The 144,179-nt window shown below is 43.9% G+C and overlaps 2 protein-coding genes and 1 long non-coding RNA gene across 5 annotated transcripts in view; all 3 read left to right on the top strand.

The window, feature by feature from the left end:
- DMRT3 (doublesex and mab-3 related transcription factor 3) overlaps positions 1-7,918 on the top strand; it is an 8,249-nt gene extending 331 nt beyond the window's left edge. The window contains exons 1-2 of the mRNA XM_063320379.1: positions 1-108; positions 6,954-7,918. The exon at positions 1-108 is cut by the window's left edge and continues 331 nt beyond it. Coding sequence (XP_063176449.1) covers positions 1-108; positions 6,954-7,918 — 1,073 coding nt within the window. The remainder of the gene's footprint in view (positions 109-6,953) is intronic.
- A 33,263-nt stretch (positions 7,919-41,181) lies between these two features.
- On the top strand, positions 41,182-45,715 carry DMRT2 (doublesex and mab-3 related transcription factor 2). 3 transcript variants are annotated; one of them, XM_063320208.1, is made up of 4 exons: positions 41,182-41,571; positions 42,109-42,474; positions 42,560-42,662; positions 44,404-45,715. In XM_063320208.1, the coding sequence occupies exons 2-4, from the start codon at positions 42,127-42,129 to the stop codon at positions 45,426-45,428; spliced, it is 1,476 nt and encodes a 491-aa protein (XP_063176278.1). In that variant the 5' UTR covers positions 41,182-41,571; positions 42,109-42,126; the 3' UTR covers positions 45,429-45,715. The 3 variants fall into 3 exon arrangements, with proteins under 3 accessions (XP_063176278.1, XP_063176280.1, XP_063176279.1); XM_063320210.1 differs by lacking the exons at positions 41,182-41,571; positions 42,109-42,474; positions 42,560-42,662 and adding an exon at positions 43,693-43,719; XM_063320209.1 differs by lacking the exons at positions 41,182-41,571; positions 42,109-42,474; positions 42,560-42,662 and adding an exon at positions 43,729-43,783.
- A 17,396-nt stretch (positions 45,716-63,111) lies between these two features.
- LOC134508995 (uncharacterized) lies at positions 63,112-117,808 on the top strand. The gene is made up of 3 exons (XR_010069202.1): positions 63,112-63,446; positions 64,278-64,434; positions 114,102-117,808. It is a non-coding gene; the product is annotated as an uncharacterized LOC134508995 (long non-coding RNA).
- Positions 117,809-144,179: the final 26,371 nt, after the last annotated feature.

The raw sequence follows: 144,179 nt of genomic DNA, 5'->3' as shown, positions 1-144,179 counted from the left end.
CGCCCTGCGCCGCGCCGCCGCGGGCCCCCGCCGAGCTGGCCGCCGCCGCCGCCCTGCGATGGGCCGCCGAGCCGCCCCCCGCGCTGTCGGGGCCGCTCCCCAAAGCAGGTGAGGCCGGGCCGGGCCGGGTGCCGCTGGGGATGCGGTGGGGAGGGGGGGTCTCCTCGCGGAGGAGGAGGAGGAGGAGGAGGGAGGGCAGCCCCCGCGCCCGGACCCCGACGGGCGGGTCTCGGGGGGTGGAAGGCGAGGGCTTTCCCTTCCTCCTGACGGGCGCCATGGGAAGGGGAAGGAGGGAAAGCCCGGCGGGTGCTCTTCCTGGCTATTAAAAAGCGAGGAGCCGCAAAGCGCCGGGCCCGCTCCTCAGCCGGGCTCGCAGCGAAGGGGACAGGCAAGCGCCGCCGCCGCTGCCAACCGGCTCCCCGACGTGCCGCTCCTGGGCCCGCTCCCCTCGGCCGGCGGGGAAGCGGCCGCATTCAGCCTTGATCGCACCCACACGTCCCGCTGCCGCTCCCGGTCCCGCTGAGCCGGCTGGAGCCGCTCCCCGCACCCAGGGAAATCATCGGGCTGCGGGACATCGTCCGGGACAAAACTTCCACGGGCAGCTTCGGGGCTACAGCGGCGCCGGGAGCCGGAGGGTTTCTGCGGAGCAAAGAGGGCCGGGGGCGGGGGGGGGGGGGTGGTGGGCGGGCGCGGGACGACGAGCGGGGCCAGACGGTTGTTTGGGCTTCCCTCCCGCGCCGGCGCGTCCCGCCGGGCCGCCTCCGGGGCGGCTTTCGGCAGGTGGGGGATCCTGACCCAGAAACCGCCGCCCGCAACCGGCGCCTTGTGAGGGCGACCTACCGGTAGCACACATTTCTGGACGCACAACCAACACCCCGGAGCCGCCGTCCCCTTCCCCGCCCCGTGCCTCGGGGGGACCCGACAGCCTTCCCCGACGGGGATGCCCGGCAGCCCGCTGGCAGCCCGCTCCGCTGACAAGCCGCGACTGCGACGAAATTTTACCCGGTGCCCCGGGCGGGCGATGGCAAACCCTGGGGGCTCTCGCACGTCTCGGCTCCTTACGGCTCGCTGCCGGCCGGCCGAAGCCCCACGGGGCGTTGTGCGGCAGCGGGACAGCGGGTCTCCCTCCGAGGGCACGGGTATGGAGCCAGCCCGGCCCCGCAGGCGTCCGCCGGGGGCCCGGCACGGTGCTCTGCTCCTCCCGCTCTGGGGAAGACACACCGCCGTGCCCGAGGTGGCGGCCCGGCCGGGTCCGTCTGTGTATCGAGTTTGCCGGTGGCCCGGGACCCGCTTCCCCTTGGCCGGCCCTCGGCACCGCCCGCTGTCCCTCCCCGTCCTCCGCATCTCCGCCCGTTCCGCCGGCCGTTCCCCAGGGCCGGAGCTTTGAGATCCCACCACCCCTCCCGCCAAATTTCCGCATCCCGGCGGCGCGGAGGCTTTACGCGCCCCGCACCGCCGCGGCGCTTGGCCGGGGCAGGGACCCCGTGGGGTGGGGGTTTGGGCGGAGGTAAGGCCGAGAGAAATGCAAAAGAGGGGAAAAAAAAAAAAAAAGCCGCCTTGGCTCCTTCCAGAAAGTGAAACAAATAAACTTCGCCAGCAGAATATAAATCTGGCGGATAGGAACGGTATTGACTTGTACGCCCAACTTTTCTTCCCCCTGATATATGAACTTCCCAGTTTAAAAGATTACAGTAATCACGGGAGGACAGTGTAAATCGAATCTGATAGCAATAACTTTTGGGGAAGGTCAGGCTCAAGTGAAATGTTACCAAGCAACAGGCATTTTGTTTGCAAAATACAATCAAAGTGTATTGATGAGAAATTCTTCCTTGCCAGCCAGTCAGCACTTTCGGCTAACAGCTTTACGGGGTGGGGGGGAAAGAACGGAGGAGATCTTCATAAATCAAGGCCCGCGGCTCTTCTCCCGCCCCTCCGCCCGCCGTGAGTCCGGGCTGGGGGAGGGCCGGGGGACCCGGGGACCGGGACTGGGGGTGCCGGGAAGCAGCGCCGGTTGCAGAGACCTCACCCGCGGCGTTCCCGATTTCCGATTGTTACAGAAGGCTGGTGTCCCGTTCCCCCCGCGCCCCCCCCTCCCCAGCCCCGGCTTTTTGTGAACATGGGAATGCGTGAGAGCAAAGCGGAAAATTATCTCCTCGGGGGGTCCGCTTGTCACCTGCCACCAGACACCGTTTAAACAGATAACCTGTTTATTTCCAACCTTCCTGCGTGCTCCGAACGGCACGGCTTTCTCTTTCTCTTCCCTCTGTCCCCGCTACCTGCATTAGAACCGCCATCAGAGCAGAGGATGCAATTATCTGCTCCCCCAGCCCGCCCCGTTTCTAACCTTCCCCCCCTGGACATTAATCTCCTGGAAGGTTTTTTCAGTACGGAGCAGGTATTTCCCGATGCACGGTAGAATCGTATCTCTTTGGTTTTATCCCTGACAGTACTGGTCATTTGGGTGGGACAGTTGCAAAGTTCTGTTCCTGTGAAAATAACGCGCCGAGAAACTACCCCTGTTGCTTTTGCCTGTGGTAACCCGGAATAATTCCTGCTCCTGATACTTTGCTTATGAATTTCCTCTCCCACATGAGTGTGTGTTACATTTCTGTGTCTTACTGTTAGTTACCGAGGCTTGTAAACAGCTAATATAACGTTATATGGAGACTTCCGTTAATTTCAGAGTCAGCTGGTTGATGCAACACAGCAGTTTCTCTGTTAGGTTGGTAACAGCGACTAGTCTCCCACAAAGTACCTTAGACCTTTGAAGATAGGGAAGAAAGTCTGCAGTAAAAGTAATTTAAAAAACCAAACAAACAGCAAAACAAAACAAAAAAAACCACCAACCAACCAACCAACCAACCAACCAAAAAAACACCAAACACCCCAAAACAAACAAACAAAAAAACCCCACCACAAAGAAACCCGTAAGTTTTACACGACCTTAGCTTTATGTGGTTTTATGCTAGTTCTGGTATCGGTCCATTCTAATAATAGAAATAGGGAAAACAGCAGATGCTTTTGGGATCCAAGAAAATCTGTGTTGCAGAAAGAGCTGTCCTAACAATCAAAGTGCAAGCTGTTTTAACAGAGAGTCAGCGGTGGGAATATCAAGGAAGCAAATTTGGTTCCAAAGTATTAGAACAAGTTTTCCAGACGAGTTATTAACTTGAGGAAAACAGCTTCTCTGTCTCACCCATTTACGTTTATTTGGCCCCTTTACAATATTTGACTCATGATCCTTAATGTATAAATAGGCAAGGAAAAATTCGGGTATGCATCGATCTAAATTCGTAGCAGCTTTAATTATTAATGTAGATTTTGCCGTGAATGCACACACGGTTCTCCTACTGTACCATGTTTCACGTGTATCTGTATTTGCACTGCATCTCTGTAGATCTGTGTATGTACCTGTTTCTGCACGCATATTATTTGATGAATGCACCCCATCGTTTATATCAGTAAGAAAACAATTTCCCTAGTTTCCTCAGGGCTGGCAAAGAGAATACGTGAATGCAGGCAATTTGAAATAGAAGGTGTGGGGGAAAAAAAAGCCACTACAAAACACAACACCCAAATAAAAAATGTCATAAAAATGTCTGAGGACAAGATTTCTTTCTTAAAGCCTGGAACATCCTCATACAAAGCTTACGAGTGGCGCAAAAAATACATTTGCCTAAGAGCAGCGGGTTGTATATTCTGAACACAAAATTAATATTTTTGTACCTGAAAATATAGATATTTGGGATTAATACATGAATGCAATATTCCTACAATTCGGTGCCCACAAAAGAACATTTATAATGTATCTTCCCAACTCTTCGTTTATTTAAAGGCTGCTGCTTTGTGCCCGCTCCAAACAAACGAACCCCCCCGATCTCGGCCGTTCCCCCGGCGAGGCGGGGGCAGCACCGCAGGACGCTTCCCCCCTGGCCCTCCCCGCGCCGTGAGCACGGCGGGGAAGCGGCGTTCCGAGAAGGAAATAGGATAGCGGAGACAAGACCTGCCAGGCAGGGAAGCACCGGGAAAGCGGGTTCCTGCGCCCGAAGCCCCGTCCTGGGGCACGCGGGGTGTGTGACACCGGGCACCGGGGCTGAGACACGCCGGCAGACACCGCCCGGCACCCTCATGGATAAGCGCCCTCAAAAAGGCAGAGAAAAAAATAATAAATTAATTGAAATAGCACCCAAAGTCAGTATTTACCAAGGGAGGATAATCCTCCCCGTGTTAATAGCAGCTCTTGATTTAAATCGCCGAAATGTCGTTTTGCGGGTCTGACCCTGTGAGCCCGGCAGTCCGGTGAGATGATGCACCGCTGCGATCTGCGCCGCGCCAGGAGGCTGTCCCTGTGCGAGGCTGAGAGTCCGGATCTGTGCAGTCTGATGGCGATAAAGGTGCAAACTTCAGGGGGACGAGTTTTCAGAATTTGAAGAAAATCTGTAGCCCAGCCTCACAAGGATGCTTTTAAGGGTGCTGGAAACAAAATAAACCTTAAATACCTTGAAAATAATAATGTGTAAGGATCTGGGAGTCTATTAGGAAGATCTAATCTGATTTTTTTTTTTTAACATATATTTGCTCCCCAGCGGTACTTGTTATCAGCCCATAAAGATATACTAGAAAAGCGCAGTAGATACGAAGAAATACGCTCTACCTGCATGTGGTCCACTTGGTAATATCGGGTACCACAGTGGAATCTATTTATGTGGAAATTAGGACCATCGTCTCTCTTAAAAGCCTCTCTCATTTCTGGTAAGACAGGGACAGAGGTAATTAGCTGATCTCAGGCTGCCCGGTATACGCTTGCCCATTCACCCAGATGTGAATTATTCTTAACATCCTGTCCTTTGCAATAAATGCATCATTTTGAACGTGTGAAGGGATTAGGAGGGAACAGTAGTGTGAGCCTCACGTTTTTATCAAATAATGGATGAACTATTCTGAGGTTTTACCACCTCCTCAAAAGGATACACGTTTCCAGCGTGCTACCGGCAAACATTTCCTGCATTCCCCTTTGGCTGCTGAGGCAAGACTGGTGCACTGAGCATATAAAGAAGAGCATAAATACATTGCCTTCTCTGTAGTATGCCTACATGAAAAGTTACTGCTTCTCCAATATAAAAATGTGTACTCAAAACAGGTTATCCTGCTAAAAGAGTGAGATCTTCAGAAGCTCATCCGTACTGCTCAGCTCCACTGCCATGCTTGCCATCCGCAGCCCAAACTAGCAGCGTTCCCCAGCTCTGTAGGGTGGTCCATCACTTCTGCCTGGCACAGACTCCCTCATGAGGAGAACCTCCCTTTGCCACGCCGACTGTCAGGCCATGCTCTGCCAGTGTCTCATGTTTCTTTGTGGCTCCTATTCTGGTGAATGTAGTGGCTTCTCATTCAGCGCGGGATTGCTCAAAACCTGGCTCCTTTCTCAAGGTGGGTAAATTGCATTAATAGAGTTTGTCTCGAGCGGATCTGTTCAACGCTAAACTTAGCCTGCTCCATGGGAAAATGCCCTGCCCGTTCATTCCTGGGGTGAGGGGGGCGCAGACGGTCCATGGTGGGCAGTGAGGCTCAGGCGCTTGCACACCTTTAACTTTTTCCATCCCGACTGGGCAGGGGTGGTCATCAGCAGATTTTGGGAGCCTTTGCTTGCTTCTTACAGGTTTTTTTATCTAATGGGGCTGATCACCAGGGGCTTGGGAAACCAGGCAAATTGTTGTATTGGTTTCTGCAGGTACTCTTTCACACATGCATGTTCAAAAGCACTGCCCTGTGCGGTTAAAGCAGGCTCTGTCAGCCGCAGCTCGGACAATGAGACTTTCCCAGACATTGATGCTTCCCAGGAAGATCATCATTGTGCTGTATGAGGGAGACCAGCAAAACAGTATCCTTGGGAAATGACTGAACAATCTCAAGCAAATACATTGCCTCCTTTGTGCGCAAACTGTGAAAGCTGTCAACCTTTCTTCTTCTCTTCTTTCTGACAAGCAGTCTTATTTCAGAGGTTTCCGGACTCTTGCAGGTGTTACCAAAGTTACTTGGAGTATCCCCATCTTTGAGTGTCCATCTGGAGACAGTGTGGTCAAAGGGCTCTTTTTCAGCTCTATACCAGCTTTTGCCCTTCTTTGTTTAATGCACAAAAACCAAGGTACCGAGAACAAATGCTGAGAGAGGTTGTGGAGTCTTCATCGATGGAATTATTTAAAACTCAGCTGAGCAGGGTCATGAGCAAACTGCTCTATATTTTAGGTTACTCCTGCTTTGAAAAGGAGGTTGGACCAGATGCCCTCCAGAGGTCCTCTCTAAACCAGATTTTTCTAGATTCTGTGCTCTAATAGGCCAAGGCATCAGCTATGCTCCAGGTTTTGGAGGAAAATCCTTTGATTCTTGCTGGGGAAGGAACCAGTTTCTGCAGAGCCAGAACTGGAACACACTGGTTTACTTGACGATTTCTTTAACCTTCAGCCAGTAGTCATGGTGGAGTGGTTCCACCAATGCTGTTGGACTTGCAGAGGGAATTTTGGTCTCCCAAGTGCCCTCTGGATATCTTCAGCTCACAGTCAGTGAGACGGTGCTAGAGAGGAGTTATGATGTGGAAGTACTGAACTTCCTCTGGGAAAGCTTGCACTCAGGTGGTGTGTTGCTGCCTTGTAACCAGTGAGAGAGGATTGATACAGCATATTTGACACAGCAGAAAAATGACCACTGCTTCTTTTCTTGTATATGTGAGAATGAGATAGATATCTGTAAGGCAGCCTAGACCAGGTCACATTGTTCTTTTGCGGTTTTGTTCTCATGACATGTTGCAAACAGACCTTAATTTTAGCAGGATCTCTATGAAAAATGCTTTTTTCCCCCTAGGATTTTGCTCTGTTCACTTTAAGAAGACTGTATACTCAAACGTCTGTAAAAGCTTTTGGCCACAGTTTTTTGTTAACTTCTCTGCCTTCTCTTTGCAGACATGAATGAGGAGCGGTTGGGTGATGCCAGTGGAGCAGACAATGCTGAGACATACAGTGACAAAGACACAGACCAAAGGAGTTCCCCAGACATGACTAAAGCCAAAAGTTGCTTCACCCCTGAAAGCCCTGAAATTGTTTCGGTGGATGAGGTCGGTTATGCGGTTCAGAAAAATGGTGGGAGCACAGAGAGCCGTCCAGACAGCCCAAAGTACCACCCAGAGCAGAACCACCTCCTGATAGAAGGTCCTTCTGGCACAGTTTCTTTACCTTTCAGTTTGAAAGCCAACAGACCTCCACTTGAAGTCTTGAAAAAGATCTTCCCTAACCAAAAGCCAACTGTGCTGGAGTTGATCCTGAAGGGGTGCGGCGGTGATCTGGTGAGTGCTGTAGAGGTTCTCCTGTCCAGTCGGTCTTCGGTGGCCAGTGGGGAGAGAACTTCTGCAGAATCTGATGGTCTTGTTTTGCCTTCCAATGGGCACATTTTTGAACACACACTGAGTTCATACCCTATTTCCTCTTCCAAGTGGTCTGTGGGCTCAGCATTTAGGGTTCCTGACACACTGAGGTTCTCTGCCGATTCCAGTAATGTCGTGCCAAATCCTCTGGCCGTACCTTTGCAGCACCCTTTCCCTCAGCCACCACGCTACCCACTGATGTTGAGGAACACTTTGGCAAGAAACCAGTCCAGCCCGTTCCTGCCCAATGACGTCACCCTGTGGAACACCATGACGCTGCAGCAGCAGTACCAGCTGCGGTCCCAGTATGTCAGCCCGTTCTCTAGCAACTCGGCCAGCGTTTTCCGAAGCTCACCTGTCCTTCCTTCCCGCTCGTCAGAAGATCCTAGGATCTCAATCCCTGATGACGGGTGTCCTATTGTGTCTAAGCAACCGATTTATACAGAAGATGAGTATGACGAGAGGTCTGATTCTTCAGACTCAAGAATACTCAACACATCTTCTTAGACAGACGTTCAACATGTGATAGCCAAGTGATACTTGCAGTGCAGCTGAACTACTGGGCCCCAAGAGGAGGGACATGTGCTCTACAAAACCCTAGCAATTGTATTAAAAAGTGACTCTGCTTGGTATTGTACTATAGCAATAAAGACATAACTTATTTAATTTCTTGCACTTCACTGGATAATGCCAAATAGCAATACTTTGGCTTTAGTGCTGAGTGTGTGTTACAAAGGAAGACTTTACGGCTACCAGTTATGGGACTCTGGAAGACTCGTAATGGAAAAGAAGCCCAAGGTCTACTTTGTACCTTAACTCAGAAAAAATGGGGATGTTAAACTAGAATACTTGAATGCTGTTTTATAAGAGAGAACTCCTCAGGACATAAGAAATCAAGCAAATGTAGTTCAATTGCAAATGGACTAAAACAAGGACCTTACAATCTTATGCCAGTGATCATCCTTGCAGTGAAAGAAAAGGCAGAAGAAAGAAATATGCACATGAAACTAGCATGAGCTGCTTCTGTGCCATTTGAGCTTGGACGCTTTTCAGAGAAATAATATTAAGAGTTATTCTTTTCCCATGGCTAGGTTGAAACTTGTAATGTCAGTGTAAAACCAATTACAGCTGTGAATTGCATGAAGTGTATTGTGAAATGAACACAAGATTAAACATTGTCAGGTTAATGTAGCATGCTAAGGACTCTAGAAAAATAAACTAAGATGATGATCTTGGTTTATGTCATTTATACTGGCCAAATAACATTTCTGAAGATAGAGAGCTGATTAATCCTCAGCTGGGGTTAAAATGTCCAGCTCCAGTAACTGCAGTCAAGGGAAGCCTCTTTTTTTCCGAGTCCAGGTTCTGCTTCCCTGCCTTGGAGCTTGCAACTGAGATTAGGCAAATGTTTTCATCAGGGAAGCTGAGGTCTCTTGACTATGTACTGCAGACACTTCCAAGCTCAGCTGAGTAAAGCAGAGCTTGTTACAGTCATAGTAACCAGAAAAAAAAAAAAGTCTGTCCCGATGCTTCAGAAGCGTCTTTTATGCTATACTGTAGATGTAGAAAAAAGGAGGTAGGATGTAATAGCAGGCATTTCTTTAAAATAATGGTTAGCCAAATGGCAACTTCCCCAAATCTAGAAAAGTAATGGCTTGAACAATTTATTGCATGTTTGCATGCATTGATTACACTGCATATCTTACGTGTGTCAGAGTAACATTAGGAATTGCTTCTGATGAGGAATGCCACTAAAGTAATTGTCCACTTAGAAGTTTGTTAAGGTTTTTGTGCCATTTTTTCAGCTGTTCACAAGTGACTGCATCTGCTTGACAGTCGGCTTTTCTGAAACACACCTCTCAATGCAGATGAAATGGCTGTCAGGCCTGTCAGGCGTATGGATTAGTCCCACACCTCAAAAGCAATTGAGGCTGCCCTGAAGTTGGACTCTAAAGCAGACGGGCTTTAAAAGTGTAATTAAGTCAGGCATGTTATCTGGTGTCACTGCTGATACGAGTGCCTGTGTTCTCGTTTGGCATTTCATATTTTGTAAAGTTTGTGCACCCAGTGAATCTTGCATTTCATAAGGTTACTGAACATGCACAAAAAGGAGAATAAAATAAATAATGATTTTATTTTCCTGAGGGGATAAATGAACAGAAATATACTTTTTCTTGCATAATTTTCCGACCTGTTCCAAAAATGGATTTGTTGATAATGCTACAGAGCAAAGACATAAAGGCAGGGGGAGGGAGGAAAGAAAATAAACAGCTTCCCTTATGGAAGTGTAAATGTGAAAACATCTGGAATTTTCATAAATGCAGAATTACAGTTTTGTACTGACAGATTTGCCTGCGCTCACATGGTACTTGGAAACAAATTCATCTTCCAGCCACTTCAGAGAGAAAAGTAATAGGCAAAATAAGCTTGATCTTGCAAAAAGAAAGGGATGAGTTAGTGAAATGCTGTGCTCCAACATCATGAAGAGATTAAGTGTCAAAGGATAGGTAAGAGCAGATAGGTCTAAGAGCTCTGATTTTGAGCTTATGCACCAAGCATATTTCCCTCCAGCAGTATAGGCATCCCTATACATTGAACGAATTATTTTTTGTTTGCTTGTTTGTTTGCTACAGAGGGCAAATCATCTGCAGCAGAAAGACCAGACAGTGACACCTGCAACAGCTCATAGTAACCTTACACACTATGGACGGGGGGTTTTCAGAGAACAGAGTTTTGGCACCTTGGAATTGGGATGCATGTTTCAAAGAAAGGTGACCCTTGGCTAAACTGGAGCGAATGATTACCACTCTAAATAGTCGTGGTGAAAAATGCAGATTGAGCATTACGATATTTTAATAAACAGTTTGATAAACTGCTTTCTGAAAAAGTAAGCAAGTTCAAATAATCCTTGCCTGATGTTATAAAATACCTTTTGACCCAATTAACAATTCTCTCTTTTTTTTTTTTAAAATAAAGTAAATCTAAATGTGTTCAAAATAAAAAATGCAGATTTTGATGTTGAACAACGTTTTTTGTTCGACCACACAATATTTTGACTATCCAGAACATTAATTTTTTTACAAATATGGGTTGGCCTGCCACGGTATCATTGAGAAACTACTTTATACACCCAGTTGTGTTTTCCGGGCTAGCGCTACAGTCAAATACAATTTTTAACTTCCAGCCGCCACACAGCAAGGACCCCTTGGCGTGTTGGCCCGCACAGTGCTGGGACCTGTTCCTCCGACCCTCGCCGTGCTGGTGGCGGATGCCCACCCACTCCCACCCTCGCTGCGTGGGCAACCGCAGCCCCTTTTCTGCAGAACCCCTGGGTGCCCCGTCCACCGGGGCCCGCAGCGGCCACCCCAAGGCTGGTGGGCCCCGTTCTGCCTCAGACCGTGCTTTTAGCGGTGTCGGTGACAGCTGTGTCACCGCAGGTGGCGGCAGCAGGGCTGTGTCCCGATCCTGCGGAGCGCCCGTCGCCCGGCAGCATCCTTTGCCGCGCCGCCGGGATGCGGCGGAAGGGCCGCGCAGACGGCACCCCAACCCTGCGTTTCCCAGCTCCATCTTGTGGTGAAAAAGGGTATTTCCACGTCGGAGCAACTACTTGCTGCGGAAGGCATCGGGGATGGAGAGGAGAGGTAAGGCTGGAGGCATCGGTGCGCAGAAACCCCCAGCGGAAAAAACCCCGAATTTAAGAATCAAGAAAGATGGCTGGAGCCTGGCGAGGTCTCTGCTGAAGCCCAGAAACCAAGGAAGTGGACCTTTTTTTTTTTTTTTTTGTGTGGGTGGTTTTTTTTTGGTTAGTTGGGGTTTTTGTGTGGTTTTGTTGTTGTTTTTTTTTTAATTTATTTTTTTTTATTTCTATTTTGGGTGCTAGAGCAGCTGTGGCTTTGTTGAAGCAAGAGAGCTTCGTCCCTTGCCCTCTGGAGAGTTCCTGCTCCTGGCTGAGCAGCTGCCTGGGTGCCTGTCTGGGGTGCCCCAGGGATGCTTTTTCTCCTGTCAGGCTGGTGATTTCACTGTCAACTCTCCGTGGGTGCACACAAAACCAAAGGGCAATGCCAGGGGAAGCTATATCTGCCCACGGCTCTGCTTGCCATCAGCCCACCAGAGACCAGAGCAGTGCACTCTGCAAAGGCTGGCTGCTGCCCCAGAGGCACGCTGCTTAATCTCTGCTTCGTTAACCTCTAGCTGTGACAAAGTGGGTAAGGCAAACAATGATGTAAACATTAACAATAATAATTTCTCCCTCAGAGCAGTGCTGTGGAGACCCCTAATGGGAAGCTCACATCCTTCAGCGGCTCACATACCTGTAGAAAGGGAAGAGTCAGTGTGTGGGGTAAGCACAGTGCAATGGGTCTGTCCTGCCCCAAATTCCTCCCTGCCTTGCCTTTGCCGGTGGTTGTGCTGCTCCCCCCGAGGGTCCCCGACTTGTCCTCCTTATGGGGCTGAAGGGCCACCCCTACAACATTTGTTGGATGTTCGGTGAACAGGCTCACCTCACATTTGTGCTGACACCTTTGAAAAATGACTTTGATTCTCTCAGTATACTGTTTCAGTGATTCATTCTTTATGTGCATTTACTCAGTGGACATGAGTGGGGAAATAAGATTGATGCTATATTTATATGTTAATTTTAATATTGAAGCTATCCTGTATTTGAAGAATAAGATCAATTCTTCAATTTCATTTCTTACGTGATATTGCATATTGTCATTACTGGAAAATAAAATTATTTCTGAATGCACACTATCCAAACTTCAATTTTAGTGGACATATAACTCTGAAGCATCATTCTTCTCCCTTCCCTATAACAACTAACTTAATACAGTATTTTAACATTCTCTCACTAGTCTGCCACTGGAAGATAACAAAGACAAGTCTTTTCTCCCTAAATGGTGTTTCGTTAATGTGCTCCCTGCAGCATTCTGCACAGTCACAGGCAGATTTGGTGCATGACTCAGCAAAGCCCTGAAGGCTGTTGCACATATGATACAACAGGAATCTTGGTTAAGAGTTGCGTCCCTCACTAGAGACTAATTCCATTCACATCCACAGTAACAGCAGTGCTCGAGAGCCACAGCTATACGCCAAGCATGCCTGTACACAGGACGAATCCTGACCTTAAGCAGAGGATCAAACCCTTAGAGCACCACCAGGAAGCAGATACTGTGAAGGATGGATACAGAGCATCACATGCACAGAAAAATTTGGCAGCTAAAGAGGAAGATGTACTTTAAGGAGGTCGGCTGCCAGAGACCAGGCTGTCCTGAAGCTGCAAAGGAAAGATAATATTTATAGCATCTTTGGGAGTGTGGTTTGCAGGATGGACAGCAGGAACCTTTGCAAGGTTACATCCGTGCTCTGCCCAGTTATCTGTGGAAGATTACATTTGCCAGTTCAAATTCCAGTTCTCTCTGTTTCCTGTTCCATGAGATAAAGCTAACTGCTACAAGGATTTGGTGGTTATTATCTGAAAATTCATAAACAACTTAAGTGTTCTGTAAATATGAGAGCAGAGCATGGTATTTACCTGAGCATGTATTATAAGATTTTTTTCTGTTTTTTTCTCTCCCAGAGAGAGAGGCTACAGCTTTTCAATAGTTGAACAGTGCCTGCCTTCAGCAGGAGAGTTCTCCTGAAAAGCTAAGGTCAGGATAATCCCGAGATAATCCTCAGTCGGCCACTGCCATACAACGGCTAAAAGGTGCGAGACCTGAGGTAAACACTGCTTGGGTTCTTTCCATCTGTCATAGGCAAATAAACACTGCTTAGGTTCTTTCCATCTGTCATATTTCGAGCCCATAGTCTTCATACATTCCAACTTTCTCCTCTGTGACACCCAGGTAAAACCAGAAATCTTGGGATAAAATTGTACTAACTGCCCTTCTTTTCCCCAAAAGGAGTGAACACCCCCAAAAATGTTAAGGAAAAGTGAGAAAGCAGAACTTAAGGCACGAGAAAGCCTATTCTTTCTTCTAAGCACCTACGTCCCGGCTCGTGTGGCTCAGGCAGGGAGGGTGGCAGGCTCAGGAGGAGCTGGTCTCCTCCTGGTCTCTCCGGAGGAGGTGGGCACGCACCAGCTCTTCTCCCAGCAGTCTCAACCTGGGGGCTGCAGCCCCCCCAGGAGTGAGCACCCGTGGCAGGAGAAAGGCAGCGCGAGAGTGAGTAGCGTGGCAGCTGCGTGACTGCGAAGGTGCTTGTGGGCACTAATGGAAGAAGTTATTACTTCCCTGCTTTGTTGCATGGGGGGAAGCTCAAACCCCCTTTCAGAAACATCTTTGGAGCGTAGTCCCCCTGCCTTGCCTGCACATTGCTGAGATTCCTTCTTGCCACAGTGAATATAAACTGGGAAGAGTGAGATAAAACTCAACATATACACAGAAATAAAAAGAGACACTGAAATACACAGAAATACAGAGACATACTTCCTTGTTATGTGTCAAATCTTGACATTTTTGTCATTTATAAGGGCTATATTATTTATAATGACTGAGGTGACAAGGGGTGCAGAAGCAATCCCGATGGGACACTATACCTGAGGGAGCGCTGTACTAGAAATTTGGGTTCCTGTTCTGTTTCCTCTGCCTGTTAATGTCTTGACTCAGTCACTAGGAGCAGGCTCCTGGAGGGTGCTCCAGGCTGGTGACACAGCACAACCAGCTCTGCCCTGGGAACAGAAATCGATGCATTCTCACCTTGAGCTTGCCTTGTTCCCCACTAAAATAAGGGCAATGCTTAATGTCTGGTACAGCTATGTATTATACATATTGTAAAACAACATTTTCTCAAGAACAGCAGTTCCTAAACTACAGAAAATTATTCTATTTGGCTCCATACTTACTGCAAAATCCTTTCCAGGAGACTTTAACACCCTGTATAGATTTGGCCCAACTCACAGCTATCTATTACATTTTAAACTACATGGCTTAGTCACTAGTATGCTTAAGGTCAGCTATGTGTAAGTTAAAAATTTTTTTCCTTGCTTATTCCTCTGTAATTTATTTTTCTCTAAGACTCTGCAGAGGTAGAAACAAGAGGAACATTCGGCCACGTGTATTTTGCTTCCTTTAACTCCATTGCCAAATAATTCATAAGGGACAGACGGGTGGTGGGGCGAAGTGTATTCATTTTGAATTTTTGTTGCAAACATAAATACTTCAAAACATAGATGATAATATTTCTGGGGGTCCAAAGGGAAGAGGGGATTGGTTCCTCTTAACCAGGCATACCTCCTTCTGCTATTCTGATGGATGAACCCGGAGCAGGCATCCATCACGGCAATCCTTGTGAGGGACTGGGGGTGGGGCTGGATTTGGGGTTGCTTTGCAGAACTTTGAAACAAGTAAGGAGCCAGGGAGGGGATAGTTTCTGACCTTCAGTGGCTTCTGGGGAGCGGTGCTTTCCCAGGCCCAAGGCTGCACTATCAGAGTCAATGTGCATGTTGCCGTTGCCTTGAAAAGGGAACGGAGCGATCTATAGCAGAAGTCAGGAGGTGAGAGGGGCTGGTCTTACTGTGCTCCTTCCCCCCCCCCCCCCCCAAAGTTCGCTGCAAGAGGTTTTAGCAGACTTCCGTGATGTATGGATATGGAAAGCTATGACTAATTCCCCAGGTGATCCGTGTATATTTAACATCCAAAATCTCAAGCAAACATCCTGCTTGTTGAATTATTGTCTGGCGTTCACGTATTTCCTGATTTGGCCACCACTGCTGGCTGCTGTTTTAACAGATTTTCACTTTTTCTGCTGTCCCGTTGGTCTGGCGGTAGGAGAAATAGCTGTGGTTGTGGGTGTGCTGAGAGGCAATGGAATCACCGCCATCCTGCTCGTAGTGGCTGTACTCTGACTCCTCACCTCCTTCACGGCACCACTCCTCCAGTTTTTTTACATACTTTCCGAGGCCTGAAAGCACGGGCCAACACCGAGTTATTGTGACCTGGTTTTAATTTATCTGTAACCAGTTAAAATTACTCCCCAAAGGAACTTTAATTGCTTTTTTGTTTCACGAGCACCCCAAAAAATCACTGGTGCTGAAGAACTCTAGTCCTTCAGTCCACGGGTCCCTCCTCCTCCTTATATTGGCAAAGTAAAAGTTCAGGCAAAAACATGAACTGTGTGTACAAGATATTCAAAAGCTCCTTGGGAAAGGGGCTATATTTTCCCCTGCCAAACGTCTGGATTTGCAACTGTCTTTGAATGCATCCCATAGCTGAGCTTCGAGGAGAAAGACTCAGTCACAAACGACTGTAACATGTATTGTACAAACATATATTTAAAGTAAATGCTATCTTGACCTGTACATCAAAGGCATGGCCTTGCCTTCACACAGAAGGAGGCAGCCTGGCAGTGCTCCAGCCAAACACCGGGCAGGTTTGTAAGAGCTGCGGAGTGATGGTCGGGAACCAGAGAGAAAGCCCCCGCATGACCCTGGACCCCGCTCCCCTCGGGCTCCTCCCTTCTGGCTAGTGGGCCCACCTGGCGTCAGCCCACTCGCAGGGCAGATCCTGACCTGAATGACGTTATAGTTGGATGACATTATAGCTGGGTGACGTTATAGGGTGACTTTATAAAGAAGCGGGATGGGTCTGGCCTTCCCTCCTTCTGCGTGGACCCGAAATCTTGGCCAGGGTCGGATTTGGGGTCTGCTTGGCGGGTGCGCTCGGGGCGGTGAGGAGCAGAGCAGCAGGACAGGGGTCCCCCAGGACTCCCCCTCTCCTGCCCTCAGCACCTGTTTTTTTGCAAACCTGATGGCAGCACCGCAGGCACCAACTTATCTGTAGTCGCTGCCCTTTCACGGGCAGCGCTGAGCTTCCACCACCCCGTGGGAAAGTCCACCACTCTGGTTCCTAGACCAGCAGTTTCCCCAAGGGAGACCCCTGTGGAGGCAGGTGTTTCCGGGAGGTCAGCATCAGTGGCTCCCCACAGCTGAGCTTCACTCCTCCCAGAGCTGGCTTGGCGGGGCAGCAAGGACTGCCATGTAATCATGGCACCTACACGAGGGCAAACACGCACAAAAACCTCCTGTGTGCCAAATGATGGCTGCTTTGCAGAGTCTCGAGGAAGCATCACTGCGGGCTGTGCAGGGAAAACCCACTTCTTTTCCTGGGTGCCAGCACTTACAGTGTGACCGTCTCTTGTTCACCAGCACGCGGGTGAGGAAAATAAATGGCTCTTGCAACACTCTCTGAAAATCAATAAACGAGGATGGCAGTGTCAGGTTTTGCTGATTGAAAATAGTGGGTGCTGTGAACTCCTGGAACAAGTACTCTGTAACACAGAGCTGCCAAATGTTGCTCCCAGTTTCGTTGCTGGACAGATTTCCTGTGTGGACTGATATAAAATGCATTGCAATAGTGAAAGATATGGGTTAAGGCAGTGAGGTCCTCTGTCAAAAAAGAGGCAAGTTTTTTGGCAGTACATTAAATAAAGCAAGAAGTTCTCACTTGAGAGACCCTTACATTATGCACCTTCTTCATAATTTGTAAGCAAATTACAAAGCACAGGACGATATTTCCTTGTTGTTTGTGCTGGGAGTGATTTATTCTGTGTTATTCTCTGAGGATAGCAATCTGGTGGAGAAGATGTGGCCTTTATCCCTGACTTTCCTGTCATGCCTGAATGTAGTTCATATCTGTGCATGAGGTTTTATCCAGAAGTTACCTCAGCAGAGAAAGCCACTTTTCTGAGCAAGTGAATGGAGGTATCTGCAATCAGCCCATGCCACCTGCCTGCCCCAAGGAAGCTGGCTGGTTGGCTTCTTGAAGAGGAACACAGGCAGTTTGATGTGCTCCTTGTACAACAGTGATGCAGACCTTGTCATTTCAGTGTACTAATAAATAATTCTTCTGCTAAAACTTTTTCTTGTAGCAGTCTAGTTGCCTTCCTTCTTGCTTAACTCCATTGAAATTCCTATATAAGCTAATGTAACCATGAGGCTGGAACTGATAAAAAGGTCGTCAAGGAGGCCATTTCAACAGGTTTAGGTCAAGAAAGATTTAGCATGTGCTACCACATCAAGCACTACAAGGAATTCTTCATTAGTGAAGAATTTAAGGGTTTGTGTTGCAACAGTGCCTTAATCCTGCCCAGGATCAACAACAACAGGGATGAAGATGAAGAAGGTGAAGAAGAGGAAGAAGAAGAAGAAGAAGAAGAAGAAGAAGAAGAAGAAGAAGAGGAAGAGGAAGAGGAAGGGAAGCCAAAGGTGAAAGCAGGGCTGAATGAGGGTAGGATTCTTCTTCCACAGTAAGGGGCCCCTGTACCTGCTGCTTCCATTGGTAAAAAGAATGGAGATGGGAGTAAATCAAGTCCTTGGGTTTGGTCCTTGGGTTCAGTTTTCATTGACGAAATATAAGTAAATCAAAGGACAGATCCAAACTGTCCTAATCCTTGGTGATTCTGCGTATGAATCAGCATTACCTGCTGGCTGGAGCTACTTGCAGGTTTTGGACTGAGTCAGAGGCACATTTGGTGTCATATATGACATGAGACCCAGACTGTCATACTGTATCTTGGTTCCACTCCATATAATGTTTTAAGTTCCTCAAGAAAAAAGCTGCATAATTATTATTTTCTAATGTCACCTTTTTCATTAATGTGTTAGTTCCTGCTTAGTAGCCTTTCTATGTATGTGACCTCAAAATACCACAGTAACTTTTGAACAGATCCTCAAGTACTTACACATTGCCTTCTTAGAGTATTGGGCCATTCTTGGCACATAGTTTCACTATAGTCAGGAAAATCAAATCATAAGTGAACACAACCAGATTATTAACATTACTATCATGCACACAGATATGCAGACATTAACAATGGCATTGGAATACAGCTGCAGCAGGAATTACCAAAGTCACCAAACTCCATCTAGTGGGAGAAACCCAGAAACAAACAAAGAAAGGATGCAGTAGTGCCCACTTGCTGATGCATACACCTTGCATACATATGCAACGAACACACACAACTTCACTTTGAACTCCTCTTTCACAAAAAGTCGAAGATGTCAAAGGTGTTTTTTTATCCTATTTGACTGTGGAAGGGGGCTCAACAAAATAAAGGCAGAATTCTTGAGGAAGCCATATGCCAAACCTTTGGCTCATCAAGTGTCTCAGGGTCTCAAGACACCTGATATTGCCTTTCTCCCTTATCAATTGAGAGACTTATTCTTTTTTCAGCTTGTGCAGCATATGTTGCCAAAACTTTTTTGCCACTAAGCAGTAGAATGGTGGCAGTGGGGGAAGTTAACTAGTGTCCGATCAATCCAGAGATATCTGGCAAAGTCAGTACTCTGTGATATATGTGGGTGATGTTGGTGGATGAAAAGCTCAACATGAGCCAACAATGTGCACTTGCAGCCCAGAAGGCCAATCGCATCCTGGGCTGCATCAAAAGAAGCGTGGCCAGCAGATCGAGTGAGGTGATTCTGCCCCTCTACTCTGCTCTCGTGAGACCCCACCTGGAGTACTGTGTCCAGCTCTGGAGCCATCACACAAGAAGGACACGGACCTGTTGGAGCAGTTGCAGAGAATGGCCATGAAGATGATCCGAGGGCTGGAGCACCTCTGCTATGAGGACAAGCTGCGAGAGTTGGGGTTGTTCAGCCTGGAGAAGAGAAGGCTCCAGGGAGACCTTATAGCGCCCTTCCAGTTCCTGAAGAGGGCCTACGGGGAAGATGGGGAGGGGCTGTTTGCAAGGGCTTGTAGCGACAGGATGAGGGGCAATGGTTTTAAACTAGACCAAGGTAGGTTTAGATTAGACATTGGGAAGAAGTTCTTTACAACCTGGAACAGGTTGCCCAGAGAGGTGGTGGAGGCCCCATCCCTGGAGACATTCAAGGCCAGGCTTGATGAGGGTCTGAGCAGCCTGATCTAGTTAAAGATATCCCTGCTTACTGCAGGGGTTTGGACTAGGTGACCTTTAAAGGTCCCTTCCAACCCAACACATTCTACGATTCTATGATGTGTGCACCCTTTTAACTGAGGTCTGCTTGTGCTGGATTGCTATCTGCTAGCTGCTTTTCAATATGAAAAGGCAAAACTTTTTCCCAGTCTGGCACCTTGGACGTATCAAGCCCTTCTTTTGACACTTCTTATCTTGAACTACTCTATCTGTAAGTGCACTCTATCAGAGGATGAACTGTAAATCTGCCTGGAGAGTGAAGTTAGTGCCCAATACAGCACTTTGTTTCACATTCTCAAATGACATACTTTTTGTAGTCAAAACAAAGTGTCTCTGTTAATGCCTAGTATATCTACTGGAATTAATATTTTCCTAGGCTATCTTTCTCTTCATGCAGAAAGTCCATATTACACCCTGGCTGTGGAGCAGCCCTCTTGATGGGCTTGAAATTCACCCTCTGTGCCTTAAAAACATCCCAATTGCACTGTTATTTGGGAGATGCTAAAGTCTCTATTTTGAAGTGAGAGAGATGTAGCATGGGTTTGCTTTGCTGGTGGGATGTTTTCTGGTTTGTGCAAAGCTGCCTTTTCTGTTTTCTTTACTACACATAGGCAAGGTGCCTGCTTAAAAAAGCCTACCTCCCTGGTTGCTATTTCTAGTAGTAGAGCTGAATGGATTAGCATGAAACAATAAGTCATCCCCCATGTCGAAATTAGCCTTTACGTTTAGAAATATATATATTAATATAAGTTGTAGAAATCCAGTTTAATCACTGCTGCTCTTGGTTGTGGACTTCTGATGCTAGCTGTGCTTGTGTTTAAATACTGTACCAAATGTCTTGGGTGCACAGGAACGAATGCAGTCATGTTACCTGACACATGTTAGAATACAATCATGAATGCAAGCTTTGACATAACTAGTGGATGCCAGTGTCAGTACAAGGAAGTTAGGAGGGGACCGAGAAACTCCTAGTGGAAGACAAGTAGTTACAGGGGTGGGCTAAAGCGGTCAGGATAGGAACAGCTAGGAGTTAGCCTGGACTCTCTATGACCCTTCTTCCCCCTCCGCGCCCTGCCCACCACCTCCGATAAATGATAGCATCTGGTGAAGTAGGATGTAAAGGAAATCTGTGGCATTTGTTTATATGTTGTACTTTTAACTGCCTGGAGCAAGTATAGAGATTGCCCTGCCCAGAGGCAGGGAGCTGTGGGAGCATTTGTTGTACATCTTTCTTCAGCTAAGCCCTTTGTTCAAAGAGCATAGGAAATTCCCCTTGCCACCACTCTTCTGCTGATTCCTATTGCAACTCTAGATACTGGAAGGACAAGATTCAGACAGTTCAGCAACCTTCCTGTAATTATGGGAAGAATCATAGAATCATAGAATAGTTTGGGTTGGAAGGGACCTTAAAGATCATCTAGTTCCAACCCCCCTGCCATGGGCAGGACATCTCCCACTAGATCAGGTTGCTCAGAGCCCCGTCCACGTTGGAGTGGGAGACGGACCCGGAGTAACGATGGAATCTCAGTATGAGTATGATCGTTCTCCCTTTATTCAAGTTTTCACAGAGTATATACAGACAGGCAATAAGAGCACGCGCTAGCGGCAGCTATATGATTGGCTTACAGTCTCTGTTCACGCGCTGTCCATGCAGTTCATTCACAGATCAGGTTGGTTACAAGAATTCACATAGTAAATTGCTTAGTCATTAGCACAACATGTTTTCTACCTTCTCAGTCCCCGTTTTTCCCATGTACTAATTCCATTTTCTACCACCTGTTTTGCTCTTAATCTAATCTCTCATAGTAGGGAGGCTGGCTCACGTGACCATTTTCTCTCAGACACATTCCTACAATCCCCCCTTTTTCTTCTTGAGCCAGCCAGACCTTATGCATGGCATTTTCTATCATGTCAGTCACTTTGCAGAGAACACACGAGGCTACCATAATCAATAATAATATAACCAAGAACAGCATGAGCCCTTGCTTTAGGAAGTCTGATAACCATCCCGTTATACCCCATGAGCTTAACCAATCATCGAAACCGTTTTTTACCACTTTTAATTTGGACATGTTATCCTTCAGCTCCCGTAACTGCTTATGAATGGATGGTGAGTGGTCAGAAAGGTTCATACAACACATACCTTCAAAATCTTCACATCCATGACCCTGAGCTAACAGCAAAAATTCAATAGCCGCTCGATTTTGCAACATAGCATGCCGAATGCTATCAGCATCAGTAAGCAAGCTAGATATGATTTCAGTTGTAAGGTTTATCTGTTTACTTGCCCAACACCCTGTCTTATTCAGCATATTTAATGCTGTTGCTGTTCCTAGCGAAGGAAGAATACTTAGCCCTATTCTTTGTCTGAGATTCGAAAATGTTATATGGTCGTCACAGGATGGAGTGAAGGTATGAACTGTTCTCTTGGCTCTGTGGTTCCTGCGTGCTCTGCTCACTGTGTCTTTGGCCGTACGCAGGCCTCTGCTCGTAGATCTGCCACATCTCCCCCTTTTTCGTTTAACACCAGACCATTTACTAACAAGGTTGCCACAGCTTGTGTTTCTACTCGTTGTGACGCCCTTAGCCGGTTATATACTAAACACAATTAAAAACAGAATCAAAAAGAACCCTGCTAAGGCAATAAATACCCAGATTCCTAAATTTAGCCCAGAAAGCCAATTTCTTTGGATTTACCCACGAGAAATCCTTTTGTAATATTTCAAATACATTGTGGTTGCTGACAGCACAAGTGACCCTGGAAAAACAATCGTGGTAACATTTCGATCATCATAGTTACTGGTTTTGAAAAGGTATGTGGCAAAAATACCCACTCTAACGCAGTCAGGCTCTTTGCGAGTGCATCATCCCACTGTCCTATCAGGGCATAAAGTTGAAGTTCTTGTAGGAAGGTGTTCAATGCGTCTTGCAGCAGTAGTAGACTATATCTTATCTTTCAACATGCTGTAATGCCTTCTGAGCTGTTGGCGTTAACGAACATAAAACTTATGGGGGGGGGGGGGAGCGGACACAGTGCTTCAGGGCATCCCCTGTACCTTCAAAGTGGGCTCATGTCTCTCTCCCCCTCTCTGACCTGAGACAGCCTCCTTATATCCTGCACTGGATTGACTGGAGAAGTACAGGCTAGAGTCGCTGCATGCATGGCCAGCGCACGCAGCGAGTCCCACCAGACTCTCCTGCACTGGATCGAGTAGAAAAGTACAGGCCAGAGTCGCTGCACACGTGGCCAGTGTATGCAGCGAGTCTCACCAAACTCATGATCCAGCTTTGCTAACAGCAGCTGTCTGATACGTGACTACATCGTTGTAATCCCTTCTTGTTATCTTCTTCTGTGAAGGTCAGGTTCTCATGGATACACACATAGTTTTTAGAGCAACATATTCTACAACTCGTACAAGGGTACGGTGCATAGCGGCATTTACAGCTGATCGTATAATGCTTATAAAACACGGCAAACAGCATACTAAACATAACAGACAAATTCCTTCCACACAGGCGATGAGTACAATTTGCTTCAACCAACCCCACCCCCAAGTCCATCCAGCAAAGAGATTTAACCCAGTGGCCTCCACAAGTTGCTGGTTCGGTCGGTGCAGTTCCTGCAGCTGGGCATGGATGGATTTGGAGTGGTCACTTAGATTCACACAATACAGTCCTTTAAAATCTTGACAACCATGTCTGTAAGCTGAAAGCAAAAAATCAGTAGCAGTTCTGTTTTGCAACGTCGCATATCGAATACTATCTACATCTAGCAATAACTCAGACATAGCGGTACTAGTAGCATTGTTAAACTTATCCTTGGCAGCAAGAGAGTCCTTGTTATCACGAATCCTTGGCAGCAAAAGAGTCCTTGTTAGCAAGAGCGCATGCGGACTCCCTGTTCTTGCTGGTACTGTGCTTTGATCTTCTTCCACAACAGGCCAAGATTCTCAAGCAGCTGGATAAGGTGTCTGTGAGTCCATTACAGGCTTATGTCATCCAAATGTTTTTCTTGCCAGCACCCGAGACTGAATAACCATTGGTGTGATATCTGTGTTTTCCAGCACCCAGGTGCGAGTCCCTTGCGTGTATTTACAGTCCTCCTCGCCGATTTTCCGTTGCTTTCCCATATTCCACCCCCTTGCTCAAGAGACCGCTTCTGCTGGGTTCATTTTAGTCTCACAGGGTATAACACAGAGCAATCTACTAAGGCATGCAATAACGTATACACATATAGGAAAAAAACAAAAACATATCTCTATGGTACTGCTTTGAATCAGGTGTCCTATTTCTCTTTTTCTGATGCTTTCTCGTAATGCTTATGGCATACTTTTGTGCTAATGTGGCACATTTCCCATCTAATTGTTCCTGTTTGGTTTCTTTTTGTTTGTTTGTTTGTTTTTTTTTTCTTTTTTTTCTCTTTTTTTTCTTTTTCCTTTTTTTCCTTTTTTTTCTCTTTTTAATTTTTTCTTTCTTTTTTTTTTTCATCACTTACGACTGACATAAAAGTCTGCCTTTGCAACAAGAGCTCAGTTTCTCTTTTTTCCTTAAGTTTCTCATTTTCCTACAGAGCATCCTATAGACTTTGTCTCAACTCCTTTTCCCAATCAACCATGATCTTATAGACAAACAACAAACAAACAACCAGCGATACGCCCTGCATGGGCGAGCCGTTCCCGAGAGTGTAAACGTGTCGGCTGGTGAAAACTCCCCCAATATTTCAGGACTTCCATCGGTTCTACAGCCCATCCTGGTGTATCTGCCTGGGGCGCGCTCGCCTTACGTCTAAACATTGTGTACACAGAAACTTCTTCACTTGACGGAGTGTCAGCCCTAGTTGCATACGAGAACAGTACCACACCGGGCAGACACCTGCTCAAGTGGAGTCACCTAACGACACTGCACACAACAAAAAGCAAACAGTAGCACAGATGCTGATCAGCAGGTACAAGCTGGCGCCCACACACACTTACACAGCAGACATACAAAAACAGCACTTTTATCTCAGGGGGACGACTGGGGAGGGGGCGTGGTGGGCAATGTCAGGAGCAAACAGCTCCGGCTCTGTCCTTCTCTGCTGACATCCTGCCTCCTCCATCGGCCTCAGGTGGAGCAGAGGGGATCAGCAGGGGATTGTCCCAGACCTTCGGACCTGGCCTGTTCGATCCCCCTCCCGTGGGTTGTAACGCTGCAAAAGCCCCGGCTGCCGTGGCTCGCTCCGCGTTCATATCTTGTAAGGTCGATAACACCAACCGCCATGTCGTCGCTGACGGTGATGCCTCTTTGTCTCCTTTACTTATCACTTCCCACAGTTTTTTCCCAACAGCCTCCCATATTTCTGGTTTAAAAGCTGTCTGGGGCTCTGGTGCAAATCCGTTCTCTCTGCACCAGGTTAACAACCTTCGGAGCATAGGCTCATCATATTTCACCCCTCTCTTAGAGAGGATATGCAGGAGAAGTCTTAATATTGCCCCTTCTTCTTTTGTTACTTGTTGCCCCATCTCCTGCCCCGGCTTAATCAGTTTGAGCAACAGTTTCGCTGGTGTTTCAATCCCTCTCTTAGAGAGGATCCCAGCGAGTAGCATGGCCGCAGCTTCTGTTTCCATAGCTGCGCCTGGGAGGTGAGGAGCGACCTCACGCCGTTGTCTGCTCCCGCTGATGCGCCCAAGCAGCACGTCTCCCAGCTGAAGTTTCCCACTCCCCTCCTCTAGCTGCTTACCGCAGTCTCGGAGAACTCAGTCGCGCTGAACCATCCTCTGCTACCAGATGTCGGAGTGGGAGACAGACCCGGAGTAACGGTGGAATCTCAATATGAGTATGATCGTTCTCCCTTTATTCAAGTTTTCACAGAGTATATACAGACAGGCAATAAGAGCACGCGCTAGCGGCAGCTATATGATTGGCTTACAGTCTCTGTTCACGCGCTGTCCATGCAGTTCATTCACAGATCAGGTTGGTTACAAGAATTCACATAGTAAATTGCTTAGTCATTAACACCACATGTTTTCTACCTTCTCAGTCCCCGTTTTTCCCATGTACTAATTCCATCTTCTACCACCTGTTTTGCCCTTAATCTGATCTCTCATAGTAGGGAGGCTGGCTCACGTGACCATTTTCTCTCAGACACATTCCTACACGTCCAGCCTGGCCTTAAAAACTTCCAGGGATGGGGCTTCCACCACCTCCCTGGGCAACCTGTTCCAGTGTCTCACCACCCTCATGGTGAAGAACTTCTTCCTAATGTCCAGTCTGAATCGACCCATCTCTAGTTTTAATCCATTCCCTCTAGTCCTACCATTACCCAGCATCCTAAAAAGTCCCTCACCAGCTTTCTTGTAGGCCCCCTTAAGATACTGGTAGGCCACTATAAGGTCTCCTCAGAGCCTTCTTTTCTCCCGGCTGAACAACCACAACTCTCACAGCCTGTCCTCATAGGAGAGGTGCTCCAGCCCTCTCATCATCCTTGTGGCCCTTCTCTGAACACATTCCAGCACGTCCATATCTCTCTTGTAGTAGGGGATCCAGAATTGGACACAGTACTCCAGGTGGGGTCTCATGAGAGTGGAGTAGAGGGGGAGAATCACCTCCCTCAACCTGCTGGCCACACTTCTTTTGATGCAGCCCAGGATATGATTGGCTTTCTGGGCTGCTAGTGCATGCTCGCAGCTCATGTTGAGCCTCTTGTCCACCAGCACCCCCAAGTCCTTTTCTTCAGGGTTGCTCTCAAGCCAGTCACTGCCCAGCCTATATTGGTGCTTGGGATTGCCCCGACCCAGATGGAGGACCTTGCACTTGGTCTTGTTGAACTTCATGAGGCTGGCATGGGCCCATGTCTCCAGCCTGTCCAGGTCCCTCTGGATGGCATCCCTTCCCTCCAGTGTGTCAGCTGCTTGGTGTCATCGGCAAACTGGCTGAGGGTGCACCCTATGCCACTGTCCATGTTGCTGACGAAGATGTTAAACAAGACTGGTCCCAATACTGGTCCTTGAGGGACTCCACTTGCCACTGGCCTCCACTTGGACATGGACCCATTGACAGCCACTCTTTGGGTGCGGCCGTCAAGCCAGTTCTTTATCCACTGAATTGTCAGTCCATCAATCCCATATTTTATCAGCTTGGAGACCAGGATGTCATGCGGGACAGCGTCAAAGGCTTTGCTCAGGTCCAGGTAAATGACATCGGTTGCTCTTCCCTTGTCTATTGATGTCAGGCACAATTTGCCCTTGGTGAAGCCGTGTTGATTGTACCCAGTCACCTTTTCGTTATTCTTCTGCCTCAGCAGTGCCTCCAGGAGGATCTGCTCCATAATCTGATCAGGCACGGAGGTGAGACTGACTGGCCTATAGTTCCCTGGTTCTTCCTTCGCTCCCTTTTTGAAAATGGGGATTATGTTTCCCCTCTTCCAGTCAGTGGGGACTTCACCAGACTGCTATGACTTTTGGAATATAATAGAGAGTGGTTTAGCAACCTCATCCACCAGCTCCTTCAGTACCCGTGGGTGTATCCCATCAGGTCCCATGGACTTGTTCACTTTCAGGTTCATCAGATGGTCACGAACCTGATCTTCACTTATGATGGGCAGTCCTTTCCAACCCCTGCCATTGTCTTCTGTGACTCCGAGAGCGTGGCTGGAGCCCTTGCCAGTGAAGACTGAGGAAAAGAAGTTGTTGAGAATCTTGGCCTTCTCCATATCACTTGTCACCAGCTCCCCCATTTCCTTTCTGAGGGGACCCACACACTCCCTAGTCGTCTTCTTACCATTAATGTTCCTATAGAAATTTTTGCTGTTACCCTCATTGAAATAATTTTGCTGTTTCCCTCATTGAAACAATTAATGTCACACAAATCATTAGTGTTGGGAGAGGCGGCATTAATGTCTAATATTTCTGGTCTAATTTGCTCTGGCTCATGTGCTTTATCTTTAGGAGATAAACATCACAGCGGTCTGTTCTGGCTTTGCTGACATATTCTAGAACCTTGATGAACCTCTTTTTGTGTAGATGCTCAGGAGACCATTGTTTTGGGAGAGAGTTTCTGTGGGGTGGCTGGTTGCCTATCCCCAGCATGGAAGAATTTGGGGAGCAATAAGTCATGCCAATGGCTGGAGGTTGGTTTTATAATCTCATATTCGTTTCCGTCTCAGTAGGTCCAACCAGTGCTCTTTCTGCGTAGAGTTACCTTGCTCTGGTTTCTTTTGAGCTTGAGTAGCATCTTCATTTTACTGAATGACTGCTTTGCCTTATATTTGCCTCATTCTGAGGTCCCAGAACCATCAAAGGTATATTTAATAAAACAGCATTGCATTGCAGTGCAGTGAGTTCACCATGTAACACTTTTCAGTGGTGTACATAAAACGAACACTAAACCAGGGTCAGTAATACCTTGGATGTGGCCTCAAGTAAATTTCCTTATGGACTTCACTGCCAAGTGTGGTGTTTTCTGATTTTCCCATTAACAATAACATTTTTGGAACACATCTTCTTTCTTGTTCAGTATAGATATTATGCTAACGTACAACACAGAGTGAAGTTTATGTTACCAAAACTCATTCCTCGACGTGAGTGTCAATAGGTTAATATTGTTGTAGGGATTTTGTGGAGGACTCCAGTGCAGATTGTTTTACCACAAGAAGCTTTTCTCAAAGTTTTCCTTCATGCTGCTTAAAGTATTTACATTCACACAAAATAAATCCCCTCACCTGTAAGTAAAATACGCAATATACTTTCTTCATAAAAGGTGGACTGTTCTCGAACTGTCTTTCCTGTTCCCTGATTTCTGACTCTCTGTCACTTCCCTATAATAAAGCTGTTGCTTTATAATGCTCAAGATACCTTAAAAGGATAGTGTTGTGTTTATGACTGAGCACGGTTTGCACTGGTAAAAGTTCTGATTCTTTGTCATGGGCAACTGAAAATAAAACACTGGAAAATGTAATAAACAGATGTTCTGCCTGCCACAGAAGTTCCCAATTTCTGCAGTATTTATATCCCAGAACTGTCCCTTTCTTCATATGATCAAGGTGGTTTTTTTTTTTATTAGAGATGTGCCAAGCCATAAAGACCATTTCAGCCTCTTTAGCTGTGTCTGTTACCTTTACATGTGAGAAGCAGGAAATGACTGCAGAGCCCAGCATCCTGCAAAGGATTATGATTGGACTTGCCTGCTTGTATTTTGGCATTGCTCAGACGCTGCTGTCAGGTTTTAGGGCTGCAGTGTGCAAGGTTGGATACAAAATGCAAGTTAGTAAGCTTTCACTCCTAATGTTACAGAGCCGAAGAAGGATCACTTGCCTGACTGTGCAAAAAATGGGCTTTGCCTGGGAGCAGACTGTAAGAAGTCATCATCATGCTCCTGATTTTGATCAGTCTTGTCTGATGTACCAAGAGGTGGCAAAGTAATCTGCGGTGCTAAAGTGCCTTGCCACATGCTGATCTGGCTTCTCTGAAACAATAACCAATTGGTCATTCATAGCAGCACATCTGGCTTGTCCAGGGTGTGTTATTTATGGCTGTTCATATGCTGACATGGCCTGACAGCTGAAACGTATACATGCTTTGACGGCTTGCTGTACATTGTAGGACCTGATGCAGACCGGAAAAATATCCCTTCAGATGTTGTTGGTTTTTCAATTATCTCAGATTGCCTCTTAGCTTTGTAGTTGTGGACGGCAGCACTGTTAACACTGCTTTCATTCACTAAAAGCGTAAAGTTACAGCACTCTTTAAAGTATGATTGCAGTCAAAACGCAGTCCAATTAATATATTTTTCCTCTCAGCAAGATACAGAGTGGCCATCTTTAGCTTTCAAGTTAATGTAGCGTTTATTTTTGACTGTCGGTATGGCAGGATCACCAAAACCATACCTGCTTCACATGGCGATTGAGAACGTGCTGGGCTCACTCGACATACTAAGTTGAACACAAGGAGAAAATGGTTTTGTCCACAGATTAGATGATATGACCGGGAAGACTTGAAAACAAATCCAATAAATGGTTATGCATGTATAAACCAAATTGTCTCAGCCAGATTACACATACATAACTCAGTATAAAAATATGGTCTGAGAATAATTCAATGACAATATGGAAGTGGTTTTGATGCTTCTTTTCTGATTGTAACCATCCATCTGAGTTTGTATTTCTGGGATTTGCAACACATATGCTTCAACACACAAGGCCAACTCAACTCATTCTAATTACATCAATTACAGGACACAAAATCATTGCAGGATATTTGCCAAAATCAGGACTATAGAACGGCTGCAGAATTGGTGTCTACTGAAGATGATCACAGCAAGCAACTGATTTGCTGGAAGGTGAAGATGGCATTTGTTTTTGCAATATTTACATTGTTGTGCTTGCAGATTTCTCTGATGGAATTTTTAAGGCTAACAGAAAGAAGACAAACATTAGCCTAACAGGCCACGTTTGAGTTGAAGGGGACTGTTGGCTGAAGGAATTGAGAAGCTTATTCGAGCATGGAAAAAACCGAAAGAAATTACCCTGCAGGAAATCTAGTGAGATGGCAGTAATCTAACAGCAGTCCAGAAAAAAAAAGGTGTGTGTGTGGGGGATTAGAAAAAAAAAACCACAACTTTGCCTCCTGCTGCCTCCTGTTGTATGAACCTGTTTGCTCGTTTTTTTGTGTGGACCTCTTAGAGACACTCCACAGAATGACTGAACTCTTGCCTTCTTAACCCTTTCATTACTGTATTATGATTGTTTTTTATTTTCAAAAGGATATAAATCCTGAAGACTCCCATCAACATATACATATGAGCAGCCACTGATGCTCATGGGAAGGACCATCGGATCCACAGTAGGTGGATTGCCCCATCTTTTTAATTATTTCCTGCTCTATATATGTTTTACAGGTTATAAACCACCATCCCATCGTGGGACTTACATTTTTGATTGTTAAGTGGGTTATTCCTTGCATGGCATTTATGATTTTTATTGTGCCTATTCTTGTAATTTACTAGGGAAAGGTGGTGTGGGAAAAGTTTGTATTCTTCTTAGTGTATGCCTAATCTTGTCTCAGTCAATAGTAAATTTGAATACCAGTTTTGGCATGGGAGTTGATACAAAGGTTTATGCATATTTGGAATCATACGGACTAGGGGATGTACATCACCCTCCCCGGTTCTGCACCAGAAGAGTCCAAATTTACAAGGATTATTCTAAATCTTACAAAAATATTGAAAATAAATTAAGTCCGCTTTTTCTTGACCAGAGAGAGGGCCAACCATTGAAAAGTAACAGGGTGTGGATTTTAACACTCAAGGGCTTTTGCATCAACTTCCGAGCAATTCTACTTGAGAATATTTATGGAACCAAATTTGTTATCAGTCCTTGAACAATAGTTCTAGTAAATTGTGTTCCCAGTTAAATATGTCTTAGATATGCTTTTGGAGTTTTAAAAGCAAGGTCCAACAAGTCTCCAAGATGTCGCTTCAAAACTGATTAGCATTGAACATGTTGTTGCTTAAAGAACACGGAGTGTGTGGCATGTTAAATCTGACTGAAGGAGAACGCTGTATTACCATCCACAAGGCCACTACCTCCATAGAAGAAGCCTGTGCAAGGATGAAGGAAGCTGTGGATAAGACCAGAGAATTGTTCCAATTGCTCCCACCGAAGGATTGGTTCAATGGACTGAGTCCTGGATCATGGATCCCTTCTCTTTTGCAAACTTTGGGACTTACAGCGTGGGGAAAGTGTCTGGCACAAATTGGAATGGTTTTGTTGATCGGATTTATGTTCTTAATGGCAGGAATTGCTATGACATGAGGTACAACTACCTGTTTGTTCCCTTTACTCCTGCCGTCCACTCTTGTGGTCATGTTCCATCATGAAATCCTTAGGAGTGATGGGGTGGAGAAAATGCCTTCTAAATATCACCCTTATGATACTGTGTGATTCAATGCTAGGCCTTAGAGCAGCCATATGTATAATCTCTCTTTCTGTCATCTCTTTCCTCTGCACCTATACACTATGTTCAGATCACAATGGTTGAAGAAAATCTTGGAGTGTTTGAGCCACAGGGTGGTGTAAGAGATGGACCGTAAATTCCTTGATGAGGGGCAGAAGGCGCTCCAACCCTTCAGTGGAAGGCCTGAAACACCTGCAAGGAAATAAACAATGCAGGCCTGGCCTTCAAAGAACTGAGAAGGCTTCTGGTGCCTGAAAGTGTGGGAGAACTGTCTTGCGAAGACAGGATAGTTCTGCCACTCATGTGGTAGGCTTGCTAGTTCTCAGTCCTCAAGGCCATTGTGTCCGATGAGTGACCTTTGCTTCATTATCTGTGAAATGCATAGGAAAGCGCACCCCCCCCACATATGCTAATGAAGATTATAGAGATCATGCTAAACATGTATGACTATGGCACTTGTCTCTCCACCCAAATCATGCTACGCGTCACCTGGGAGAAGGGAGAAACCTGAGATGAGGCTGTCCTCAGCAAGGGCTGTGGGCCATGCTAATTCAGCAAACATAAAAGGGGAAAACAAGTGCCTCTAGAGGGGGAACAAAGAAGAAAAAAAAGAAAAAAATAGTGCCTGGGAAGATTTTTCCCAAGAAAGAAGACCTTACCAGGGAAGATTTTTCCAAGAAAGAAGAAGATTATGCCTGGGAAGGTTCCTTGAAAAAGACGCTGGAACCAGGAACGGTGGTCTCTTTGTCTTTGTCTTTTTCTCTGTCTTTTCCTTTCTCTATCCCTCAGTTTCTCTTTTCTCTTAGAGTTGTTCAGAGTTGTTAAGTAACAACCTTAAGTACTGCTTGCCATAAATTGTCCTATACCTGTTGTTGAGTAACACAATGCGTACCTCACCATTTGCCATAATTTGTTATACACCTAACCAATTGTCACGGACTTGTGAAGACCTATACTAACCATTTCGGGAAGCTAATAAATGTTTCTATATGGACCTTGAGATTTGTCTCACCTTAGTCCGCACCTTTGGGAATTTACGAATCTGAAGTTACTTACCCCTCCTCTTTCCTGGGAGTGGGATGTGACACCATTTCTCCTTGGCTTTTTAAGAAGGGCTGAGGCTCTTTCAGAAGTTTGCCCCCCATGCTGATTTGCACCTCCTGTTTGCAGAGAGGAGAGTTTCCTTCCTGGATGGTGTGACAACTTTGCTTGGGGAGAGGGGGCTGTAGGGCCCAGGGGCACAAAAAGCCCTGTCAGTTCCTCTGCCCTTCGCTTCTGCGGAGGAATTTCACTGAGAGGTGTGTCATACTCACCTCTCACCAAACTCTTTGTCTTCTCTACCAGAGAAGCTGCGAAGAGAAATGCCCCTGCTTGTCCAGGCTGGTGCTTCTCCACCTCCTCCTCCCTCGAGAGCTGCTTCCCAGAGACTTTTGATGCGGGACTGCCAGTGTGACCGGGGGCTGGGCTGGAGTGCGGTCCGGCAGGGTCTGAATGTGGGGCGGGTGCCCCCACGGCCCCTATCAGGAATGAATTAGAATGTTTCATTCTTGTAAGTGATACTTTTTTGAGTAAACATCCCTGGGTTCCTGTGATGTGTAACTAATGGAGTGCTAAACTCTCAGGGCTGGTTTAAGACTCAGAAAGTACACGTGTTGCCAATCCATCATGTTCCTAATACTAATTAACATAGCAGGGACACAATAAAGCCCCAGAACCTGCACACATTACCCAGCTCACATTACCACTCTATAACAGTCTCTCTATTGACCTAACAAAAGCACACATTGGAAAAACGAGACGCGGTCTCTTCTGACTCAGCTAGACCTATGCAGCCAAGGAAGAGAGCCGAGAACCCTCATTTATTATTGTCTATTATTATTCTGGTATACAATGGAACGGAGTTCTCAAATCATGTACAGCGACATTTCTACCTTGCCTGCATGTGTGTGTTGCACACCGCTGGGCAGGCAGCGCTAACGCAGGCAGAGCAGCCCCTGACTTGCGGAGAGATGGGATTGCCTTGGAGGGCGTGTTCTGCTCCTGCACAAAATAAAGGAAGACCTTACTTGTTGATTTGCATCCCTATTATTTGCAATCCAGTTACAATGAAAATCTTACTGTTATTAAAACTTTACTAATATAATTGTCCTTTGTTCCCAGGCTTAAACTAGTTCCTGTGTAGACAAACTAAAAAGGTAACAATTCGGTTAAAATTCATTCTTGGCTAGGTGAATATTTCTTTTTAGGTCCCAGAAAACCTTCCTTGTATTGAAACACATTGACATCCCTGTAATACGCTCCTTTTATTGCATGGTAATTCCTCTGCTTTTAAGAGATTCATGATGTACAGCCAAAGGAATACTGGAAGGAATCCGAACAGCGAGAGATTAGCACATTCGTGTAGCAGTGATCCCTAACTGGACACAGTCCGGCTTTGTGGAAGTTGAGGGTGAGCCACCGTTTACTTCCACAATTTCATGGTTAGGATTTTATGGTGCCTCTGGATGAAATCAGTAGAGTTCACTCAACAGTGGCACTTGAGGCTGGGGTGTATCTCCTGTTGTTGCACATCCTCCAGTGGGCTGATTATAGAGAGCACTAGTTTAATCATTAAGGCATGAAATTCTGGTACCTTATTAAAGTGGTGGTAAGTTTGGTAAATCAGTACACCACTACAAACAGGCAAATTGAGCAAATTCTTGTGTTTCCTAACTTCCTGGTTAAAAATTATGATGCTTTTTTTTTTTCCCTGGACCAGCTGTTAGGGTGTGCCTTGCAATCATAAATATATTTTGAAAGAGTTTTCTCATCACTATTTAGAAGAGGGAACTAGTAATTTATAGCTATATATCCCCCAAATTGTGCATCCTCCAGGTCTCTAGTATGTGGTTAAACCAGATGGTATCAACTGGTTGGACATTCTGGCTGAGGTGTTGGTGTTTCTGTGCTGCAGTCTGGGATGGAAAATGTCCCCTGTAGGTCAGGAAAGTGGGCCCTAGAGGTAAAATCCTTCTGGTGGGAGTCACAAAGGAGACAGAGACATGCCAGACCGATGTCACCAAGGCGGCACTGCCCCAGCCCTGTGACACAGCAGCTCCTCTCGCCTTTTCTCTGAGGAGAATCATCAAAAAAAGAACTGACAAGAAACTCTTCAAGCCCAGTGTTTTGTGGATCATACTGCCAGCGAACTGGACACGCAGGGCAGGACGAACCTCTGAACAGCATATTGTCTTCTCTTTTAAGTCAAAACAAATTAAATATAGGCCTTACCCAATTTCCCCTACAGTTGACACAGGAGGTTTTCTGTTGACTTCAGCAGACCTGGTTACAGCCCTCTACTCCTAGAATTGGTTAATTTTATGCACTGAGTGGTTTGACACTTTGCATAGTTGATATCATGTTGGATGGCCAAAGACCGCGAATTAGTGAAGTGTCACAGATGTTAAATCATAAAGTAGATGACAGTGTGCTCGCTATGTCATATGATCTTAGCACAGTTTGTGGAATAGTTTTTTTTATTATTGCAAATAATCATAAGTGCTGAAAAAATACCGTAAGTAAAATAGCATTTTTTAGTACAATGCATCCAGTGTTCTTAATGTATATACACATCTGCAATATGTTAAACTCAGACTTATGCCCATTTAATCTCAAGGATTTCAATGGGGTGTCTGTATGGAATGAAGGGAAGATTTTGATCCCAGAATACTGAGTGGCTGCACCTTTCAGGATGGCTTTATGCCTTAGATTTTCACCTACATTTTTGTTTATAATAATAAACACAGCACTTATTAGATATGTAATTATAATAAATTCAGCACTAGTGATGCTTATCTAATGTAGGGATGATTTCAGGTACTGTTTGCTTTTTTCTTTGATGATTTTAGGGAACGGCGTATCCAGATAAATCTGACATGTGGCCATGTGTTGAGCCATAGTGCTAAATGTCTGGTCAGGATGGGCTCTGCCTACAGACATGGCCAGGATATCTATTCCAAGAGTCAAATTCAAGCCAGTCAATGATCAGGCACTTGTGAGAGGAAAAGTGTTTGAAGCAGTTACAGCTCCCCTGTTCCCCTTTACAGATTTAAGTCACAACCAAAATGGATACTTTGGTCCTGCTCCCTTCTGCTATGGGACAAATTCACAAGATGGGGCAGAGGCACCTCTGGCCAACAAGAGTGTTTGCCAAATCACTACTTAGCACTGCAACCAATAGTGAAGCAAGGGCAGGGCAAGAGAAGCAGCAAATGAGATGCTCCTAAATGTCCCTTAGCACACAGGTGCCGTGTCCAGCCAGGGCACCAGCTTCTCTCCAGTGGTGGCAAAGCCATCCCTTCAGAAGGTGATCCTGGTGTCATCCCACCATTTATGTTGACTCTGAGGGGAGTTGAAGGTCCCAGTGATGGCACCTGAGACAAAGAGACAGGCTGGCAGCAGCCATACTTATCTTCCGTCCAAAATACTTGGTAGGAACGATGTGTGGACCAAGTGTGGTGTACTGGAAAATTCCCCGAATGTGCAGGATTACTAGCCAAAAACGAAAAAAGGAAAAAATGAACCGCCTAAATAGGGTCAGATTTTATTTGTATAGCTGCAGAAATCTCTTCCACCTCAAACCTAAATCTTCTGGAAAGGGTCCCTGCACCCATAAATGCTTCCTGTTAAGTATGGAAGGAGTTTGAGATCAGCATCACACCTGCTGTATCACATATTGTGAATGCATCCCCTGCTTTCCTGTTTCCGCAACTGATGTCCAAGAACCAAGTGAGCTGGGAGTTCACAGCACCTGCACGTGTGCATGTACCAGGTGGACAGATGTCCTGCTCCATGGAGTTACAGCAAAGGCTCACCTGATTTTCAAGGTAAGTTCTCAGAAGGGTAGGTGGCAAAATCCTTCAGAGAGCTTCAGTGGAAATGTCAAAGGTGGGGATGCACTACGCTGTGTTCGCTGCAGTTTTCGGAGAGCCAAACTGTCTCACATTTACTCTGAATGCTGAGCAGATCCCACTCACTTCTACCACCTTGGACCTCTGCAGACTCCATAGTGGACCCACAGTGAGCCACAGTCTGATACTTGTATTTGCACGGTGCAGTATCACACTCTATAAATGGTTCTGCAAACTTTCTTGCTCATGGGAGTATAACAAGCAGCCTTTAGTATGGCATAGGTACATGTGTGCATCAATGTGGCCTGAGTCCGTCTGGCTTATTTTAACTGATACATTGCCAGATTCTGATGCTATTTTTCATGCTGGATAATACCTTAGGTCATCCTATTAATTTCAGAAAGGCTACTCAGAGACTGCAACGCTACCTAGTAAATGAGAACACAGTCTGTCTAGTTACAGTTATATGATAGAATTTTTATTGTTAAGCATAGAATAGACTACCCATCTTATTTGATTTAGCAGGTATCTTACTGGCATTTTAAATATTTTGCATACGATTGTAATGCATCCTGAAGGGAAAGAAAAAAATGCACCACAAAACAGTTTATTAGTAAGACTTCTTGCTGTTCTGCTAAAATATGGCAATCAAAAAGACAATTTACGTTGCAGAGACTTGACCTTTACTTTCCAGGACTGTAAAATAAAACCCCAAACCCCACACTTTCTGCATCTGGTTGACATTTGAATAAAACTGCCAGAGTGCAAACAAGTTTTGAGACAACATCTCCAGCAAACTCTGCAGTGACTTTAAAAATATTCTTGGCTAAGTTACTTTTTAAGGCCATATGTTGAAAAAAAATAAAACCCAAAACTTCACTAGAATTTATTGCAACAAGAGATTTGCCAAACTACTTAAGACATTTGGGAAGATTATAGTGAGGTACGTTAGTTGCTGACTTGACAATTTGCTATGCTCACTGCTTGTATATTGGATTCTTGATATTCATGCTGAGAGTTGATCCAACTTTCTAGTACATTTTAGCAAGGGATCTGCCAAACGTCTACTGGCTTATTAATGCTGGCAAACCAAAGGTCAGCCTTGTTTATAAGCCAGAGCAAAGCTGCTGCGGATGGCACACAAGTCCTCGTCATGGCATTTTCCTTGTTTAAATTCAAAATTCCAGCACAGGATTGGATAAGGACTGGCTTCAACTGGTTTTGGCTTGGAATCTTGCTAGGTCTGCCCCGATGTCCCCTGGCCATGAACATGGAGGCTGCAGAAGAGGAGTTGTAGTTCCACTGAGCCATGTTTCTTCCTTGCTCCATCTCATGACCACCACGCCTGCGTGGTCCTGTTTGCAGAGGCATGGGCCAGAACGTGCCTCCCTGGCGCAGCCCCAGTGGGTGGGCAGACCCCTCAGAGGGGCCTGCTGTGGAGGGCAAACCTGCCCTTCCTTCACAGCCCAACTCCTCTTCCTCTCTGGGAGCTCAACTCTGCCACCTGGTAGCCGCCAGGGTGAAAAGGCTTGTAGATGGGAAAATCTTCTGCACCCTGTACCTGATCCAAAACTGTCCATGTTTCTATAGGAAACTTTCTGTCGACGCCCCCGGACTTCCCATCAGACTTTCCCTAGCTGCACCCAAAGTGGCAATTCTGCTCTGCTCACTGTTACTGCTTTTGATATCAATCCAGTTTTACGTGACTGAAGATTATCCTGGTACGATACGCAAGCTTCCCTGTAAAGGCCAACCCTTGCCCTCCTTGCCAAAGCAAACATTCCTACAAAGGCCGTGGAATCACTCTCACAGTCAATAAAATTTCTTCCATATCGTCCTATACTGAACACATTGCCTCAACATTTCTTACATCTTTATTATATGTATTTATTATATTTATTTGATTGACATGCAGGACTAAGAAAATTCTTCTTCTGACTCTGTACATAAACCTGCTTACAAATATGTTAGGTAGTGAGGTGTGAAAAACTTAAATAGTTAAATGCCTGCTTAAAACACAAAAATAAAAAATTTAAACTTGCTTGTTTAAAACATTTTAAGGTACAACCAGTGTAGAAAGGTCCGTATCACCGGATAAAAATGTCATACACGTTTACCTTAGTGTAAGGGCTGCTTACAAGAGACAGAGGGAGTTTGATGTGGGAAAAAAAATAAAAACTTCCACATTTTTGTGAAAGAAAACCGGAAAAGAAATCATGGTTTTTACTGGGTGGATAATACCGGAAAAGGTGATTCTTCTTTTTTTTTCTTCTTTTTTTCTTTTTTTTTTTTTTTTTTTTTTTTTCCTCCGCAGTTGAGATTACCCGGGAAATCCCGACGTTTTCGCCGGAGCAAAGACGTGGTAGCTGTACGTTCCGCGGCGGAGAAGCCTATCTTGCAGGGCCCGGACCCCGGCCTGAAGCGTGCCGCTGCGGGTCCCCGACACCGTCGCCGCGGGGGTGTCAGCTCGCCGGTACGGCGGGAGCCCCTGGCCGGGCACCGGGACCCCGGGGCGGGGAAGGAGGAACGGGGGGCTGGCGAGTGGGGCGGGGGCAGAGCCAATTTGTTTCAGATTAACAGGTAACATCTCTGACCAAACAAGCGACGGGGATCTCCCGCGTTTGGCGATGTAATCTTGCTGCCGACGGCGCGGGGAGAGGGCAAGATCAAAGCATTCCTCCCGGGGAAATCGCACCCGGGGTTGCCGTTTGGTTAGCCTGCCCTAACCTCGCTAATAAATTTCCCGGGAGGAAGGGAGGGCTGGGGAGGCGAGGAGCCGGAGGTGGCGTGGGGGGGGACGGCGGCACCTGCACCTGCACGCCCGTCGCGCCCGCCGCACGGGAAAGCCATGCAAAGCAAGGCCCAGCGCCGGCCGCCGGCCCCGCCGCCCCCGGACCTCAAGGGAAACCTGTTCGTGGTCTTCGCGATGCCCCGGGAAGAGCTGCTCTTCTTCCCCTCCGCTTTTCGCGGGCCGGGACGCTGCCGAGCCCGCACGGCCCGAGGAGCCACCCCAGGCCCCCGCCGGGGTCGGGCACATCGCCACCCCACCTCAGGCAGCGCAGCTCCCGTCGGGAGGCCCCCGTGGCACCGCGCGGGGTGGGGGGAGGCAGGGGCGAGGGGCAGCGGGGGAGGCTCTGACGGAGCCCGGGGACATCCCAGCGGCCGCGGCAGACGGACCGGGAGGGATGGGGGCTAGCGGGATGGAGGGGGCATCCAGCCGGGAACGTTGTAGCGGGACAGGTGGATGCTCAGTTGCACCCTGCGGGCTTCCACGACTTCCTCGCGTGGAAATCGGTGCCTTTCCCGTCACGGCGCGGCATACGCCCGTGTCAGCAAACAAGCGGTCACGGCTGCCACCAGCTGCCCAAAGCGGGGGTGGTTGAGAGGGAGCGGAGGTCCCCGCGGCACACGAGTGGGAGCAGCGGTACGGCAGACCGCACTCCGTCTTCCCTTCCCTTCCCTTCCTTTCCCGGAGGACGGCGGCGGCACCTCTCCCTGCCGGCGGGAGAGGGGCTGGGGGGGGAGCGCGAACGCGGCGCGGAGCCCAGAGCAAACAAGAGAAGAAGAAAGTTATACAAACATGCTTGAAAATCGTGGCCGGGTTTCACAGTTCCCTGTGGATAAAGTAAACAGGAGGCGAGCTGTTTTGTAATTTACTCCAGCGGCCCGCAGAATCGTACTTTGTAATTTGGTGTCGGTTTACAAGCAAAGGGGACTTCTGTTTCCTAACCTAGCAGGTCCTTTGTCATGCCTGCGCCTTTTAAGAGGGACCCCAAGGGGGAAAGTGGAATTCCTTGGGTATTTGCATTTTAGTCATGCTTGTAAGTCAAACAGTAGCCAGGATCTCTTTTTGGGATGAATAATACCTGCCGTCGGGGGATGCGCTTCCCGCTCCCCGCTCTCCCGGCGTGAGTACTCGGCGGCCGTGCGGCCCGAGGGGAGCAAACGCTCCTTTCGGAACAAGCGCTGTCTCCCTGCCCGCAGGTGCCCGCACCCCGCGCCCGCCCCGCCGCCCGCCCGCCGCCCTCCGTCCCGCCGGGCTGCGGGAGCTGGGTTTTTCCGTGCCGAACCGGCGGCCGGCAGCCGCTCCGTGCGCTCGCCGTGAGTGTGGATGCCCGTGTTTATTATACACAGGAACATTAACAGTATTTATTATACACACGCGCTGCGCGGGGAAAGAGCAAAATATTTTCCCTTTCCAGAGAATAGTTTCGGCCGTGCGTTCCGCATGTCGTTAGTTTTTGATCAGCACACTGGCTGGGAACTGGTGGTCTCCCGCACGCCTTTTATTTTGTATTTTTTCTGGGGATACCCTTCTTAAATTCGCTAGCTCTTCCCGTGCCGGATGCTGAACGCGGCCGAGGTGTATTTTGGCCGCTTCTGTCCGGTGGCAATTCCCATTTCCACCGACGGACGCACCGAGCTCTAACACCTCGCTGGCACGGGACAGACTTTGTGTGTTTACGACGTCGATCGCGCCCTGTTTTGGGACGCATCCCCCGACTTCCGAAGAGCAGCCTCCGTCAGAGAGCGGAGGGAGAGGGGACAAATTTACTCGACAGCCCGGCGCTCGGTGGAAAACGCCGCTGAAGGGGAGGGAAAGCTAAAAATTAAACGAATATTTTCCCGCGCCTTAATTCCCGGCAGGGCAGGAAGACAGCGCCGATTCCGTTGCATCGTCAGACTCGGGAGGAAAAAAAAAAAAAAAAAGCCATTGCCACGGGTCCCCTCCGCTCGCGGAGCAAAGCGACACCAACGATCGTAAACGAATAAAGGCGGCGGCCGCTTCAGCCTTCTAAAGCCGCGCCGCCGGCCCGCTCCTCGGTTCGTGGGACGCCGCTCACCCGCGTGGCTGGTTCCTTAGTGTCACCGTCACGCGTGTTACTGTCTTTTCTCCCTTTCTTTCCTCCCCCCCACCTCTTTTTTTTTTGCCCTGAAGTCAAAGACCGCCACTCACCCCCCCCCGCGCTCCGCGCCCCCCCGCACCCACGAGTGAGCGGCGGGCACACACGCGTGGGGGGTAGTGCGGGGGCGGGGGGGCGGGGCGGTGGCGGAATGGGCCAATCAGAGCCGCGGCCGCGCGGCGCGGGCCCAATGGGCGGTGCGGGCGGCGGCGGCGGCGGGCGCTGAAAACGCGGCGTGGCCGGCGCGGCGGGCACTGTGCCGTGGGGCGGGCGCGGCGTGGGCGAGGCGGGTGACAGCGCCGGGGCTGGTGCAGCCAGCGGGCTCCTACACCCACGCACGGCCCGTCGGCATCCCCCCCACAGCCCCTCGACGGCGCGGCGTCCCGGCTGTCGGGGAGCCTCGCACCCCCCTCGAGGTGCGTGGATCGCGAGTCGGCTGCCTCCGGGTGGGCTTGGGCAGCGGCGGCCCTGCGAGGCGCGGGGTGCGTGAGGGGGTCCGGGCTGCCTGCACCGCCCTGCCGGCCTACGGGCGCTGATCTTGGGTAAGTGCAAAGTGCGGGAGGAAGGATGGGGAGGTCGGGTGGGAGGAGGCCGGGGTCGGAGGACACTGCGGTGCAGAGAGCTCCGGGAGCCCATACAGCCCCTGGTCGCGGGGGCGGACAGCGGGGGTGTGTGCAGCCCAGGTGTTCCCTACCTGTCCCCTAAGTTTGCAGGCAGCTGGCAGGAGGGTTGTCGGGATGCTGAAATAAACAGGCCCCCGCGGGGAGCTGACAGCCCCGCAGCCCTGCGGCGCTCGGCGTCGCCCTGGGGCGGTTCCTGCCCCATCCTCCGCGGCTGGAGGCTAACTGTGTTAGTTCCCCGGGACGCCGGGGCCGGGGAAGTGGCCGTCGAGGGGCACGGGCAAGAAACGGCAAGGGAGGGGAGATGACATCCCGAGCAGGCTCTGCCACGGCTTCCCGACGGGGGCGCATCTCGGCGGGGCTGCCGGCGGGCCGGGCGGCGGCGGGCACTTCTGTAGCCGGGTGTGCCCGGGCTGCCGTCCCGCCGCGGGGGCGGGCGGCCTGACCCCTCTGTTGCAGCTGCGCCGACGAGGAGCCATGGCCGAAGAACGCGCCGCCGCCGACTGGGAGATCGACGTGGAGACCGTGGAGGGGGAGGCGGCCGAGGCCCCCGACGCGCCGCGCAGCAGCGCCGGCCCGGAGGAGGAAGAGGAGGAGGAGGAAGGCGAGGAGGCTGCGGCGGCCCCGCGGCGGGGCGAGCCGCGGAAGCTGAGCCGCACGCCCAAGTGTGCCCGGTGCCGCAACCACGGCGTGGTGTCCTGCCTGAAGGGGCACAAGCGTTTCTGCCGCTGGCGCGACTGCCAGTGCGCCAACTGCCTGCTGGTCGTGGAGCGGCAGCGAGTCATGGCCGCCCAGGTGGCTCTCCGACGGCAGCAGGCCACCGAGGTGAGAGGGGACGGGACGGGTCGGGATGGGACGGGACAGGTCGGGCGGCCCCCGCTCTTACGGTGCCGGCCGATCGCTCTCTTAGGACAAGAAGGGGCTGGCGGGGAAGCAGGCGAGCCTGGAGCGCAAAGCCGTCTACCAGAGGCACGTCCGGACGCCCAGCCTCCTGGCCAAGAGCATCCTGGAAGGTGAGCGCAACCCCTTCCGCGGGCAGCCCCCCCAGCCCCGGCCGCCAGCGGGGAAACCCCACTCTGCCCCGGGGAAACCCGCATCTCCCGGCCCAGGTGCTGCTGCTCACGGACACGCGTGAAATGCAGCGTTATTTCCCGAAATAAACGAGGAACGGCGTTAAAGCGCAGTCCGTTACCGGCACCGGGCGGCGGAGGCTCCGAGGGCACCCGGCACCCGCGCCCGCCCGAACGGGCGGGCGCGGGTGCCGGGTGCCCTCGGAGCCTCCGCCCGCGGCTTTCTGCCCTTCGTGGCTGGAATTTCAGTTGCTGACTATAGTGCCTGAAATGCTAGCGACCGTAATTTGAAATTTGAGAGTTACTGTTACAAGCTGACATTCTTTTTACATGACTACCCGGCGGCGTTTGGCAGCGCAGGGTAGTTTTTTCGCGGGTGTTTTTTATCAGCAAATGAGTAAATCAATTAGTTGTTTGTTTTGGTTTTTTTTTTTTGTTTTTTTTTGTTTTTGTGTTTTTTTTTTCCTTCCTTTTGATCTGAACGCCTAGCACAGCAGCACCGTTTGCTGCATTATCAGTAGAAAGATATGCATAATAGGCTGCTCGTCTTTCTCTCCCCCCCCCCACCTCACCCCGTCGAAAATATGAACGGTGAAAGAATAGCATTTTAAAGATGGATATCTTAGTGAAAGGGTGTATTTTTTGTTCCCGCTTCCTTCTTTGGATTGTGCCCGAATTTATTTCTATGTCTGCTTTAGGTGCTTTCCAAACTGTAGCCCCGTAAAGCATCACAGTTCTGAAATCTAGCTTTTTTTTTTTTATTTCCCTCCCCAAAATAGAACGGTCTTTTCTTTGCCTGTGCAAGCGTAATTAAGATTTTGTCCTGTTAGAAACCTCCGTTTTTCATCTATAGTTCACTCTTTTAAGAAAATCTCTTCTGTATTCTTTCCTCTAATTTAAATTTCTTTTTCTTTTCTCCTAGTTCTCCTTGGAGTTTTCTGCCATCTGTAGCAATGTGTACATAGAGATTCATCTTTAGAGAATAGAAAAGGCACCAGCTGTAGGTATAGGTATCTTCCTTGGCAATGGGGAAACCTGTGTGAGAGGAATGGGAGTGAAAACAGGTAAAACCCTGTTCTCCTTACTCATGTATGTAGTTCCATTAATTCAATGGGATTACTTATCTGGGTAGGACAAACAGGATTGGACCCTATCAGTTATATTAAATGAATCCAGTTAGCCTGGCAATTGAATATACTGGAGACTAGTTTTTTATGTTTTATTTCTTAAAGTTATTTTTTAGTTCAGAAGAAATAAAATATTTGAATACTTTCCATATTTATTAAAAATTGGTGATTATCTCCTTAAGGTGCATGATGCAATACCAGTCCTAACACACAGCAGGGTTTTGCCTTTTTTTTTCCTCCCCCTCTCCCTCACCCCCAGTCTTCTATTTTGGAGTTGCTTTTTAAAGTTACTAATCAGCCAGCTTTGAAGGAGACTACACATGTCAGAGGAGCAGGGCTTGCTTATCTGTGTTGAGGAACTTGCACTGAATGTGCCTGATGGTGCAGGGAGCTAAGCCTCCGTGGCACAGTGAATTCAGTAGGAGCTGACGGTGTCCAGGGTTTGTGGCAAGTACTTGGCGCCTGTCGGGACTGGCTCCAAATGGAACCCTTTTACAAACACAGCTTTAATATTTTTCTTACGCAGCTTCATTCCTAATGCTGCTTTGTTGTTTTAGGTTACCGTCCTCTTCCAACAGACCCTTACCTGGGAGGGAATTCACCTTTGCCACCCCCTGTAAGTGACAGGATGAGAAAGAGACGGGCTTTTGCTGATAAAGAGTTGGAGAACATTATGCTAGAGAGAGAGTATAAAGAGAGAGAGATGATGGAAGCTACACAAGCAGCTGCCCTCTTTCTCCCTAACCGCATGGTGCATGGAGCTGAATACAACTCATATAAAACAGCTTTCAACACGACACAAGTTGATACTCCCAGCAAGGAGTTTTGCAATTTTTTACCAACCTGCCTTGATCTAACCATGCAGTATTCAGGATCCAGCAACATGGAACTCATTTCTTCAAATGTCAGTGTAGCTACTACCTACAGGCAGTATCCCCTGTCCTCTAGGTTCTTAGTGTGGCCAAAATGTGGCCCCATTAGTGATGCTCTCCTCTACCAGCAATGCCTGTTAAATGCTACTGCTGTCCAAGCTCTCAAACCTGGGGCAGGTTGGGATGCCAAGATCTCACAAAGCCAGGACTGTCCAAACACTGAACATGATATCATCTCTCCAAAACTGGAAAATTCACTCGTTCTGACCCACACGCAAGACATTCAGCAGTCAGGTAATGAGATACCGTGCCTTCCTCAGGAAGCTCGTGAGAGGTCAGCTTTCTCTCCTCCAAAAAGGACTTTCACTCAGATTTCTGATAAGGATTCTCTGGCTCCTCAGGAACAGATATTAAGCAAGACCAGCAAAGACAGTACCAAGCTCCCTCCACCACCCAAATACAATTCATTTCAGTCGCTGTTCCAGCAAACTTTTCCTGACAGATCAGGAGCAGAGTTGAGAACGTCATTTGTCAAAGAGACTTTTGAAGACACGTCTAAGAAATACAGAGAGTGTGCCATTAAAGAGAACCAAAAATACAAGTTTACATTAGATAAATGTGCAAAAGACTTCTTTGGGGCCAAACAGACCACAGCAAAACTTTCAACAACTGAGCCACTGTCATTTTCAGTCGAATCCATCCTTAAATGACCTTATTCTGCAGTTTCTAATGTCTCTCAATGAATAAAGTGTACCTTCAGTGTAGAGAGTTTGTATGCTTTGCCTTCTGCAGAGTTGCTACTGCCTGCCTTGTCTCTTATAAGATTTGTAAAGAGGAATGTCTGCTGTAAATGGTAACTTTTTGTTTTATCTCAAAATGATGTGCATAAGTATGCATGTTTTTTCTTCTGAAAAAATAAATATATTTAATTTTTTAAAATTGAAACTGCATGTACAGCCTGTACATGCATGTATACAAAAATAACAGTGTTATTTTAAGCAGCACTTCAAACTGTTCAATAAAATGAGATTATCCACAAGCGTAAATGTATTCCTGATCTCTGTTTTACCTCTAGTATCTCACAGGCAAGTTTTGCCCTTCTTTCAGAATATACTTATTCTTTTATTTGCTGTTATCAATGTGCTTACTAGTTATCTTGGTGGGGTAAGTGGTCATTTCTGCTTTGAACCTCCAGTAACTAAGAGAAGACGTACCTACTGTGAATTTGCAAGACTTTTTTTGTTAACTTAAGTGAGGATTAGATCAGATCCCAAATGCCTGCCTTATTTTGAAATGGGTTTGCATGCTAGCAAAAAATACTGGTTTATTCCACACCTCTCTACAAAAGGTTCTGTCCCTAAAGCAGAGGAGTTATTAGACGGGATTTGAGGATAATGGCTCTGGTGAACTTTTGGATAAAAAGTCAGCATTTTTTAAAATTCAATTTTTGAATAAAAAGTCTGCTTTTTTTTTTTAATGTTCAGTTGACTTTATTCTGGATTTCCACCCGCTAGAACACTTTCCTTCTGAAAACAATTCGTCTTTGACCAGTGAGAGCTTGAGATTTCTTGTGTTGTGGAAATAGAAATTACCTTTAGGCTGTAAAATGATGCACAGAATCATCCCTAATGAGAAATCAAGTCATGATCTCTCGGTTTCATAATTCTACACCCTTTTGCAGGGACAGCAGAAATAAAGGAGATTAACTAGTAGAATTTACCTGGCAACTTGAAATGCCCTCAAGGTCGTAGAAAAAGGCATTATCAGCTCTCACTATGCCTGAGCTTGAAGCTTTCTAAATTGGTGATTTTGTAAGTTTTTCCCTATAAGTTACTGTTAGCACATCTAGTGCTAACCGGTAATCCCTTGACTACCTTCCTTCCTTAACATTTTTATCCTGTGGACGCTGCTCAGCCAGTTGAAAGGAGCTGTGTTTTTTTTTTTTTTCTTAATTTTTATTATTTTATAAGGACAATTTCTGTTTGGTACTTGTGAGCAGAATGTAATATTTTCTGCTTTTATTACACTCACTACAGAGGTAAAAATGCTTACTTTGCTATGAATAAGTCTAAGCCATGAATTCCTGATTCTGTAAGTATCTCCAAAAGTGTTTAGTGTTTCTGTTGGGAGTGGTGTTGCTGAAGAGCGGGACCCTTTTCGTGGGTGGGAGGAGTCATTCGTTGTGGGTGCTTTTCTAAGCCACTCTGTTAAAGCAACAAAAGCATTGGAGAAAACACGTTTTACATAACGTGTAAATTTTTACATAACACACATTACAAAGCACATAAAGATTTTATGTCAGGAATGTAAACAAATTTGTTGTAATTTAAAAGAACCTTGGGCACTGGCTAAAGTTTCACTTTTCAAAAGTGTTCAGGCTAACTAGATTTTGCCTAGCCAAAAATACGTTTCAAATGCAGTGAGACGCTTTTCATTTTTTCAAACTCTGTCCTTTATCCAGTTGCCATTAGAGGGAGTTTTAACTTACTTGAGAGCTGAATGTGCTTGTTAATCAGTTTAGCGGCCAGACCAAGCTAAGCAGCTTTTACCCAGCGTAAATGGAGTGAAATTCTTCACATTTCATATTTGTTTGCTTTCACCACAGCTTCCTTCTTTGGCTTAGATGAACATTAAATGTTAACAAGAGGGTTTAATTTAAGCAGTGTTTCCTTTGTTATTAAAAATATGATTTGTTTTGTTTTTCATGCTGCTGGCATAAACTAGGATGACAGATGAAAGAGAGTTCAGCAATCTATGTAGTGAACCAATATTGCATACTGGAATTAGTCCCGCATAAATATTTTTTTGCCTGACAACGTGTGCATCTAACAATGTCCAATTTCACATCTGAAATATTTTTTCCAGGAAGTCACTTGTCTTTATTTGTCTCTTAAAAAAAAGATCAGAGAAATCAAAACCCTCCAACAGACCGACATCTTTTGACCTTTTAAGGAACCAGTTGAACTGAACAAATTAATACTCTGGAGATATGTCAAACACTAATATATACATATATATACGTACACACACACTTACATGCATAATATATGTATGTTCCAGATAGATTTGTTCAAATTCCAATCATCAGAAGAGGGGTGACATTTCTATTACTATTTGAAAAAATGTGACCCTGGAGGTGACACTTGGGCAAATAATTTGCTTCTCTTAAAAAATTAGTCTCACTGGAGTCAGCATTTGGCCACCCTGTCTTGCTGCCACTTGCTCATGTCTTGCTTCAGTTCCATTAGCTATTTGGCCCATACTTAGTTTCCTTTTATTTCATAGACCCTGGACCTTACCTCTCATGCATCCCGAAAGCTTGTTGCACCCAAATTGTCTTTTCCTTTCCTTTGTTAAAAACTTGTATAAAGCCTCTTGTGCATGGAGAGGATGATTAATAGCTTGAGCAAGGCAGCGTATACACAGACAGCGTGTGATTTTCTGCACACATCTTTGTAGTGGATGTACAGCCCTCTTGCCTGTTTCAGCTGTCCGCTTCTCTAGAGTAGAAGTAGTGACTTGTCCACTGTGGAAACTCATGGAGAAGAGGAGAAGTCATTGTTCTGAATCTGTCTAGAACTTACTGCTAGGCAGCATCTCCCTGGCAATGAGTGATCTGGTAAAATATCCTATGCTCATTTAGGCTCCCTGCTTCTTAAATACAATTTTCATAGCATTTGTTGGGTGTGTGAATGCTTGTACCTCCTGTACAGTGTGACAAGTTTTCTCTGAGTACAAGGCACACCTTTGCACTGTGCTCTTGGACGTCAGGTTGCATTTCCCTCTGGTCCCCTCCTGACCTCAATTTTTCTTATGTGATGGTGGAACACACTTGTTGGGAAGCTCAGCTTTAGAGTTGGGACAGGGGGTCAAGAACCCGTGCTGGCTGTGGATCACAAAACGGTTGTGGAAAGGACTACAAAGAACAGTTATTCTCTTGGTCTGCAAAATAGTAAGCCTGTCTGATGGCATTGTCAGAGACAACCAACTACTAGTTGGACGTCCAGGACTTCCATGTGCATTCTGAGGCAAAAAATTTTTACAGGTGTACAGAGGTGTATAAGCGTACAGAACTAGAGGAACTGGGAATTAACAGTACCCCAGAGAGCGCCCAGGTTTACTACCTGGCGTGGTGGCAAGGAATGGGCAGCAGTGGCCTCATTTGAAGAAGGGATAGGTCATTAGCAGCTGCTGCAGAGACAGCGCTTCTCCCTCCATGTAGCACAGGAGAATTGAGATGGGGACTGTGGTGGTGGTGGGAGAGTCCCTGCTCAAGAGGCATGGGTTGCTGACTTTCTCTCAGGTGGTGGCTTCCCAGAGGTGACTGCACCAGCACTGCTGGCTTGCCACAAAGCCTGCCTTAAAACTGTCATTTGTCTTCGACATCTTTGAATCAGCATATCCAGCTGCTGGGCCTTAGGTCAAGGCACAGAGTTTGGTGAGATGGCTGGATAATCCAACACGAGTCATTCAGCTGATGTCAGGACTGAAATGCCTGTGAAATGTGTTTGCATTCTGAGCAAGACTTAGCCCTGTGCTGTCTGCTTGTCCTTCTGCTATGACAAAGACCTCTCTGAGTTTTGCAGTCTGAGCTCCTCATCTCTTTGGAATCATAAAAGCAAGTCACTTTGTGGCCAGCTGTGAAGGCACAAGTCCCTGCAGAGTCAATGGCTCCAAAGTGTGAACATTAATCAGCTCCCAGTTGTTATTGTTCTGGAATTAGACAATTTGACACTCTCTCCATTTCTTTATTTTAAGTGTAGAACAGGGAGGTATGTTCTCATTTTGATTTGGCAGCTCGTTTGCACAATCAAGGCTTTCAGTTCCTGTACCCAACACTTTCCATTCTGCTGACCTTGATGTGAAAGCTGGCACCAGGAGTCATTGCCCGTGATGGATGAGATTCTCGCTGTATCACTAAGTCCCTTCTCTGAATTGTTGCCAGATGAAAAGCATAAAGTACACATAACTTTAACTCAGATAGTAGTGATCAGCCATTTTCTGTTTGCTTGCACTGAAACCAAGACAAAGTGTGGTTTATGCAAGAAGGGCTGCTGGGGAAGCATGTGTGGGCAGGTGGAAACCAGTGGCAGGAATGTCAGTGTGACTGGGGAAACAGGAACCAGTTGGTCTTTTATGAGAGGAAGCATCACTCTTCATAAATAATGAAAACATGCGAATTGGGAAAAAAATCAAATCATTCAATGTTGTCACTTCCCTCTCTTCCTGTCCCCAACACCAGCTCTTTGTGAACAAGCTACAATGATTTTTCTGTCCAGAAATGGGTCAGAAATCAGATAGATGGTCTGCAGCCATCCTTTTGTTGTAATTTGGAGTTGATAGCCCAAAGCCAGTGAGCCCTTCTGTTATTGTGACCCATCGCCTGCAGTATGGGGGCTGATGGTGCTGCTCCATGGCCACAAACTGAGGGTAGGAGTCTACCTCTCACCTCAAACTCAGAGCTCCAAACCGCAAGAATGTGTGGCCGTTTGGGTCTCCGGGATGAAAACTCAGCATCTAACCTGTCTGTTAGTTATGTTAGTTACTGTGTCTAGTTTTTGTTGACAAATAAGATCTTCCACAGTGACCAACAGAAAAGAAAGGTGTGATGCATCATATTCAGTTATGTTGAGATACTACGCGGAAAAAATTGGAAGAATTAAAAATTATGTTGTAGGAGGGCAGTGGCCCTTTTCCCGACTTTTGTAAAAAATAATTACAGCTGAAATCCACCCAAGGGAAAAATGAAAAACTGCACAGGCAAGCCTTACTGGTGTGTACACCACTGGAGCCTACTAAGGTATGTACTTACCCTTGCAAGGTGGAGCCTAGAAGTAAATGTAGAAGAGGTTTTAGGAATGCCAGATTTCACAGTCACAGAATCTGTCTGACAGCCTCTATAACTCACTGTAGTTGGCCAAATCTGGGCTTACAGGAGTGACTATATTTTTCACTCATTCCTTGGCAATCCAGTTGGGGAGGAAACAGGTAGGTTGAACTAGTACCACGTATGATGTACAGTTTTTATATTTGTGTATCGAGAACCAATAGTGGCATCCATTACACTCTGCCTGGTTTTCATGCACCCATTTTATTTCTACACAAAGAGCCTCCTACATGAGCCATGGCCAGACTCCACTTTTCTAAGTCAGACAGAAAACATGGGTGAACCGTCCACCTTCAGAGAAGGCTTGCCTCTGGGTCATGAAAAGCACACTGGGAGCTGTTCCTCAGTAGAAAGATGTTGTAAGTTGCCATAGAATTGTTGGATCATGGATTTAGAAATACTAGGGCTATGTATACAGACAGGAAAACAAAATCTAGGTGTAAAACACATATAGGTAAACCCAACTCCTTTTGGGCAATTTTAGACTTGCAGCAGTGTAAGCATGAATGAAGACCCGAAAGATAATAATCAGAAGATCTTAGTAAGCGACTTGGAGGTGACAAATGCACAGGAACCTTACACTTGAACCTGTGTGTAAAATAACATCTTATTTAATCTTTCATTTAATTTAGAAACTTTATTTACACTTGTTACCATCTGAGCTGTCCTTACCTTGTAGAGCAGTACTACTTCCTCTACTATATCCTCAAACATGTTTATTAATTGGAACTTAGGGCTACGTGATAGAACCGTAGGGTAGAACCATGGTGGCACAGAGGCTGGATGGCAGTTCTGGAGAGCACGCACCCCCACCCCTGCTCATAGCAGCTGAGCCACAGCAGGTTTCTCAGGGTTGTGTTCAGTTAGGTTTGAATATCTCTAAGGATGGAGACTTCACAGCCTCTCTGGGCAACACGCTCCAGTGTTTGACCACCAGCACTGGAGAAAAAATTTATTCTGTTTAGAGGGAATTTCCTGTATTCCAGTGTATGTCCTTTGTCCCTTGTGTTCTGGACACCACAAGATCTGTTGTCTTTGCTCCCACTGTCTTTGCTCCCAATATCTATACACAGTGATAAGGACCCCCTAAGCCTTCTCTTCTCCAGGCTGGACACCCCAAGTTCTCTCAGCCTTTCCTGATAAGAAAGATGGTGCAGTCCCTTAATCATCTTCAAGGGGCCTTTCCTGGACTCAATCCAGCATGTCCTTTTGCACAGGGGACCCCAGCACTGGACACAGTACTCCAGATGGCTCTCACTGGGGCTGAGCAGGGAGGAGGGATCACCTCCCTCCACATGCTGGCAACACTCTGCCAAATCCAGACCAGGATACTGTTGGACATACTTGTTGAAGAGCACACTGCTGCCTTCTGGTCAACTCAGTGTCCACCAGGACAACCCTGACTCAGGACACGCCATGCAGGATTTACATTTTGCAATACTACTGTGATCTGCACAAGGATTAAATAGACTCTTCTCTGTTAAATCATTGCGTACCAGATTCACGATGAAGTAAGTGCAAAAAGAAATGATTCCCTATGACTTTAGGACTGCAGGGTCTGAAAAGAAAATGAAAAAGAATAGTTGTGAAATTCTGAAAGCATGACAACAACCATACTGCAAACCTATGCAAATCTGAGATTGAGGTGATGCTAAAATTTTAGCTCAGGGTCAAGACGAAGTAGGTGTGCAGAGCATGACTAAAAAGATTTACGTGAGGAAGGGCTGAGTTCCCTCAGCTTCAGACATAATGCCCACTTCGTCACTCACAGTGCGATATTACCCATATCACAGAATCAGAGAATCACAGAATGGTAGGGGTTGGAAGAGACCTCTGGAGATCATCTAGCCCAACCCTGCTGCCAGAGCAGGGTCACCTAGAGCAGGTTGCACAGGAATGTATCCAGGCATGTTTTGAATGTCTCCAGAGACGGAGACTCCACCACCTCTCTGGGCAGCCTGTTCCAATGCTCTGCCACCCTCAAAGTAAAGAAGTTCCTCCTCACGTTTCAGTGGAACTTCCTATGGTCAAGTTTGTGCCTGTTACCTCTTGTTCTGTTGCCGGGCACCACTGAAAAGAGCCTGGCCCCATCCTCCTGACACCCACCCTTGAAGTATTTAGAAGTGTTGATAAGATACCCCCTCAGTCGTCTTTTTTCCAGACTGGAGACACCCAAATCCTTCAGTCTTTCCTCATAAGAGAGGTGCTCCAGTCCCCTAATCATCTTGGTAGCTCTCTGCTGCACCCTCTCCAGCAGTTCCCTGTCCCTCTTGAACCGGGGAGCCCAGAACTGGACACAGTACTCCAGGTGCGGCCTCACCAAAGCGGAGTAGAGGGGGAGGATGACGTCCCTCCACCTGCTGGCCACACTCTTCTTGATGCACCCCAGGATGCCATTGGCCTTCTTGGCCACAGGGGCACATTCTTGGCTCATGGTCATCCTCTTTCATAAATGCACTGAGAAAACAGGAGTCTCATTATCATAGCTTAAAATGATTTCCATTCTGACTCTGGCAAATGGTCTAGGGTTCTAGTTCAGGAACAAAGGGCTTCATACTGAAATTGATTTGTCATTAATCTGCCTGTAGGATGTGCCTGGAGGGAGCTGGTAGCCTGCTTACTTTGGGAAACTATCTTGGTATGGCAGAAAGGTACAGAGAAAAACAGGACCAAAACTGACAAGGAGGCCTTTACCTGGCAGCTGGTGGGTCAGCCCCACTTGACTTCCACTTTCTCCTTGCTGGCCATTGAGAAGGTGGGGAATGGCAGGAGGGCCCTGTACAGAGCCCAGCACTTGCCCACTTCCCACAATGCCTGCTGCTGCCGGGCAGGGAGAGCACAGACATGGCCTAAGGGACAGCCAGCTGTCCCCATGCTGGTGGATGGGTGGCAGCCAGCTTTGGATCACTCTGACAGAGCTTTTCCAGCCAAGAAGCTTTAGCTTTTTCAGACAGAGGAGTATCCCCTGATGCAAAACTGCTTGCTTACAAAGCTGCTGTGTCCTGCGTGAGTAGCAATTCTAGGATAACAGTTTGCAGATGTAGCAGTAAGGGGGCATGCTCTGCTGGGTACGGTGGCTTTAGGCAGAGGCTCTGCAATGCAAAGAAGTAAGAGGAAAAAAGTTTCTGGGATAAACCTCTTTTCTTCAGTCCATTAAATTCCTTGCTCAGAATTAGAGGAGAGTGACTCAGGGATTTTGAACTAAGAACAACTGAGAGTAAACCCACGAGGCCGTAAGCGTTATTTGTAATAATTTAACCTCAAAGCAATGATGGTGTAGTTAACCATAAAGGGGTTTGTGTCTAACAGAGGAGGATATGAGCAGAAGGTTATGCTGAGTGCATGATCTTCTGTAATTTATGGCATCCAGTAATAAGTCCAGGCTTACAGAAAGGAAAGCATACACATGTTAACAACAGGGTCCCTGTAGCAACGTCTTGATTCTGCTTCTGGTGTTACCCCTGCACAGTGTGCTCAGAGTTGCCTTGTTTGTGGGAGCAGCATGGGAAGGGGCAGGGGGAACCTCTGCAATGCAGTAACAAAAGAGAACTTATCTTTGCATTCCCCTGCACCTTACTCACACTGCACAACAGCGCACACCTTGCTCCTCACAGCACCAAAGCACACCCGTGGTGGATACGGATTGATACTGTTCCAGCAGGTACAGGAGACGTAGAAGACTGGCATGAGTTTTCTTAGCTGGCTTTGCTTTAGCTTTTACTTGGCACTCACTTTGCCACTTGCACGTGCAAATCAAGCCCTTCGGCAAGTGACACATTGCTTGAAGCTGGAGTCCCAGCAGAAGGTTGTCTTTGAGTTAGATTCTCTGTAGCCCAACTAATAAAAGTAGGGCTCCTCCTACCACTTTTTTTTCCTGGCATGGAGACACCTGTACAGTATACCTTCTCTAGCCAACTGACTGTATCTGTGACACTTGTTGAATTTGCTATCTTTGAGACTGTGGCTTTCTGGAAATGTAGGTGAAGTAGTTTCAAAAGTGGAGAGAAGTAGATGTAAAACGTTTTGGGTAACCAGGCTAAAAAAAGCTCGTTCTCATTTGTTTTCCTTGTCATCCTCTCCCACACATTTTATCTCATATACCTTTCTAAGCTCCTGCCTTTCCTGTCACACGTAATATCCCCTTCTGTCTAGGACATACCTGTGACTCCTCCAACGTAAGTCCTGAGGTCCGTGCTTCACTTTACACATGGCAGCTGCTGAGTACCAGCACTATTCATTGTGCTCAGGATTGGGTTCTTGTGCTGCAAAACAGCATACCCTAGAGTGACTCGTAAAGGCTTTCCACAAAGTAACCAGCTCCGCGTGCTCGTGCGGAAGCTGCAAAATAAACAAGAAATAATAACATATCTCCCACAGCTGGGAAATGCCACATGTGGATGAGGATAATCCATTCATTAGGTTCTGAACACAAAGTCCCACCAGAGAGTATCATAAATCCATGTGATGTCCCTGAACGCTGGATTTTTCATTTGGGCATATGAAGGAACTGAAAAATGTGTAAAATGAAAATCACATGTACTCCAAAGCAGCTCCATAGCACTGGAAGCTGGTAACATCTGAAAGTGAGTAGGCAAAACTGACACATAAAGATGTGCTCTGAGCCAATTTACAGCAAAGGGTAAAGATCATACTGCATCTGAGTCAGAACAGGGCAGGCACTACTCCCTAGTGACTGCACATCCGAAGAGTCTCTTGTGTACTGATTATACCAGAAAATGTATGGAATACATTACAATTATGAATGTTCCTCTGACATGTTATTTCAGAAAAGACCATGAGAGTAGAATAAAATATAGGGCTCAGTCTTTCAACCTGCAGTCATAACTGGCCCAGTTTCCATTGCTGTCAAAGATGAAGCAGAGATGTTTGTCTCTACACAGCCGCTTGCTAGAAGAGGCAAGTATTCGGACAGAATGAAGGTTTTCAGCAAGAGCAGTTGCAAGCTTTTCTAAACACCTTGCTTTCTGGTGCTTGTATGGACTTAACAGCTGAATCCAGAGGGCAGGTCTCCAAAACGCTTGTATGGTGCATTCTGCAGTTGCATATTTGAGCGTGCTTAAATGGAAGTGTTTTATCTTCAAAGTGTAGTGCCATTGGTTTTCTCAAGAGCTTTCAAAATGTGGTCTGAATCTTCCAAAAAAAAAAAAAAAAGATTAACTCAGTCTGATGTTTTATTATGCAGCTGATCTGATTAATTCCTTCTTACAGTAGTTTTGGACCATTCTGTCCTTGCTGTTGTTTTATATTGAGGAAACGCATTCTTGTGTTAAGCAAATATGCTATGGTGTTTGGGAAATTAAAATGATGAGGCAAAAATCTGAGGTACAGGACTTGGAGTGCAATGAAAATGAAGGCCATCTGCTGTGCCATCCACTGTGCATCTTACTGCTAATAAAGTCTACTAAAAGAAGATACAGTGAGTGTTGGGACTGATGTTTGGACCAAAAAGAAGGCCAGAAATCCTGTGTTCAGCATATCCCGGGTGACAGTGCATGCCTGTAAAAGAAAGTCAGCTAACTTTTGCCAAGCCATCTTTAGAGAACATCAACATTGCAAATCTCTTTCTGCTTTTTAAAGTCTTCTTACGTTAAAGATTTTAAATGGACAAATGAGATGTGTTGATGGTGTAGAAACTATCACCATTTCCAGCCCTGCTTGGCAGCTCCTTGCTTTGACAGGGGGATTGGCGACTGGTTAGACTGGGTGGGAAGTAAATACAGGCTGTCTGCTCCTAAGAAAGGGGCAGAGCAACTCTGAAGGAGACGGTGATGGTGTCCATCGGTCTCTGCCAGGTGAAGAGTTCAAACTCATGAAGCCAGGAGACAGGGAGCATCTAGCATGATAATACGTGGGAGCATCTGGATGTTTTGGGTTTTTTTTTTAGGAAAAACTTTTACCCAAGAGAAGTGTTGCATCTCAGAAATTCAGCCGGGGCCAACCGTATCTGGTGAGCTTTTGCTAGTCGTTCCATATCTGAGTGGATTGTGTATAACTTGGTTTAGACAACTAAGAGATGGCTTCAATATTTCAGCTTGCTTTTTCCAGACTACAGGAGGACAACCTCCTGTGCAAGCAGGATTTCTCTCTCTGCTTCGGACAACTCAGTGGTGAGTTTGTGGGCAGGTCGTTTGGCCATTTGCCCTGGGGAGTTTGGGAAAAGAGGCAAGAACTCCCAAAGGTCTGGATCACTGTGTGAGGGTCTGCAGTGGCTTGGCCCTGGATGCACTGCAGGTGTGCCGTGTGACCCGAGGGCTCAGTTCTGCCCCCAACAAAGCTGTTGGTGAAACTCCTTTCTCCGTTCCTCACCTGCAAGGTGGGACAGGGGCACTTCACAAGCAAGGACAGGTGTGATGGGGTAATGCCCTGGTGCCATGGAAGTTTTGTCAAAGGCCTGGTTAATGCATTGGCTTCTGGGTGCGGAGAGGAATTGGCTGATGCAGCTGTTGTAACAGAGTGTGTCCTTGCCAAGCTAGCAGCCTGATGTGCCACTTCTTCCTGCTGGGAAGAAGCACGTGCTGACTTACAAATTCTTAAAAATACGTATTTTCACCTCCATATATATAGATCACTGGATTAACAAAGTAATGCGAGACCTTCCCGGTCCACCCACAGCATATACAGGGTTCCAGAACATGGACAATCTTCCTAGGCAGAGGGAGCACGGTGCGCTGTGTCTTGCCTAACAGGAGAGACTTCCCTGTGGGATGTGCTTTGGGAAAGCTGGTTCACCTTTTTGGTCTCTCCTCCACAGCCTCCTGCAGAGGGTAGAGACACCTTGCTAAGCTTGGCAAACTTCAGTAATAAACACTGTGTATGCTTTTTTGCTATGAAATCTTGAAGTACTTTGTAAGGACTCTAACAGGCCCCAGCCCCTGAGGAGGTACTGTGGCAGTTCAGGGGGAGAGTGGGGACCTTTGGCTGCTGTGATTTCGGGTGGCTTCTGGGGACAGCAGGGCAAAGCAGGCTGCAGGAGGGACCAGGACAGATCGCTTGCCTTGAGCTGTCCTCAAGTGGCCATCAGGGGCTAATGTGAGGTGTGGAGGCTGGTCTTGCAGGCTGCCCAGCACCATACCCCAAGGCAGAGCCACATCCAGACACCCAACACAGGCATTTCGACTCTCTTCTCTCACCGCTAACCCACACCCTCTGTGGTAAAGCAACCTTAACCAAAGATAATAAAAACAAGCTTCCACATGCTGTAATCGCTAGACATATTCCCTCTCAAATGGGACATGTAGATGAAAAGAGTGAAGGACAAGCCAGGGATAAGAAAGGAGCCATGTAAAATCACTTTAGCATGTGGCTGCTAACATCGAAATCCTCAACATTTATTGCATGGCGCTTGGTAATGTAGTTTGGCCTTCAAATGCTTTGCAGAGTTAGCAGAGGGACAAGCAGGCCCCTGGTAAGAAGCCTGGCTTGGAGCTGGCTGGAACATGCTGCAAAATGTGCAGTGCTCAGTGAAATTTCTTCAGGACTCACCTTAAAAGCAGCAAGCTGAATACTGAACCCTCACTGAACTTTGACTGAAGTGTTTACTTTAGTGCAACCAAGTGACCGGAATAATGATAATGATCATCATCATCATCATCTTTGCCATTGCATTTTCATTGCAACAAAAGCTAGCTAGATACTCTCAAAGCTTCTTGGAAGGACTTCCTTATAATTTACACTCCATAGCCAAAATACAGATTCTGATGCACTGGTACCATACATCTGTTCTCCTGACTTTTTAACCATAGAGTGCTAGTTTATTGCTGAGCTTAAGGATAAAAGAAGCAAGAAATGAAAGTAAAAAAAAAAAAAAAAAGAAAAAAAAAGAAGTTTCCTCTCCACTAAGTACATTCAGATGTCAGCCTCCAAAAGCCCTATACAGTGTTTCATTCACGGATTATTTTACCTTCCTGCTTATGAGGCAATGTTGTTATCAAATAGGTTTAATCACAAAAGGCCTGGGTTTTAGAATGGGGAAGTGTTATTTGCCAGTATTGTCAATAAAGTAAATTAAAAATAGCTGCTGTGTATCAGCACTAGCGTTTCTAAACTTCCAAAAGTACAGATTTGTGAAATAACCATTCTTGAGCGTACCTTCAGTCCTTTTTCGGGTAAAAGTTTTCAAGGATATCAAGGTTGGAGACAGAAGTCCAACAGTGATTCATGCTACACATGAATATACACCTGCTCTAAAGAAATACTGGTACTGTCAGCTGTTGTCTAGAGGGAAATGTAGCTGAGCACAGGACAGCCTTTCAAGTTTGTGCTATCTTCCAGAATGAAAGAGAATAAACCTTTCAAGAGCTCCCAAGAAAACAAATTATGTGTCAGTGTCTACCTTTGGCAGGTACCCACTGTGCATGTTCCCACCCCAGAAGGTGTTCAAATGTGGCATTTACCCATACACATGACAGGTACTCACTACACAATAGCACAGAAGTGGGTATTGCTCTCTTGTTGGGCAACTCTTCATTGAAAGTGAGAGCATTAACCTCCCTTAAATGGTTTAATTTAGCCGACAGAGCGTATCTGAGCCACATTTCAGCTAAATCCAACCTACTTCTGCCAGCTTCAGAGACAGTCATGATTTTAATAGCATCTGTATTTTTACAACCCCGTGCTGCTTCTCGTGATTCTGCAGGTCATCTGGGACCATGGCATTTGGCTTCTTTTATGGAGAACTCAAACTTCTCAGCAGAAGCCTTATGGTCCCACAGAAGCCCTAGTGTGAGATCAGGGAGGGTGTATAGATGCTTAAGTTTAAAATTGAGTTCGAAAAGTCTAAATATCATTTTGTGGGCTGCTTTTTAATGCACAGAGCGTCTTCTTTCTGCTTTACCCTACTTTCCTGTCATTTCTCACTTTCCTGTCATTTATCCTCCAATACAGGAATTGCTGTAGCTCCTGTAAGTCATCTGACCCAAATGCAGGACAATGCCTTTTCCCAAGCAGGCTCCTCAGGTTTTAATTGCAATTTGGAGCAGAGATCATGGGAAAACAATCTTGTGCAGCTAAACAACATTTAGGTCAGGATGCAAGTCAATAAATTCTACCTTGTGCTTTGCTTTTCCATCTGTTTCCCTGGAAGCCACTTTCCTTCCTAGAGCCTCCTACACTTCTTGGGAGAGTCTGACAAGGCAAATCCCTCTTCTTTGCTCCTCTTCGTACAGCTGTGGTAGCCTTAACAGAGAGGGATGGACTTTGAGACCTGCCCTTTATTACAGAGTTACATTCAGAAATGTTAGTTGCTCAAAGCCTGATAACAACCGAAGTGCAGAGATGGGGCTAGAGACAGCTGTCTTTCACTCACAAGTGACTTTTAAGGGCTGTTGCAGGGAGGCAGTGCTGTCCCCTCCTGGGGGAGAGACTGTGAGGTGTACCAAAGCGCTTTTAAGGAACCTGCATGCACGCATCCTCTGGCTGGGCACCGAGGGTTCCCTCACGCTTCCCTGTGTGAGCTGGACAGCAGTAAGCGAGTGGCAAATACTCTCTCTAAAAAGTTTTAGAGAGGCACAAATGCAGTGTCTGTGGCAGGAATTCAGCTTTTTGATGCCTGTTTGCACAAGTATCAGGTTGTGGGCTGTGATTACTTGATTAATTTCTCCTGTGGTATATGCAAACTGTGCCTTAAGGGTGCCACAGTATGTGACCAGATAGCCAGAGCAAGTGAAAGTTAAACAGATCTGAAGTGTAGCTGCAAGACTTTAAGCTAAGCTGAAGTGATAATATAGCTAGGAGAGCATCCGTGCTGCTCCCACCCCACTACTGCTGGGATAAGGAGTAATATGTAAACCCCTCATGGTCTCTCCCTTGACAGCTTGCCGGTCTTCAGAGCCTCTCCTGCGTGCTGTCAGACACTTCCTAAGCCTGCTGCCCCTCTCTCCTCTCTGAAGCATTCACTGCTCCCTTGGTAGAGACGTGCAACTTCTCGGGTCCCTCTGCCTGAATCAAACCATTTGGTGCTTCTCTTCAGAGTGATCACCAGCAAACTAGGCAATGGGGCTAACACATAAGCTATAGTCATTTGGGCTTGCGGTTGGCACCTGTGGATATGGCTCTGACAGCTAATAAATCACAGTGGGGCTGATGAGCCTCTGGCTCTTACTAGGTTCTGCAGGCATCCAACACAACAGCAGGACCTGCCCCTCAGGTTCCCCCCTGCTCCTACTGCTCACGCTGCCTTGGCTGACAGAGGAGGGAAATGCCAAGCAGCCAGGGATAGGATATGTAGAGCCTTCAGGCAAACCTGAAATTTTTCTGTACCTTCCCTCAAAGAAGCAAAAGGTTTTCTCTGAACACAAAGCTAATGCTGCTGGTCAGTGCGAGGGAGAAAGCGGCACAACCAGCTTCCCAACAGTCTTCCTTCCTGATGGCTTTGATGTGCTTCATATTTTGCTTGAGGAATTGCTATGACAGCAGGTGATGATAAGGAACTCGTTGCTGCTGAGCACTCTTTCTCCAGGTCAGTACGTGGTTGGGGCACCATGTATTCCCTCGGTGCTACTATCCTGAGATTCTTGTCCCCTATCTGGTCATGCAGACACTCCTTCCTGAGCTGTGTCCAACCCCAGGGCTAGTAGCTGGCCTCCTGCTGTGACTACTCCAACACAGGATCATGCCCTCACCCTGCTGTTTTCCAGCTCTCCTTGAGCACAGTTTATGCCATCCACATATTTGATGCATCAAGCTTCTTTATCACAGACCTCTTACAACTGTCTTTCATGGGGCGGTCCTAGTGCCAGGGCTTCTGTGCTGCAGCAAAAGCTGCTCCTCTACATCCGCCTCTGTGCTGCTGCTTGGCTAATGCTCTCCCTAGCCAGGTCTTTTTATTTCCCCCCAATAGGATAGTTACTCACTCAAAGGCTGCTTCTACCTCTTCTCAGTTCAGCAAATCATGCTCAGATGAGCTGCAACTGAGTCTTAAGACCACTAAAAGGCCCACCTTATTCCACAACATATGCTTTTTTTTCTATTTGGTAGCATTGCTGTGATTTAAGTTTGATAATGCATGTCTTTTATAACTAAGGCTATAGGACTTGCATTCATTATAGCAGCATCCTACTGTAAGCTTTTCATGCTGGGTGTGAGTGAGCCTCCTTTATATGACAAGTAATCTGACTTTTGCAAATAAGGTGCTTCCATATGGGTGGGCACGGGGTTGTGAGGACACATGAAGGCGTGATTTGCAGGTTGGCAGTGCTATCCCTGCGTCCGTTGCACAGGTTCCTGCCCAGTGAATTTGCCTTTACCCTTTACAGCTGCTGTTGTGTTCCAGCGGGTCAGGCTCTGGATGGACTGATCTGTGTGAACACTGCGGACACATTCCCCAACTGGTGGCATTCACACGGCTGCTTAAAACTCATGTTTTATGCAAGGGCACAGTTATTACATGCTTAAAGCCAGCTTTCAGCCCACATCCCCTTCTCTACAGTGGCACGTTCTCATGGTGATTAATATCATGATCAGCTTTGCTTGCTGCTGTAATAAAGCTCAAAGTTGTGAACAGACAGGCTACTTCCCTCTGCTGATAAGTGAGAACTGAAGGCACAGCCATCTCAATCTTATCATGATCTTTGGCCAGGTCTTAAACTGTTTTCTGCTATTGCCATCCAATATAAGTATTTTGAATAATGCCGACATGATGCTTGAGGTGCTCTTAATTAGGCACCAGGGGACATATATTTGAAAGATTAAACAACTGCAAACAAAGTCATACAATCATAGAATCATTTAGATTGGAAAAGACCCTTGGGATCATTGAGTCCAATCATCAATCCCACTCTACAAAGTTCTCCTACACCATATCCCCTAACACCACATCTAAATGACTCTTAAACACTTTCAGGGATGGTGACTCAACCACTCCCCCGGGCAGCCTATTCCAGTGTCTGACCACTCTTCCTTTATTCTGCACAAATACAAACACTGAAAAAAATTGCAAATTGTCTTTCAAACACAAAGAGTTGGTTTATATGATGATCCACCCTCAAAAGCATTGCTTTGTCTGCATCCACTTACCATTTGTGAATTAATAAAACAACAAAAAAACATAAATTCACAGTAACCACGGAGAGGCAGAAGAGTGATTTCCTCTCTTCAATGCCTTTTGAAGACACAATCTAATTTTTTTTTTTTTTTTTTTTTTTTTGCAAGTTAGTGTGTTCTCAGTCTTATGGCAAGTGTGAATTACGGCTGCCTCCTGATCACCCGTGCAGTTTAAATTAGAAAGACGGGTCCGCTTTGCGGCAGCTCAGGGGTGTTTGGGAGGAATGTTCCCGGACTGCAGCCCAGCTGTGAGACCGGCCTCTCCTCGCTGCTCTCCTCCGCTGGCTGCAGAGAGGTACTGCCTGCATCCCTCCTCCGACCCTCTGCTTATGCCGTCTTCAAGCATCCGCCAGCGGCGTGCTGGTGCTCCCTATTCCTCCCAGTGCCCACTAGATGACGCCTGTGATTTTAACAGGAGCTCGTAACCGTTAAGAGTGGAAGATTTCGTGGCTTTGCTCTTGATTTTCCACATTTTGTGTATATGTGTGTGTGTGTGTGGTGCAAAGAGGCCTTGAAAACAAGGAAGGCTGAAAAACATCTTCACGGCTGTACGTTGGCAAGGACTGTGAGGATGCAGAGATGCATTTTGTGCTTTCACACCCTATCTCACCTGGCTCGTGGAATACCAGACTGTAAAGAGATGTAGTTAAATAACTTCACTTTTTCTTTGGAAGGGGAAAATGCTTCAACACTACAAACACAATGACGTGACACGTACAACCTGACACCAAACTGAGGAAGAAAATGGGTAGTGGAAACCGGCAACAGCATCAGCAAACAGGTACATTACTGGTGGTCTGTGTTACAGTGCATGCCTTGTAGGTGTACGCAGCAATAAACTGAATGGAGGATGGACTCACCAGGCGGTGAAGTCCTCTAGCTGGTGATATGCCTCAGGAATGCATGCAGCAGAGCTAAGTCATTGCCTTAGGTATAGAACGGAAAAAGTCACTCTTTTTACCTTTGCTGAGTTAGCATATTCGAGTCTACAAAATAAAGACACGATTTTATTTCAGAAATGCACAGTGTAGTTAAGACCAATGGTAAATACAGATCATAAAACTAGATTGACTAACCATTGTGCATAGTTACAGCAAGTTCATTTATTTAAATTATCTTTATTGGTTTATAACAAGCAAATGCCATTTCTTCCTCTGAGAGCAGGTGCTCCTGCTTCATTTTGTTGTTTGTATTTTGAAAGCAACATTGTGAGTGTGGGTGGGGAAAATTAAAGATGTCATACAGCAACGTATTCCTAATGCCTGGGCAATACAGCCTTCAGTTTGTCAAAGGCTAAAGGTGAGATCCTGTCACTCGAACGTTGAAGTGTGTGCTGGCTGTGGTAGGAGGCTGCAGTGAGAAACACCACAAATGACGTGTGGCTCTTTGCTCTGACAGACCTGGGCCAGCCCCCGGAGCACTTCAAAAAGAGCAGGCAGAGAGGAAAGGTGGGTTTGAAACAGGAGGAATTAAGCAATCATGATAATAAATACAATAATCAGTCATGTATACCATAACTTCAAAGATGTTTTCTGAAAGATATTTCTTTCCAATATATTAGGAGGAACTGAAACTGCTTTCAGACTGACCTTCCCTGGCTTTTGTTTTTCAGCCCTGGGACTGTTGAGACTGCTAAGTCTTTATTGCCCTGCCCTGGTTTCATTGGCCATCCTCCTGGGACCTTCAGAGACACCAGTTAGGACCACTATTGGCCATTAATTGAAGGAGCAACTGTGCTGTTTCATTACCTAGGATGTCTTTTCTTCTTGGTATGTGTGAATCATACTAAAAATGCCTAAAGAGTTTTAGACAGCCTCAATTAACCCAGTTTCACCCTCTTCGCTACCAGTTATTGCTACTAATCAGCACTTCTACTGGTGTTTATAGCCTCTTCTGTACTGTGCAAAACTCCTTAATGTGAAAACAGTAACAAGCGGGCAAATTGCCCTACATTTCTCCAAACACAAAAAGTGTTTAGGCCTTCCTAGTGCATTAAGAAGTGAGAATGGGCACACATCCAGCATTTTTTCCCTTCCATAAACACATCTGAGCAGCTCAGGTCACCGCATCGTCTTATACGTTCTGAGAACCATAAAACAACCACAATACCCTTGCATTCACAGCACAGACAGGCTCCGGCATGCTACTGCTCAGAACTGTCTGAAAATCTTCCCTTCTACCCAGTGGTACGTGCCTTTCTCTGCAGAAATGCCTCAGTGAATAGAGGATTCATGAAGGCGAGGAGATGTCTAATGCATAGCCTGAATTGCTTCTCTTTGTCCTTAGTTGGGGAGAAAATGGATAGAAATCAGTGTGATGTATTAACATCTTCTCCCTGTGCTCACCGTCCTGGAAGGTGACCTGGACAAAATAATATTCCAGTCTGCAGTTGTTAAAACATGCTGGCTAGTATGTTGCCTGACACAGCAAGCTTTTTTTTTGGTTAAACAAGACCTATGAGCAAGCTTGTCAGACTTGATTTCCCCCAAAATTGTTTTTTTTTATCTTCTCCCGCAAAAGCACTTGAACGATTTTTGCCTCTGGCTAAACAGACAAGTTGAATTTCTTGATCTCAAGGTGGCATCTAAAATACAGCTGGACAACAATAAGCCTATTTGAAAAGCTTGAATTCAGTCATGCAAAGCAGGAAGCAAGTTGAGTAGTCTTTCCTTGGCTTCCAGTTCAGCACCAGAGCACCTCATGGCCGCATGCAGCCTATGGGCGATGTGGGGAAACACTCCTCTTGCTGTGCCAGGCATGAAAGATTTGGGTGCTGGGTTGGGTTTGAGGTGGAACAAGAGCTGAATAGCAGCCCTGCCTTTGGTTGGTTGTTTGTCTTCTCGTTGCCAAGCATAAGCTAGCCCAGGCATGAAAAGCCTGGTAAAGTTGCTGTACATAGGCCACACATGGTGCATAAAGCCTCTTCCAGACAGCTCTTCGTAGGGCTGTGGTGTGACTCCAGAGTTGTTTTACTGCAGAAAATGGTGTTTTGTTTAACAGAACTTCTCTGAGAAAGGAACCAGGTCCAAGGTGAAAGGACGATGAGTTCTTGTCATTGATTTTGTGACAAGCCATTATGGAAAGGATTTCTGCTGTGGAGTCGCATGAGAATGACTTATTGCTTGTCTTCTTCCTCCTTTCTGGGGCAGTCATACTTTTACTGATGTGCTTGGTGGTTCAAGTTTACATAAGAAACATGCTATTCCTCTCCAGTAGGCCTGTTCATAGCACATAAGGTAAATCCCAAATCAGTGACTAGTGAATGCAAGAGGCCATCTTGGAAATACTGATTTGGAGACCTTGTATGTGGATGTTCCTCAGCCCATCTTTCAGATCATGCCCACAAAACCTCTCCCATAACAAGCTTGTTGCTCTCTTTCTAGTTTCACCACATTCATGTCCATTCTCTCATTGAAGGTAGAAAGAAGAATAGGAGGAACGTATTCACCAACTCTAATTCGTGCTGAATGTGTTGTTATATGCTTAAGCTCTTTGAAGTCAATGGAAGCATTTGTATATAAATGTGTTATTCAGCACTGATAAGAAACACAGAACAAGGCAAACAAGAGGGGTTGCAGTGTCTGTTGCGTATCAGCTGCCTTCTGCAATGCCATTCAATCAGAAACCATTTAAAGAGGCTTTAAAAAGATTAGTTTGGTCATAAATGTCAGACATGTCCCATACAATACTTTGAAATTAGTACTATTTATAAGAGAAATTTAAGAGTTACCCTCAAATGCACAGTAACTTGGATGTGGCAGATCCCTTCCTCACCTAGTGCTGCAGAGAAAGTCTCTGTCCCCTTTTTTGCACGTTATCAAACCACAAGACCCTACCTGTGCTTCATAAAGAGAAACTTTCCTAGTGTTTACACAGGTGGGCTAGGCAAGGGAGTGTGAAGGCTGTTGGCAGCTGTGCAAAAAGCTGATGTGAAACTGTGAGAACAAGTACATTTTCAGGGTTGAACTATTTAAAATACACATTTTTTAAAGTGCAGTGCATTGAATTCCAAGCTTGCAGAAGATAAGTATAATGCTAACACAACAGGTCAGAGACTGCAGTCTGGTATTCATTGCCTCAACACAGCTCAGGGCTGGTCTTTAAACCTTCCCACAGTGTCTGCAGCCAGCGTACCTCCACCCTGGTCTGGAAGGATTACTTGGGGAGGGCGATAGCTTAGCTCACTTCCTCTGCCCTTGCAGGCCTTGGTCTTTCTGCTGAGGCTGCTGCTTATGTGATAGTCTGAACAGCTGGTGTGCAATGGGAATATTCTGGAGGAATTCAAATCGAGAACTTAGATATGGAGGGACTGCATCCCCTGCAGGCATTATTGGCGTTGCAGTGGTAGGAACTGAGTTTTGGGGGGATGTCTCTGCAAAGAGAAGGGCGAACAGTGACTTGGAGGCAGCGGGGGAAGAATGGCACCTTACAGACACCTTGAGTGTCCCAGGCTGCAGGGCTGGTGTGGGCATGGAGAGCAGCAGCAGAGGCACGGTCATTGTGTCCCAGGTGGAGAAGAAGTGGAGGCAAGCTGCACCCAAAGCTGGGCATGAGGGCTGTGCTTGGCGAGCCCTCCTATCCTCCAAGGTCCGAGGTGGACACAGGAAGGGTTAATAATCACCATCACCTCCACTTAGGGCATTCTTGAGTTTTTGTGTGTTCCGCCATTCATGTATAAAGTACAGCTCAGAGAAGGAGGCAGGCAGAGAAAATACTGGCCAGGGAGAAATGGACTGAAATGGAAATTTGCTGCCCAGAGCGGGGAACTGAATTCCTGGAACTTCCTGCAGTGGTGTGTGGTCCAGGGTGGTATTTCACCCATGTGGTTGTTCTAGTGTGCATCATTCTTCAACAGAGACCGTCTTGCAGTGAGCATTGACTGTGATGGCAAGGCCCAAGGCTGATACTCTCTGTGCTTTGTACAGTAAGAGCTTCTCAGAGGTAACATGTGGCCTTTTTTCATGGATTGGGCCTCTAATGAAACACTGATTACTGCCATGTGAGAGCTACATCTAGACTGGGCTCAGATCCATCAGAACTTGCGTGGGCTCAGGAGAGAGACACTTTTCCTTTCTGCCCCGGTTGTGGGTCCCTGTAGTTTTTCATTCCTCTGCCCAGGATCGGTCCTGGGGATTGAGGGGAGGTTATCCCTGCTCCCTGCTCAGTGGTGATTAATGATGTCATTTGTCACCCTCTGCTGCCCTGCCTGGGCTGAATATATTCCTTCTGCACAAACTGTGCTCATCTCTGAGCTCCCCGGTTGAAACAAACATGCTGTGCAAGGAAGTCTAAGTGAGGCGGCCAAAGCCACAAGAGCAATCTATCTCAGGGTCCTGGTTTAGGACTGAGGATTTCCTGGCTCCCAGTCCTGTGCTCGGGCTACAAAGATCCATTTCTCACATGGTTAGTCATATATTATCATCCTCCCTTCAAGGTGGGTGTGTGGAATGGCAGCAATTAGAGTCCCCCATTGCCTTTGCTGTTCATTTTCTGTACCCACTTGCGCTCAGGTTCACAAAAAGTTGCAAACCTCCACCTTCCGCCTTTCCCCAAGCTGTTGCGATGCAAGGAGCATCCACCCCTGGGAGAGGATGCTGAGGTATTTTTGTTCGTGACCAGCACAAAAAAATTTACTTGCTGGCCAGGTCTTCCTGAGAGTATAACTCAAATCCCGGCCAGTCCCTCCGGGCATCGCCCTGGCCCGGGGATGTGTGGGCAGGGAAGCGAGAGGTGCCCGCAGCATCCCGGCGCCTGCACCCAGCCCAGTGGGGAAGCCGGGCCTGCCTGCGCCACCCCCTCTGCGGTGTTCGCAGCGTGCGCTCGTTAGCCGCGTTGGGGCTGCTTAGTGTCAGGGCCTTTTATTGTGCCAATTCTGCTACCTTTACGGGCCCTGCTACTTAAACTAACAAAAAGTTTGTAAGGGAATAGGATATGAAACACATAAATAAAAGTATCGGGTGTCCCTAAAACATGTGTGGATTAAGCTGGTGAAAAGGTGAAATTTCTCTTCCCCGTGAGTTAATGTCTATTTTTCTTGGAAACTATACTTTGAGGGCTGTCCCCCCCTTTTGCTAAAGTGATAAAAGATACGTTTTCTTATCTGAATGCAATGACATTTTAAAAGGCTCCCTTTGTTATTTCTAAACCTGCATGTCAACAGTTATACCTCTTATACAATTTTCTTCATATTTACTTAATATAACTCTACATTGTGTTGATATAAAACTAGACAGCATACTTTTAACTTCTCAGTACTTTTGTTGGATGAAAATCTTTACAATGCCAGACTAATCTTTCATGACTGACAGCATATTGGCATGGCATGACAATTTAAATCCACGTTGGAATATGTTAATCCATCACCTGGCATTATGATACTTTTTTTACTTCTGGCTTCTAGACGCTGTAATTTTTGTTTCAAGCTGAGTGTTTTTAAAGGTCAGGTGTCTCACTTCTAACTCTTCTTTACAAAAGAGTTTTGAAACTGTTTATTCCTAGATATCAGGAACACATTCTCAAATTAAAAAAGAAGAAAAACCCTTTGGACATAACTTTTCTTTTTCTAGCCCTTGTTAGGTAACTTAGTCTGTTAATGATTTACTCTGTGAGTTTGAACTAAAAAGGTTTATTCTATGGCCGTAAGGATGAAAAAAAATGGATTGTTACTTTCTGCTAAATATAAAAAGGGCAACTTTCTCAGAAAAAAACCCACACTGAGATCAGCTATATTTAGTGCAAAGTGAGGGAGACACTTTGCACACTGACATGGAAAGAGGAACTAAATTAAAATTAAAATTCCTTCAGAAACATTTTTTTCATCAGTAACCATCAACAGAAATTATGTCTGGCATTCTGCAAAACTGTACCTGGGAATCTTGATCCTGATAGCAAGACCCTTTCCTCATTTGCTAGAAGACAACAAAGACGTCACCAGCTTTGTTTTATTTTTCACTTGCTTACAAAATATCACACTTTCTGCTCTTCTGTGGCCATCTGAATAGAGAGTTTGCTAGTTGGATCTATCCATCTCTTTAAATCTCCTTCTGATGTTGCGTATGATGGTCCACTGACTGGCACACCTTGTCATGAGCGGCACAGTGAATAAGCGGTGGTCACAATGGGACAACAGGTTTAGGCTGTGACTAAAACTGAGCAGAAAAAGCAGCCAGAAGTGGTAATGAATGTTACGTGGCAGAAGCAGAAGGAAAATCCTGTGACATGTGCATTGATGCCAGACTTCATTGAAGGGCTGACTCACCCGCTGTTCTCCAAGACCACTTGTCCTGGGTCCTGACTGAGCTCCTGGAAAAGGAGCAGCCATACCGAGACCCTGCTACATTACTATGAGAAAGAGCAATGCCAGGAATTTGCTCTCTCCTCTTTCTTCACTGTGAAGATTCCCAGTGCTGGGATACAGCACTAGTACTAGCTTTGAAGAAGAAAGTCAGCTGAAAATCACCACTAAGTAGGCTCTTTCTGATTGAAACATGGTCGCACAATTAGAGAAGAAGATGGACTGAAAACACTTAAAAGGGAAAATATTATGTAGCAATCAACAAAGGTGAATACAAAAAGAAAAATGAGAAGAATAGAGTTGTTCCTTTCCTCTACAACAGTAAAAAGGAAGAAAGGGGAAAAAAATACAGCTGTTCAGGGAAGGTTATTAGGTAAGTTTCCATGCTGTGAGCTGTCTAAAGATGAAGTCAGAGTGTTATCAGGGTTTGTTTTGACTATAGACAGTATGAACTTTACTCACCAATATAATCATGGAAAGCAATTTGTGCGTGTCACTTTTACTCACCCATTTTCAAGGATAATGAGTTCCTGCTGGATTAGTCTGCACTACAATTTCTGCTACCACTGTTGACTGAAAACAAACGAAAGAGAAGTTAAAATCATGCTATCTTTAGCCAAACTGGAAAAACACTACCAAAAGCGGCTAATCCTGGCTTTGAGGGTCCAGTTAAAGGCTACATGTGAACTGAACCACAGCTGGGAAAACCTGCCTGCCTCTGTGCCACACTTCAGAGTGGTAGTCTTTGACCCTTAAATGGCTGACCCTTATAGCTGGGTAATGAACTTGGTACAGTTCAATGGCTTTAATGCCTCAATGACAGACATTCTTGCTTCTGGTTTAAGATGTTCTAGGTACTAAGCTTGCAAATAGCCCAGGGAACTCAATTAGCCAGGCGAACACAAGCTGTGGTTTTTTGATGGCTGGTATTATAGAGGAAAATGAGTTCTAGTCAGGTGAACAGAGAACGAGTCAGAAGTTTCTATTTTCTCATTGGTAATGTACCTGGAAAGGAGCAGGAAGGGGTATGCATAGTCAGGCAGGAGGAGAAGGGCCAGAGAGGATGGGAAATGAGAGCAGAGATGACTTAATATGATTTCAGGTGTCATAAAATAAATTCTACGTCAATAAAATGTTCCAAAGCAGTGACATGCAAGCATCGCAGCTGGAGACTGGAAGGACCTCTCAGATGATGGAGGCCATCCCCCTGAAAAGTCACAGCCATGATTTAGGACATATCAGATGTGCAGCCAGAGGGTAATTAGCAGCGAATAGCTCTCTGCAGCCATACTAAGAAACCACTGTAGTCAATGTCTGTTGAACTTAACAGCACTCGATGCTGCAAGAGAGGCCTGAACAACCTCAGCTTTCCTGGCTTGTCAGCTTTGGAGGGTGTTTAACAGGTCATTCATTACAGCAGTGGATTAGTGGGGGATGAAAAATGTATCATTTCAATTCTTCTCTCCCAGCAGCAAGCAACTGATGCCATGGCATGTTAAACATGTTTATTCAAGCAAACTCCATTCCATTTACTTTTGCTGAATAAGAGCAAGTTCACTGTTGCAATATATAAATGTTGCCAACGTACTGACTGCTCAAAAAGAAATGGGTATTGTTGGCTGCGATTGAATGGCTGCTCAACACAGCAGTGAAAGCACACAGAGCTGTGGCAAAGGTCTTACCAGTAATGGGCTTTCAGAAGCCATTCTCGAGTTCTCCTTTCCAGCCGCCTCTGTTACAGAGGCAGTGGCATTTACAGTAGTAATCAGCAAAGTGACCACCCACCTAAAACCTGGTTCAGCTGGGAGCGTCCAACCAGGGAACCTAAGAGTCCAGTGGTAATTCAGCGAAGAGCCATGACTTGCTGTGAATTCTTCTTCATTACTTATTTCAAAGGAGTTTTGAGGGTAGGCAATTATATGACTCCTGAGCATGCTGCACAAAAGCAGGCCAGTGGCTAAGTCGTTGCTCAGGGGGCAAACCTGAAACAACTCACTCCGTCAGCTCACTCAATAAAGCACAGGCTGTTCCAGCTCTGTTGAAGACAGCTTTTTTGCTGTCCTCCTCTTACTTTTGCCTCGTTTGGGCTGTGGTTGCAGTTGCAGCATGGTATAACGCTGGTTTTGAGCCAATACGACAATATTTATTCATAACTAGCACAGAATTTGCCCCAAGAAACACCTCAGAAATAAAATATGTTTTCTGTAAACAGAGGTAATATAATATTACAGACTCTTTAAAAAATCAGTTATACCAAAAGCTGCTCAGGTAATTTACAGATGACTTTTTGCAACCAACTCTATTCGTTCTCACATTTCCAGTTCACTCTGTATTTCTCTTTTTCATCAGTGACTTTGCAAAATATTCCAGCTAACTCCATCCATGGTGCCCACCACACCTGGACCACTGGAAATGCACAATTTATAAATCTGTGCCAGTGTCCGTTGAATATGTCAAGTCCATGTGGATCTCCTGGAGATTAGCCCTCAGAAACCCTAGTTCTGTATGAAGCATCTGGATCACCAGTTATTTGCGTTTTGCTAGTGGAAAATACAATGATTATCTTTGTATCTTGGAAAACCTCCTCTAAGATATGTATATTAGTAATTATTTCAATTATGTTTTATAGCAAGGAACAAGTGAAGTGATAGGAAACGTGAGATGGAGAGCATCTTCAAGATGGCTCCTATGATGGCATTGACACCTTGATCACTTCTGCTCAGATGGTGTTGATGAAGGTGTTGAGATGGTGAGACTGAACGCTTGGCTCTTCGTGGGCTGATGTCACCAGGACTGTATTGCTTCTCCTTTCATTGTAAAATGGGGGGAAAAAATCCCACCAAAAAAAAAAAATTATGCCTATGCTTGCTAATGAGAAGGAAAGGCCATGGCATTTAGGGCGCTTTTTGTGCATGCAAAAATTTGGACTCTCAAGTCCCTGTAAGAATGAAAAAAACCCTGAAACTGCAGACATGTACCTGGTATCAAATGAAGCGTGCTTATAATAAAAGTCACGACCTTCAGTGCAGGCAGGAAGAGCCTTGGTAATCCTTCACCAGAACTTTCAGGACTCCCTAGACTAATGAGGTCCATCAATACACTGCTTGGAGCTTTTGCCAAGCTTTGCCTGAGCTGTGTTTATAGGGCTGAAAGCCTCCTGGCAGAGGACGTGCAGGATGGCCGATGCCCTGAGCTCCGGCCCCACAGACATGTGAGGAGTCCTGCTGCCAGAGAAGGCCTGCTGTCAGGAGATGTGGTGGGCACAATGGTCCCAATAGTCACTGCCCTTCTGCAGTCGCTGGGCCTGATGTTCATCACTTAAGGGGAAAAAATAGGAGGGAAGGCAGGGGTGACAGGCAGGAGCTGAAGAAGAGCATGAGACAGGAGTGACAGTGAGAAAGGAGGATGGAGCAAAGAGGAGGGAAGGACAGGAAGCCCGAGGAGCCATGTGGCTCTGACACGAAGAGCTGTAACAACCTGGACCCAGGTTCAGGGCCGAGTCCTGCCAGGCATACTCTGGGTGGGTCATCCTCTTACCCTCAAGACATGCAACAGAAACCGGGCGACATCCAGCAGCGTCAGTCAGGAGCTCCACATCTTTTCAGCTGGTTTCCTGGTTGGAAAGAGAAGTAAATGGTCCTTTGAAGGAAATGAATGGCTTTCCCAACTTGGCATCCCTTCAGCCTCCCAGAGCTTCCATATGACATCTCTGGAAGCAGATGAAGAGGCACCACAGACTACATGGATGGAAAATGAACGCCATCCCTAAGCAAAGATTTTGCTCCCTAAAGGAAGAGGTGCCAGCAACTTCATGGAGTCCATAGTGACAACCTCATTGCTACTAGCTGGGTCTGGGCAGTGCACAGGCATAATAATGAAGACCATTGGCATTAACTACTGAGGCAAATTGCTATTTAAGTAGGTTACCTCTTTAAAGAAATATTATTTTAATTTTCGTTCATTTCTAATTTTTCCATAGCCTGAAACGACACAGATTTCTTTTCAAGTAGATTCTCTTTCTGTCTGACCAAACCCACCATTTCTCAATAAAAGATGGACGTGGTCAAACTTGCCTCTGTAGATGTCTGGCTCGCTTCTTCTGGGCTCTTTTCACTTTTTCAAGAGCCTTCACAGCATTTATGTACACTGGAGACATGAAAAGAGTGGGCGAGGTGTTTGGTATGGGAGAGAGTTCCCTTGCAGAGCAACTGGGATGTGAGGAGTCAGTGTGTTTAAGGAAGCCCAGAATGATGGAGCTCACACAGTGAAAGTGATACTTAAGTGCTGCATTTCTTTCTAAACTAATGAGTTGGGTAACAGTTTCTGTTGTTACCATTTAAATATTTGGATTGTTCAAGGCTGTTTGATGTTCAGACATGGAGAAGGAACAATACAGGACAGGAAATAACATTATCAAATGTATTTCTCAGACTTTGATGCTGTGGCAGAAAAGCTTATAAATGATCTATGGTTCATTGAACCTTTTCCAATACTACTTGTAACTTTTAATGACTACGAAGTGTACTTCATGGGCTTCAAAATGAAAATTGCTGAAAAGGAAATTCCTTGTTTTGGAAGGGAAGGAAAGTCTTAGTTCCACAGGGAGTCTCATAAACTGAAGTGAGACAATACAGAGAGAAGATCGTACAATTGTTTGTATGGCTGAATGTGTATTATATTTCTCAGAAGTATTGGCTTCTTTCAGTCTGGAATAGCTTAACTTTTAGGACATTGGTGCAACAAATGTACAAAGTTATACACTCACTGAAAATCTCTTTCCCTATAAAATGCCTGAAAAAGAAATAGAGTGTTGAATATTTTATTATTCAATATTAATATTTAACATTTATCTTTCAGAAGTCACATTCAGATAAATAAGCTATATGTTACATATAGAGTCCCCATGGAAGAAAAGAAGATGTTTAAAGTCCTTATTGAGACAGAGTTTTCTGCTGACAAGTGATTAAGTCATTCCGTCAAAAAGATTTCTTGGTCTTGGCTCTAGACATGATACCATAAAAAGCCAGTCACCTTATCTTGAGGACTTTTTTTCCCCTCTCGACTTGCACTGGAGCACAACCTTGTCAACACATGAGTTTACATCATTAGCATGGGTGTTTGGTTTCCTGAAACATAACAGAAGAGAGTGCTGTCGACGGGAGAACAGGGAACGAGGGGTGAAGGCAAGGGATGGATTCTATGTGATGTGCTGAAACAGAAATGCAAACAAGAGGAGAGCCAGCTTACTCCACATGGCAAAACCATGTGTTTATGTTCCTGCCCAATCAGCTGGTGATCATGTCTCTTTATTTATCCATTTAGGTCAAAAGGTACTTGGCATGTCTCTGAAAGAGTGTACGGATGCAGGTTCTACTTGGTAGTATGTGTTTCGCATTTGTTTAGTTCGCTTTTCAGAATATTAGTATAAGAAAAAGGAATGTGCACTTTCAGAATATTAGTATAAGAAAAAAGAATGTTCTTAATAGACAAATTTCACTACCCAGTATAGTATGTGCTAGTTAAAAACTGTCCTAATTCTCTTAAGCTGCTTTCTGGAGTCTCCCTCTCAAGGCTGACATCTCTTGCTTGCATAAGTCACCTTCACTTATCTAAAGGGACAAGAATTTATTCCATTTGATCTCACTGCAAAATCTGGCCTTTAAGGCTGCTCCTCAGCCATTATTAGTAGCACTTAGTTATATGGGCAGCCAGATCACTAACTGCTGCTCTTTTTTTCTGCCAGGTCCGTATTTCAGTTTTGGTATTTCAGTTGTGAATTTGATATAACCTACACTTCCTTCATTGTTTCTTGCTTGTGATTGACATTCCACCACAGGCAACATCCTCCTGGGATCCTTCAACTCCTTTGACCACGTCTAGCAATACAGCAGGGTGAGTGAGAGAGCAAGCCCTTTCAATTCTCATTGATTTCTCCCCTTTCCCATTTGGTGATACACAGTTACAGTTTCAAGCATTAATTACCAGGACACATTTGTGAAACAGGCAGGCACAACCATGTATTACGTGTACCAGCTAGGTAAGTATATGACACACATTATGTAGTGGTATACATTGCTTCTTTTTATTGTAGCTGGACAAACACTGTGAAAAATCCCTTCTACAATGATGTACTCAACTGCTAAATTGATTCTGCTTTAGCTATGCCAAACTTGTTTCTTTTTGTGTGATTTTTTCTTTCCCAGGGATATTCTGTTCATTAGATTTTATTGGCACTTGTGTAGGTGTGGAGAAAACTGTATACATAAATATTTGCTGAAACTGAATTTTGAATACCCAGAAGTACTTGTGTGAGTTGTAAGTGCTGGATCATTCAACTCCTAAGTGCCAAAGCCTCAGGAGTGTCTGTCTGGCACCCTGTGTGGTTCAAGGGAAGGCAATGTTTGCAAAAGCAGCTCAAAGCCAATCTTTCATCGCCTTGGTACTTAGGCTACTGATTGCCAATATGATCCTGAAAAGGAAAATGATCATCGGGCTACTAGACCCTCCAGTCATCTAGTATCTGAAATCCTTTCTGCTCTTTCCCATTGCAGTCAAATCAAAAGGCTAAGAAAAGGCACGAGAGAACTCCTTGAACTTGTGGCAACTCCTGTTAGGATCCAGCTACGCCACTTGGAAGTGTTTATTTTGCTGTGTGTGCTTTTCTCCCTGGAAGCTTGTCAAGTGGCAAAGTGGGATCCTTGTTTTCCAGGATAAATATTTTTGGGCTGATAAAATTAAATACTATCACTCACTTCCCTTCCAGAACATTAATAGCATGAACAGTTTTTCCAACACAGGATTTTGATGGGAAGATACTTTGTCCGTCACTTTAAAAAAAAAATAGAAGTTTGAGAAGCTGGCGATTATCTTTAAAAAATGTGTAATAATGACAGCCCTTCAAAATAATTAAAGTAAACCATAATGCAAGCATATGTTGTTTTGTTTGAAAAATGCTTTGCACTTTTTTACTTTCAAACCACAGCCTATTCCTTTTCATGACCCATTTTTTTTTTGTTATGATAAAGGTGCCATATTGCTTTGTGTGCAAAAGTTACTGATACTGTAACTAACATTTAGGGTATTGGCTTGGACTTGCTCTGCCATAATTGATTTACTGCCTTGGGTGAGAAACCACATGGAACAGCCTGAGTGTAATTATGACCAATTGCACCTGTACTCCTCAAAGAAAACGCTACCAAAATCTCAACTCAGCATAATCTCAGTTGTACTTGAAAAGAATAAATCACTGAACGACTCCATGGAAAGAATTTTATTTTTTAGAGGAAATCAACATTTTTCATACACTGCTCCAGAGCTCAGAGAAATATGAGAGCCAAGAAACTAAAGAGCCCTTCTGAGGTGGTGGGCTTGAGGTATGCTATTTGATTTGTCTCACTGTGGTCGCACCTCAGTTGCTCAGAGGAGCCTTTGGAAGTGTAACAGGACCCATCATTATGGTGTAAAATCTATCGTGTTGAAACAGCAAAGATATATTAAAAGGTAACTTTTTGTCTACCGTGTTTTTTTTTTTTTTTTAAAGAAATGGTTTGAATTACAAGGCAACTCATTTTGTTTCCTAGCCTAAGTGTGTATCTTCATGTGCCTTTTGGGACTCTGTCATGGGATAATAGCTGTAGTTAAAATTTTTAAGGAACTTTCGCTAGATTCAAAATGTAGCTTATTTTGAATTGCATACAATTGTAAAATTCACTGTATTGCTTTTTTAAGTTCATTTGAAAGTAAATAAGAAGCATAGATTATAGTTAAACAGTATTTATTAAAGATGTCATTGAAAAATTTTGTTGAACTATTTCCTGGGCAAAATGTCTTTCCAGTGAAACTGAAATCTTCCTCAAAATACTTGTTATCTCAGAAAAACTGAATGTCATCCCTTTCCAAAGCCATTTTTCTGCATTTTCGGTACCTAGACAAACATATTTTTGAAGAAGATGAAAATAATAATAAAAAAGAGGTAGATGTAATTTTCCTTTTTTTTTTTTTTTTTGACAGGGAAAAATACAATTTTCTGAACAGCTGTGTTTCTTACAGGCCTACCATAATATATCAGTATTTGTCAGTAATCAAAGAAAAGAATATATCAGATATCAAACATATTCTAGTTTCAGGCTTCCGAAGGATTATTATAAACAACAGCAAGGAAAAAGTATATGCCAAAAATGTATTAAAATGCCTGAGGGCCTTTCTCAGGTGAAAAGAAAACCCTACCCTTCCTTTTGCGGATTGCGTTTCGCCCTCAGCCAAGCCAAACTCATAAAAGTGCCTTTTGGCTGTTCTGGTTGCCACTTCAGGTGGTGTGCCTGGATCCGGGGCTCCTCAGACCAGGGAGAGCACTTGGGATGTTTTCGTGGAAATCGATGCAGAAGCACAGCGTAGGGGGTGGACTTGGCTGGCCCTGGCGTGCCCAAGCTTGGTCCAGCCTGTGTGCGGTGCTGTGCTCACCCGGGCGCGGGACAGCTGTGCCCCAGCACTCTGTATTCTCCTCACTTAACCTCTCCAGAGACCTGCACTGGCTTTTGCCTGCCCCTACACACCGCAAGCCAGCTCCGCCTTGTGCAGCGCTTCACCTGCATTTTGCTCTGAAGGGTTGCCTATGTGTCCGTAAAGCTGGGAACATTGTTCCAATTTTCTGGCTAGGTGTGTGGTTCAATTTTCACTCAGAAAAAAATTAAGAAGCTTTTGAGTTTTACTGAAATCTTACGGCATCTTTCTGGCCTAGTCCTACATTTCCTGTGGCGCATTAAGTACACAGGTGTATTACAGGGATTTTATGCTGGCTGCACATAGTAGAAGACACATATAAACCAGTGGCTCAGCTTTTCCAGCAGAAAATGTGGTAAAGAACCCAGTCTAAATGATGCAATTGTTCTTTCTCAGGTAGATGCCCAAAGCTGGAATCAATTCAGCCTGAAGTTTTTTTCTCTTTTCTAAATTAAAGTTTAATACCTGTTAACAGAAAGAAATAAATTTTTGGTCTGAAATCTCTCTTAATCTGTTCTAATCTCTTGGCTCTCTGTTCTGGAAAGTTTGGAAAGGAAGCAAATGGCAAATCACTTGATTTCAACATTCAGTTTTGGATGTGAGTGCCATATATTGCCATTGAAAGCCTGGGCAGTGGTTGACAAGGATAATGATGTGTATCTTTTGTTGTCTTGGCAGTGTGAGGACTGACTTTCTTCAGTGAGATCGCTCCAGGGAAGGAGTTTGGGTTTGTTTCCTAATAGTGCTTTCAAGTATGTACTTAATATTGGCTGTTTCTAATGCGAGGTCCCAGAAGTTGTTTTGCTGGAGTGTTTGCAGCATGTAGAAAGGAAAGTGGGAAAAGTTATTACATTTTTTGATCTGAGTGACAACTTGCATGCACCTAGGAGGTTGTCTTTCCTTTCATGTCTTGTTCCTCAAGGTGTATAGGACTTCACGCGCAAAGACTTACGCTCTTGTGATAAAGCACAGTGTTGTGGATTGCTGTATGAAAACCATTCAGCATCCCAGCATTATGCTTTCCTTCCCCAAGTAATCCCTGTCAGAAGTGTAATACCAGATTGTCATCCTTGTGAGGGAACCATAGCAGGACCCAGTCGGCAGTGGCCCGCTGCACAGCCCAGGAGAACAACCTCCGAGATCATTTCCCATAAACTCTAGCTGAACCTAGTAAAATATTGGCCACTCCGCATGCTGCAGTAGATGAATGTGACCTCCATTCATCTTTCATATTATAAATATTTTCTGTGATTTAAGGCATTCATTGCTTCCTTTTGCTGTCAAGGAAATGAAGGAAATACATTTCAGTAGCACTTTACAGAATGTACTTATCTTCAGTCATTGCTGTAAATATGCAGTGATCATATTCTCACTGTGCAAAATAAATCAGAGCGTTTTGCCAGTTAGCTCACTCAAGTCTCAACTTAAGTTATGACTAGTGTCAGTTTTTCCCTTGTTAATAAACTTCTTAGCTACATCCCGTTTTTAATGGATTTGACTGTTTCACGGTTATAGTTAACAAAGAAGCGTTGGAATAAAACCAAGGTCTGCTGAGTATCATTTTTGTGTTTTATTTAGAACAGCATGGATCCCATAAATAATAATAGTGGGATTTGTAAAGTGTCTCACCCCTGCAGTGCTTAAAGTCCTGAACAGAGGAATGAATGTGGGATTAGAGGTGTCAGTCATTGGCATATAATGACAAATAAACAAATGAAACGTGATCATATGGAACATAGGGAGAATGAAAAGAGAAATAGTAAAGAAAGACCACAGAACCGGCATGTGGGAAATAGCTTAAAGTCGGGTATAGCTAAAAGGAGGTCTTCAAAGGTGGAAAGGGATGACAGGAGAAAAAAGAAAGGCAGGAGCGTACCAAAGAGTCTATTGCAGCTGAAGCAAGGCTAGCTGCAGGTTTCAGGCGCTGCAGAGGTACGTAGACAAAAACACACTCGCATGCTCCGGGGTGTGACTCCAGACCTTTGGTGCCTCATAATTTGCTAGGACGACGTCAAGAAAGAAGTCATTACAATACCAGGGTCTCATTAGGACTACTTAGCAAATGTATTGGCATTAGTGGTATCTGTGACTTACTTTCAAAACTGAGGCTGATGTCAAAGGTGAATGCTAATATCTCTGGCCTGCTGGCCTTGAGGTTGCTTGCCCACTGTTGAAGAATAACCCTTTAATTACCCTATAGCGCAGCACGCCTGACTTGCTGGGGTTGCTTGCAAGCTTGGGTTTCAGGGAAAGCTCTGTGGGGGAGGATGCCAATGCACAGCCTTGCTGAGGCTCTGGCCTTAGCAGTCATGGTGCATTGTGTTCATACAAAAATGTACGGGAGATCTATAGGAGACTGCTGGTTCAGCGTTTACTGGTAATTAAAACAGATCAAAATAGGAGGCATCACCTGTGAGTTCTGGTGCTTGTGTGACGCCCCAAGAGTTTTCATGTGAGTGGATGGTGCTGTGGTGGGATGTGGGATGTGGAAAGAGGTGAATATTAGAGATGCCTGTGTATTTGAGGCATATTTGAGTGTGCTCATATAAACGGGGAGGGAAGGGAGGAGAAATGTGGAGAAGAAGTATCCCTCTACCTCTTCCAATTCCCTCAGCTCTTGCTTGTGGGCGCTGCATCTCCACTGAGGGCTTGGCCATGTCAGCTTTGCCAATGTGACGATATGGTAGTCCGCATAAGGCCTAAATTTCTGCTGTAATTTTTTTGCTTTGTACTTTGTCTGTTCACTGTTTTGTTCTTTCTCCTGCTTTTGAGTCTGTCATCATCCCTGACCCTTCTGGGAACACCATTTCTTCCCCCTCTCTTTCTCTTCATCCTTCAGCACTCTGCCTCCACCGGTCCTTTTTTCAAACCTTGCTTTCATTTTTCAACCACCAGAAAACGTCACCCAGCCAAAGCCTTTTCCCTTCCCCAGCCGAGATGTCCCTGGGTGAGGATGCGCAGTGTCTCCCTTGCACCGCTGCTCGCTCCCACGATCCCCGCAGGGCGCAGGTGGCACCTCTGTTCTGCCTTGTGCCGCCAGCATTGTTAGCTGTGCTGCAGAGAGACCAGAGAGGAGACCCTAACCTGTTCTGCCTCCTTGGCTCCTCTGCCGTGGTGAGCACTGCTGTGCAGAAGTACAGAGCACACGGTGCCAGTGACTGCTGTGGAGGCGGAGTGGCTGGAGAAAAATCACCTGGGAGCAAGCTGCTCCCTTACCACGTTTCTGCAGTGGAACCTTGAACCACAACACACGTGGTGAACAGACTAATTTGAATGTGACTGGTTTAAGTGGGTTTCGATTTCAACTAAAAATATTCACTCAGCCCTTGCCACAATCCTTCATATTGTGTCCATAGAGTTTATGGAAACACAAAGTTAATTGCTTGGGTGTTTCCAGAACTTCTCTGGTATTTAATTTAAGATAACACATGAGGAAGTGTGTTTGCAGTTGAACGTAAGTTCTTTTTTACATCGTCAGTTTATAGTACACAAATGTTATTTTTATAAAAATTTCTTCCTGGTCACTACAGTAACTGGCAGATCTCATTCAGACTGAATACAGAGGCTGTTTCCTCCCCATAGCAGTCACCCCCCTCTAGATGGCACACCGCTAGGACAGTATTTCTAACTAACTGCAGTATAACTGTTCTAAGGAAAATCAGAAGACTGTATTGTCCAGGGCTGCTGGTCTGACAGCACTGTCAGTAACACATAGTTGCATATTAAAGAAAAATATGGTCATAAGTGATCGAAACAGAGAGACTTAGATGCTAGTGAATATCAGAAAAAGCACACAGAATGCTCTTTGATTTAAACATAATGAGTCTATGAAAGTGACATCCCTGATTCATCACTCTGTGCTTGCCAAGATGGTGGTACGTTTTTTGGCTGTTTTAAGAACCATATCAATGATGAAAGTAGATAGTCTGAAACGGAGTGACTGTGCCACTAACTTCTGTAGTAAAAATAACCTGAACCAAACCCCAAACTTGGAAACAGCAAAAAAAGAGAAGCAATTTCTCTGGCTGATCTGGCAAAAAAGGAGATAAAATGAGATGAGCTTGGTTCAGTCCAATTACTTGCAGAAATCTGGTCTGAGACCCTGAGGCCATGACACTGCTTGGGAGGAGTGAAAAGGCCCAACTTAGAGGTGGGGTATCTCTGAAAAGCAAACGCATATTTTCTAATATGGCCTAAGAATTGCTTCTCTACCCGTCTGTACAAGCAACATCTAAGATATCAGGCAATATGCATTAGCTGGGCCTTTATCTGTATCTCTTGTCAAGAAGGATCAGGCTTTTTTAATCTATAGGTTGCCCAGGGAGTCGATGAAATCTCTGGCACTGGAGATATACAGAACTCAACTGAGCAGAGCCAAGAAACCTGACATCACTTCAAAATTGGTCCTGCTTTGAGCAGAGTATTGGACCACAAACATCCAGTGGTCCCATCCAACCTAAATCATCCCATGTCTCTATATGTTGGCCCTGTCTACTTTCTCATGTAGAGTTTCAACGATAAAAAAAACCCACAACACCTCCAGATTAAAAATAGTAAACAAAAACCAGCCAGAAGTTAATTTCTCTCTTTGTTGTTCAATAAGACAGTACATCCCAGCTCCACATCTCCAGGCACCATAAAATGGTGCACTAAGAAACATCAGGTTCACACTTTCTGAATGGATGCGATGGGAGGAGGATGTACCACTGCCACAACCTTCTTCTTCCTCGCAGCAGAACAAAAGCTTCTGGGTGAGTTTTTCAGACCCCTACATAAGTCTGGGATAGAAGGAGAGTAGCACCTCAGTTCACTAATTTCAGATCAGTTACCTCTTCTTCCTCTCGCTTGGATACATAGAGATTTTATACCCTAGGAAGACCGCCATGTTCACTACCAAGCAAAATCAGTAATTAATGAGAAATGCCTGGCCCCATTTGTATGAGGGATGATGGTACACGTGTACTTACAGGTGGCACTAGGATGGGGTGGTAGGAGTTATTTTTATCTTTAATGGAAGATGACAGAAAAATCTTTGTTATGGCTCAGCATTTTGTATTGTGTTTAGCAACTAGGCAAATGCTAAGGATACTTGAGTATTATAATGAATGAGCATTAAGGAAAGGAGAGTTTCCAGTACTACAATGAAACGGTAAGTATCTGGTTGGCAAATAAATCCCTCATGTCAGTGTTGAAAACTAAGCAAGCTCTAGTACCCTAAAGAGATGTCAGACACTTAGACTTTGGCGTGTTTTGCCACTGCACAGTCTCAGGTGACAAAAATAACAGTAATCCCTGGATTTACATTTCAAGAGGAGGAAATGGCTTCCTGGGACAGGCCAGGGAGATTTCAGACTATGGAAGGAAATACTGAGTGAACACTAAATGACAGCCTGTTTTTCTCAGGGGTTTCAAGCATCATTCATTCATTCTTGGGTGCATACCAGCCTATGGTTGTTGACATAAAAAGCATTGGGCTTTTCTTGGGATTAGTTTTTTTAGTGTGTTTATTTATTTATTTATTTAAACTGCGGACAGTTATGTTTGACTTTTTTCAATAACTGAGACCTTGTATTAAAAAAATCAAGTATGAATTAGCAGTTTTGTAAATTATATAAGAATGCATACATGAAGATGAAATACACATTGGTTATTCATTATTGGTCCCTTTCTTTTAAAAGAGATACAGAGGCAAATAGTATGGGAATATAAAATTAGCAGCTCTTCCTCATCCCCTTCCCACTGGTGCATGGAACAGAAAAGCAGTGGCACAGTTTGTGGAAGTATTACCTCTATCCAAATAGTGCCTTCGAAAATCTTGAAGAAGAGTCTTCAACCAGGAGGGGAAAAGGAGGCATTAGTTCTGGTACTGTTACAACCCCCAGAGCCTACTTCACCAATAATTTCCTTGTCTGTGGGACAGAAGATGTTGAAGGCCAAGGATCCTTCTCATAGAGACCTGTAATGATGCTTAGCTAGTTTATGAATAGTTTTCCTGATCTGAATTGACTCTTGCTTTTTCAATCTCTGCTGTGAGTCCTCAAAAAGTAAATATTCTTCTATTTTCTCCCTGTATGTATGTTAAAGGAATCCACATGCCTCCAGCCATGTATTTTCCAACTTCCCTTAAACGTTGTCCCTGAGGAATAAGTAACCTTTGTGTGATGGAAACTTTAATGTGCCTTGAAACTTGGGAGGTTGCTCTTTGAATATTTCTTTCAGTCTCTTCATCTGCAGTTGCTTCCTAGCCTTTGATATGCCCGATCAACCTTATTTTGCAGTAATGCTGGTTAATCACTCTTTAAGGGACCAAACTCCCCACAATGACGATGGTGTAGCTTTAAAAATAGCCTATATAAACCTCCAGTTCTGTCTTGAATCTCTTCTGTTTTGTCAATCACCCCCTTCGTGCTACAGGTTGGATCAGAATGATACTGCTTGGGATAGGTGCAGCTCTCGTTACAGCCTTTTCACTCCTGGTTTCTCCATTTCCATGTCAAGCTTATGAACTTGTGTATCTGCTGCCTGTGGGGTGTTATAAATCCCCTCAGAGCAGAACCAGAAAGTAGTTCAGCTCTATTGTTTCTTAGGAAATTACAAAGCTCACATTAAGAGTATGTACTTGTCTTAAAGGGGTCAATGGCAAGTCGTGACTGCTGATGGTAGTGGAAACACGGCGGATAAAATGCATTTCATGTTATGAAGAAGACAAACAGCAAGCATAATGCAAGTGAAGACAGATAGCTTTTCCTTCACCAAAATATCTATTGCCTCTGGACAAACTACTTCACTTAAGAAAACTCTAAATCTAACCTATGGTCTCATATTACCTTTAAAAGGAAAAATAAACTCTGGAAAGTAACATAAAACATTCTCTAATCAAAACTATTTCATCACAGTCAAACAACTCAAACTGGTTAACAAAAGCTTTTCATTTCACTTAATGATGACAAGTAGTAGAGCTTCAGAAAGTCAGATTTGTTCTTGGAAGGGTAGAAGGTAGCTAACAAAAACCACAGGTGAGAAAGGAAGTTTGTCAAGCCCAAACTGGGAATTGTTTTATGAACTGTTCCAAGCAGAACCTTAATCATTTGACTCATTGGCTAGCCCTGAGGACTCTGTTTTGCCCAAGCATATTTCCAATATGTGTTTAATGTTAGAATTTGGTTTAACTTTTAACCTTACCACAAGCAATCTGCACTACAACTGTTCCAGTAAGTACCTGGAAAGATCTCTGGAGATTTGCTGCCCTCACTGGGAACAGCATTCTCCATTTGCTGTCATGTATAATAAGGAAAGAGAAGAAGCCAAGAAAATGCAACATTTTGCCTTTATTCTGTCTCCCACACAGTCTGTCTCGTTAAGCACTTCCTCTGAACAGAGTTTTCACATTGCTACACATATTACCTTCTCCCTCCCCTTTCAGGAAGCTGTCCATCATAAAAGCCTTTTGCCACATTCATTTGAGATAGTAAGATTTACTACAATACCCGTGGCCTTCTAACATGGTTAGCGTTCTGACTGTGCTTCTTACATCTGATAGCATCAGACAACTAATGCAAAATATTACAAAGTTGTGTTTCTCTCTGCACATTCCCTGCCCATCCCCCCATCCCCTGCCTTATTTGTTTGTAAGTTAATTTATTTTCCCCGCAGCTCTACTTCCACCCTTTAAAAAATCTGATGGATTCTTTGCAGGAGGCGTGGTTGATGTAATGGGTGCTAGTCGTGCGATGACAACAGGTTGTCATCACAAAGTGTTTTTTCTGGGCCTGTGATTTTGTGAGAGCCTGTCCTAATGGATTCTGGTCGCTTATCAGCTTGGGTTCTGCTGATCGTGTTTCACAACAGTGCTCATCTCTCCATCCTACGTGTTCACGGTTAGGTTTTCTGAGTGGGGACAGGGAATGCGTCTGTAATGTCACATTAATACATAGCGATCCATCACTGCAGTGCAGTGATTTATGTATTTGCATAGATAGTCCGGTGTAATTTGCTCGTGAAAGGATCTCCAGGCTTTACTTCTGGGAAGTCTTTACCTCATTCTCATAACCTTCTTTGGCCATGCGTATTTGTCTGCCTTTGTGTGATGCTTCTTCTTCTGCCATGGTTTAGCGCTTAAAATGTCTGCAGTATGGTAAAAATGGAATCTGAACAGGGTCCTTTCTCTGCTGAGCTGCACAAACTGTCCTCAGGTAAAAGCTGTCAGCCTTGCCTTGGGTACCAGGCTGCTGAGTGCTTCCAGGCTTTCTGTCTGTGACCAGCATAGGCTGTTGCCACTGCCCGGCAGCCTGAGCAGCTAGTCTGTGCAAAGGAGGCAGCCTGGGATGGCAGGGGTCTTTCCAATGCTCAGCCGATGCCTGTCATTGCTGCTGTATATTTGCACTGTCTTCCTTCTGTAGCTTAAATCGTCCTTCTCTACATTTCACCTCACAGTTCCAAAAGGTCCATTTTCAGTCCATACGGAGAACATACAGTTTTCAAGTTTGTTGTGCTCTTGTGCATGTCTGAATATCGTAAGTCAAATGCTTTTTTCCAGTGTTATGCTTTTTATACACAGGATGCTGTTTTACATACTGTTTCCCATCTGTAGGTGTGGTGTACTTGTGAGACAGACAAGAAATCCTCTCAGGTCTGCCCATTCCAATAAAATGACAGAATTGCACATTTGCAAATCTCTGCCTCCTATGAGTTTGTCCTCTTCAGATTCTTTCCAGCCCTTCACATACCTCATTTGTCTTTTATTCATGCATTTCCTTCTGCAGAGTTATGGGGTTTTGTTCCCTCTGTGATTTCTGCTCTTCCCTGTACTGTTATCCTTGCTAACTAGTTGAGTGCCAGCTTTGCTTATGCTTGGCAGTTGGGTATAAGTGATATAAACTCTCTAGTCTCATCCAGAGTTCCTTGCTGCACGCAGGGAAGGCTGCCGAAGCGCTATCCTTGGAGCAGCTGTATCCTTTGTTATTTCTCCAGAAGAGCTGGGTCCTGTGGAATTTACTTATTGCAGAAGTCAGTCATTTTTATGCAGTTTGGCAATGGACAGGCCTATTATTTTGTCAGGAACTTGATTATAACTGTTGAAAAGTAATGTCCTGAAAACAGCATTTTTCTGTGTTAAAAATTTGTCCAGGGCTCTTCTAGGAAATCATTGATTTCTTCTAGCTGGCTGCTGGTGAACGGTGTTGCTGTAGTGTATGTGGTGGCCTGTGTCCATTATGGTTAAGATTCAGACATTCAGACTGTTTGGATTTCCCTCTTACCCAAGCACACAGTGATTTTGCAGCTGTTTTGGTGCAACCTAAAGAACACGCAGCTGCTGGATACTTTATCTTTCGTGTCCAAGAGCTGGTGGGATTATTCTTTTTAATTTTAGATTTCTTTTCCTTCAATGCTCTCAGTTTCCTATTTCATGTACCAGCAAACATGAACCTGTTTCAAACTCCATGTCCAGTCCTGGGCGTAGACAGAGACAGCAAACTCAGCCATTTTACTCCTTTTCCTTATGTACACTGTCATTTCTAACCCTGAAAACAGTGTTTCAGGATTCATGGCCATTACTACACATGTATTTTAAGATTGTAAGATTTTAAGGTGATGTAGCCATGACCACAAACAATCCCAACAAAACCAAACAGAAGAACAACTGTAAAAGAGGCAGCTACGGAAAAGTAAGATTTTCAGGTCTTCATCAGCAGCACCAACATTTTTTTCACAATCTGGACAAAAGTGGGTTTGGTTACACCACCGTAGTTTCCAGGGAACAGGTGTCAGTGTCCATGCACAGTTAGCAGTAATTGGTATGTCCAAGGCAGCCCCAGGAGAGCCAGGATTAGACGGACAGCCACGGAAGCAGAGCTGTGCTCTTCCCCATGCAGCTGCTTCCGCCAGCTCCAGACGAAGGTCCAAGGTAGGGCCAATGCTAACAGATATGCGCCGTGTTTCCTGCTTTGGAAGTAGGTGCTTTCCAGCACTGTTAATCAGCCACTACAGCTAAATTCGCAAGCCTGGTGAGAACTCTTCTGGCATAGCAGGGTATGCCACAAAACTTGAAGCTTCACTGCATTTCTGATAACACTTCCATCGCTACCTTTGTCAAGGTTAAATTTAATTTCTGCTTAAAAATGAAAAACAATATATATTTCTGCTGAATCTTATCCTGTGATAAGCTATAGGAATGAACATTTACATATTTTTTTTCTGTAATTCTTCAGGATTTAATGAAGAGAAAGTGATTATTTTTCTCCTGAGTGGATTGTAGTTCTAACAGGATAGCTTTTTATGACAAAATCAGGTTAGAATGGGTCCTTATGATAGGAATTGGTCCTATATTTTAGAGATTATTGTTCATTTGCAAAAGTTTGCAATTTGCTTGCAAAGTTTTCTGAAGATTTAAATGCCAAAGCTACAATGACCCCTCAGGAGAGCTGCTTACCATCTCGGACCACTCTGCTCAGATGTTCTCACTGTTCACCCACAGAAGCATTAACTCTTTGCACGGGGAGGGAGCCCAAGAGGTGTGAAGGGGCTGTGACTTGTGATGGGGATTATTTTCCTACTGACTTGTCTGGGGACGTACTTGGATCCAAAAGAATGGTAAGGGAGAAGGCAGCTAAAGTTATTTAAAGGGCAGCTGACTTAGACTGAAGTATTCCACACTGACCCATCAGAAAATTATTTCAGCAACCAAGCTGCTGCCTGCTTCTGCCTCTGAAGCCCTTTGCTTCCGTCACATGCTAGGGGCTGAATTGTCACCTGTTGCCAGATTTTAGCCACTTCAGGGAAAAACAAGCTGAATCAGGGACCTGGTTATAATTCCCTGTATTGCATTTCTCAGTAGACAATCCTGATGCTGCAGTCAGTCTCTGGGTCTGCTTTGACATGTGTCAGTTAAGGAGAATAGTCTACAGTATCTCCTGACCCCACTCCTCCTATCACCTCATAGTCATTAACGCAGGGACATGGCAGAGGAATACCCTCCTGAGGTGCTCTCACGGAGGGTGAGAGGCTGACTCACCTTTCGGAAGCTGCTTCTCAGAACCCATTTCACCTAGAAATTCACTACATACATCACATGCTAACAAATAATTCAAGAACACTTCAATGGTTTCCACCTGTGGCTTGAAGGGAGTGACTGATGGCAGAGAGTAGTACAGAGAAGAAGAAGGGGATGTGGATTTTGTAAGTGTCCTGTCAGGGATGATGGATGCTGCAAGAACATTTCGCCTTTCATTGCACATACTTATCTGTTGGTTCTGCTTTTTGTTGCAGAATGCACTGAGAAGTGAAGTCTTACGTGTAACTTTAAAAGCTGCGTTTTTTCTTAATGCAGGCAAGGGTCTACTGCCCGGCAAAAGGGAGCTGACGATTGTTTTTCTTCAGAAGAAACTGCATGCAGTTTTAGCAGTTGTGACAGCAGGGGGACTAATTGCATTCACTAGAGTCAAACTGCAATAAACAGTCTAATGACTGATTCTAGGCTGCAAAGATTATCTGTGAAAGAGGTTATCTTTCCAGCCTCGACAGTGACTTTGTCCCAGGAGAAGGAAGGCAAGCACCCCGGTAACCAAAAAGCTGATTTATTTTTTGTCCCAGCAGAAGTGATATTTAAAAGTTGTGAGACATTTGTCTTAGACTCTGACTTCTTTTTCAGTTATTTGTGTGCATACACTAAAAAGCCAATAATCTTTGAAGGGCAGACACCTCCATCAGAGGTAGGAGAAAAGTATATGAGGCTATTATCTTGTCACAGTGTTAAACGGTACAGCTTCTTGGCATTCTGGAAAAGAGGAGTTGACAAAGAGCTATGGTGTGGCATATTGTTCTGTGGGACTGAATCTGATATTCTGCAATGTGAGGTTATGGTTTGGATGCTAATGGGAACCTGGATGAGGAAACCATTCATTCTTCAATGAGATCATATTCCCCTGTTCCTCATATACCTTACAGAGGAGACAGGTGAGCAAATAAATTGCTACTAGTAGATGTGCATTTTTTGTTCAAGGCTTCTGCGCTCCTGAGTTTGGACAGAGATTTTTTATTATAATTACAATTATATATAAAACATTGTGCAAAGAGGATTTAATACTGTTCCTACTCCTCTGTGGTGTCTCTCACAAAGCCTATGCTCTGTATATAGAGGTACTACTTGAAAAGTTGAGAAATAGATTCGTAATTAAAAAAGTAAAATATTGCTTGGCTATGAATAAAGTATCAGGTCTGTTGTATTTCATCTGTGGCCAGGATAAGACTCCCTTGGGATTACTCCAGTCCTCAAAATACAGTTTTCTTATCCTATTCAAGACATCTTACTAGATTCCTTGTTAAATGGATAGATTGAATTTCATTGGGATTCTCAGTCTACCCTGACCTTTTTAAGTAAACCAAAATGAAAAGCACAAGAAGAATCTGATACCATAAGGGTATGCCATATTTGGGCCAGCAGGTGATATTCTTTGATATTTGTGGTGACCATCAATCTGTCATTTCTCTGCATTCTGTACGCCAATATCAGAGACATTAGACAAACTCTCTGAAATCTTTGTAAAATTTCATATCCCCCCCCCTTTTTTTTTCCCCAACAAAGAATAGTTCTTTTCCTTCAAAGATCAATGACTGATACCCTATGTGGGTCTGGCACAAAAACGTACATCTCCTCAGACTGTTAAATATTTGTTTGCTGCTACTCAACTGCCAGACATAATCAGTTAGACCTTCTTACAGACTTTGATGGCTGTGGAAGATGTTTGTGACAATGACATCTCTTCTAGGTTATGACTGGGTTGCCATATGACATGACTTCATAGGATAGGTTTATTTTGGGTTTTGTCTTGCTTGTGCTGAAGTCTGTTACAGTTTTGGTACAGATTTTAATAAAAGCAAAACCGGTCATTCTTTGTATTTCATGACAAGACTAAAAAAAAAAAAAAGAAAAAAAAAAAAGCATTTCTGAAGGCAGAGACCAAAGCATTTAATGGTAAATGATAGCAGATTCATCACCAGGTTAGACACTTGAAATATGGCAGTCCACTTTGAAAAGTTACAAAACCCATTGCCTACCATCATTCTCTGCAGAGGATCTATTGCATCTGCCTGTCAGTTCATATGTAACTTGAATCTCTTGACACAAGGAAAAGGTAAAATAAAACGCTGTGTAAAAACCACTGCGGACTTGCAATGTACCCAAATATGATACTCCAGTTCAAAGAATGGTGTTTGAACCAGACTACAGTTACTGACAAACATGTTATTAATGATCAGCCATCAAATGCTTTTGATTAAAGAGAGAAATCCTGTAGCACTAGAGAAGGCCATTTCTCTTTTTTTCCTTATGCTATAGTGGAGGTACTTAGAGAAAGGTGAACTGCTTTAAAAAGATTAATTACACCTGCACTATATTTTTATCCTCTTTGGACATCAAGAAAAAAGAGAAACTGGCTTGACTTGATAGTATTTTATCTATAAATGACACAGAAAGAAACTCCTTAGTTACAGAAGCTAAGTGAATAATATATAATGCTACATGAAGGATTGCACTGAGAATCCCAGCTATGTTGCAGCCATTTTTAGGACATTTAAGGGGGGAAAAAAGAAGAAGAGGATTTGCTCCTGTTTGTCTAAACTAAAGCATTTTGAATGCACCCAAATAAGTATGTAATGGCGCAACGTTCCATAGATCCCAGACACAAGTGCCAGCTTTTCAAAAGTATTTAGAAGTCTAAGGAGATAGATAGATAGATGGTTCTGAACTTTTCTGATACGCCAAGACAAATTAGAAGCTGAAGACCTAGCATAATTTGATGCCAGACATCTATCCTGCTTGGACTTGTTTGAAAATCCCAGTGAGTATGTAGTCACATGCTTAGATCCCCAGACACATTTATAAGTCTGTCCCAGAATTGCTGACCCTGCCCCAGAGCTCACGCAAAGTTGGATGTTCGCAGAGGTATGGACCATTCTGTGTGCCCTTCAGCAAGGTGTCTGCTTTTATCCTGTGCCTGTTACTTTCAGCTCAGATTTTGTGTGTCGACAGTGGTCTGACCCTTTTGCATGTCACCCAGCGTCCTCTGGCATTTTGGGTCCATGATGCTGGATCCAGTCCTTGCTAGCTCATATGTTCGGGGTTTCTGCCTTCAGTCCTCTAGCTGGATGTCTCTCCCAGCATATGCCTCGATCGATATATGAAATCCATTCTCCTCAGCCAGCAGGTAAGGCAGAGCTCGGTGGAGGACACCAGTTATGAGGAAAAGATTGAGGGGACAGGGTTCAACTTATGCAGACCTGCTGAAGGTATTGAACATACTGTGCATATGTGGTTGGTTTGTATGTGTTGGTGTGGCTGAGGTCCTCCAAGGGCACAAAGCTTTGATGCATGAACAGCTAAACTGTACATGTGCTGCAGCCTCTGGACAGAAACTTCCATTATTGTGGCTTGGAAAGTGGCTGGATTGCCAGTGATAAGACAGACCGTGGGCTGAAACTGCCCACATCGCTGGGGGTGGTAAGGTAGAGATGAAGGTCATGCCCCTGTTCTCCTTGCGCCTGTAATCAGGCAGATAAATATCAAACTGCATCATACACAATAAAGATGCCAGTCATGCATGCAGAGCCATAATTACAGACCTCTCTACCTGTACAAAATTCAGTCTTGCTTTTACTCTTCCAAAATGATCCTGGCAGAGGATTGGCATGTCAGAGGGGAAATGAATGTCACCTTTTTTTGTAGCTGCTGGTTGCAGCGGCAGAATGCTAGAGACGAATATATTTGGTGAAGTTGTTTTTTCCATATGAAGTAGAGTGTTGTTTCTTGAGTTACACATCTTTGGCCGAGTCAAGCATTTCCTGCAAGGACTGGATGTATTCATGCTCGGGCCCTGATCCTGCAATCTGATCTAACCGGGGGAGTTACGTCTTGTGCAAAGATGAAAAGCCCTCACAGGATCTCTGCCTAGGTGAAAAGGTCTGCCAGAGTAGAACTGATTGCAGAACTGGAACCAGCAGCTGAAAACCAAAACTGCCTCATAATAAAATACATAGGTAGGAAAAAACCCCAGTCTTCAGAGGACCTTGAAAACCTACTGCGCTCACAGGAAAATAATTTTTCAATGGTTTGTTCCAACAAACTATTTTCAGCGTTTTCTACCTATCCAGGCTGACTTACTGTTTTTTATTACAATTTTTTCAGTTTTACCTTGGGCAGTCTGCCCCAAACTGTAGACAAAGCTGCAATTTGAGAAGATATTTTCCCTCTGCAAAATGGTTTGCAATTTTTCATTATGTAAGGAGTTGTAGGCAATCCTGAGGTGGCTTGCAGAGAATATGATAAATTTGCAAGGCATACTGTACTTAGAGAAAAAAGATGGAAAAGTTCCTCCACGCTTATTTTCTCCCCCATTTATAATCATTAGGCTTTAAATGCCCCATACATCTCTGTCATTTAGATAAGAGGCATTGATTGCTTAACTGCTGCACAGACATTTCATACACCTGGTTTTAGATGACATTTCAGGGGGAGAAAGAGAAGGAAGTACTGTAAAAAGTGTTCACAGTTTGCAATGTCAAACTTTATTACATAAAGTCATAAACAACCCCAATTAGTAGTAAGTAGGTTCATAGCCAGGGTTTTAAGCCAACTCTGGCTTCATTAAATGTTTCCTGCAGTCGAGCAAGGCACTGGGATGTATAAACTGAGCCCTGATTTATAATAAAACACAGTAAAGTTTTAGAAAAGCTTTACTTTTCCTGCTGATTGATTTCTTGTCAAGGTCCAGCAAAGCCTGAGGAAGGGGTTAAGTAGAGGTCTTGAGGGACCACTTGACATCTGCTACACTTGTGACTTTTTGATCTTGGTTTTTTTTTTTTCCTCGCTTTGAGGGATGCCCTACAGTAAAGGCCATGTGTGCCTGTGTGTGTTTCCCAGAGATGGCCGGGGCTGGGAGGGGCACAGCGGCCGGGGAGCAAAGAAAACAGCTCCTTGATGACAGATCAAATGAAGGCAAAAAAAAGGGGAGAAGGGGGATTACATGCTCTGTAATCACGATAATGGGAAGGAAAACACTGGGGGTCTCAAGTGTGAAAGCCTTTGTCCAGAGGAATGTAAGCGTCAAGGATGTTTTGATATTATAAACCAAAACTTCACCCAAGTGCCAGAGAGAGCAGCCTTCGCCTGCTTGTCCATGTGCTACTGGCCAGCCCTGGGCTTCATGGGGGCAGTTTCCCCCTCCTGGGAACCACAGGCAGCCAGGGGGAGGTGAGGCGTTCTGTCGTGGCCCTGGGGTCCCAGCACAGGTTTGATCACCCCACGAGGCAACCTGGGAGCTTGGGGCAAGTGATGGGAGCCCCCACATCTCATGAAGAAGGCCACTGAACTGGGCTCCTGGGCTCGTCACTTTGGATGGTGACATCTAACTTCTCTTGTACTTCTGCCTCACAGCCTGTATTTTTTTTTTTATTTCCACACCCCACCAACCTGTGGCTTCGTTAGTTAAAAAAATGTTTATCAGAAGCCAGTTCAGCTACTTGGTGGGTGGACATTGTCACAGGGGCTGCTGCTGGCAGGGTGGAGACATCCATCTTGGAAGCACCTGCTTTGCAGCACAGGCACTGATGTCTCTGAGACCCATGAGGAGGCTTCAGTGCATGGGACAGCATCCTCCAGGCATGGCCTCTGGGCACCACAGCAGTAATCTTTCCCTTGGGAGTCTGCAGGTCCTGGGGTGCCACCAACGGACACACCAGGAAGAAAGCTATGCTTCTTTGCCCACTGAGACTCCCACTTCTTCTCGTGTCACTTTTTCATTTTGTGAACTTACCTGGTGGAAGAGGAGTGCTAACTTGCTTCTTCAGGTGAATTTATTATTTATTGTGACATTTTGTGAATAAACAGCCTTCTTAACCCATAGTTTACCCATTTATCTTAAAGGCTTTTTTCTCCTTTTTCTTTCCCTTCCACCTCCATTCCCAAACCATATCTCAGTGATGAACTTGGGCAAGCACTGGCCTCCAGACTCCTGCAAATTGCACTCAGGTTTTAACCCAACAGCACAGCTGCGTCTCTAGGTCTGATATTAGGATTTACAGAATAAGGGGTAATAAGGCCACCTTCGTGTGAGTGGAATAGTCAATTTTCTTCTGGTGATCCTACTTCTTCTTTGAAACAGCTATTTCCCAGGAATGGGCGTATCACAGTTTCTTGTAACGTGGAATTTCTCCAGCCCTCGTTGCTGCAGCTGTGATAGATAGTCGTGCAAAAGCTGCTGGCCGATGTGTCGGCATCTGGAAGTTGCACGGGGACAAGCTTGAATGAGAAGTCAGCTTGCTTTCATGTGCCACGATTTCTGCAAAACTGGGGTCTCCAGTGAGGACTTAAAGTAATCTCACATAGTTTATGAGTGAAAATCCATTTACAATGAGAATGACCCCCACTGACCATAAGTTTAAACAAATGCCCTCCGTACGCATTTCCTACAGTGGGGATCAAGTTCCATACGTATGATGTAAGCAGGCCTCAAACAAGCCTCTCACCTACACACGGAGCAGAAATTATTTGCAAAGAAAACCAAAATGACAGCCATATGCATGGGACATTTTATATGCTACGGCCAGGCTTGCAGACCCCAAGTAGGAGGATCTTCTGATCTGACGATGCAATTGAAAACAGGTGCCCGACACGCAGCACATAAAAAAGTATACAGGCAATTTGGGAGCTCTCTGGAGATTCTTTCAACTGCTGAAAATATGGAGACAACTTCCCAGCCCCTGATCCTGTGCTTCCCCTCTAATTCCCCTGCTCTCCCCCCTCTCAGAAATGGAGGAAACTGCCAGGCCATGGTGATGCTGCCCCGTTTAGTAAAAGAAAATGTGAAAAAGATTAAGGAGGATCCATCAAAATGTCAGCCTGATCTTGAACTGCTGGAAAAGAAGCTTTTTTTTTATTCAAGTGTCTGTCACAAAGACCTGGGTGACCTTGTTTTGCAAGTGAAAGCCTTTGATTGTGACCCAGGCGTGCTTCCTGTGTCCAACTCCTATTTAGCAAATAAACTAAAAGTACTGCCCATGTTTATGGTAAACACCTGATTAGGTTCTACTAAAAAATAAAATTACAGCTGGATAATACAGGACCAGATCAGGTTTCCTTTTTATTTGTTGTCACCAAATGCTCCCTATCTTTTTGAGCTCTAAGGCTCGTTAAGTGGATGTTTTAAAATGGTGCAACAGACAAGGCAGCTGTATTTCATTTGTAGATAATTGATGCAATACATGTAATAACCCAACTAGATACGTTGACTCATGAGCTAATTTAGGTGTAGATGTTACAGCACTTGTGCAGCTGGAAATGTTGCCATCACACAAATCAGTGGCAGATTAATGGAGTCAGGTCCCTCTCTGCACTATGAAGAGATAAAAGGCCACAGTCAAACAGAAAAACAAGCTCTGAAGAGTTATTTTAAGTTTAAACTGTATTTGAAAATGTTTTCCTAACCACAATGCATGCTGTAATATGAACCTGGAATCGCTTAACTGTATGGTGATTTGGCAATTTTATATATTGTGGATTCATAAAGCTGAGAACATGGGTAAGGAGAAAGGAGCATGGCCTAATGTTTAGAAGGTGAGGCAGAGGTGAGCATTTCCACTCCTAATATTTGCGTTGATACTGAATGATATCAGTAAAACTGTCCTGGTCCCTGTTTCCTGGTGTGGGGTCTGAGGTGATGGTGTTTACTAGCTACTGCTCCAGGACCTGCTGTCATTTGATGGCATAACCAGATAGTTAGAATGTGGTGCTGGAGTCAGAGGGATCTGGGATCTCTTTTCACATCTATGCATTACTGGCACCCCATGCCCCATTTGCCTCATCTTTGAAAAAGAAGTAAAAAAGTTTATGCATTTCCTGAATGCTTTTTGTAATCTGTGGTGGAAAACAAACAAATACGCAGTTCTGAAGTATTAATATGACCATTCTTATCACTAACATCATAGCAACATTTAAATATTGACTGTGTACAAGTGTATTCCCAACCATTAACTGGTCAGTCACTCTGTATATGCCTCTCTATGCGTTGTAGTGAACTTGATGCTAGGGGTCAGCACTCATGATAATTAATGGATGGATCAATAACTAGTTCCAGGAGGAACAGGAAAAATAGGGATGGACTCCTGTGAATTTATGCCTCAAAGCTGGGTTGTCTGATGCCTTACAAAGTGTAAACACTGACTAAGGCTTTTCCTCTCTTTGGGATGTTCCTGATATCTTTCATCCATGTGGACTCCCTGAGGACAAATCGGGGTTGAGTGCAGACTTTAGTCTTTGCCTCATTTCTTTCTCCCCTCTACTTGACTGTCTCTTTCCAGAAAATGCATGAAAGTATTATTTTGCACTGTCCTCGCACATTGTTTAAAACTGACAAGCAATGACAAGAGTATCAGGACTCAGAGGTACGAACAGGCAGATGAACAGATGCACATACAAGTACATTTCCTCAGGAAACAGGCTAAAATCTGTTTCCTTGAATTGTTTCTACTGATTCAACTGTACAGCAAACTGTATTTGCTTTCTGACCAATTCTACTTGTTTCAGTAATCATTTGGAAGGACTAAACTGGAAATAGAAGTGTGTTAGACAACAGTTCTCATTTTTTATTTTATTTTTATTTTTATGAGCCCACTATAGGAAATAATTTGGGATCTCTCTGAATGTTATTTGCCAGGAAACAAAGTCACAGCTTTGAAAGTATCAATTCAGGCTGAGTATTTCCAGACTGACAAGAAAATGCTAGCCAGACTCTTTTCTTGTGAAATGGAGACATTTCTATGGCTGGTATCTGATTCAGCAATTTCACAACAATGGGTCCAATGCAATCTATTTATGGTTTTAGGGTATCCAATTTCAGTCACTCCTAAAGAATGCCATCACGAGTTTATTATGCAGTTGATAATATTTTCTCTGAGAACACAGGAAAAGAAAACTCTTTTGGCTGGAAAGGAAGTCTAGGAAATTAGAATTAGTATTAGAATCCACAGGATTACATATACAAATACATACACATAAACAGGTATTTGGACCACCTTGCTGACTTTGTTAATATTGACTTGAGTTTGGGTTATTAGAATGATTGCTGATTGAATATGTGTACTTAATTGCTGGTTGCTGGTAGAAAAATCAGAAAACCTTACTCAGGAATACGGAGTGGAGGTGGGACACCTTGGGTTTAAACACTTCTAAAGTGTAAAAGGCCATATATTAGGTATTATTTGAGGGTTATATAGTTTCTTTGACTATCACCAAAAGTGGTTTTATGAGAAGCAACATGTGGAAAGGAGACAGCAAAATCATCCCATTCTATCCTTAGGACTATTGTGGAATTGCTTCTCGCATTTCTTTGCAGTCTGCAGAAACCACGCTTTTCCTTGGGTATCTCGTCTTGGTTTAAGATGGACATGAGTACAAATTCTTGTTGTTTTATAACCCCCTTTTTCTTCAGTCTTGTTCCTCCTGTTTAATACAAGCAACACTGACTGAAGCAAGTTGCCCAGTTTTTGTTGTATTTATTGATGTTTATATGGTCTGGGAGGAGAAAGTAGCATTTGCTGAAGTCCAGCAGTACTTACTGAGAATAGTTAGCTGACCAACCAGGTGAAGCATAAGAGTGGAGATTTGAAGGAGTACTCCAGAGAGGTCAAAAGGGTGGGTAAAACTGTGAGTTATAGATATGCAGCAACTGGCCTTAACCTGAAACCATGTTGGGATGAGTGGTGTGTGTAGAATCACATCAGTTCCAGAACATGGAGTTCAACTCTGTGATGCTTCAAAGCAATGGTTTCTATTTCAATGCAAATTTGACAATGATAGATGTTAATCACACTCCTTAACGAAGAACAAGAAGCATAAAAGTGAGTAGTGTGGCATATGAATCTCATAAAATAGAAAAGAACCACATGCAGTAGATATACTTAACTGCTCAGGAAACCAATCAACACCTCTAAAATGTGGCTACATGGTAGCATACAATACTTCAGAGTTTGCAGAGTTTGCACTGAAAACAAGAAGATTTCAGTTTTACGAAAATTCCAATAGGGAATTTTACAACTACAGGAAAAATAGAGCAGAATTAGTCTCTGAACTGAGATAGCCTTATTGACAGCAAAAGTGTCAAGAAAAGAAAATATTAGTTCTGAAAAGGAAATATTTTTTTTCGTTCACCACTGTTGAGGGAAAAAAATGTTTGCTTTAACCCTGATCCTGAAAGGGTTTAATTTACTTGCCCAATTTCAGACATGAGTAGTCTCACTGACTTCAGACAAAGGGTAGTCCTGCTGAGATCAATGGTGGTACTCACATATATAATGTTAAGTACATGCATGCGTCTTTTCAGCACCCAGCTCTCAAATGCCTACCAGAGAAACAAATACACCTGGAAATAAATATCAAAGTGCAAACAGAAATTTTTTTTTCCCCAGCCTGAGATGAGTATTCAGGAAATGGACACAATAGCTCATTTGTGATACATTTTATCACTTCTGAAATGTGTAAGTGGAATCACTTGTGGAAAATGCAGGAAGATTACAGTCCAAGGTGTAGGGAAATTACAGCCCATGAGTCTCCCTCTCTCACCAATCACACGTTGGCTGGGATCATCAAAGATTTCCCAAATGTCTTTGTGAGCGGGATTGTAGGTGAAGTTGAACATTTATAGGCTCAGAAATTTGTCCAAGGTTCTCATTTTATTTCAATAAGAACGCACGTTATGTCTGTTGAAAATTCTACTGACAGTCCCATACACGTAATTTATGACATTTCCTATCAAGATGTTTAGCTGAATTAGAAACACTTGTGAAGAAGCCCGTCTGCAGCCAGTTAAAAAGCATTTTTGTAGCAGAGGTGAGGGCTGTTGAGGCAACAAAGACGGGCTCATCTTACTTTTATTCCGATGGCTGTTGATCAAGCAATTGCACCATAAACTGTTTACAGCTGTGGCTTTTGTTACGGTGACAAAGAACGTGTTTAAGGATAGACAGAAAGCTTTGCTGTATGTTAGTTCACAATGACCGTGCAGTTTACACGCCAAACAGCCCAAAACATATTTCTGCAACATCCAGGCTTCTCAATGAAGTGGCACTGATTTGTTCTCTCTTCTTTTTCATTTATTTTACTGAGTTGGTTACCTGTATGTCAGCCTTATTTTCCCAGCTTTACACCATGGGGACCATGGTGATGATGTGTGTCCTAGCTCACAAGCATCACTTTAGGCATGTGAGCTGTTCTATTTAAATGGATAAGATAAAGATTAAAGATGCCCATAGCTTGAAGGGCATTATTATTTACCGAGTGTGGGGAATCATACTTGTTCCTTCTGTCACAACATAGGAGAGAATTTTAATTGCTAAAATTAATCTACCTGATCCTTATTTAGCTGTGTGGGCTAGAGGTTTAGCTCTCTGTTTTTTCACGGTTCCCTTATAGTTTTGCTCTGTACTTGTCTTCAGAGGCAGGATAATTCCACAAGAAAACAGTGAGAACTGGTTTCTTTGGAAGGCTGAATCATTGCCTGCCATCAAGCTGTCCTTGCCTGGGTGCAGAAGCCAGGGAGTGGACACTCACATGGAAACAGCCCTTTTGCCCCTTCTGTGTTACATGGATGCACAATGGGACACAGGCAAAATTAATTTCATGTTTAGCTGTCTAAAGCGTAGCTATCTGTTGTGAGTCGGTAGTCCACTCTGCCTTCATGGTTAGTAGATAAGCAGCTCCAGAGATTGCCTGTCTTCAGATGAGATTTACTGCCCTCTTGAGGTATTTATCTTTCTCCTTCAAGAACAGAGGGAGCTTAGAAGACTTTGTGCCCTCATGTAGGAAGTTTGTATCAACAACAGCCAGCTGACATACCTTGTCACACTAAGGAATACAGGCTGCACTCCTCAGGGAAAAAAAACAGCGATTTCTCCACAGACATCTTTGAAGCTGTAGAGAAGACTGGAAAAATTAAGCCCAAACGAGCCTGGCTTCTCCTGCCGTGACGTGGCCCTATGGCATTCCCTTACCTCATAATGCGCCACCTCATGGTGGGACACTCTAACCCTGTTTCCAACAGATGATTCAGATTACACAAAATCCATGCTCATCCTTATCAGACCTGCGCTGCCTCTGCAGACTTCAGGAGCCAGACCTTCTGGAAAACAGAGTCAAAAACAATGAGCTGGAATTAATGGGCTCCTGGCCAAATTTGCTTGTAATGTTACTAATTTCCGTGTTCCTGGAGCTGATAAGACTTGCTTCAGCCTGGCTTTTGTCTCCTGCTCTGCTGGGTTATTACCTGAGAACATTGCTTTGATTACCTGCTGGTTGGTGCTACCTGGGTTTATTCCACCTGCGTTATAAAGCCAGCTGTTGGGCTGGATGACGCTTTCCCAGAACCCAGCTCTTTGAAGGCTGACAACGTTACAGCCAGAAGTCTCTAAAGTGTTTTGAAAATTGTACGGCCACTGGGATGGTAGTAACTTATTTGAGGGGAAGTAAGTTGTCACATCCTTCTGCAGAAGACTATTGTGTCTGAGACTTCTGCTTTTGGTTTTTTGTTGTTTCCAGAGTTCATTTCAAAGTTAATTTCCAGATTAAAAACTTCAAACTTTGACTCATAAAAGCATTTTATTCAGAGGGGTAGCTTAGTTTGCACTGTCTATATACAGTCATATGTGCCTGATCTTTCATATCTCTCTATGTCGGAAAGACACTTGTTGCTTATTTATTTTTTTCTGTATTAGATACTAACATATTAAACTGGAGAGAGGAGATACCTTTTTGGTGAACCAAAAGAAGAAGTAATTGTCTAAAAGAAACCCTGTTATGATCCCTAATTATTACCCCTTAGATAAAAAAAAGAAAAAAAAATGCCTGCAGACAAATGTAGAGGAAAGATACTATGAGATAAAGATATCACGGGAACCTTACACTAATCAAAATCTTCTGTGACCGCCTTATTAAGATACTTGCTTTAAGAACAAAACATATGGTAGAAGCCTCAAGGAGATAGGCCCTTTAACAGAAGTGTAAAATACTCCCAATTCCTTCAAGGATTTTAAGTAATGCTTGCTTAGGGTGTTTCATTCACTAGCAAACATGGTGATTTGTGAAGCACAACTAATGTGTCCCTGGAAAGTTCCAGCATGAAATAAGACTAGGTGTGAAAGCCTGTCAGGGTCCAAAGAGGTATGATTTAAGGGGAAGCACTCCCTGAAAATGTGAGGATGAGTGTTACTAACTTAATCCATATGATATCTTCTCCGCCCTAAATGTATGGTAGAATGTAGGGCAGAAATGCGTGAAGCAGACATTAGTCATTGTCTACAGGTGATATTTCTTCCATGAATTTATCAGCAAGGGTTGCCATGCTGTGTTTAAACATTTGTACAATCAATTAGAGTGCAAAGATGAAAAGTAAATGTTTACTTGCAGATGTACACAAGCTTGGAAAATTTGAAGAGGGCAGTTGTTATATTACAAATGTAGCTCTGCAGTCTTACACAGTAATGGAAATAATTGAAAGCCAGATGTTTGAGCAGATATGGAGGGACAGGAAAGTAGCTTTCTGACACTGATGCTACTACATGAATGAGTAGATGTATGATATGATTTTCTATTGTTTTTAACTTCTTTTGAAGTCTGAAGATTGCCAGAAGCAGGGTGGCAGTCTGCTCTGATTTTGCTTGGATGATGCTAGGTTTTCTACTATCAGCAGAAAAAAGTAACATCTGTAAGACTTACAATTTAATCTAATATTAAGCTGTACAAGATATAGCTGTACAAGCACAGAAAAAAAAGATATCTTTCCTTCAGTGTGCAGCCTCGGGAGATAGCTAGAACTGGGAAGAGCTTTGAAATCATCCAGTTAATTCCTCTAACATGGCACAGGATCACCCTGAAGGCAACCTGCAATGCCTAATTTTGGTACTGAAAGGCACGTGGCATGTTAGTTCATGGGACAACTGAAAGAATATATCCTGTTTTTCTGGGCATAGTATGGGATGTGCTAGGGAAGCTTCTGGCTTGTGAGGCTGCCACTACACCTTGGACAGAAGTATATGAAAAAGGGACAGAGAAGAGCAAGAGCAAGTCTTAACGCTGCTGCCTATGTCCTTGTCCATTCCCAGCTACCCTTTGTCTGTCCGACATGAAAAGAGGTGTCTGAGGAACAAGTCTGACATAGCTCTGTGAAGGCAAGTATGATCAGAGAAGGTGGGTAAGGAGCAGCCATTTACTGCACTGACCCAGTGTCCCCGTGATGAGACACATGAAGTGCTATTACTGTCCAGGTGAAGGAAATGTGCTTCTGTCACCTGTTACTCCAGCTAATGTGTCTTAACCAAGGCAAAGGCACAGATCATTTCCTCTCCAGAAACACAGGCAGGTACTAGGAAATCTTTATGGAAAGGGTGAAGCAATTTGTTCCTGTGTTCTAGCTAATACAAAAAGCTCGAATCCCCCAAAAAACCACTAAATAAGTCACAAATGCAAAATACAAATGGCTCCTGGTTATAACAAGCCAATGGGTTACAGTTTGTAAAGCTAAAGCAAGTTTGGATTGGAGTAGATGAACCTGCTTAAGGTACAAACTGCAAGGATTTCAAAGTAAATCTAACACCTTTCAATCACTTCTCTTGCTCTTCCAATCTGCAAAAATAAAACTCACTGCAGACTTCTTAAAAATAGCAAAACCCAACTCAAACAACTACAGCATGTCAAATCCTAGACCTTGCTGGTGGCTCTCTGCCTGGAACTGGATATCTTTCCAGTCCAAGAGTGTAAAGACCTTCCTGAGGATAGTGGAAGAGGGAATAGCACCTTGGGAGCCCTGTTGTTGTCTGTCCTCTGTGTCCTGTTTTCTTTGGTATTGTCATTTTATTTGTTTTAAAGTAAAGAACAACTGAAACAAGCTATGCAGCACTGTCTCAGCAATTTGCAGCCTCACAGATCTCAGTGCAAAAGACAGTGGCTGTATGGAGTCAGCTATATTTAGGAATACACCATGCTGATAGTATTTTCTTGCTGTCTCTACAGCGAAACAGGAACAGATATAATGTCTGCTTCCTCATTCACTGATGTTTCCTTGTTTTATGTAGCTGGAATAATTTCATCTAAAACAATGAAATGAGCTGCTATGTTGAGTCAAGCTGTAACTAAAATTTTTTTACAATTCTGTGATTCAGTTTGGGCACAAGGATTCTGGCATAATGTGAAGGAAAAGATGTAATATTTTTATTGCAGAAAACAAAACTTTGTAACTTAAGAGAATATTAATAATATATTGACAAGGGAAAAAGAAGGGTAAACGTTATCACGTTACCTTGACATCTGATTTCCCTTGAAAGTAACACATCTTGAAATTTTCTTCTGAATTGAAGATCCGCAACATTAAATACACTGCTTCTCTCAGGCAATCACAGTCTATTTACGTTCCAGTGTGATACGGCAAACACACTGAAAATAATGTAAAATATTTTATAAAAGCAAGAAGCTGTAATGAGCTGCACCAGAAAAGGGACTGTAATGACCATGATATTTTGGAAATGTTAAATACAGTAGAAACATATCTTAGGGACTTGAAAGTGAAATTTTTCCCTGTGGGTCATACTTGAACTGATGCCTCTGCAAGTCATTAAGAAGCAGTGTACAGGCGAAGGTGTCAGCTGTGAGCTTTGAGATTTATTCTTTGCGACCATGATGGCCTGACAGCACTTCCCCAAATGAAAAGAGACTGCTACTGGTTCACTGATGTACGAATGCACAGGCACGTTGTTAATGCAGCTTTCTTCTGCTTTTTGAATGCACTTCTATTCCTCATCTTTACTATGTCTGGTGACAGTGAGATCTCCAGCATAATTATGTGATGGCTGAAAAAATACTTGACTTTGTTTGCTTTAAACCCGGTAGCTTACTCCTGTGCTACGCAAAAACCCAGTGAATAACTGTTCCCCAATCATTTCTTCCAACCATTCATGATATTTATTATCGGACCTGGGCCATCTCCTCCCTTCAGCATTCCCTGCTTTCCACCAAGGAGTCTGACCATGTTTAGTTTTTCCTCATATGGAAGCTGTCCCACGTCTTTGATCATATGTGCTGGTGTTTTCAGGCTCAACATCTTGAGGCACGAACAGCCGTTAAAAAAAGAGGACATCTTCCATCAGGGGCTTCTCTTCTCTCCCGCAGCAGGTGAATAACGTCAAGTCACAACAAACTGCTAATAGGTTCCACCTTGGCTCTGACCAAGCACTGATGGGTTTCGATTTCCTCCCATCTACATGCTGGACCAAACGAACAGTGTTTCTTGTGTGTGGTTAGTGTTTAAGGCCTCATTGTGTACATGGCCTTGAAAGATATATTTTTATAGGTAAGCACCTCATAAAATATTTTTCTGAAGACATTTATCAAGAGAGACTTTGAAAAACCGTAAGGAGAGGGGAAGGAGAAGGCGGGGGAAGCACAACATGTGCTTTTCAGCTGCCACAAAGCCCTGCAGCAGCAGCCTTCATGTGAGAGGCGACACTTTGCACATTACAACAGGGAATCAAAAGATTTATACTCAACACTCCATATATATGACTCTCTACGGCATCATTTTGAAAGGGTGATTATTGGTTTGACATAAGGGAATATTTTACATTAAATGCTGAAAGTTCTCTATGTACATAGCAATAATCACCTGATGCTGCTTTTTCTTACCGCATGGCTTTCAATAATAAATAATCATAATAACGATAGTTAGGTTCTCCAAAATTATCCCATTTGTTTTTCAAGAACCCCCAGGGGCTGGTATTTATCACTTGATGTGAATGCTTCCTGCTCCTCTCCCTCTGCTTACACATGCATATAAAAGAAGTGCAGACATATGGGAAGTGCCTCACTTAATTTGATGGCAGCTCTGTTTATTATTATCTCCCAGAACCGTGGTAATTGTAGTTCAGTTGTTGAACAATTATTAAACCAGAAGCTGTAGGTCCCCTGTTAGGCTTCTCCCTGGGATCTCCCATTTTCTACCCCCAAAGGTACAATACTTGTAAAAGCAATGCACTGACGGCAGAAAAGATGACAGGCAACACCCTCTTAAATTCTTGTATAAGCCAAGAGTTGGAGCACCCATTGAGTTTAGACAGAACCAGTTTGTAAATATGTTCTTATACTTGTGTTTACGTGGCATCTTGGACTAATTAGGGTCTTTCAGCACTTGCAGCATGGGAGGAAGGGGAAAAAGATGGCCACAAAAAGACTAGACATGGACTTAGTACAAAGAATGAGAAAGCTCTGATTTTGGGAAATATTACAGCATCGCACCTGCAAAGTGTATTCTTTGTTCATGTCTGTTTTCTGCAGAAAAGTTGCCTTATTCTGCTAATTTGAGGTACACATACTAGAATAGTTTCCCCTCTCACTCTTCTCTCCCCGTTCTACTGATTTGGGATAAGACATCTGATTTAGGATAAAAAAAGGACTGGGGTCAACTAGAGATATTTTGTGAATTAATCATGTCAGTAGTCATTTTTGCTAAACTTTTACATTTTCTGCTTTTTTTTTTAAATTTTATTTTGTCTTACTGTTCAAAAGAAAAGAAGTTAGCAGTTCTGAAATACCACCTGAAAGATGAAGTGCAGAAGTACATGTAAGCAAGCATCTAAGTTTGACAGAAACCGGCAATATTAGCTGAAAACCTATCCAGTTCCCTGCAGCTGCTTCCGCAAAAGACCTGGCTGGTGAAGCCCAGACTTATAGAAGAAAAGACATGTGTCCCGACTGTGACCAGATTTTCACTGAGTGAAGTTCTGGTTGTGCATGACTCTTGCTGCCGTAGCTGCCATGCCCTCCCCCATCCATGCAGCCTGCAGTACGTGTTATTTCCTGACCCCAGCAAGCAGAAAGCAATGGCAAGTCATTTGACTTGCTCTCTTCCTATCCCATGCTCTTCTTATTCTAGTTCTTACAGGCTTTTGGCCTTGCCTTGATGCAGCCTAGCTCACTGAAGAAGCTGCTATCACTTGATAGCAGCTGTCAAAGCATTTTTCTTCTCCCTGGTTTCTTTGGCAAAAATAATCTACACTGTAAATCACCGTATCCTCTTGTTCAAAACCCAGAGACAGCTTTTCTGGAAGCTCACTGGAACAAGCATGAAGTACAAGGGAGTTACGGCCTGTTACTGGGGATTTCCTCAGGTCAACAATCAATATTAGGAAAAGAAATAATGATAACATCAAATATGAAGTGCCATTTACTGTATTCCAGATACAAATACAATTAAATACAAGTTCTTCTTTCGCATGTCCTTTTCCTTCAATGTATCTTTCTGTTCTTGGATGATTTTTCACTATTCGTATTTCCTTTCTTCTTTTTCGTCTTTTTCCTCTTGCATCTCTATTTTTTTCATGCCTTTTACAGTTTTCTACATGCCTTATGCCTTTCTTGTAAAGTTACTCTGCTCTCCTCTTTTACAATCCCTTCAATCTCTTGTCCTTCATTTGAGAGTTCCCACCACTCACGTAGTCTTCTTGTTCGCTTGCTTCCTGGCAGGTATGTCCTGCACCTCCAGGGATGACAAGCCTTCTGGTGCAGCTATTCTGAATTTGATCTGCTATACCAGCTGGTTGGTGTTGGCACCAATCTACACTTTGGTTTCAGGATGTTTCTTCTGCCTGCCACATCTGAGGAGGGAGCTAATGAGACAAGCAGTGGGGGCAACTCTAGTTAAGGCTTTAGTAGTCCTGTGGTCCTCCAGGTTTTGTTGATTATCCTGTGATCCCACAGGCAAAACTGACCCTGAGGGTAGAGGCCAGCAGCATTCTTCACACAAGCCATTACGCATTTGACTGGCCAGCTAGTGTGTGAGTTACGAGCAGTGCTGGCCACAGCAAGTGCTTTCCAAGGCAAGATGCTGAACGCAGCAGTCTCAGCAGATCATTTTGGATATATGCTGACATAGCTGAGCTCAGATGATCCAGGAGTCAGTGCTGTATGAGACTTTTTACACAAGGCTGTAACCCAACAGCATACGCTTGGAAGCAAATTTGAACCAAAGCGTTGAGCCTTGCTGTGTTCCCCTGCTGACTAATTTATGTAGCAGCTTGCAGGTAACAGAGAAACAGTTTCTTTTTTCCAGCTGGATCAGGGGTAACCCTGCTCAGAAATGGCAATGAATCTCTCCAGCCATATGCACGTGTCCTTCCAGACTACTGACTTGGTTCAATATTTTGTTCCCTGAAAGAACAAAGTGCCTGGAGCAGAAACCTTTCACTGACACCAAAGCGCCTTTAATCCCTTGAATCACATACAGACCCGTTTTGCGCTCAAGATCACAATAATAAGTGCGTTCCTGAATCCATTGCCTCACTCCCATAGCATTGACTCTCCTGCACTTATGAAAATGTACTGTGTTAGGCCAACAAACATGACCTTTACAAACAAGTGTTCTTTTTGCCTTGAATTCTGGGCAATTCATAGAAGTTATGAAGCAGAACCTTCTGTCAATGCAGGTGCCTCTGAATATAAAGTCCCATTTGCATTTCTCTTTACTGAAGTAGTGCTCTTGCTTTCAATGCCGTCACCCATAGCACAGATGCGGTTTTCCAAGACTATTTTCCAAGAACAGCATCATAATAGAAAAGGCCAAAATATAGGTGGTGGTACTTCATTTCTGTTCCTATCTCATAACTATGTTAAGGCCAGGTGGTAAGGATGTTATCTATAGGAAAGAAGGTACTTTCACCTCTCCAGTCGGATCACTTTCAGTTACTCTATCATGACAATAGCCTTTCCAATGATCAGGAAAATAACTGCTTGCAATGAAAAACCACCTGTTTTGGCCTGTCTGACAGGGGTGAAGTGTGTGCCCTTCGTGAGGACTTACCTGTGATAGCCCTGAGCTTTGCAGAATGCACCCACTGAACTTAAAACTCAAAGATTTGTTGATGTGATTCTCTAGGAAGGCATGTATGCTGCTGTGACTTGCATTCCCATCAACTGTATTGATTTTAGTTGCATGGAGACATGTCCAAATAAAGAATGGACACTAGGCTAAAATTATAATTTCCTATTTAAGAGAAGTTTCACGTTGAAAATCATCTGAAAGCTTTTCCTGAGTAGACCCAAGTGCAGCCACTCAACGTCCCATGCTCCTGCTCCAGCAGAAGACACCATGAGCACACTTTACACTTGAGTACGTTTGACTGAAATTGCCAACAGCAAGTGGCAAAGACTTAATTCAAGTCTTGGCTAGTAAAGAAAAGGGGGCGTGAATTCCCAATGGTTTGCTGTATTTTCTGAATTGACATGTATACTCTGATAACCAAACAGTTTCAGACCACCTTTTAAGACCAAAGATTTTGCTTCTGCTGGAGAAAGACCTCTTGAACTTCACCAGATCTGTTGCTAGGCTGGAATCCACCACGCAACAGCTCCTTCGTTTTAACCACATTATGTTGCAGAAGGCAGGTTGCACTTGAATGTATTCAAATGCATTTTTCTACTGTTAAACAGGGCTCTGGGTGTAACACAGTAACCCCATTTACATTATATGTATTCTGGCTCTTTTCTACTTCTATATTACCCTCACAAAATTTTTTCCTTTTGCAAATTAGAGGCTCAGGTTAATGTATTTTATAAGCTGTTTTTTTTTTCTCCCTGAAGTTTTAGCTTTTTTCTTAAAAAAACCCACATTTTGGCATTTAACTATATTTCTTTTGTAAAGTGTTAGACCAGCAGCTGTGCTTACTACCAGCATGACATGATAAAAAAACATATTGTTCCTTACAAAAAAGAGAGAAAGAATGAAAAAGGGTGAGAAGGAAAGAGAGAGGCCAGGACCTCTTTTCTCTGGTCAGGCACAGACCATCCTAGGACTCCTTCTGAGCCCTGTGGGGGGCTGGCAGGAAAGAATTTGTAGCCACAGGGACATGTTATCCAGAACCAAGGGTTGAACCTAATTGTAAGCAGATTTTGCCCGCCTTTTTTGGATGAATGATGGACCACTGGCATGTGACCTGGCTTGGCAATTTCCCTACAGTGTCCAGGCTGCCATAAGGAGATACGTAATGTCTAGAGTGATAGGAAACTCTTTAGTGCAGATGGTACAGAGCTGCCTCATAAAATGACTCACTGTGAATCCTCACAGAAATCTCAGCTATAAAAATGATAATGGAAAAAGCACAAGAAATGCAAAATGTCTTAAGATCAATTTGTTCCATTTCATGACGTCCATTTTAGATACAAAAAAAAAGTGTATTCTACAACACAAACATCAACTGCTTCCCCTTCATTTTTTTTTGACTGGCCAGACAAGATCAACAGGACAATGTACTGGAGTTGTGGAGGTGGAGGAGCTCTTGGAGAAGGCAAAATGACAGCTTGCAATGCTCTGGGCACTCCTTAGGGAAAAGAACAAACTTCTTGGGAAACGCTGTGTGCACACAGGCTCTTCTCTCCTTTTTCCACTCCCTGTGTCCCTCCAATAGTAGGAGGAAACATTTAGTTAGTAAAATTGGTACCTGTGGTTTTTCCAAGACAATCACTGAATTTTAGTTCGGAAATGGATTCTGAACCCCTGTGGGTGGAATTTTTCCTGTAATCCCTTAAGAGCATGTATTTTAGCAGATAATGTGCCATCAAAGTAACTTTTTCAATTCTTTCCTTCTTTCCTTTGAATTCTCACACATTTTCACTTGTTTTTCAGTATAATTTGTTGAGATTTTTGCAGTGTTTATCGCTTATTTAATGCAACATCTCTGTAACATTCCAGATTGCCTGTGACTTTTATTCAATATATTGTGTTCTGTAGGGACAGGCAGTAACACAAGACCACGAGTAACAAAAGAGTCAGAGAAGAGGGGAGCATTGAATGTGGTTTTACCCTTTCCCCTCTTTCCACTATGGGAGATGATATTGGAACACTAAGTAACAACATATGAACCATTTTTAAAGACAAAGTGCTATCTCCTGGCAGGTTACATGTGCTATTGTGGTTGTGATACAGGGCACCTTCTATTCTTGCTCCATAGTTGCTACGTCAGCATTTTAATGTCATTTAGCAGCAAATCCTCTAATTTCACCCACTTACCTCACTTACTTAGGCTACATTTGCAGAGCAGCTTCTGCGAGAACAAATCAGGAATCAGTCCCAAAGTTCAGCTCCATGGACTCAAAAAGCTCTCCTCAATCCCATGTCGGGGAAGAAGGGTCAGACCAAACATCTGGTCCTCCAGGCAGCTGCAAACCGTACAAGTACTTGGGACACTTGGTCCAGGGAATCGCAACAAATGTAGTTCAAACCAGGACTGCATAAAGCATGGATGGAGGGGCTGCAACACAAATTCTTCTCTTCACAGGTGTGCAGACTGGATGCACTGCTTTTCTTGCTCAGCCTTACCTCACTTACCCTCTCTCTTGGTGGTCTTTATGCAAGACCATGTAACACCCCAGAGGTCCCTTTCAAGGACCACCCAACGACACTCCCCTCCCACCTAGCAAACTCACACTGAAAACACTGTGGATGTTAACCCCAAGACAAAGAAGTTAACTCCTCAAAGCAACGAATCATTCTGAAGATTCTTCAGCTAATCCATCTCCATCTCTACTGTCTGTGACTGTAACTGTGCACAGATCCTCCTAAACCAAGCAGATGTTCCCAGCCACTTCATTCTGGGTTTCTGTCAGGGCCGCTGTGAAGAGCTTCCTGTAGAGATATCTCCAGCTGGCCATTTGGTAAGGCACTGCCCTCACTCCATGCAGATAGACAGAAATGGAGAGGAAGAACCTGTACGTGTGACTTTTCTTGACTGCTGATGGCACTGAGCTATCTGCTTGCCATCTGATGCATACATTGAATTTGTGCCAACTCAAGTGTCCTTTTGAGGATCAGGATCACGTTGGGATGAGACTGTGAAAATGCTGAGATCTGTGCAAAGAGATAATGACCCTCTTCGCTCCGTGAGACTCCTACTGTGGTAAGCAGTGACAGGTTTCAGACTGAGACCTGCCTGCCTGCAGTGAAGCAAATGAGGCAGGGGGCAGGTCCTTTTTGGGAGAGGGAACCCAAACATAGTAATCTGTGGGGAAAGCATGTGATGTACGCAAAGAGTTCAGCTGTAATAGCAGGAATTCAAACAGAATTATCTCTCAGTGGTAATATTACGGTCACTTTTTGAACCTTTTGGAGCAATACTTGTCTGATACATCCAGAATTAGACTTCATATTGACTTCAAAGCTGTGATCTGTGCAGGGTAGGGTGGTCCTCCTGATGGAGTGGAACAGTTGCAGAGGAGCACACAGAGACAGCAAAGAGTTTCTGTTCTGAAGATGCATGTTTTTTTGACACCACAGCACTGATTTGTAAGCATGGCTAGGGCTTACCATTTGACATTTCCCCCTGAAATTCAGATGAGGTTCCCCCGAAATTTCATACTGAGACTCTTTGTAGTCATAAGTTCCACACTATACAAGACATCAGTTATTCGTAAAAAGGAAATTAATTCTGTGCTTGTATGTGATATGCAATGCATGGGCTGCTCTACATTTGCACCATACTGTATAACACATTATATACAGGCTGTAAAAGGTTGACTCAGGGCAGCTATGGGGAGAAAAGTCTGAAACACAATCCTGAATCTTTCCCTGCCATGTTATAGAATCAACTATTTTTTGTCTGTATAAACAATTCCATTTTAGAACCAAGCCCCAGGAATGTGGACCTGTGATGAAAATATATAATTCAATTTGAAGCTGAATATTTGGTGATAAAAGTACTCCCAGGAATAATATTTAAAGAAGGATTACATTCTTCCATACTTCAGTTGCTTGCTTTCTTCTGGCAAAGTAAACAAAGGCACTTGTACATTTAACTCACTGCATAAGAAATGATGACTAATGAAGTTTCCTAAGTATTTCTTCATACACATACATATACTCGCACAATTTAAAATGGCCATAAGGTTATTTGTATTTTTCTTTCAGATTTGTGAAATCCCATGTTTACTAACTTTCAGTGTGAAAAAGTCACAGAAGGTGTGACATCATCATTAGATTTGTTAATTAGCTGACACTTTTGCAGAATCTCAGTCAGCATTCAAAACTCATTTATATATATGGCTTTATATGATATTAGAATACGTTGGCAATAGTAAGTTTGCAACCGAATTATGCAATAGTCTCTTTATACTGTGTCTTGTAAACATTTTCATTTTTTTTAATACTCTGCATACCAATGAACACTCTGTGTTCCGTACTTCTCCTGACACTGTTTAAAACTGATCTTAGAAGGATTTAATGGAAGAAAAGCTCTTTCTTTTTTCCCTTTTCAGTGAATCAACATATCCAGAAAAGAAGCTAGTCTTTTTTTTTTCTACAAAAATGTCTCATAAGCTGCATTTTGCTGGGTGGACAAAAATCACTGAACAAATTACAGTGAATTTCCTGCATTGCAATCCTACAAACTGTCTAAGGAAATCAGTGTGAATAATGGTGCTGCGCTGTGCTCTTTAATGTGCTTCATTTCAAGCCCAGACTTTGTCTCATTAGACAGGGATGCAAGCTGCAAAGTTTGGAATCAGATTTTTTAATGAGTATTTTGAAAGTTCAGAAGTGTGTATAACTAAGTTGTTGGTTTTTTTCCCCCCAGACTGTCACATGGAAAGGCTCCTGCTGTGAGGTTTGGATCAAATCTAGAGTTTTGGTTCAGTTCTATTTTTGTTTCTAATGTACTCAAGTTCACACCGTTCACAGCCTGCCATAAACCCCCCCTGTTAAACATGCGCATTGTTAAAACATGCCGAAGACTTGGCTCAAATCGAGCGTCGCCTAATGGAAGCCAGCAGAACTGTGGGCTGGAACCAACCCCTAGCTGCAGTATATGACCACAGTGAACACCTGGACTTTCTGGAAATGGCAAGATAAACGGCATTTTCATTGGAGCCATGTCTGAGAAGTGCCTAAACACTCGGCGCCCTAGCTCAGGTAAGAACAATTCCTCTGAAATGCTTCTGGTGCTCCAAGAGGGGCTGTCTCAGGCACCAGCTTTGGAAAGAAATGAGGTTTCTGGCCATGTTGCTTATGAAGCAACTGTACTTTTATAGCTAAAATCAAGGCTCTCTCCTGAGCTATCAATAAAATACGGCTGGCTTTTCCAACTGCTTTGTGTGCTCCGTCCGCTGGCACTACGGCTGGAGTCAGAAGGGGCTGTTTGCCACAGCTGCTGCCCAGCACAGCTGAAGAAGTGTCTTTTCTGACCTCTCACATGCGGACCCTCAAGCTCCTTGGCCCCCAACAGACCACTCCACGCAAGCATCCAGGCGCCATTTTGCAAGGAACTGCTTTCCTTTTATCCCCTGTAACACCTTCATTCCACTACTCTCCTTTTGCACACGAGGAGACGAGGGCAGAGAGAGATAAACAAGACAGCGAACGTTTTGGGGGGTTTGTGGCCCAGCTGGGACTCCTCTCCCTCATGCACTGCTGGTTATTTTTTGGAATCTGGAATGGCTGTAACAATGGTGGTGTAAACCAGTGTATACCTCAAGCCAACCATGACTAGTTAATTTCAATGTCTTGGGAGAGGCTATGTTGTATGCCATGCCTTCCTTATTGGTGTTGTGCTGATAAGGCATTGCATGGGCTACCCTTAACGTACCACGCTGAGAAGGGCTTTATGTGCCAGCTATGGGAGGCTGGATTAGGGGAGGTTGTGTTGAGAAAAGTCAGAAACAAAATCTCAATTTTTTTCCCTGCCATGCCATAAAAATCAACTATTTTTTGTCTGTATAAACAAGTTCATTTTAGAACCAAGCCCCAGGAATGTGGACCTGTGATGAAAATATATAATTCAATTTGAAGCTGAATATTTGGTGATAAAAGTATTCCCAGGAATAATATTTAAAGAAGGATTACATTCTTCTATACCTTAGTTGCTTTCTTCCTCTGGCATAATAAATTAAGGGTCTGTGTACATTTCACCCCAAACACCTCAGCTGATACTTGAGGAAGTTCGCTTGAGATTTTTGTACATGTTTCTAAAATGGCTACCACATTATTTGTCTTTACATAAAATAAATGCAAAGCTTTAAGATTTGTAGCCTCCTCTGTCACGCAGCATCCAGAAGATTGTGGGCTTTGACAGGGCGGTAGGTCTAAACCAATTCTGGAGACAGCTGTTGACAACTGTGAAGTCTATTTCGTCTGAATAGCAATGCTTAGAAATATCTTTGATTTCCGTTGTGGAAATAAGAAAAGAATCTCGCCCATGCCATAAATACCTTTAAACCACTAAGATTCATGTGAACAACAGTTGGAGACGATTGTGTCTGAACTGTGCGTGGTTGAGGACACTACTGAGTGTATCAGTAGCCTGTGCGTTGTGCAGGTCATTTGGTGGGAGGAATGGAAAGGACTCTGCATTTGCCCCCACCATAAGTCAGTGGTCCTCTGGGCTGGTGGTCGACATAGAAAAGGGACCTCGATCATGCGCCTTCGTGCTCACAGTGTCAGCCTGCACTCACCAGCACCCCAGCAGGAGAAAGGAGACCCTGTGCCTCCAGTATGGGGGCAGCCTGGGAAAGACTTGCGTCTCCATCTCTTCTGAACTGCACACAGGCCATCTTGACAAAGGCTGGAAACTGGGCAAGCATACTCAGCAAAATCCCTCCATGGAGTATGTGATTACACGCGATTATAAATCTATCAAGAGCTTATGGAAAAGTCATTCTGACCTGTGCATCTCTTATGCCTCCTCGTTGTGAAGACTGAGAAAAATAACTCTAAGAATTCGATATTCTTACTTTTAGTAAAAGGCATATTTCTACAGTACTATCAGAATGCTAAACTGTGACTCTTATGAAATTTGGAGATTCCTGGCACGGAGTCTTTTTTGCCATAAAATGTACTCATCGCAAAGCTTAAGTGAACCTCTGAGATTTTGAAGCTGTAACCATAGCAAACATAACTTAAAGAGGGGAAAAAGTGTTTTGTCAGAGTGGTTTCAGCTCTAAATGGTGCAATTTCTATTTCTCTGAGATACGCTGTTCTTTTTGGTCTCATAACAGAGTTGGTAATATCAAAGAATTCCAGTGGACTATTTCAGTTATAAAAGAAAATTAAGTTTGATACATGACTACTCAAAGGGCTTTTGAAAATATCGTGGCAGAATGACCTTCAAAGAAAGTGACAGTCTCAATAAACTCCCAGCACAGCTGTGATATCAACCCCCTTTCCTGGGATCCCGAGGTACTGCAAAAGCTTTCAGGAGTGGGAGGTATTTGCTTTTCAGCCCAGCTTGAATTATTTCTATATTAGGTTTTATTGAATCTATATGTGGCTATTTTATGGCTCTTTAATGTTTATGATGTATTTATTATCATTCCTATATTTTCCCTGCAGCTCTACTGAAAAGAGACTGTCTAAAGATTGTGAAGCTATTTGTTATTGTACCTTTAATTTACAGCTGCTTCATATTTTTCATTTGAAGAGTTTGGCAGTGTGAATGACATTAATTAAGTCTTACTATGACCATCTGAATTCATAGTCCCACATAAAATGCATTTTAAATAGAGGTAAACTGAGTCCAGGAGCAGTCTGGGCAGCAAAGCAAGTTTACAACAGGGCCTGGGGAGGAACCTGCAGGTGGGAGATCCCTGTTGGAAATGCCAAGCTACAAATTATGTCACTAAGCAGATCAAAAGCTTTGCTCCATTGCTCAATTGCCTCTCAAAATTAGAGGAGTAATAGTAAAACCCAGCCCGTTTCCCGGTGAGGAGTGTCAGCTGGCAGCAAAGGGAGATGGAGTTTGGCTTGGCCCCAGAAGCAGATCCATGCCCAGCCTAAGTAACAAGGCTGGGAGGAAGGTGTGCATTGTGCCCAGCAGCTCTAGTGTTCCCTTGGCTGCACTGTATATCTCAGCATAGGCTTGGCATCCATATGTGCTCATGTGAAGATATCCATGCCATGAGTCCTGCCCTGCAGAGTCCTCGTGGCCAGAGTCCTTCACATACTTGTCACTTGCCGTCTTCCTTTCTGTTTGCCAACTCTGACTTCCTCTGAAAGTCCTGTTTACCTCTAATGTCAGTTCAAACCTTTTTGTTGCTGAATCCAATATCAACAACAATTTGATCCTTTCCTTCTGTCCGACTAAGTCCCCAACTCATTTTAATAGAAATAACTTATACTAAGACCACAGTATCAGAGGAAAACCCAGATGGGAAGTGATCTCAGGAAGTCAACTAGTTTAACCTCTGCTTACAGTCTTCTCAAGCCTCTTGTGTTCAATTAATAATGGTAAACCATGACTCAGTTTGCAGGTGCTAAAATAGCTAAAGATCACAGAAGAAGCAAAGGTGACTAGGCGCCACCCTCAGCTTCCTTATTCACCAAAACAGTTTGCTTAGATTCACATTCAATTGATTGATTGATTGGTTACTTTTTCTGCCAGTGCTTGGGAACAAGTTTGGTCAGAACCTGTCTGTGCCATCTTGAGAAACTTACACACCAACAAATTCTCAGCCTTTATGATCCTCTGTGAACTGGATCTCAAACTCATAAAAGACTTGCTTTCCTCCGTGGCAGTCAGATTGTAACACGGGGACTTGCTGGCTTTCAGTGACCCATCCATAGAGACTGGGAAAATTGGCAAAGGCCACGTACGCTATGTGAAGCCTGAAGCTGACATGGTGTCGGGAAAAGACTTTCCTAGCATAGCTATACTACTTGCATGGTGGCAGCTTTCTCAGGTGACTCTGGATACTCCAGTGTTCTGGGTAGAGGGACCATTATTCCTCTTTCTTTCCTGTCCTGGGTTTTTCTATGGCGATGTTCCCCGACGTTAAAGAGCTGTTTTTTTCTTGCAGTGGTTATGCTACACAGATGAATGATTCTCTGTTGCATTTATAGGTCGCAATGTCACATACCTGGTGCTAGGATGGTATTTTCACATCTGAGGGAGAATTTGCCTCCTTGTTTGATAAACCGAACTGGGACGCTTTATGATTAAAGGTGATCATAATATTTCTTTGTGAAACTAATAACTGCATTTGGACTATGTTCTTTCTACCTCTTCTCCTTGCTTCCAACCTGCCCCAAGCCTTACTAACACACGGGTCCTAAATTAAACTGTGTTACAAGTTCAGACTCCTCTGGTTTGCCAGTTTTCAGCCTGTCAGTAATTTGTAGGCTAAAGCACTGTAAACAGAGCTGTTCTTAGAAATATTTACTTGATAAAAGCATATAGTTTCAAAACTACTTGACAAAATATTAATCAGAAGGGATCTCATGCTATTGCTCCCCACATGTAGTCAATATATCACTTTAACTACAGTGCATTTACCCTCTGTTTATCATCCCTTCTGAAGCCATGTGGAATACTCATCTTCTCTAATCCTTGTCTATAGTATTTCCAAAGTACTTTACAAGCTTGGAGTAATGGACTTTAATGCCTTGCAGCAGCTGAGCTAGTAGCATATATGATACCTTAAATGTAACAATCAAAGGAGCATGCAAGATTTTGGTATTTCCGCTGGCTTGCAGATGTGCAGTATCCAGGTCCAAAAACTGTAATGTCAAGTTTAGACTGAAAGTGTTTAAAACAAAATAATGTCTCACTGCTCTGTGTCAACACCCCTATAATGTGAGAGGGTATTCTCTGATAGAGAGAGCACCAGTATTAAATATCGGTTATCTGAACCCTACAGTAATTTCTTTTTTGTATGTGTGTCCATGAATAACCTTGCTCAAGATTTATGTAACAGAGCGTATTGTTTTATTAATCCAGAGCATGTGGTATTCTCCAGGTGCTAAGCTTTGATCTCCTTGCCCTTCTATGTATTAAGTTTTCTGGTTCTCATTGACACTGATGCTCTTGATTTAAGGTAATCCCCTTATTGTTGGGGACAGGAAAAAATGCAAGTGAACTCTGCAGTGAACCTGGAATTTTTTTCCTTTGTTTCGTCTCAGTTCTGATTGAATCTCCACTAAATTCAGTTCAGCAGAATCCAGCCACTGCTTTTAGGAGTAAAAGTATATCTTTCTGCAACATTTTATGGCATGGAATGTCGTTTATGGCACATTATATTACAGCTTGAAATGCTAGCATTCACTAACTAGAGGAGCTGTGGGTTTATATTAAAACAACTGAGCAACAAAAAAAAAACAACCCGAAGAAGGCAGGTTTCCATGTCCCTTGGCTAGTAACAGAGGGAAAGAGTAAGAGCGTGAGTATGGGTGGAGTGGAAGGCATGGGGCAGGGAAAGGAGAACAGGACAGTGAGAAAAACCACGGGAGCAAGGCTCCTTCCGAACGGGTCAGCCGGCACTTAGGCTGCTGATGAGAGAACTGGCTGAAGGTGCCACTCAGACAACTTCTGAGGTACCACCTGATGAGCAGCTGCTTCTCCTCATGGTTTCTCTTGCAGCTGGCACTGTCTCCCCATCTCTCGCCTCTGCTCCAGCATTTTTCTCACCTACTTTGACAATTTATTTCACAGGCGTCTGCTGACTTGAGGCGGCTTGGTTCTGGGAACGGGAGCTGCTGGGCTGAGGTTGGTGGGACGGGCTGGCACAGGTCACAGCAGGTGTGGAGCCAGCTCCCCACTCCTGCTCAGCCTGCAGCATGTCTGACAAGACTCCAGGGGTATCTGCAGCACTCTGCAAACACGGGCTCACCTTCAGGGCCAGCAGGGTGACTGGGGAGGAGTACACTGTGCTCCGAAATCAGGGATTGCGGGATGGGTGGCGACACCCACTGCAACATCTGCATCACTTGAGCTGCACTGGGAATGAGACATTGATTCCATGCGGAACTGCAAAGACAACAGAGCTCAAAGGGATCATCTAGTCCATGCTGGATGCTGTGCCAGCATCTTGTTTTGGCAGGCAGGTGTCCAGTCTGTCCTTAGTGAGCTCCCCTGTGGGAGGTAACACATTCTCCTTAGGCAAGCCCTCCTGCTGTTTCTCTGCCTTTGCCATTAAAAGGGTTTTTCTAAAATTCAACCTCTGCTCTTTCTTGCTGATAAATAAATTCATTAACTTTTTTCTTATCTTCATTGGACACTGTGAAGCATTTATTTTCTTCCTGTTTGCTGGCACCCGTCAGCATAGCTGAAGACTTCTTACTACTGTCTCGCCTTGATCTTCCTTTCTCCAATCTAAGTAATAAAGTACTTCAGTCTTCCCCTGAAGATCATTTTTTCTAGTCATTCTCATGACTCCTTGAAGCAGATCCAAACCTTTTGTTGATCTGAAGACTTACCAGAGCCAAGTGGAATAGAAGAATTAATTTATGTTTCCAGCAGATTGGGTTGTGGCTTAGCCATTTTGGTAGGGCAATTGGATTTTCTTTTTTTTTTTTCCAGCAGCTAGCTCTTTTTGACTTCTGCACAGCTTGTGTGCTGGTACAACCTTCAGACCTTGTTCTGTAGTACTGCATCTCTGCCAGGGCCTCCGCATCATCTTTTGGTGCAGATGATTATTATTCCCCGAGAGCCTTGCATGTCTCCTGGTTGAACTGTGTCTTATTTATTTCACACCTGTCCCCCAACTTCTCAAGATCACTTTGAGTTCTCATCTTGACCTCTTATGAACCATCTTGCTCAGCTTTTCATTGTTTATGGATTTAGTGGAATGCTATCTGCTCTATACTTAGTGAAAATATTGAGTAGTGCCAGACAACCAGACAGTTGCTATGGGTGTGCTACAGCCAAGAGAAGGAGAACCGCTGATACCTCACTTACTCAGTGAAAATGTTTCTAACCAGTCACACATCTTCTTCATTGATTTCTGTGTTCAGAAGGTTTAGTTGGTTTCGATTCTCCAAGTAGAATTGAAAACACCAAAATTGGAGGAAAGAAGACAGAAATATCTTTATGCTGCACTCCAAACTTTCAAATAATGATTGCCCTGAACAATGCAAATCTCATAAACTTCTGATTTTGATTTCCTGGAACATAAAAGGAATTGAACAAATACCAGAGAGCAGGTCAGACATCTGTATATTTACCTGAATCTCTGTTCTGAAATACTTGATGTTTATGGATCAATAACAAAGATTGATGAACCTTAAAATGGAACCTGTATGGACCACCGAAGTACTTGGGAGCTGTTGCATAGCTTTCCTTGCTCAATATATACTGGTCTGATACACTTGCCAAAGAAAATCAAATCTTGCAGAAAAATTCATTGATGAGGTGAATGTCATAGCAAATAATGGAGAAGAGAGTGAAATTCTACTTCTGCATATTATTTTCAGAAGAAATGTATTAAAAATGTGGAAAAGGCTATGTTGCTTTTTTTATTTGCTTGCTTTTTTTATACTGAAAGTAACAGGATTTTCTCCACTCAGATTTCTTTTTCAACTTTTTCTATTTTTCACTTTAAAAAGCATAATAAAGTTGACACTTTTATTTGCATTTTTGTTGAAAAGAAATTCTTACTTGCTTCTTACTGGAGGTGTGTGAAAATGAAGTTTTAGGGGTGACAATGACTCTGGTGGACCTCTGATATGTGGAGAAGAGCGAATCTTTCATCTTATAGTGAAATACCTGATGCTGGCCACCTCCAGAGAGAGGACATGGGGTTAGGTGGCCAGTGGCTTTAAGCCAGGTGAGCAGTTCCTTATTACCAGCCTAATATCAAGAGTTCGGAGGGGTATTTATCACAGGCATTGCTCTGAAACAGACAGTCAAGTTTAGCAGTATCTAGTTTTGATTCGGCGCAATACTTCTAACATAATTCTTACTATTCTCTGGGCCTGTACCTTTTTTGTGGGATGCACCATCTAAATAGTGGTTTCTTTCCACTGATGCAAAAATACTAAGGGGTTGTGAACAAATACATGGATGGCCCGATTGCCACAGCAACTGGGAGCATCACAGTGTGCAGGATATTGATGATTGCTGCATTTGCTTAAATCAGGGATGAGGAGGGACTTTGTGCCCATGCTGCATGCAGGCACCATGGGTAGGGTAAAGGGGGGACTTGTCTAGTCCTTGCTAGGGCATCTGCTGCTGTCACTGGTTTGAGGCAGGCACCCCTGAGTTGATTCACTGCCTTCCAAAACAGGCACTGAAAGCACTTGGGGTAATTCATCCTGAAGAGGTGTCTGTTTTTTCATTGATTACCAAAGAAGCTCAGGTGACTGGGCCAGACCTTTGAGACACATACTGATCTGTTAGCTCAAACACGCCTTACATGCCTTTTTGAATTGAAAAAAGTTCCTGCGGCAGGGCTGGCAGCCGCATGGAGGTGCCTCCTGCCCCAGGACACATCTCATGCCCTGGTGCTTTACCAGCTATCAGCCCCATGCTGTAAAAGTGCAACCGAAAATCACTGGGAGCAGAAAGCTGTGAGCACTTCCCAGTGCTTGCGAAGCTCAGTTTCTTTGTGTCTCCCATGTCCCAACACTTTTATTCATGCAGTGAGTGCTGGCCTAAGCAGAGAGGTTTTAGCTGCGCTCTGAAATGTAGCTGCTGCCAGAGGGAGCTGGGAGTAAAGAATTTAATCTGAAGAGTCTGGAAGCAGCTGAGATAATTTATGGAAAGAGCAGACAGGAGGATACATAGCTTCAAAAATGTTGTTAGTTTGTGTAATGTGCAAGGAGGGCAGTGTAATGGAGTGTGTATACATGGAAATAGTACAAATATTTTGCCAGCATCCTTAGGGTATTGGGAAAAGATTTCCGTTCTACTAGTTGAATTGTCATGAGGGATTTTCAAGGGTCAAGTTCCATATTGCAAGGAGGATATGAAACTTTTAGGCCACTTATTGCATGGACATGTGAAGCAAAGATTGTGCATGCTTGGAGGTTGTAAAAACAATTGGCTCTTTTATGTTTGAAAAGAGGCTTTGTGTCATGGGCTGTATTGCATCACTGAATCTTAATCTCTTGAAAGGCATGATTGAGAAGACGGTGCTGTGCATGCTGAAGTAGTATGGCAGGCTCATTAGAGGGTCTACAATGAACCCTCACAACAAGTGGCATAGTAGAAGCTGCACATCACGTGATTCGTGCAGATTGCAAAATATGAAACTCAGCAGCGAATATGATATACCTTTTTAAAGGGGCCCAGCAAACTGAAAAAAAAAAAAAAAATTCCTGGGGAGCCTTCCTTTGTGCTATGACCACAGAGAGTTTTGAATAGAAAAAGTTTTGTCCCCGTGATATATTCTTGCAATACTTTTCCAATATTCTCTAAACTTTCGAGTCAGTTCAGCTTTGTTGTGAGGAAGTAGAATGGAATATGATCTTCTTCTTCAGATGCAGGTTGGGAGGGATCCTCTGGAGACTTAGGAGCATCTAGGCAGGCTTTCAGGCACTGGAAAATAAGCATTTCTTGTGTGTGGACTGTTGATCCAGACATTTGAATGGGACATTGACACACATAGAAATGAGAAAAAAGACAGTAAAAGCAGTGATGGGTCACTGAAGTGTTTTATAGGTCTTCTGGTATTACCAGCATGCAGAAAATCACAACCCAGATTTTTTGTGCTTTTTAACAGGTCCAGCTTTCCATAAGCTGCTGCCAAGATCCTATCTTTTATCACTATTTTATCACTAAATCCTTATGAATGTCTCAAAGGAGATTTAATTTTAGAACATTTTGTAGGTCATCTTTAAGTAGAAGTCTCAAGTGCAGTTTTGCTGTTCCCTCTGCCTAGGCTATTGTTACGTTTTCTACCCATTACGGCATAGTAATATAATATTGTATATGACCTTAAGCTTCCTTGAACACATAAACCAGCAAATTATTGTTTTATTTTACAGCCACCCCAACTACATACTAAAATCATCTGGGAAAGTGTTTTCTAGTGGTTGATATGATAGACAAAAATAAATTGCGTTGTATTTTATACTTAATAGAAAGACATGTCTATAAGAAAAACAGTAGCAATCAGCAATCTGTATGGTACTGTACATGATTAAAAAAATATGAACTAATAATATCCAGATGAGAAACCACATACAATGCTTCAACATTTTCCTCTAATTTTATGTTCTACAGCAACAATGAAGGAAACTTCATCTTTTCTTTCATTCTTTTCATGGCAGATCCTAATATTTCTTTAAAACTGCACATGACACAGGGCAAGCCAGCAAGTAATAATGCTCCATGAAGCAGGTGGCCTGTCTGTTGTTCTGCTCAATGGTTGCCAGTGCATTTTTCAGTTAAGAAAGGAGCTGTTTCATTGAGCAGTTTTAGAGACATATAGTGAGATTCCTCAGGCTGATAAAGAGTGTTAATGGAATGAGGAGAAAAGTGCCTAAATACAAATGTTTAACTGGTCTGCCCTGTCCTTCTGTTAGTGGATAGTGTACTATTAGTCTTCTTGGATTTCCTTCATTACTCAGTCTGCAGCTTAAGCTACACTGACATCTCTTTTTTTTCTGCCGCAGCAAGACCTTTTCCAGTGTTTATACTTTTCTTGTCCTCGCCTGTGTATGAGCTGCCCTGTATCAAAGATTCAGCTAATCCAGGTACATTTTATTTTGTGAAGCATTTTACTGCTTCTTCTTTCCAGACCATAGCAGAGATTGAGATGCTTTATTGTGATCAGTAATAACCTGAACTAGTAGGCATGTTCCCAGAGTTTGTAAGAAGGGGAAATCACATGGGGAAGAGAAAAAGTTGCAAATCTTACCTTTGGCCAGCTTGCCTTGGCGTAGAATGTTTCTTTAGACTCTGGACAGTTAATTTGCATTATGTATAATGCCTAATGCTACTGGGTCTATTACAAAATTCTTAGGTGTTCCCCAAAGGCTGACAGGGTAAAGAAAAAACAAGATCAAGCAGCAAAAAACTAAGAATAATTTCATGTTAAAGTGCGGTTCTGCTCAGAAAAACGGACTGTAAAACTAGGACATTTTAACTCAACAGACTCTACTCATATTAAGTTGTATGAACTTCTTTTATTGACAAAAATAAGCTTTTCCTGTTTTTTAGCACCTGGTCAGCACAGTGATGCTTGAGTGAATTGAATTGTATTCAGTCTTGGACTTCGTCAACAGAGTCATGTACTTGTTAACCTCTGCATAATTATTCGGAGCAATGAAACTCCACTGGTTTTACTACAGGGATATTTGATTCCAATGTATTATTGCTTTGGTAGCTGACGACCTGACTGGGTCTACAACACACTCAGAAGTTGTTGGGTGAGCCTCAGGTAGAAAGGACACAGTTTAACTCCCAAAGCCCAGGATGAAAGTGTGGATTAGTGAAAACTCAGCCTGAAAATTAAGAGTGTTTGGAACAGAAATCAATGATGAGAAATGACAGTAATGGAGCCTTGGCCTTCAGAAAGCCACTGAAGGAGCAAAGCTGTAGTTAATGTGTAGTACAAACCTGGCCCATGCTTTGGTAAAGCAATCTCCAGGCTACTTGCAGGTTTCAATGTTGCAGATTTCAGCATAAGCAGTCATATAATTTCCAATACAGGTATTTTAAGCAGTCCCGTAGGAAATTCAGACCTTCTGAAAGCCTTTCTAGTCTGACCTAAAATGAAAACTTCTTGTTTTGAAATTCCTTATGGAACAAAAAAAAAAAAAAAAAGGAAATACATAGGATCAAAGAGAGCACTCAATTTCAGAGTCTCCTGAAGTGTCCTGAAACAGAGGAACCACTCACTCAAGATGGGGCACAGACCACAGACAAACTCCGGAGCATGTAATATTTGCTGCTGCTTCTTGGGTTTCTATTTGGTTAATGGACACAGACGACAGCTTTTCCAGGCTTTCTCACCTGGTGTTAGTAGTCTAAGTTTCAGGTGTTCCTGTTAGAATTTGTTTGCCAGAGGCTCTCATCCTCCTGGGTTAGTGCAGAAGGTTTGGGAGCCCCAAGCCTGGTGGTTGAAGGACAGTAAGATGATGAGGAGATCCCAGTCAGTGGGTCTCAGGAGCCCTAGCATCACTGCATTCAATGCTGATCAGATACCTAGGTACCATCTCCCATATACCTCTTCCCTTATTCAAGATCCAGGTTGCTCCTCCCCACTGCCATCCCGTTGGTTCTGCTAGTGAAAGGGATTTCTCTTCAGCCCTTCCTCTCTTTTCTGAGATGGGGAATGAAGGCATCAGTTGCTTCATGGTTCTCTGTGGTGAAGCTATGTACTGCAAGCTAACTGTCTGGACACTGTGCAATGGGATAAAAAACCTGTTCCACATGAAAGAATAAATAACGGCTTCCACCATCAAATGAGACTGAGCTAATGACTTGATGATCTCCTTCAACAGTGCACTGGATTATCTGTTCTTCTAGAGTATCAAATATTTCTGTCCTACTTTACTTCAGTGCATCAGTAGAAATGGAAGAAACGAGGGTGAGTGCTTTCCTGGCACTGAGACCCTTGCTATGGTCTCTGCCACATCTGGGCTTTGTGTTTCTTCACCTTTTGTTTTGCATAAGGAAAGGAGAGTCACATTCCTAGTCTGTTGTAAACTAACTCTGCCATAAAGTAACCAAGTACATGTCAGCCAGTGGCATCTTGTTTCGTCTGTAAATTGAACACTGGCCTCTGCAGCGGGCTAAGTCCTTTCACAAGAGGCCAGAGGGGTGGGAAAATAAGAAACTCCTTCAGGTTTGTCCTCTTTATTAAAATAAATGGATCACCATATGAATAGACAGTTCACAATTCTTCAGGGAAAAATCAATACAGAGGAGGTTTTTCACTACAGTTTATTGTACAGAAAACCTTATATGCTTAAATACCATGAGGACATGGGAAGCCAGGTACACCTCCAAATATTTCAAATAAAAGCAGAATTTTCTAAACACTGGCAGTGATTTTCTTTGTAAATAGGTTTAACCTTGGACCTTCTGTCATCTTGTATTTTTACACAGGAAATTAATTTTCTACATCCTCTGTGTGCATAGAGAAGACAGAAAGTCGAAAAACTCCAAGGGATTTCCAAAAAAGCCTCCATATAAATTTTAAAATTAAACAGATGTTATATGATTACCATTAACTCTGAGCCATGGGTTCCTAGGTTATAAACTATACATGATGTTCTGAAGCAAGAGATGAAATAGACTTTTTTCAATTACTGAAGGTTTTCCAGATCAAAAAGATCAGGATTTAGATGAATCCATATAGGCCTTGTGTTCCAACAAGAGTTTATAAACATCCCAAATAAGTAAATGCTCTCACAATATCTAGTAAATGGCTATGGCTGGAGATGCTCTGCGACTGTCCAGTTCTGCTGGGAATGCAGTTATGCACTGCCAAGAGCCAGTCCATTGAGATCGCTGTCCTCCGCGGGCATTGGAGTGGAACCCAGGTGAGCTAAGGGTAAACCCATCTGCTTGCCAGGTCACTTGCTGCAATCCTTGTTCCATCTCTCTAATTCCAGAAGAAATCCCCCCATCTTGTATTTTCTAGTTCAAAATTACTACATTGTGAAATTTTGTGCTGGAAGAAGGAAGTCTTTGAGAGAGGAAAGAACTACTCCTACCTGCTATTTCCATGGAGCTGGCGTCCTGCCTCGCTCTTCTCATCACCCACTGCCACCATCTGCTGCTGCAGAGCCACCCTGAGTATAGAGGACGGAATTTCAAAGGAGCAAGAAGCCCGTCTCCTCTCCTGCCATCCCAGCCTGCCCTCAGTGGCACTCAATCACTCCCTGACAGAGCTCTCCCTTTCCCACACCCATCTGTGGTTGCAGAGTCAGCATCTTGCACTCCTTGTGTTTAGCCATGTACTGGCCTCTTCTTTGCTTGAACTGGTTTGAAGTTTTTAACCACATTCAATCACTATTATTGTTGCTATGTTTGTTTTCTTCAGCTCCTGCCTGCTGAGGAAGTTTCCTGAAACTAAGATAGAGCAATTAACCATTACGGTCCCTTGAACATTTTATGTGAACATCATTATGATTTCTGTGATGACTTTTCTTAAAGGTTGGTGTCTGCCCTGGAGTGTAGATTCACATCACATAGTATTGATCATGTAAAAGCTAGACATCTAGTCTCAACTGGTCACCAACACCCTTTTATGCTGTATAGAGAACGAGAGGATCTTTTATCATGCCCTAAGACAGGCTTCTTATGCTAGTGTAGACCGGATGGATAACTGTAGATGAGACAAAACCAGTCTAGCCCACACATGTAACCTGTAAATTACATATTTTTCTACTACATGACTAACTTTACCTCATTTACAACTCTGGTTGTGGAATTACCCCAGCAATTAATATTAAACATTGTTTGCAATTCTCCTTTCAGTAACTCTCGGGAGTCAGTCGTGAAATCATGGAAGGTATCTGACAATGAACATCAAGTCCCACAGAGACAGGAGCCATGTCGAGGAGCAGGGTGCTGGGATGGTGCTTTTGCAGAAGAGTGTGTGTTTTGGAGTCTGAGAATAGAGGGGGGAGCTTCTATGTACATGTGGCTTCCGTGTTGCACTTCACCTTGATTTCACTTTTGGAGACACATTACTGGTCTAGAGGCATGACAGGGAAGTAGCTGAAGAGAGAGAGAAAGAGAAAGCCCAAAGACAGGTATAAAAAAACTTAGAGCGTGCAACAAGAAGTGGCAGTTTTAGCCTTGTTTGGAAAATGAATTGGAGTGGTGATGACAGACATTCCCCTGTGGGAGAAGACCTCCAATGTGCAAGGGAAAGAGGAGATAAAAGCCAGTTCACACCAACTTTTCCTTGCAATTGGAAAATTAAGCAATGCAAAGATTATTAATGAACTGCCTAAGCATCACAGAAATAACAAGAGCCTTCCCACTATCACCTGATTTTCTACACCAGGCACACATTTCTATTCACCACAGCGGCATCCCAAAGTGTTGACTCCACTCTCCTTCATGGAGCAAAGGCTCAGTGGATGTAAAAATGTATTCTTTTCATCCTGTTGGCATTAGATTGTATCTTCAAGTCATGTAGTATTTTGTCACTTCAGTGCTGTAGACTTTCTGTACTCCAATGAAGGGTGACTTTCCGTGCTACCTTTTATCCTTCCAAATATGTCCTTGTTCAGCCTTATTTTCCTCTTGATTTCCTCCATCTGGTTTTCATCTGACCCTGAGCAGCTGTCCAAGGTGTGTATGTATATATATCCTTTTGCTTGTTTCATCTTTGCTGAGATGCCTTTCTGCTGAATATCGGCTTAACATGATTTTTATTTGGATCCATTTCATTTTTAGTCTTACTTCTGGCCTTCAAGACAGAGCGTCTCTGTCAACTTCCTGTTGTTTAGGAGCTTCAAGTGTGCACAGAGCAATTCAGTCACTCTTAAAAATTAAAAAAAGTAACTCCATATGGTGTACAGTATTGAGTAATTAATCCCATTAATGTTATAGCTTTCCCTCCCAAATGCTGTTTGGCTAAAGAGCTTGCCTCACCCAGTGTGGAGAAGTCTGGGAAAGTAGGAGGGCTGTTTCTGTTGCATATTTCTTTTCCCTTGGAAACATCAGGTGATGCATTGTGGGATTTCTGCTTTGTGGCCTGGAAAGGGAAAATACCAGGAAAGTTTAAGGGGCTATGAAAATATGCTACATTGCCCAAAAGTTCGTATGAAAAAACACAAGATTCCACATAAACCTGTAAAGCTGCCCTCTGAATGCTCTAAAAACCATGGAGTGCTTCCCTTTTTGGAGGGACTGCAGAAGCACTAATGGGAGAGCCAAAGCTGGCCTCCAAGCCAGGCTCATGGCTCCCACGAATTGTTGCATGGACTCTGCTTGTACTCCCTAACTCTGCCTCATATCTCCCCCGGCTTGTCTTCTTGATCTCTACCATATCAGCACACAAGGATCAAATCTGTATTATTTGTTTTGATTGTTGTATCACTTTTTTTTTCTCCTGGAAACCCAAGGTTTTCTAAGGATTCATTATTGTAATTGTGGGGAAAAGGGAAGTCCATAATGTTGTTTTGAAATATCCTACACACAGTGTATCTTTTCTGCCTTTTAGCGCAAACCTATTAATTTATTGCTGTTTTCCTCACCCACAGAGCACTAGCTTTCAGGATAAATCCCAGCTCTTGGCACATGGTTGATTGCAACTTGCTAGACTGACTACTGCATTGGACACGGTACAGATGGATATTGAGAGCCTCTTTGGGCAAGTCCATCACAGAAAGAATCAGTGGTTTAAGGATCAAATTGGCTCTACAGAGGTGCTGAGACATTAGGAATATATTGCTCTAATACGACTGAATTTTTTTGAAAGAACAATAAAATACATGGATAAGAAGGAGGCAGAACAGAAGCACAAGCTTGCATAGTTAGTGGGGTGGAAAAATGGAAACAACATGGACAAAGAAGAAAAAAATACCAGGGAAAGGATTCTCTGTACTTAGTTAGACATCTAGAGGTATCTTTTATCGTGGTTTTGAGCTCATACATATACTTTGATGTGTACTGTGCATACTTTTATCTGATTAGTCTTTCAAAAAGATAAATCAGATACATTCTGGACACATCTGATTTTTTTTTAAGAGCTTCAGGAGAATTTATCTTCATTTGAAAGGATATAAGTTTAACTTTTTCCCTATTTTTAAAAAAAATCACCTGATACCAATTAGAATTCCTTTACTGCTGGGCTGATTTATAGTACTGTAATACAGCACTGAAAATATGAAAGCAGAGAAGCAATATTTCAAAATGCAGCATAAAATCAACAATAAAAATGTATATTTATAACCTGAAAAGTATGATTTCATCTTGGAGAATTACCAAGCTAATAGCAGTAATAAGCATGATTTTACTTGTACCATATTGTACTTATTAAACACTTCAGGGGACTTGTGAATAAATCAAATCACAAGATCATTTCTGGATATTTGAACATATTTTTAGATATTATAAAAATGTGGAAAACTATCACAACTGGTTATCATTTGTTCATGTTTTCCAAAAAAGGTTTCAATCATAAACCTCATTGTTACATCTTTCAAGATACTGGGCTGATGCCTGCAGGCTGGAAAAGTAACTCCATTTAATAAATGTAGATTTAATATCTTTTGGAGATAAAATTAAAGCAGAAGAAGTATGTGCAATAATGTGAATTATACTCACTATCCCAGGAAATCTTGTTTGGTGTAGAGAGGATGTTTCAGAGGAAGGCAGAGAAATGTTTTAGTAATAAAGATGGGCCATAACCAAAACCCTGGAGCCAAGCTCATGAGCTACAATATGGAAAGTTTGGATTCAAACTCATACTTTGTGGATTTATCATGGGCAGAACTCCAGCCCAGAGGGATGAGATTTTTCTCATGGAAGTGAATGAGTGAAGGAATGGAGCTTTTTATTATTCCTTACTACTATTGTTACCTGTAGTACAGCAAAGTCCAGAGGACTCGGGTAAAACTGGTGCTCCATTGTGCTAGGTGCTGTACAAACAGACAGCAATAGAAAGGTCCTGCTTTGAGAACGGTACAGGATAGACAACTAAGATGAATAGTTGGAAGGGAAGCAGATACAGGGAAGTGAGAACACACCATTAAGTTGCAAAGAAGCTAATGGAAATTGAAGTTTGCAGATGATGAGTGTTTAGACATACAGTCAAACAACATTTCCTAGTGCTCCAGCTGTGTCTGCAGGACAACAAATTAATAGCTGATTCCTTTAGGAGCTAGACAGCTTAAGTAATCTGGTGTTGGTTGAGCTCCATGGAAACTATTTTTTATACCAGTTTACAATTAGCAATTCACACCACCTAAGAACTTGGGCCTATGTCTTCTGCTTTGCTATTTGGGGGACAGTGTAACCTATTGGAAGTTCACAGATGCAGAAGATGTAAGTCTGAAGTCCAGAAGGTAGGAAGGCTTCTTCCATGTTGACCTGTTATGGGATGGGGATTTTACTTTGTAAAAGTCATTTTGGAAGCTGTGGTAGTTCCTTCATATTTTTCCTCATGCCTGATCTTTGCTTAGAAACAAAAGAAAGTATTCCTTTGGTTTTGTCCTCAATAGGTTAAACAATAGGATTGTAGGAAACCGCTGCTTTCCACCAGCCTTCTTTCCAGCTTCAAAATAGCTTGTGCTATTATTTTTCAGAGTTTATGGTGAAACAAATTCCTTCATGGTGTGAACACCATGAAATGACAACTTTCAGCCCATAGTGAATTGTTCTGGCTGAGTTAAAAACCCTTGAAAATAAAGATTGTAATAGAAATGCTGGTGGAAGCCTTTATGATAGTAGCATGAACAAAGCTCTGCTGTAATGTTTTCTGGAAACAGAGCCATAATGATTTGTTCAGGAATCTGTTCTGATCTCATCATAAAGGGAAAAGTGTTCCTGTCAAGTTTAATCCCAGATCTCCCATAACCCGGTGAATATTTCCAACAGGCACTATCAATAGACAAGGAGCATTTAGAAAATATTTTTTGTTCTACAGTACCCGGAGTGAGGAATAAAAAAACAGGGATCTTAATGGCAATCTTCAGAATTAGCAGTACAAGTAAAGTAAAGTACAATCAATTGCTGCACTGTGAATTGCAGAAGGAAATAAAGCCATTATTTTTACTACTGCTAGGGCTTGCACTGTAGTGACAGCTTGCTTTGAGATGTTCTTCTTGGGTAAAAGAACAGACTGGCGTGGTGGACCCCCAGTATGTCTTCACTAGAGGTGCAGATACATTTATATGTGCTGCTCTGTAGAATATATGAGCTTGCTGTCCTCAGCTACCTACCATGGACAACAAGTAGTCTGGGAAACAACAGACTGAAATCAACTAACCTAAGACATAAGTACATTGCACAGCAGTCTGTGGTACAGAAACATAGCAGGTAGCACCGGATCTCAAATGAGTCAATGAAGTGAAAGGGATGCACTGTAAAGTGTGAAAATAACAACTTACTTAGAATTAACTTCTGTATCTATGTCTTCACAGTCTGAACCACACAATGCAGACAGTGCCCTCACAGACCAAGTTAAGATAATATGAACCAAAGGGAGCCTCATGGGGCCCCTCATAGAAGGTTGAGTTAAAAACCAAAAGTAAGTTTTTAATCCACGCTTAAAAATATGGGTGTGGGAGAGTGTTTTGTTGACAAGAGAGGCTTGCAAACCATGTGTCTCCCCGGCAAGCTTGGGAAAAAGAAAGGAGAGTCCTCGGGGCATCTAAACCCCGGTCACACTCCATGGCAGGAAAGGGGCATACAAAAACCACAGGCTATGAATTCATGGAAAACAATATGATGTAACCTTATGCAGGGACTGAGTTTATAAAATAAATGTAAAAATTTATCTCACTTTCAGGTTTGTCACATTTCTTAATGCCATTGCTTCTCTCTCTCTTTCTCTCTCTTTCTCTCTACTTATCTACCTACCTCTTTATCTCCTGCACCCAATTTTAAAATATATTTTGATGGCAGCCAACGATGTACTACAGAGGAGCCCTACTCCAAGAGAGTGAACTGTTATGGTCTTTTAACCTGGGACTGGCCAGGACTGCTACAATGCACATATGATATAGGTTGGAGACGTCCATTTTGTTCCTCTGCAATCTAAGACAGTTGCCAGTGCTCATATTCATGAATATGCAGTTCAGCATGTCTCCGCAGACTTCCCCTGCTGGCAGGAGCAACATAGGAAGACGATGAGGGCAAAATTGACACCTTTTGTTTGTCTGTTGAACATTGACCTTTATGACTCATGATAAGGCAGGCTTACAAAAGGAGTTATGTGCATTATCTTTCCATAAAAAAGTTCTGAAGTATATATGTATTTTTACAATGGACTTGAGCAAAACCGAATGTTAAAACATGCTGGCCAATAAAAATGGGAACACTGATTTTTGGAAGAACACATAGTACAGTATTCTGATACAGTCCACAACATACTATGCAAAGAGGTTAGGCTCTTCTGGAAAGTCTTAGCTAAGCAACTAGCTGGACCAAACCAAAATGGGTAGAAATTTAAACTACTTATTTCCACAGCCACTGCAGGATTGTACAAGGATCAACTCAATTAGTTTTTTTTAAAAATGCAAATTGCGTTCAGTTTTATGGCAGGAATAGTATTTCATTGAATGTTACTTGGCTTCTCTCATCTTTCCCTCCAAGAAATTGAATGAAAGTAAAGCCCTGGGATCCACCCCCAAGGGAAGGCACAGTGCATTTATCCCAGAAGCTTCTTCTGTAGTGCATTGTTCTGACCAATAAATAAGAAAGAAACCCTGAAGAGGTGCATCTGTGCTGAGGAATGTGTGCCTACCTCAGCTCCTGATTTTGTTTAGTGTTAATCTGGAGACAAACATCTCTTTCATGAAATATCCTTAGGGATAGTGAATTCCCTGCATGCACATGTTTGTGCTTGCCTTTTTGGAAAGCATAAGTAAAAAACATGAAGTCTGAAGCTTAGCAAATGTAAGCTTCTTTTGTACAAAGAGAATTCTTTATCTGCTCGCCCCGAAAGCTCTACTTATTTTCTGGCTAAAATGGATAGGCCCTTAAAATATTCACTAAACCTGACTGAGGTGTTCAAGGCCTCAAAAATGTCAGTTGTACCTTTTGTACTTTTATGGATGTTGATGTGGCAAAGAGAGGAGGAAGAAGAAAAGAGAGAAATCAACATCCAGGTAACATGGCTCACGGTGCGGCTTATGCTCAAAGGAGAGACCAGCAGTGAACCAAGGCTACTACTTGCTCATGTGAAATATTTTCCTCCTCTTCCTCCTACATAGCTAAGTGACTACTGACGTTCAGACTACTTACAGTGCCTCTTCATGTATGTGTTGGTTTGCCATTAAATAGCTCCCAAGTGTGTTTAGAGACAGATAAAGGAGGAGTAAGACTAGCCAGGAAGGAGAAGGAAGAGAAGACCACAGCCACCAGCAGGAGAGAATATTAAACCTGTTAGAGAAAGAAAGAGCAAGCCAGTATATTGAGGTTCCTCAGAAAGACACAAAACCAAGAAATTATGAAGTACTGGGGTAAACCAGAGCCAAGTGTCATGGTTGGACAGGGATCATGCAAGAAGAAATATGTTGGATATTGGTGTTTACTCCTCTGACAGGGGCTTGATGTTATAATAAGTTGTGACTATGCCTGTGGGATTTAACAAATGTGGGACTATAAACAGTGGGCACACTAAAGGAGACGGTAAACTACTCGATCCTTGAAATTATGCCTCCTGCTTTTTCTTTGTCACTCTGAATTTCTGTACTGCATTGGAAGAACTATAAAACCCTGTCCTTTAGGTAATGATGTGGAAGGTAACTCCATTTGGGGGAGGCCTTGGGTAGGTTCTAGGACTTGGCTTTTGTCACATTTTTATGGATATCTCTAGTTTTCTTTCTACTTGCCTGTTCCCCTTTGTGATGAAAACTGTTCACTGTCTGCCGCCAAGGTTTTGTACTTTTGCAAAGGAAGGTATTAAAAGCACAAGTCTACACCTGCCTGTCTGGTAGACAGGCACTGAAATTTACTGGCTTGGTATGCCAGAAATCCCTCCTCCACTGCTTTCGTTTCTGTTACACTTTTTTTGAAAATTGTAACCAGTCCTACACTCCTGTGTTCTCCCCTAACACTGACGTCACCTGTCAAAGACTCCTCTACACAACTAAGGAATACTACTTTGTTGATTTTATAATATCAGTGGTCTGATTTCTTCCCTCAGTATCACTTTTGGTTAAGACCTCAGGTGTCTATTACTCCAGAAAATAATCTGGTTCATTCTATTATTATATAGTATTTTAAGCTAGCACCCACCTCTCTAAATGCTAAACCCTTTCCTGCTCACTGCCCTAGTATACAACAACCTATGCAGACACATCCCTCTATTTATAATGTGAGTTATTTAACAAAAAAATACATAACTTCTGTAGCTGAAAATCTGAGGGACAACTTGATGAAGTGACTTGACTGAGGTTATGTGGAAATTTCAATAACCAGACAGGTACATCAGGATAGGAGTTTTTGGATTTCCTATGGGGAGGTGAAGTTGGCCATGCTGCTACCTGTCCAGAGCACAGCATTGTCTAGCCCCAGGAACTGAATGCAATCCCTCCAAGTCACAATCCAGTATTCTTCTCTCTAAGGGTTTTATTGTCACTCATGTAGCACTGGATGTTTTCCTAAAACCTCGGTCCTTGGATCTATGTGATTATGCTAGACTCTGAGCTTTCCCATAAAGTGGTAAGTTTCTAGCTTTTGTGAGTGCTGAGGGAAGTAGGAAAACCTCAAGTGTGATAGTTTAACAAAACAGATTACTTTTTAGGTCTCATAACTTTTGGGGCCCCAATGCATTCGGTGTTCAGGGTTGACAGTACCTTGACTGTCCATTCCCTGACCCTCTTCTACATTACACCTCAGAACAGATAAAATTTTTGGTTTCAGGAAGTTTAAAGAAGGAAACAGTATGCATTCTCAGATGTCTTCTTGTGTAATCCTTTTTTGGAGGTATTCCCCTTACACCGTTTCAGTGAAGGTTTTTCCTTGGGAAGGACATCCGTAGCATGTTTATGCCTCCTGTTGTTTGCCCTCGCTACTACTACCTCTCTTTAGACATTTTCTGGTATGGACTGAAACATAGTGGGGTTTATACCATAAACAGCATGAAGTGTTTGCTCTGTGTATGCTAGCAGGCTCCCATTAACCTTTAATCCTCCCAAATCTTTCCCAAAACAACGTGAAACAATCTATTTTTACATTCTTCCCTCCTGTTTGACTCTGGTTAATATCATAAACAAATTTTGCACAACTTGAGAAGCAATTATAGCCTCTTGGGTCAGGGAGCGCGTTAAGGGCTCTGTCTCCACCTGCCTGTACCTTTTCCAGCATCTGAAAAGGGTGAAACTGAAGGAGGTGTGTGACTTCTGAGGTGGAGCGGGCACATGTCTCGTTTTGGTGAGAGCCACAGGTTTCCCCAGATGCGGTCCGGGGCGATGTCCCTCTCCAGCCTGGGAGCACTTCAGGAGGTGAAGGGACGCAAACCCTCCGTGTGCCCCTCCGCTGCCGACCCTGACCCCATTAGGGGCTGACAGCTGTGAAAGACATAGGAAGCAATTAAAGCACACTGTATTAGTCACAAAGGCCGATGGGCCCGGCTCTCCAAAAAAGTCGCAGGTCTGCAAAAGAGATAACACCGGGGACCTCGAGTGCTGTAACACGCCGCTCGGAGGCTTTGTGCAAGTCTATCCTCCTGGATCCACTTGGGGTTATTTATTTACTTAAAGTTCGTTTGAAAACTGGAAGCTTCAGGCTACTTACCCAATTAACCTTAGCACCTGTTTGGCTGGAAATGCTTGGGAGCAGTGTGAACAAGCTGCGGCAAGGCTTTTTTTTGTCTTTTTTTTTTTTAAGTGAAGGGAGCAGACAAAATATATTCCTGACACAAATGTTATTCCAGCCTGCTCTCAGGTCTGTGGTGCTGGGGTTTGCTCCTGATAATGATTTAAATGGAAGCTCCTGCTAACATCCACAACTGTAGCAGGGACAATTATGATATCTAAATCAATAGATTGTAGTGAATGGCTGTTGTTTTAACTTTTGCCTGCTTCTGTTTTATTGCCCGATGGATTTTGGCTCTCAGTTTTCCTCTTCAGAGGCCTACAATCCGCACCAAATGTTTCACATTACTCAGTGTGAAAAACCTCCTATTCTTTCAGATTTTTTACAAGTTCATACATCCGTGGAAACCTGATATTTCATATTTCATTCTGCTTTGTGAATGTCATTGTGAGGGATGCTGGTTCACATGCAACAGGCCTCTTCTGTCTTTGATCAGCTTGACCGCAACTAATTGTAAATGGAGAACAAATGAAAGAAATATTTATAAATTTCATGGGAATTCAGGCAGGGCCTAAGCCTTTCCTAATGCCTCCATTCACAGTAAATGTTTATTGAATACTTTTAGTCTACTGTGTACTTCAGTATTTACATAGTGTTAGGTTTTAGCTTGTTCTGAGTAGATCCAGTAAAAGACCTTTCCTGCATCTTTCTTTCTTTCTTTCTTTCTTCTTCCCTTTCTTGTCTTGCTTTTCTTTCTCTCCCAAATGCCCTCCTTTCTTTTGTCTTTACCTTGTAAAACAGGCTGCTGGCAGAGGAGAGGAACACCACAGTTGCTGGGTTCCAGAGCCTACAGCTGTAAGAAGGGTAAGAAAGAGGAAAAAAAATGACCGTAAAATTTAAAACAAATTTTGAGGCACGAAGCTGAGTTGGGAAAAATCAAATGAAAATGTTAAAGATTTGTCCAAAATAAAGTCATAAATGCCCTGAGCCAAGTGAAACAGCTGCTAGGTCACGCAGGCTAAATCTGAAAAGGCAACACAACAAAAAATTTAATATTATGAAGCTAATCAGAAGTTGCCAGGATAAAAAAACCCCAAGCATTCCTGTTTTCACTTCTCACTCTCTTGTTCTTTTTACAGAGTTGTGCTCTTACAACTTTTCCCGGCTTTAGCACAAGTTGCTTTTACAACGCGAAACTTAAAGCATCCAAAATCTTTTGGGGTGCTCCCCCCATGTCCAGTCCCACAGGCATTTGGCTGTATCAAGGATACCGCAGGCAATCTCCTTGGCCCGGGGGCTGGGAAACATGCAGCTCAGGGAGCCTCAGTCCTTATTTGTCACAGATGCCATGCGTGCTGCGGGTCCCACCGGCGTGTGCTGCCGGCGGGCACGCACGGTGGCTGCAGGCACGAAGCAGGACAGGTGTTGCGCTCCGTCGAGGTTCATGGAAGCTGCGGAGTGAAATGCGAGATGTGCCAAGCAGACGTGAGAGCCAAGCTGCCCATCGCAGCCTGAAGGCCCACATCTTCCACTTGCCTATCAACACCTTTTTCAATTGCTTCATTCACATGGAAAGCAAGGAAGGAGCAGAAAGCCCTGGCAAGACCGGGCAAGGAAGTGGATGTGTGCAAGGGTGAAGTTTGACACTGGTGTGAGGCAAGGAGGAGGGCTGACTTTTGTGGGGAGTGTAGGAAGGTGAGGATGTAATTTGTCCCCTTTAAATAAGACAAGAAAAAAAAGAAATTAAAAAAAAACACCTCAGGCCAACTGTGAGGCTAAGGATTCATTACCACTGCCTCACTTCAATCCTGGAGTGCATTCCTTCTCATCTCCCACAGTTTTTTAATTTTTTGTTTGTTTGTTTGTTTATATTTCTCATCTGTAAGCTCACTGGGGCCAGGAAAATACCTCTTTTGTCTGTGGAGAGTGCCTAACACTTGTGGGGAGATGGTGAAGAGGCTTGGAGCTTCTACAGTACTAAAGTCTTGAACCTAAAATAATCAAAGGAGCAATGCATTTCTGAGAAAAAGATTCTTTAGGGTCGTTCCTTTCCAGTACCCCTATGTTTGAGAAGGAAAATAGGGTGAGAACTTGGGAGGACAGGAAACCCAGATACTGTGGTACTGTATTTTCCCTGAATTTAAAGCCTTCCAACATTTTTTTTCCTCTTTGAGAAGGCAGTAACATCTTAAAAACAGCTTTATGCTGTGATATGCAACCCAGAATGCTAGGTTAGCCTAATTCTTGAGTCCCTAGCAATGAATACACATTTCTGGCAGCCAAACACCAGGTGAATTGTTAAAAATAAAACACTTGATAATCGGTATTAAATTTAATCACGGAGCAGAGATGGATGATGATTATGATCAGGGCTTTAAGTATTATTTACCTTCCTACAAAGAGCTTGTCTGGTCTTTCACAAACAGGGTATATAAAACACCTACTTAGCATGTAACTTGAGCTATGAAAATTGTATTACAGTTAAGTGTTCTTAAAGCCACAGGCTTTTTATCACAATTAAGGGAGCAGGGAAGAAGAAGGGGGAGGAAAATGGAAATAGCTTAGGGAGTACGCTGCCTCCAGGTCTCTGACTGCATGGACAGCATTGCGACGCAGAGGCGAGCAGAAGCTCCATCAAGACGGAGTTGGCAGAGCCATGGTGGGCAATGCTCAGCAGGCATCCTGCTGGGGCACTGCCTCAACGTCAGCTACCGCTCTGCTGCAACACGCACCCCTGCTCGGCTTACTCAGAGGTCCAGGTTAGACAAATGTACCAGCTCTGTTGCTTTTCTGATTGGGAGATGATATGCAGATCTACAGGAGGAGAAAGGAGAGGATGTCTTTTACAAGACAGGCACTTTTGTCTTTCCCACATTATTATCATGACTTTTCCTGAACCACTTCATTAAGTGGCTTAGAAAAACAAGCACATATAAGTAAGTCTGTTGTTGTAGATTTTACTTGACAGTGCATTCCCCACCTGGTCTTCTAGACGTCAAGGCTGGGAAAAAAACCTCAGTACTTATGCAAAGGCAGGGAAGAAACTTGGACTTAAGATAAACTAAATTAAGTACTTGAAAGATACCCATACTCCCTCGAATGCTTGTGCTGGTCTCAGTAAACTCATTTTATATGTGCTTTGAATAGATTAGGAGTGTGTGCATGCATGATCAGCATGTATCTCACCAGAAGGATGGTAGACCCCACTTACAGAGAGACAACTGCTTAAGCCATCCTCACTTGATTGCTTGAGATTGTCGGTCCACATCCTTCAGGGCTGCAAAATTTTTCCTGAGCACACACTTCCTATTCCTAAGTCTTTGGACTTCAAAAGCTTTAGAATATCTTGTGCAAGAAAAACAAAAAAAAATAACATCTCTAACATTTCTGCAGAGCAAAACCCAGCCAACTTCAAAGTTGTCTAAGGGGGATCACACAGCAGGCAGCATCTGAAATGGGCTGACACCCAGGTTGACATATTTTTGGTGGAGAATTTTTGTTTAGAATTGATCTGTACTGAGGGAGGTTTGAAATTCTGGAGCACTTGGGAGACAACTTGCTCCTTTCTTCCCATGTGTGTTTTAAATATAGCTTACATTTTTCTAACCTGTTGCAAAACTGGATAGTGGTAATACAGTGCAACTATTGTAACTTCTCAAGGGTATGTGATGACTTGATCAGGAATGAAAAATATGTAAGACTTGTTATTTAGCAGTGGATGAAACAGTAATCTTATTTCCCTCCCAGCTCTGAAGTTGTGTTCTGCATATTCTTTGTCTCTCTCCAGATTGGATGCTCATTTTTCCAACAAAACCTTATCTGTCTTTTGGTGCAGTGAACATCTTTCTTCATATTAAACAATGCAGGGTGAACCAAACCTCATGCAGCAACACATCATCTGTGAGTGATGGAAATAGCTGTAGTAAGCTGAAATCTAGCAACTGACAACTGACAGACTGGCACGAACAAGATCAGCACCCGGATTTCTTACCAGGCCGGCAGCTTACTGACTTCTCTCAGCCTGCTTGACCACAAGTTTCTATAACAAACACAATAGCTGGCGTGCACTTGATATTGAGCAAGTGCCGTTTTCTGTTGATATTCTCATTTAATTTCCATATGTTGGCAGAAACAGATGGAACCGGATTTTCTTGCAATTACTATGAGTCTAGAATAACAACTCTTAAATCTGCCCCAGAGTGGAAAGGTACGATACAAACATGAAAACACAGGGTGACAGCCTGGATACTAAAATGTAGAAATATGACTTAACATACAGCATAACTAAAACTCATGATTTATTGATTAGGCTGCATCATATGAAGGGATCTTGGGAAGCTTAAAATAATTTGTATAGAATGTGAAATTAGGTAGGGATAGAACTGCAGTGCCCTAACGTCTCATTGCTAAGACTTTTAAATGAAAACTATTAGTTGAGTAAAGTCTGTGGGGCTTTAAGGTTAAAAAAAAAAGCTATTTTGTTTTCCAAGAAAGCTCTTTTATGGAAATTGCAACATCTGCTCCCATCTCTTTGGTTCTAACCCCAACATGTTCTTTTGAGATCACAACACTGAAAACATCCACAAAGTAGAAAATGTGTTTTGAGTGGTTTGTTTGTGTTTTTTTTTTTTTAAAGATTCTTGACTGTCTGGCTCAGACTTTTAAAAGAGACTTATGTAGACTTAAACCTAAAAGCCTTATTTATTGGAATGGGAATTTAAACAGAAAATAAAGGGTTTTGTATCCAATTGATCAGCCAAAATGTTACTAAACTGAAGCTTAAGGGACTAGAAAACCCGGCAAGGGAACATGGGATGATTATCAGTTTTAGCTACAAAAGGGTTAGTACAGAAACTGGAAAATTATATTATTTTGAGACTACATGAAAGCAGATAGGGAACACATGTCGAGACTTTAAGGCCCTGATCCAGCAAATTCTTTTGTACCTCCTTAAGAACCACAAAAACTATCAATTTAATGCATTAAGGGGATAAAGAGATGTGCTTTCAGGTCTAGCTGTGGCAGTGTAAGAAGTTCCTGGCTTTCCTTGTATTGCTGTCTGTTGCTCACCCTGAACAGTGAACTGCCCACACTGTTCACCTGCGTGAGCAGGCAGCGGACCTGCTTCTAGGTTGTGTCAGCACTAAGTCAGCTTAATACAAGTCACCTCCAGTGTTTCCAGAGGAGATGCTTAAGAGGTAACCATAAGGAATAAGGAAGGACTTTGGAAAGACTAAACAGAGCCTCGGCTCATACCAGCTTCCTCAGAAGAAACATTAATTTTCATCACAGAAGAATTATTAGTTCCTAAAATAACAGTTCGGAAGATTTATTTACTATCTGGTTTAAAAAACATAGACTAAATATTAAAAAATAAGATGTAAATAACAAAGCACATGTACAAGACTTTTTAGCCATACGTGTTGAATTTTTCCCAGTTTGCATGGTCATTTCTGAAAATGGATTCTTTGTTTAAATAGAGAATCATTCAAATCTAAAATACAATAGTTTTTTCTTTAAATAAATTGATGTAAAATTATAGCTGAGGTTTTGTCATCCTTTATGATTTAAAGAAGTGAAAACCAAATACATTTCTTGCATGTAAAGGAATTTCATGTGTGATAAGTAAAATGCTATTGTGCTTTATTAAACAGAAAAGAGGGAGAAGGAAGGCAGCAGGCATTTGGCACAAACATTTGCAGCTACATTTCAGTAATTATAGACCAAAGCCACAAAACTCGGAACCAGAATTAAGACAGAAAGTCTTTAGATGGGATGTTGTTTTAGTCTGCTATAGCAGTGATGGCCAGGAACATAATTCGAGTCTGCATGGTTATATATGGGATCCTAAACTTCTAGGTTTGAGGCTGTTCTTAGGCAGAATCTTGGATATAAGCTCCTCCACAATATGGTAAAGAGTTTAGTTTGAATTTGAGCAATTTTTTTCTGCAAAGAAAGCTGAAACTTCTTGAGAGAAGCAGTCAAAAACTGGGAACCACCAGATTTCACCAGCTGTTCGGGTTTGGCATACACGTATTGGATCTGCTCTTCCTGGGATTCCAGGTGGGTTGGATTATTTGGTTGCTGCCAGGTAACTGTATTTTTTTCCTCCCAGACTCTCTTTAATCACAACCCTGTTTTTATCAGCTTTTTTTTTTTTATTATTATCTGTTCTGGTTGCTCAGTAGCTGACAAATGTACTGTTGACTCTATGATATGTGGTTCTTGAAAGAATACAAGCCGATGTACACACCCTACCAATCAGAGGAACTGAGATGTAATGAAATTTATATTTACACTAAACAAACTTTTAGACCAATACTAAGAGACACATAATACTGTAATCAAAGCCTCTCCCAATACTTTTCAGGGGAAGAAAATAACTGAGCCTTATTCCTGTAAATAAAGAAAACATCAATAACCTTGACAAACTCAAAGCTTCTTCTTTCCAACCTTGTCTAGTGTTAAAAATCCTAATCACCCATAATATTGTTGTATCCCCTTTTAGAATTTTGCAGTGCTTCAGTTTTGTAAGAACGTAACGTGCCC

The sequence above is a fragment of the Chroicocephalus ridibundus genome, chromosome Z (assembly GCF_963924245.1).
Source record: "Chroicocephalus ridibundus chromosome Z, bChrRid1.1, whole genome shotgun sequence".
Taxonomy (NCBI): domain Eukaryota; kingdom Metazoa; phylum Chordata; class Aves; order Charadriiformes; family Laridae; genus Chroicocephalus; species Chroicocephalus ridibundus.
The sequence above is the reverse complement of the archived record's forward strand: the minus strand, read 5'-3'. Positions and strand labels throughout refer to the sequence as shown.

Excerpts from the sequence above, each read along its gene's own strand:
- DMRT2 (XM_063320208.1), top strand. The coding sequence starts at position 42,127 with ATGGCCGAAGAACGCGCCGCCGCCGACTGGGAGATCGACGTGGAGACC. Across the intron at positions 42,475-42,559 it reads GACGGCAGCAGGCCACCGAG|GACAAGAAGGGGCTGGCGGG; the intron begins GTGAGAGGGGAC and ends TCGCTCTCTTAG. Across the intron at positions 42,663-44,403 it reads GGCCAAGAGCATCCTGGAAG|GTTACCGTCCTCTTCCAACA; the intron begins GTGAGCGCAACC and ends TTGTTGTTTTAG.